This window comes from Furipterus horrens, unplaced genomic scaffold (assembly GCF_987537825.1).
Source record: "Furipterus horrens unplaced genomic scaffold, mFurHor1.1.pri manual_scaffold_2, whole genome shotgun sequence".
In the NCBI taxonomy this organism is placed as follows: domain Eukaryota; kingdom Metazoa; phylum Chordata; class Mammalia; order Chiroptera; family Furipteridae; genus Furipterus; species Furipterus horrens.
In genome coordinates, this window is record NW_028327172.1 from 4,589,783 (window position 1) to 4,725,416 (window position 135,634).

Here is a 135,634-nt window from a genome sequence, read left to right on the forward strand (position 1 = left end):
AAAAATACACCATAATTAAAGACTGATCAGAGAACAGAAAGAGTTGAGAATTAAAATAGCGTTTTAAAAACCATTTCAGAGGAGAGCTGAGAGATAAAAATCTCTCGAATAATAGAACAAAAAGACAACACGAGAGAAGCGAAGAAAATCAGAGGATCAGCTCTGTTCTCTGGGCCTGTCAGATGCTGGGCTTAATCAGGAGTCCAGGAGAACAGAGGCAATGGGAGGCGGTCTTCCAGAAGCGAAGGACACACATCTCCGCCCACAGCACGACATAGGGCACACAACAAGGTATGTCCTGACCTCTCAGAACCTCAGAGAAAGAGGTCGGCACCAAAAGAGCATGGAGCTTCTCAACAGCGTCACCACAGGAGAAACAGAAGGAAGCACTGCTTAAAAATGATTTTCTTGCATGAAAATGATTTTCAACCTCACATTTTATGACCCAAACTATCACATATATGTGTGAATTGAATAAAGAAAGTTTCAGACAAACTGCCTTAAAAATGTTCACTTGAATACTTTTTAAAGATGGTCCCTGTGGAAATGCTTGACCAGGCGAGGGGTAACAGAACTATGGAGGGGAAGGCACGGGCCCAGGAATCGGGGACCAGGGACTGGCCCAGGACCCGGCGGCAAAGGGAGTCCCAGGAGACTGCTCTGGGGCCACAGTGCTTCTGCAGCAGGGATGAAGGCACGTGTCCAGAGGAAGAGGAGCTGTCAGACTGGGTGGGGGAAGAATAGCAACTGGTGTACATAGAAAACTAAGCGAATTAAAAAAACAGGGTCATTATTGATTCCATGAAAAATAAAAAGGTACCCCCAAACGAATCTAATTACAGCCCAGTTCTTGGTTCACACTGATTAAGTCTCACATAGTGATAGAAATTGTAATCCAAACAGTGAATATCGATTTCCCTAAAAGCTGGAGAGAAAAGGATGGGACAGGGTGCTGTCACGGGAGAGCTAAAGCCCCGTCTGTTATGACAGGCAGCCAACAGGCAGTGTCTGAGATGGTTAAGTCACGCAAGACTCGTATAAGCATGTTACAAAGATAAACAGCCACGACAGCGGGAAATGCCTGTAGCGGGGGAACCATACTGGGGAAAGGGGAGGCTCTTTCCTTCTCAGAAACTGCCTTATTCCATAGTACTAAGGAGACACATAGTTTTAGATCAATATTTCTTAAAAACGACACCAACTCTCCTCATCCCTAGTGTGCACAACTTCCTGGAGTCCTGACTAGTGAGGGTACCGGCTTCCGTGCAGTTTCGTGCTTCCTATTTGCTTTATGTACATGGTCCACATCACCGCAGTTCGTGTGTTTTTAGCAACAGCAGACCCTCCATATCACCCTGCCCAGGCTCTGTAGCTTCAGCTCCACTGGAGAGGACACTCCAGCGTCATCGCAAGATGTCGATTCAACACGGGAGGAGACAGATACCGTGTCACTCCCGAGTCGGACTGCACAGCCATTCTCGGCGGTGCAGATAGACTCTTAAGAAGCTACACCATCGTCTCTCGAGACGGACGGCTGCCGACGATGACATTACACGTTTTAGTAACAGCACATGGTATTATGCATGTTTTAGTGACAGCGCATGGTATTACACATGTGTTTTAGTAACAGCACGTGGTATGGCATTGTATAAACTTGTGGGAGGTGCTGGCCACAGGAGGCTCTCTCCGACACCGCAGCCCTGGTGACAAGGATCTGACCCCCCAAGGGCAGGCCCTTCCTTCCCCAGTCAGCGCTCTCAGAAAGCGCTTCGGGCGTAGTCGCCGTCTCTCTGACAGTGACCCTCTCTCTACCCGTCCTCCCGTTTGCAGGTTAAACCTCCTGTGTGATCCCACTGTGCCTGACCCACTGGTCTCTGTCCGCGAGTGGCTGGGCTGTACCGGGGGGGCGGGGGGGCGGTTCCTTTTCGGCCTAGACGCCTTGCTTCCCTTGACCTGGCCCCAGAACGCACTCCTCAGGGGGGACGGGGTGGCTGTGGGCCGTCTTACCCCGGGCCCTCACTGTGTCTTGGGCACAGAGGCTGTTTCCTGGTAGTGGCAGTCAGCCTGGGACCCTTGGCCTCAAGGGCAAAAGCTCTGCAGTTATTCCTGTCAGGTACCCCCTTTTCTGGAGACGACCCCTCATTTCCCAGGATGTTTGGGCTGAAGCCAGTCTAACGGCCTCGTTTCACACCCGGGGAAACTGAAGCCCCCAGGGATGTGGTGACTTCCCACAAGCCTGAGCTGTAGCCACACCCTAGGCTGCTGCTGGCCAGAGGGGAAGCTACAGGCCCTCCCGGGCAGGGCTCCTGGCTCATGGGGGCCCACGGAGTGCCATGAGGCGGGCCAGGCAGGCTGGCCAGGGCTCCGAGGCGCCAAGGGCCGGGACTGTGGGCCTCTGGCCCTTGCGGTCTGAACATGTGCCTTTGTTGGGCCTCCTGCCTCACTCAGGCCTCTGGTCTGTACCTTTCCAGCTAATGCTCTATAGCCACCGCCAGGAGAACTTCCCACTCACATGACTGCTCTGGGCTCCAGGGTGTACAAGTGCCTCTTGACTGGCAGTTCGGGGCTTCTGGCCCCTGTGCCGGAGTGTTCCTGCTGTGCCCCCCTCCAACGCCTTCTCAGTTGAGCTGAGCCTTCCTCTCCTGGGTGCCTGTTCTGGGCCCGAGCATCCCGTCAGGATCAGCGGCTGTGTGGTCTTCAGCAGCCTGGCAGGCTGGGGCCACTAGCTCCCTGCACGGGCACCCTGTGCCCTCTTCATGGAGCATCACAGGCCTGAGCCCAAGATTTCAGAAGAGCCCCTCGTGGGGACGCAGCTACTCTCTGGGCCCTCCGAGTAGCAATAAGAGCCCCTTGCTCAGCTCAGGAGGGGAGATCAGAGTGTGTGTTTTGCTTGCAGGCTGAACTGGCAGCAGCTAAGCCTCGGAACCTTGGGGAGCCACAAGGGGGCTCAGTCTCACCCAGGAAAAGCCTCTGCTGGGCCCAGGCCAGGCCCTAGCCAATTCCGGCCTGGGCTGACAGCAACAATGAGCGACAGGAGAGCAGCAAAGGAGAGGGTGGGCCTATGCCCCCAGTCTCACCCTGACCACTTCAGAGCTCTTCGACTGGACCTGGGGGGTTTCTGGGGGAAAGTGGGAAGCACAGAGGGGCAGCAGGAGCCCTGGGCACCGATGCCTGCCTCTTCCTGGGAAGAAAGGAGCTGAACCTCCTGGGTACTCACTGGCCTGCTGCCTTCTGTCACCCCCTGGTCAAGATGGAGAGAAAGGGGAGCTTACGGGAGGAGAGGGAAGCTGTCGCCCCCACACCCTGCTGTGTGGGGGGTGGGCCAGGGCCGCTGACTCTGCCCAGCTCGGTGGAAGGAGCTGGGCCTTCCTGGCCCCGATTCCGAAGGGGCTTTACAACCCCAGCCCGGGGTCAGGCAGCGGCCAGCCCCTCGCTCACAGGCATGTTGATGTGCACACTCAGCAGGGGCGCACTCTGGCCTTCTCGAAGCACCAGCACCTGTGGAGGAGGTGCCGTGGCAGTGGGGGGTGCGCCCTGTAGCCCCTGCCCCCTGCAGAGGCCAAGCCTGACCCGGTCTGTGCCGGCCCGAAGGACAGGCCACCAGGGCTCTGTCAGACGGGATGGGGAGGCCTCTACCATGCAGATACCCACCCCGCCCGGCCCGGGAGCCCCCTGGGGCCCACCTTGATAGCATCTGAGATGCCCTTGTCACTGAGACTCTCCACAAAGGCCTCCAGGGGGTAGCTGAGCCCTGGCACCAACAAGGGGACCTAAGTTTGGGGGTAAAGAGGTTAGGAAATCAGCCCTCACGCCAGGGGCAAGCCAGGCCCTTCACTCCGTAGAAGATTCTCCTTGAGGGGGAGACAAGCCCCCACAGCTGCTGCAGGACTGGCTCTGGGGCCCCCCAGCACCAGCAGGCTTCTGGGAGAGGCGCAGAAGGGACCCGGGCGCGGCTCTCCCCCCAGTGCTTGCTGTGTGGCTCCGAGGCCGCTCGCAGGCCGGGAGCGAGGCAGCTGAGGCAGGTCTTGGGTGCTCTCCCAGAGGCCCCTGCCGCGTCCTCGCCTGACCTGCGGCTGCAGCCACCTGCCAGCCCTCCCCCCGGCCGGTGGAGGCTCTGTGGGCACGTAAGCAGCCCCCCCCGCCCTTCCCACCCCGGGTCGCAGGGAGGCGGGCCCGGCACCTTGAAGAAGGCCCGGGGCAGGGCATAGAGCGTCTCATCATACAGGAAGCAGAGCAGCAGCCCCGGGATGGGCCGGGCCGAGGAGGTGTTCTGCAGCTGAAGCGTGAGCTTAAAGGTGGGGCCCAGGCCCTGGACCTGTGGAGGGGAGAGGGGGTGTCAGAAAGCCCCCAGACCCAGCGGCCTTGGAACTACGATGGGCCCTGGCCCTGGCCCTGCCTGCCTGCCTGCTTCCCCCTCAATGTCCTCCAGTCCCCTCCTCCAACTGTTTTAACACATTGTCCCTCTGCCCCTCGAAGGGCAGAGAAGCCCAGAAGGCAGGTCCCGGCGGGTACCGGCATCAGCGAAGCTCCAGGGAGGGGAAGGGGCTTGTTAGAGGCCCCTCGGCAAGCTGGTCTGAGGCAGAGCTGGCCTCGGGACACAGGCCCCAGCGGCCGCCCGCGTCCTGACCACTGCCCGGCCCTTTCCCGGGGCCTGGCCCACCTCCCCTCTCAGCCTCCGGCGGCCGCAGTGATTTCATTTTCCTCCCTCTTCTCCTCCGTCTGCTTTCTTTAGGGAAAGAGAATCAGAAACCTGGTGGGGACAGAGGGCACACCTCAGGGATCCACTTCGAAGTGCCTGGAGCCCTGACGACCGACCGCAAGGCCGTTGAGTCCTGGTGTTTGCCCCCCCCCCCATGCCCTGTGCCCGTGTGAGCTGCAGGACGGCCCCTCTCCCGTACTGGGCAGTCCCAGTGCCTAGGGCTGCCGCTGGTTACTGGCCCGGCCAGCTCTCTTCCCCCCATCACAGCGGGAGGGGTCCCCCCGGGCTCCTGGGAGGAAGCATCCCAAGGTGACTGACTGCTTGTGTGCGCCGCCTGCCCCAAGCCTGGGCAGTCCCCTTGAATGAGGGGACTGGAGGGTGGGTCCCCCGGTGCCCAGCGCGGAGGAGGCAGCACAGGAGAGGGAAGGGAAGCACACGCGCTCAGTGAGAAGGGGGGCACGAGGCCTGGCCCCTGGGCCTGTGGGAGGGTGCAAAGGGGGCACAGGACCTAGGGGGCTTCAAATGGGCTCTAGGGCCAAAGGGCTCCCACCCACCCCTGACCTCTGCCCCTGTAGCCCTGAGGCCACCGACCCCACCGCCCCGCCCCTGGGTACTCACCACCGCGTGCAGCTTGAGTGGCTCCCGGGCTGTGGCGGACACGGGGCTCAGGCTGGACTCGAGGGCCTGCACACAGGCGCGGGCGGCCCGGAGGCGCAGCAGGTGCAGGTCGCTTTGGAAGGTGTGGTACATGGCTGAGGAGGGACACAAAGGGCTGAGGCTGGGGGTGGGGGTGGGGCATGGGGGCAGGGGGCAGGGAGAGGGCAAGAGGGAGGGACACGGGGCAGGGTCCACAGAGGCTGGGAACGTTGGGGACGGGAGGGCTGAGGGCCGACAGCCCAGCCTTCTGATGACACCGGACGCCAGATCACTCCCTGCCTCCTCCTCCTCGTTCTCCTGCCTCGCTGCCCCCCTGCCCCCCCCCCCCCCCCCCGCGCCTCGGTGTCCTTTACTGGCTCCTTCCATTCCACATAAGGACTGCTGTTCCCTGGAGTCCTGTCCTTGGTCCTCTTATCCCCCCTCTGGACAATCCACGTCCTGCCCTGGCCATGACCACCCCAAAGAGGAACAGCGTGAGCTTCTGACCGCAGGGACTCGTGGCTGCTGGGTCCTCAGTGCCCAGCTCAGGGCCTGGCCCGTGTCCACACTGGATACAGCATCTCCAGCAGCTCAGGCCCTGGGACAGCCTCCTGCTTAACCGTCCCCTGCAGCTGGATGTCAGAATCACCACGCTCATTCCCTGCCTCCGGCACGCGTCCCATCCAGCCAGTCACCTAGACTCCCCTTCACATCTGATCACATCAAGACTGGATGACTTGCCCTGACAGCCCTCTCCAGAGCCCATCCCCCCTCTCCCCCTCCTGGGTCTGCCAGTCTGTCCTTGACACTCTGTAGGAGGTGCTTTTGACCACTCAGAAGTTTTACATCCTTATGTTATCCCAGCTATTAACCTTTCCTTTTCCTCTAGTACTTCTACAGTTTATTTTTAATTTATCCAGAATTAATTTTTGTGTTGGGTAAGAGGTAGAGTTCTAATTTTCTTTTTTTCTTTCTGGAAGCGAGTTGTCCTAATTACATTTTGTGGATAGTCTCTCCTTCCCCACTAATTTGAAACAACACCTTTAACCTACCCCGACTTCCACATACACAAGGCTCTGTTTCTGGACTTTCTACACGTGCCACTGGTCTATGTTGATATCACAGCTGCGAGTTCCCACAGCTTCACAGTTCATTCCAGCGATGGGCTAAGTTCCCTCGTTCTTAGTTCCCCCAAGTTTCTGAGATTTGCTGTTCCAGTCAACTGGTCAAGCCCTCAAAATAAATCCCAGCGGGACTGAACTGTCACTTTGCTCTGTTTCTTGATTAATTTTAGAAGCTGTTAATTAATCCACAGCATTACATTAGGTCTTGCTACCCCGAGACCTGGCAAATCTCATCATTTTAGGTGGCCTTTTATGTTCTTCAGAGGAGTTTTATAATTTCCTTTATTACACTTTGTATATCTCTTGTTAAGTTTATTTCTAGGGATTCCCTCGCTATTGTGAATGAAAACTTTCTGTTACACTTTCTAACTGGTTACTGTTGCTACACACAAGAGCTACTGATTTTTGCATATTTGACATATGGTAGCCTCAGAGAACTTCCTAATGATTTCTCCTATATATCAATTGCGTTTCCTGGGTTCCCTAGGCTACACACCAGCCTGTTAGTTATTTTCTTCACCCTCTAATTTACCATTAAACTGCAAGCAATATCCCTTTTTTAAGACAGAGCTGGTTGAGCTACTGCATTTTTCTGCCTCACGTCTTTCCAGCTCCCACTACCTAAACCAAACGAAAGCATCTCAGTGTTGCGTTCCAGGCCCTTTCGAAGCTGGCTCCGACCTGCCTTTGCAGCCTCTCCCTGGCCGCCTGGCCTACCCGCACTGTGCCCACAGCGACACGACCGGTGCTGCCTGCGCCCCTGCCCAGCCTCGGCCTAATCGCCCTTCCCTGTCCCTCTGGCCAGTGGACTTGTAATCCTCCCGCAGGGGGAAGTCCAATGTCACGTCTCTCTGCAGCCTTCCCCAGTCTCCCGGGCAGACTCTCTGTGTGCCTCGGTAGCCCTTTGCAGGGACCTTTTCTCCAGCTGTTGTGCAACTGGAGTTACCCAGGTAGACCGAGCTCCTCAGGTAGGCACCTGGCACAGGCCTGATAATCGCAGGTATGGAATGAACAAGTGAGCAGGAAAAACTGAATAGGAAAAGGAAGAACTTCGGTCAAACTTGACTCCTTTCACAAGAATCTTGCATCTGGACACTTCTCCGAATTCCAAGGGCTCTTGCCCTACGCGTGGCACCTGCCACCTGAAGTATAGTTGTCTGTGGGCACGGTGTACCCCCTAGGTGGTCCCCAGATGACAAGAGGCACTAAACCACCCAGTTCGCCCAGGCCTTGTCCCACTGCTCAGGGCCCCGGGGCAGCGTGCACCAGCTCTTGCTGCTTCAGAGCAGCGGAGGGAGAGCAAGAACCTGGCCTGAGTCTCACCGGTGCCAGCCTCCCGCTCCCGCAGCGTCTGATCCACATAAAGCTGGGTCTTGCGCGGCACGTTCAGTTTTGTGGCCTGGCCCGGTGGGGGGCCCACCTCACCTCCCCCCTCCACAAACACTGCTGTACGCTTCAGGATCTTGATAATCAGGCCACCGCCTAGGGAAGTGGACAGACGGAAACAGATTCGTCCTCCCCAGTAACACCCTACATTCCGATCTTTCTTCCCCAATCTGCTTCATATAGACTCATTACTGTACATGTCTGTCTTGCTGCTGAGACTCTGGGTTTCTGGAAGGAATGACGTTTGTCTCAATAATTTCCTACCATTAGTTAATTCATTCATTTCACAGTTCTCTGTTGAGGACTGTGATGTTCCTGGAGTTGTGGCAGGCACTGGGGACACTGGATGAACTGGAGACACAATCCAGCCCCGGGCCTGGCCACTAGGTCATGATGTCAAACCGCTGATGAGCTGTCCCCAGTGTCTGCCAGTCTTGCTGTCCACACCCAGGTCTGCCCACGCCTCGCCTCCACCTCCTCTCCTTCCCAGGATTTGGCCTGTCCCCTTCACTCCCGCCTGAAAAACCTTTGCCAGGTCTGACTCCCCTCACCTCGCGTGGTCATGAGGAGGGTGTTATCTTCACGCCCGTAGCGGCCAAAGCAAAGGCTGGTCACCGCATCCTACAGTGGAGACACTAGAGTTCATTTGGGAAAATAGTGTGGAGAGCACAGCAACACTGGGGGTGGAGGGATAAGGCTGGGGGACCCCGGACACGATACAACAGGTGAGGGGTGAGGCAAGGACCGGGGCAATGCTGCCTTTGGAACATCCCCTCTGTTTCTAATCTCCCTTCCAGCCTCGCGGCCACGGCCACCGCTCCAGGCTGAACATCACTCGGCTTCGGGCTCAGCTTCCGAGCAGGCTTCCGGCCTAGTTTTTCTCCCCGTTGGTCCCTCATGTTGCTGTCTTTGCTGCCTTTCAAAAACACAAACATGCTCATGTCCACTCTCCTCTAGAAAACCTCCCCGTGTGGCTTTTGTCCTTGTCCCCCTGCCACGTCTGACTCCAGCCTGCCTCTTCTGTCAGCCCTCTACACTTACCGTCTTCCCAGCAGCCTCTTTCAAATGTTCTGTCGTGAGGTAGGGCCCTTTGTACGCACACACACATAAAGGTTTCACATGCTGCTGACTGTGACCCATTACACTGATCTAATGACTTACGACTTAGCGTTTGAAAAACTCTGGTCCAAACTCATCAAACTGCCTGGACTCCTTCATCAAGAACACTCATGCCTCTCGGCCTTTTTTCATGCTGTTCCCTGTCTGGAATGTTGTTCCTCCATTTATCCACTTGGCAAACTGCTTTGAGGTCCAGCTGAATTGTCGCTTGCCCTCTGAGGTGCCCTGGGAGTTCCATCCCCATTTGCCTACCACTCTGTTGCTCAGTCTGCTCTGTGCTTTCCCAGTACTTGGCTTCTGTCCCCTTGTATCTGAACTAGCTGTGTCTCTGGCTGGCTGTCAACTTGGATATTAAGCTCCCTGAAGGCAAGAATTTAGTCATTATTTTATCCCCCCGAATACAATGAGTTGTGCACGTGAGGTGCTCAACATATGTTTTCGAACAAATGTTCAGAATGCATTTGTCTTTGAAATGCATCAAGTCAAGGGTGGCAGATGGGGTGGAATCGGGGGGCAGCTAAGCAGCCCTGGAGGGGGGAGTGGGACAAGGAGTCAGGGGCTCACCGGGGCGCGGATGACGTCGAGCAGGACCTTGTCATGGTAAATGCGGACCTCTCCGTTGGCCAGCCCAGCCATGACGGCTTGCAGGCCGCGAGAGCTCTGCTCCAGGAGGTTCATGGTCAGGATGGCTGCGGGCACCGGCACTGTCCACAGCTTCTTACCCTGGGAGGGAGCAGCCACGTGTCCGCTGGGGGCTCAGGGGTTAGAATAGAAAGAGCAGGGTGGCCGGGACTGCTGGGAAGGGGATGCCAGAGGGGCTGGCCTGCTAGGGGAGACCGGGGAGGCACAGGTGTGGGCTGGGGGGTGGTTCCTGCCCAAAGGCCACACCTTACGGGTGAAGCCGTGCAGGCTGTCTTGGGTGCTGCCCACCACCAGGACCTTGTGTGCCCGGACAAGCCCCACAGGCTGGGCGTTCAGCTCGATGCAGTACTTGGGGCACCTGGAGTCTCTGTGGAGGAAGACAGACTCTCCCAGGCCGGAGAAACCCACTCTCCTTCCCTGGCTGACCCTCCTCTTTCTACGCCTCACAGACTATCCTGGAAGGACCCTTGGCCCCAAAGCAGGTGACAATGGTATTATTTCCACTTGTACCACTGAATAGCTGCATGACCTTGAATGGCACGAAACATGTTCTCCTTCCTAGTGTCCCTCCTGCCTTCACTACGGTGATCTGTATGGTAACCTGGCACCAGTGCTGGCGGACTTTGGCAATCTAGTAATTTATCAGAAAAGCACGAGAAATTGCTCTGTAGAAATGCGCTGTTTCCATTTCCTGGCCTCTGAATCTTAGTTTCTCTTACCCAGAAAGCAGGGACAGTTCCTGCCTACCCATCAGAGGCCATGGCCCACTGTTCTTCATCACCAAGTCCAGGCCAACGTCACATCCCAGCTCATGAGCCACCTGAGTCTCCCACTGATCCCTGGGCCTGCTGCCAGCCGACCCTCCACTGAGCAGAGACTCTCTTAAACATGTAAGTGGATCACATCCTTCTTCTGATTAAAATCCCATAGCAGCTTTCCAATGCACTTCAGATAAAATCCAAAATGTTCACCATGTCCTCACAGGTCCTGCATGAGCCAACCTGGTCTCCACGTCACCTCTGTCCACCCACCTCGGGGCCACCTGCCAGTGTCCCTCCCACCATGAGTCTGCTTAAGTTCTCTCTGCCTGCAATGCTCTTTCTGTTCTTTTTAAATAACTGGTGCCTTCTCTACCTTCAAGTCATCTCCACAGGCAGGCGTTTGCTGATCACACTGACCCCATTATTTTTTCCCACCAAGCCTGCATTTTTCCTCCACTGCATGCATCCAATTTGCAATATTATCTTGGTTTGTTGACTTTAATATTTGCCTTCCCACGAGAGCAGGAACTATGTTTATTTTGTTCCTCAATACCTTATATAATCTTTACGTAGGTGCTCAGACCCATTTGTGAATTGAAAATGAATGTTGTAAGGAACCTCAAACTACTGCACTGGGCAGCGTCACATACCTGGAAAGCAATATGACAATTATGAGAGACTATTTTTATTTCTTCCAATTTCTGATGGCATTGCTCACGTGATACAGCCACCCAGCCCGGCCTCTCACTTTGCCAGCCCCTGTCATACAAGCCTGCAGATACCCCCTGTGCTCTTGGGTTCAGCCTAGGTAAACTTCTCGGCTATTTTCATTCCCAAATTCCAGCCCCAACCCTCCTGCTCATCTTGCAAATCCCTGAAACCATCGGGGATCTGAGACGTTCCTTCTGGCCCCAAAGACCGCGTGTGGCTACCTTCTCAGGATATAGATGTTCCCATTGCGACAGGCAGCAGCAAGCCGGAACTCTACATCGAACTGGCCGGAAACCTCCAGGAAGACAGGGACACTGGGCAGGTTCATCTGCAAAGAACAGGCACAAACATCCCAATTTCTGTGGAGCCCCACTCCTTCCCTACCTTGAAGGAACCGACTCCTCCAACCTGGTGCCCTGTCTGAAGTCCCAGCCTCCTCACTTATACCCTGCTGGTCAGTTTAAACTTGTACAGTTTTTTTCTGGAGGGAAATGGCAACATGTAGCAAAAGCCTTTGACTAAACTAGGCCACTTTGAAGAATGCATCCTAAGAAAATAATTAGATAAGCATTCAAAGATGTTTGGGCAAGGAAGCCGGCTGCAGAGGTGCCGATAATAGTGAACACTGAAGATAATTTAAACACACAACAGGTGACAGAGTAAATAAATGCCGGCACATCTATACAATGGATACTGTGTGGCCTTTGAAAAGATGGATGTGGTTTTATATGGATGTGGAAAGACACTGATGGGCTACTGCTATGTAGAAAGAGCAAGTTACATGATCCTGTACCACAAGGCCGTTTTTGTAAAAAAAATACACACACACACACACACATATCGTTATATATGTGTGTCTAAACATGAAAATGTCAGTAAAGACATGATGAAACTTTAATAGCAGGTATCTGTGAGTGGTGGGATTTCTGGATATGTATTTTTTTCTTTATGCTTGTCTCTATTTTATAAGTTTGCTACAGTGAACATGTGTTACCAAGAACCGGGTGCAGGAGACGTGGGGGAACAGAGGGATGGGATGCAGCCCGGGCCTCGGGTGCGCCCAGTGTCAGGGCCCGCACTGACCTTGGCCAGAATGGTGAAGGCCTCTGGGTCCAGCACCAGGAGCTCCTTGTTCTCGGTGCCCAGCACCAAGCAGGACACAGCATCCTCGTCAGCCAGGTTCTTCTTCAAGGTGGTCATGGCGGTGATGACTGTCTGCAGAAGGACTCCAGGGGTCACCCGAGGATCCCCGCACACCATTCCCCCCAGACACCCCAGGGTACCGCAGGAGGGAAGAAGAAGGCTAAAACCAGAGAAAGAGTATAATCCCAGTTTTGAAAATATGTGAATAGAAAAACACGCTGGAAGGCTAAACCCTTAAACACAAGCACTGGCTATCTCTGGATCGTGAGGTCACAGGCGACATTTAACTTCCTCATTGCGCTTTTCTGTAAGTACCATGGGCGCTTGTTCCTTTTGTGATTGTGATTGGAGAGAGAACAAAAGAGAAGGGCAAGATCCCTCTTTTAGGAATTTCTGCTATGGAAATAATTTAACAGAACCAAGATGTTTCTTTGGATAAAGCTGCTCACTGGGTCATTATCTGTGAGGTTAACACGGAGGAACCATCCTCAATGCTGAGCAGAAGGTTACAGAAATGTGGACCGTGGCAGTTCCCAACCATGTGACCATGACACGCACTTGGAAAGAGTTCTCCCCCGCCACCTACCTGCATCGTTTGAGCAAGTTAATTCACTTCCTGATTTTAGCTGACAACTGTGGATCTGAGCTGTCAGTCAGCAGGAGAGAGCAACGTTTCTCACAGAACCGGTCTAAGACTAGCCAAAGGCTGAAGGTTGTTACTTAATGGGTTTGGCTCAAGTGACCTCAACAGGAAGTGCATGGTTCCCATGAAGCTTTCTAAAGTGCAGAGAACAGCTCTGGGAGTCCATCCCTGGACTAAGAGTCAGCCCTTAGGTCAAGAATCACTAGAGTTCATTGGTGAATAGGTTCATCCATCAAGCCATTTAAATTATAACTAAGAAAAAAATATGAAGTAAACAAAAGGGACACATTTCTCATCCAATGACCCTCATGTGAGTAGTTACATAAACCCTGAATGAAATAACAAACAATGAATGAAATAATCAAGGAGGCACTAGAAGTGGAGTTCCTAAAGACTATTTAATGCTCATTATATAATGTTATGTACTCAAGGGAAGCAGGATATATTATAGAAGCATATTTGTGAAGGAAATGTACCAAAACAGCAAGATAGAGTACCTCTGGGTAATGAGATTGTAGTCATTTAGATTTCTCCTTCATACTTCTCTTTATTTTCCAAATTTCCTCTAACGAGCATACATTACCTTTACCCTCAAGACAATAAAAGTTCTATGGAGTTCTATAACTATAGCTCAATTCAGAGCTGTCACCGTTACCTGGAGATGTAAAAGGCCCTGCACACCGCTTGGTGACCATATCTGTGTGGCACGGATTGGAAGGGAAACTGCATAGTGAAACTAGTCAGGTTTGATTTTAGAATGTACCAATAGTGTCACATGGTTGCAAAAAATTATCCATATTTTTATAGGGAAATAAAAAGAGAAGGGGCATTACCTGACGTTTGAGGGCTCTGGACTTGTGCTGGTTCACAAATGCCTCCATTTCACCCCGCTCCAGATGCAGAAACCTGGCCAAAGAGAGAACCGGCATCTGCGGGCCCGGGGCCTGGCTGTCCTCTGCAGGCCACTCCCCGGCACTCCCTTCCCCCCTCTGGTTCTCCAGGGCGCCCTTACCTGATCGACTGTACAGACAAAGGCACCTCCGCCTTCTCCCTGCAAGGAGAGGGGCAACTGCGGCAGGTGTAGTTGAGGACCAGGGCCCTGGGGTCAGACCGGGAGCTCCGGGAGCAAAGAGCGGGGCAGGTGCAGGGGGGCGTGTGAGGTATCTGAAGGGGAAGGTGGGCTCTCACCGGATGCTCTCCAGCATCTCCTTCAGGGTCAAGGGGTCGATCCGGTCCTGCGACAGCACGGGAAGAAGGTAACGCCCGTGAGCTCCAGAGCCAGGCGGAGAAGGAGGGTGACCCAGTGGCTGCCACCTTTGCCTTCTTGTTCCCATCCCCCACGCCACTGACCTCCTTGGCCTGGTTCCAAAGATCTTGTTCCAGGGAGTTTAAAGGCAACTGGGGCAGGCTGAACTTGAAGTAGGGCCGAAGATTCTTATACACATACACACAAGGGCCCGCAGCCAACGCCAGAGCCGGTGTCCGCGGCTCATGCTGATCCATGAGGAAGGTGGCAGCAGCGGCTGGCAGTGCGGGCAGTGGGCTTTCGGTCACGACGCCGGATCCTTGGAGCACCTTCAGACGGGGCTGCCGCCCACCTGGGCCAAGGTCGCCCACCACCAGCTGTAGAGAGAGGCTGGCTCATTCCCGCTTCAGGGTCTGAAGACCTTGCCCCTGGCCCTCTCCTTGGGCTCAGCCTTTCTGCTGCTGCGTATTCATTCACTCCTGCACCAGGTCCATGGCGGGAGGAGCGGGGGCAACAAGAAACACTTTGCGGGGAGGCTTGCAAGCTGTGTGTGTGACCTTGGGAAAGCTGGTCAAACTTTCTGAGCCTCATTTTCCCCACCAGACAAATGGAAGTATCTACTTCATGACCCTTGTAGTGAAAATCGAATGACTAATGAATTATAGAACCTGGTCAGTGGTAGTGAGGAGTAGGGCGGGCAACTGGTATTTTGTTCCTTCAGGAAACATTTCTTCAGGGCCTGCTCCATGCCGGGCACTGTTGTCGACACTGGGACAGTGGCCGAGGCCAGTGGGGCACTGAACTTCATATCCGGGCTTCTGAAGCCTGACTTCTAGTTGGGAACAGAGCTAAGGAAGCAGAAGCAAGCTTCCAGAGCAGGGTATGCTCTGCGAACGCAGAGGCCAGAAACGAGTTCCGCAGTCTCTGCTTTTCACCCTCCGACTGGGCCCTCAAGGACCCCCGGATCTGGTTCCCAACTTGTTTCCCGTCACCTTCCCACCCCTGCTATGCTCCAGCCAGAACGGGGGCTGTCACAGCACGTGACGTGCACCAGGGGCCACCCAGGAACTTCACTGAATCCTCGCAGCAACCCGAGGTAGGTACTAATATTAACCCCACTTCACGAACAAGGAAGCTGTGGCTTAGCGATGTTACTAAGTCACACAGCTAGTAAGTGGTAGAGCTGGGATGGGAACTCAGGGCTGTCTGACTCCAAAGCCAGCGGTCTTAACTACTAGTTTACACTGGCCTCCACTTTCTAACCCCAAATTTACTCTTTCCAAACGTGCTGTGAACTGCCAAACCTCTGCGCCTCTGCCTGTGATGTCTGGTTGCTCTCCCCGCCCCCCCTTCCGCACTTTCTTGATTACCCTTCATTCATCCTTCAGCGCCTAGTCACGTGTTACTGCTTCCAGAGAGATCCCATTACTCTCTCACGGGTGCTCCCATAATACTTCCCATATATCCTATTTTAGAATCCATTCATTTACCCCACAAATATTTATCAAGTACCTAATTTGTGCCAGGCACTGGGCTAGATGCTGGGAATCAACAGTAAACAAAACTAGTCATTAAAAAAGTTACCACACCAAAGCGTTTAACATTTCATGTTAGTTAGTGGGTCTGATGTCTCTACCCTTCACTGCTCTAAACCCAACACCAAGCACACAGTAGGTGTTCAGTCCATATCACAGATGAATTAAGAATAGAGTCCATGTCTCCTCCCAGCTGTGTGCTCATCCCTTCTGAGTTTAGCGTCTGCGTGATGCCTGACACACAGCAGGGGTTCGCTGTACACTTGTTGAATTGCTGAATGCTTTACAGACAGGAATTTGGGGGCAAAAGGCACCCAATCCCACTGCATCCTCCATGTAGGTGTGACCCCAGGGCTCTCTTTTAGCTGCCCACCTAATACACCCACTGTGGGTTCACTGCCCACGGCGAAGGTTGAGCAATAGTGAAACAAACACATAACTTGGAGTCTGACAGACCCAGGTCTGCCACTTTTTACAAACTCAGCAAACTGAGCCTATCTGACTCTATTTTCCTGTTCACAACACAGGAATCAATATCTGTGTATGTGAAAATGCCTCAAAGAGGCTCTAGTCCAGAAACGAATACTTAATATATGTTAACTTCCTTTCTTTAGCCCGATATATTTTTCAAGGTTAAAAAAACAAACCTGTGCCTTTAAAAGTGTTATTCCTTTATGTACATTTTATTTATCTTTATATTGAAATTTAATCCCTTTTGCTATGGAAAATTTTCAGTCATATACAAAAGTAGAGAGATTTGTATAATAACCCCCCAAATACCCACCATCCAGCTTCAACAATTATCTGCTCATGGCTAATCTTAACATCTATACCCTCTTGATAAACGAAAGTCAACTTCAAGTCCCTTCTACTTCCCCTCCAGATCCTAACACCTGGCATTCAACCAAGAGATGTGCCTGCCCTTCCCAGCAAAGAGTTATGTCAAATTAACAAAATTAAGAGGATTTGTCTTAGTAAAATCCCCAGCAGCAATTGTTCTGCTTTACTTTCTGCAATCTGTATTATGAAATCTATGGGTTCTCTTCACCTCGCACATAAAGATCAAATTTAACATTAAATGTGCTTTGTCAGAGTACTCATGAATTCCAGATCATGCTGCGCTTCTTTGGAGCCATCAGGAAATCTCAATTCTGGTATTTCTCCCCTAATTCTCTTTCTGCTGGGGTGATACACTTACCTTGTACTCCCCGTCCCCATGCAAATCTGCCAGCGCTGGAAAACACGAAAGGGCCGTCACCCAGGGTCTCCGAATCCCAGAGGCTTCACTACAGAACCGCATCTGACTCCTCCATCTCCCCAGACCCGGGGATTCCAGCCCCCAGAGACTCACCCAGGCAGGCGGAAAAGGTGTGGATGTTGGCCATGGGGTCGTAGTGCGCATCCAGCCATTTCGAACTGGCCTCATTGCTGGGAGGGGGGGGAGAGTTGGGGAGTGAGTACCGACGGAGGGGAAGGGAACTTCGAGGAAGCTGGTCTCAGAGAGTGAGGTGTGTGTGCAGCTCTGAACTGGGGTACAGAACATCTGGGTCCAAGTCCAGGCTCCGCCGCGCGCGCGCGCACACACACACACACACACACACACACGCTCCCTCCCCTGGCTGGGCCTCAGTTTCCCTATTTGATCTCTAAGAGCCCTTCAAGGAAAGCCTGCGCTTTTCAAGAACCGCATGAGCCCAGTCCCAGGAACCAGGGCACCCTCCACACATTTGTAGGAAAGGAGGCCTCGAGGACCCCGGCCTTCACCTCTCAGTTCTGCAGCTGTCGGAATCCGCCGACGACGCCGAAGCCATCTTCGCAGGCGTCGCCCTGGCAACCGGCTCCGGCCCTCCGCGGTGCCACAGCCAAGAGCTCCGGGTTCCGGAAAGCCCGCGTCCAAAGGTTCCGGGGGCGCACCCCCCCGCCCGGGCCTGGGAGCCAGCGTGTGCGGGCTTCTGTGCTGGGTGCCTCTCGGCTGAAGCGCCAGCCCTCACCCCAGCTCGTGTGATTAATCTCTGCTCCTTCCCAGCCCCGGCTGGGCCCTGTAGTCTCTGGGTCGGCGGCAGGGCGCTTCGGTTTCGGTGCTGGAGAGGAGCCCTTCCAGTGCTGATGAGCAGCGAAAGTAATTCGTCCCCTCTTCGGGTTGGAAAGGGGCCACGGCCTTGCTTCCTGCCGCACTAACGGGTCCAGGCTCAGACAGACGAAACACAAGGCTCTAGAGAGTGAATCCTAGGATTCTGACGGGAGTTGAGGGTTTCCAGTTTTTAGGCTCCTGGAATTCTTCAAAATACAGGAAATGAGCCCTGGCGGGTGTGGCTCAGTGGATTGAGCGCTGATCTGCGAACCAAGTGTCGCAGGTTCGATTCCCAGTCAGGGCACATGACTAGGTTGCAGTTAGGTCCCCAGTTGGGGGCGTGTGAGAGGGAACCACACAGTGATGTTTCTCTCCCTCTCTTTCTCCTTTCCCCTCTCTCTAAAAATAAATAAATAAATAAATGTTTTTTAAAAAATACAAGAAATGCCACAAAAGAGGACTGCAAAAAATTATGCTTTGTTCATTTTTGTAACTGTGTGTGTATCCTTCGAGGTCATGTCAATATCCTGTTGTGGATGGAAGCCCAAAAGTGACCCTCCTGCCCACCCCACCCCCCGGCCTTGATACCACTACTCTGCCAGGAGCAAAAGACAAGGAGAAATCGATCAAGCCGCAAAGACGGTGGTTGTTTCTAATATTTATTTTGCTGGTTATAAAAGTAATACATGAAGAGCACAGGGAGAGATGTTGAGTCCTGCAGGCTCTAGACAGGTCAGTTCTCAGAACTTCCATTTCCTCATCTGGGAAGCAGGATAGGGCACCCTGCCTCGCCCACTCCACAGAGGGCAGCACAGATCCAACAGGAGAGCACAGGGAAGTACTTCGTAAGGTGGAAAGTGCTGACAAATGGAAGGGGTTAGCGTCACCGCCCTCAGCTGAGGTAGCACCAAGGCCCCGAGCTCCTGACCCTCCCCCTGCCCCTACTGCACACACAGAAAGGGGGCCACTTGTAGCCTTGGTTTGATGGAGTGGGGGGAGGGGCTGTACAAATCTGCTTCAAGTCTGGCCAGACGGGGCCTCCCTGGGGCTCTTCCAGAACCGGGAATCGGCTGTGGCCAGCTGGGTGAGAACCTCCTCCAGCTCGGGCCCATCCTCTGGGAAGCGCTCGGAGAAGGATCGGATGAGGCCAGCAGCCGAGGCCTCGTACTCAAGCAGCCGCACTTCCGAGCCTGGGGAGGAGATGGACAGAAAACAACAGCAGGGAAAGGTCTTCATAAGGAAGTAGCAGCAACATCACCACCATCATCAGAGCAGCTAGTTCTTTCTGACTCTTACCATGTGCCAAAAGTTGTGCCCAGTGCCTTAGGTTTATCATCTTATTTCATCCTTACAATAAACGTATGAGGGAGGAAATATTATAGGGGGAATATTTAATGAAAGGCTGCATTCATTCATTCATTCATTCACTTAATACAAGCCAGCAACTGCTCCATCTCTGTCCACTGGGGGACCTTGGGCAACTTTCTAAACGTCTGAGCCTCAGTTTCCTCAGTTTCTTCACTGGAGAGGACACTCCAGTGTCATCGCAAGACGTCGATTCAACACGGGAGGAGACAGATACCGTGTCACTCCCGAGTCGGACTGCACAGCCATTTTCGGCGGTGCAGATAGACTCTTTTTTTTTTTTTTTTTTTTTAAGTATATTTTATTGATTATATTGTTACAATAGTTCCAATTTTTTTTTCCCCTTTGCTCCCCTCCGCCCAGCACCCCCCCCCCCAACAATCCCCTCTCCAAGTCCATGCCCATGGGTCGTACATACAAGCTCTCCCGCCTCACCCTTTCATATATTCTTCTTCTTCTTTTTTTAAAATTAATTAATTAATTAGTTAAATATTTTAACAATAAAAAATAACAATTCCTCCCTCTCAGACTTAAGACCCTTTACAATCTTATAAAGGACAATGGATGAAGGTCTCGAGCTCCTCTAGCTGCTTCAACAGATAGACTCTTAAGAAGCTACACCATCGTCTCTCGAGACGGACGGCTGCCGACGACGAGGAGGGAAAGTGGGGGCAAGCACAGTACCTCTTCTGTCTCAAGAAGCTGTAGTGATTAAATATAGCTTTGAGCTATATTTGAGCAAGTACTCTGTTAAGTGGGGCTGTTCCGAGGGTCCCCTGAATATTCCTGAGATGCATGCCTCTCTAGCGCTTCCCCCGCTCTGCCCACCCACCCACCAACCTGGCTGTGCTCTATGGCACTGTGGGGTGTACAGAGACAAGAGCACAAGCTCCGGGTTCAGATGTCCCAAGTTCAAATTCCGGTTCTGCCACCCACTAGTTGCGTGACCTCAGGCAAATACACAGTCCCCCTGTGTCTCAATTTCCAGCTGAAAAATGGGGATAATCACAGCCTCATTGGGTTGACGGGAGTTAATCCACGGAAAGCTTGGACCCAGTGCCTGGCACCTGCAAGGTCTCAGAGTTCAGCTATCATCACCACTGGAAACACTACCTTTGAAAACCCAACCTGTCCTCCTAGCCTCATTTAATCACCACTTGCTCCCCAGAACCTTCCCTGACTCCCTCGGAAGTGACGTGATCCTCTCGCCTCTAGCAGCTCCTTTGCGTCTCCTGGGCACCCATTGAGGCCTTCCAGATGGGCTGTGAACTACTTGAGGTCAGAGTCTGGGTCCAGTTCATCTCTTGATCCCAAAAGCTCGCACAGGGCTGGACAATGGAAGTGATGACGATACTGTCCATGCAGCGAGCACGTACTATGAGCCCAGCATGATTCATTGATGCACTCATTTGATAGGCATCGAGCAGCTCCTGTGTGCCAGGCCCTGCGCCAGGCTCCTGCTGTCGTGGAGATGAGACACAGTGATGGGCGCATGAAGACAATAAAGCTGAGTGATGGAATACAGGGACCGAAGGGATTACTAGATTGAGGGGTCAGGGACAGCGTCTCCCAGGAGATGCCATTTAACAGAGACCAGAGTGACAAAAGCAAGCCAGACCAAGATCGGGGGGCGGGGGTGGGGGGGTGGGCGCATGCCACGCAGAGGGGACAGCAAGTGCAAGAGTGGAGCGAGCTCAGGGGGTTGGAGAAGGGGAAAGGCCCCTGTGCCTGCGGGTAGTGAGCCAGGGTCGCCCAGGCCAGTGAGGGGGCGGGGCCAAACCCCATGAGCCCCTGGAGTGCAGAGTAAAGAGTTCAGGATAAGCCTCTTAAATGCTTTTTCCTCACCAGCAGGAAGTAACTACTGAATTTAACCCTCACAACTACCCAGGACTGTGCAGTGAGGAGGAAACACCTTCAATCTGACCCTTGGCTTCTTCGGCATTAAGCTGTAAGCTTTGAGCAGTTTACTCTCTGCATCTCAGGTGCCTCATCTGTAAATCGGGGGTAATAAAAATACCTACCTCGTTGAATTACTGTGAGGATTTATAGTTAATCCATGGAAAGCCCTTAGAACTTGAAGGAAGTACTTAGTTCAGGCTCACTATGCTGTCAGCACCCACCAACGCTGGCGTTATAAATGAAGACATCCGAGTCCAGAACAGTCAGGTGACTAGGACAAGGTCTCAGAGCCGTTCTGAAGCCTATGCTCTACCCACTGACGGGCACCGGCTCCCCTTAGGTGCCCCACAGGCCAGATGTCAGGAGAGACGAGTCAAGGGGTGAGGGGACCTGAACACAGCAAGGTGCTGGGACCCCAGGGGCTTTTAATACAAAAGATCCAAGTGCCATGCAGACAGGGCCAGGGCTCCTGGGAATGGAATCATCACGTGAGAAGGGAGACAGACCACAGGGCTACTGATATCCATCCTGGCTCTGCCAAGTCACATTGTCTCCTGGGTTCTCTTAGGTTCAGTAAGAGCCTCAAAAAACCCCACCCAATAAGTTGATTAGCAGGAAGTAAAAACCACAAACAATGACTATTGAGCAAATCTTGCAAAGCACCAGTAGGAGGTAGAAAATTTTTTACTCCCTTATTCTATTCTTCTCCCCAGCAACATGCCCAATAAATCACCAAGTACCTTCTCCCGAACAACATACCCAGCAGAACACCAAATGCCTCGTTGTTCCTACCACTGTTCGCTATGTTACCCCCAGACTCAACCCATTGTTCCTGCTGTTACCCCCAGGCCAAACCAATCACTAGGCACCCCGATACCCTGTTCCAGTCATCCTCTATCCTCCCTTTAAAACCTTGTCAGCCTGTACGCCAGCTGCTGTTCTCTCCTTTGAGACAGCCTGGCAGGTTCCTCTTAATAAATCTTGCATCTCAGCTTCCTTGGTTTCGGTTTTTACTATTTCTAACAGGTTCCACTCGGCCCGCTGGGTCCCAACTCACTGCCTGACCGGACCTCTCCTCTCACGCCAGGATAAGGCACCATGCCTGGCCCCCGTGGACTGTTTGTTCCACGAGCCTGTGCTCTGCTGGCCTTTCTCAGACATTCTGTTGCCACCTTAAAACCAGTGTGACTGTGTGTACAGAGGTAGTGACAGCGGCGGCGGTAGACGCCAAGGTTTCCGCCTGAGGTTTGGCATAGGGAGCACTGTGGCAGGGACAGAGGTAGGAGTCACCCCAGGCGGTTCCAGGCCTCCTCTGTGCTCCCGCAGGGCTGTGTGGCCCCCACCAGAGGGGACTCAGGAGTCCATTACCTTCGAGGCGAGTGTTGGGCTGAACAATGAGCTTCCGCGATTCCTTGCGGAGCAGCACCGTGTCCCTGAGGGTGAGGAAGCACTCGGGGGGCGCATCAGTGACCGCTGCATACCCCTCATACAGGGCCCGGCCTCCGGCCACATCCCCCGTAGACTTCAGCACCTGTGGGAAGGCGGAAAGAGTCAGTGCCTTAGATGGGTACCCACGCTGTGTCCACAGGGCTCTGCCGGGGCCACAGCGGACGGCGCCGGCCCTGGACCTCACCTGCTCTTAGTGTTGTGTGCTGAGTGAGAGAGAGCTGCAGACCAAGTGCTTAGCACATAGGAAGTGCCCATTAAAATATCCATATATATGTTATAAAGAATAAGACACCCATATAACCGCCACCCAGTTTAATAGTCGGTCCAATTGCTCTTCCGTTTTCTTTTTAAAGGTTTTACTTATTTACTTTTTAGAGATGGGGAGGGAGCGGGAAAGAGGTAGAGAAACATCAATGTTCGAGATACATTGATCAGTTGCTTCCTGCATGCCCCCAGCTGGGGACCTGACCCACAACCCAGGCACGTGCCCGGACTGGAAATCAAACCAGCAGCCTTTCAGTTCGCAGGCCAGCGCTCAATCCACTGAGCCACACCAGCCAGGGCTGCCCTTTCTTGACTGCACCCTGCTGCCTCCCAGCTGAGGAGACAGCCCTCAATCCTGTGCTTTTACTCCCTTGTTTTCCCCTCAACCAAATAATATGCAAATTTGGCCATGTTCTGTGATTTGTTTCCTGCTCGAGTTCCGTCTGAGATTCACCCGTGTCCATGCGTGAGGCCCTAGTTCACACTGTTGTATGGTGTTCGCCTCACCAACATGCACAGACTGAACCTCTTCTGCCACTGCGGGGTAACCTATGCTTCCTGCCACTCCGTGCTGCTGGGGCACCCCTGTACGACAAACTGTCCAGGTGACTCGATGGTCTGGAGGTGGGGTGACGGTGACCATGCAACCTTACAGGGAACACCTAGGACGTTCTCCAGGTCGCACCAACTCACAGCCGGGAAGCGGCGGCAGCGGTCAGTGCTCCACATACCAGGCTGGTGCGGGGAGTTTTCATCTGTGCCAGGCTGGCGGGGGTAAACCTCACGGGGTTTAACTCGTGCTTCCCTGATTACTAACAAGGTGGAACATCTTCCCATAAATTGGTGGCTTATTTTCTTCTTCTGTTCATGTATTTTCCTTGTTTCTGTTGGGTGGGTTGTCCTTCCTTCTTTTTTGTTTTTTCAAAGTTATATATTTAGATACTAAATTTGGTTAACATATATGTGGTAAATTCCCTATCCTGATTTGATCCATCTTCTCCCCTTCTATATGGTAACGTAATAAACAAAAGTTATTTTTTGATGTAGTTAAGGGGCTCAGTTTTTTCCTTGATGGCTTGTGCTCCCTAGTTTGGGCAAGTTCTAATTATCCTTCACCCTGAGGTCAGTTTCAAACTTGGCCTTTCACATTGAAGCCTGTAATCTCTCTGGGATTGACTCTGTGTACAGTCGTCGTCGTTGGCAGCCGTCCGTCTCGAGAGACGATGGTGTAGCTTCCCAAGAGTCTATCTGCACCGCCGAGAATGGTTGTGCAGTCCGACTCGGGAGTGACACGGTATCTGTCTCCTCCCGTGTTGAATCGACATCTTGCGATGACGCTGGAGTGTCCTCTCCAGTGAAGCTGAAGCTACAGAGCCTGGGCAGGGTGATATGGAGGGTCTGCTGTTGCCCATGCAGCAGACCCCCCCTCTCTTCGCAGCTGAAGGGTCCAAGGGAAAGACGGAGTCAATACAGCTTGGCTTCAGGTGCGCCGCAGGAGTTGCCGGTGTTGACTACAACGTCAAACCGCCTTAGGGACTCCGGCTCCGGATTTTCTGTCGGGGTTTACTCCCTTAGCCTTTCCTCTGAAGAGGTATGCCGCAAGGCAGCGGAGGTTTTTTGGAGTCAGAGTTTTCCTTCTCTGATGTGACCTGACTGGAAGATCGAACCAGCGACACTTAGCTCGCAGGCCGACGCTCAATCCACTGAGCCAAACCAGCCAGGGTCTCTGTGTACAGTAGAAGGAAGAAATCCAATTAGTCTCTCCATAAGGACAACCTGTGGTCCCGCCACCACTCATTAAAGGTCCCTCCTTTCTCAGGTCAACTGAGATGCCACGTCTGTCACACGCCAAACAGTCAATGCCTGGTTCTTGGTTCTGTTCCACAGGTCAGTTTGCCTAGTCCTGCCCCAGTGCAACACCAAACCCAAAAACCTGAGAATAAATTTTGGTTCCTGGGGGAGCAAGTCTCCCAGCCGGTTCTGCTTTAGGGGTATCTCAGTGCTTATTCATGGTCCTTTACGTTTCCATCTAAATTTTACAATCAGCCTGTCAAGTTCCATGAAAAACCCTCTTGGGATTTTATTCAATTTTGCTGAAACGAACTCTTTTACTAATTTCAATCATTTGTCTACAGATTCTCTTGGCTTGCCTAGATAGATGATCCAATCATCTGCAAAACAATGAGTTTTGTTTCTTCCTGTCTAATGCCTCAACTTCTCATTTATTTTTCTTGTTTCCTTCCAAAAGCAAGGACCCTCGGTACATTGTTGATTGGAAGTGGAAATAGGAAGCATTTTTGTCTTCTTCCTGATTTTAAAGAGCAATTTTAGTGTTTCAACAGATGACATTTATTGTTATTTTTTTTTTTTTCATTTGGGGGGATATTATCAGGTAAGAAAATTATTTTCAACATTTGAGTTTTCTAAGAGTTTTTATCATAAATGGGTATAGATGAATTTCAAGACCTTCTTCTAAATCTGTTGAGGGGGATCATGGTTTTTCAATCCTTTAATCTATTAATATGGTGATTTTCATGGATTTTCTAATGTTAAATAAACCTTGCATCTCTAGGATAAATCCATGTTGGTATTTTCTGGATTGAGTCTGCTACAATTTGGCTTAGAATTTTGGCATTTACATTTTCCTTTCTTGAACTCTTTGATTCTAGTGTCAAGGACAAATAAAATGTGGTGAAGGACAATCTCTCTCTTTGTATTATCTTGAAGGGTTATGTAAAATTGATTCTTATGTAAAATCTGTTACTTAAGTATTTGGTGGGGTTCACCTATAAAATTCTGTGGGCTTAGCATTTTTTGTATAAATATTTTAGACCATTGATTTAATTTCTATAATGGCTATAGAATTATTCGAGTTATCTATTTATGAGTTTATTTTTAATGTTATATTTCTTTTCTTTTTTAAATATTTTATTGGTTATGCCGTTACAGTAGTCCCAATTTTTTTCCCTTTGCTCCCCTCCGCCCAATACCCCCCTTCCCTCCAGCAATCCCACCCCCCCTTAGTTCATGGGTCGTGCATGTAAGTTCTTTGGCTTCACCGTTTCCTATACTATTTTTAACATTCCCCTGTCTGTTTTGTTCCTATTTTCCCACTTCCCCATTTCTCCCCCTCCCCCCTCCCAGCTGATAACCCTTCAAATGATCCCCATATCTATGATTTTATTCCTATTCTGGTTGTTTCCTTAGTTTGTTTTTGTTATTTTTTAGATTCTGCTGTTGATAGTTGTGAGTTTGCTGTCATTTTAATGTTCATAGTTTTGATCTTCTTGTTTTTCTTAAATAAGACCCTTTAACATTTCGTATAATAATGGCTTGGTGATGATGAGCTCCTTTAGCTTTACCTTATCTGGGAAGAACTTCATCTGCCTTTCCATTCTAAATGATAGCTTTGCTGGATAGAGTAATCCTGGTTGTAGGTCCTTGCTTTTCATCACATTGAATACTGCTTGCCAGTCCCTTCTTGTCTGCAAAGTTCCTTTTGAGAAATCAGCTGAGAGTCTTAAAGGCACCCCTTTGTGGGTAACTCTCTTCTCTTGCTGCTTTTAAGATTCTCTCTTTATATTTCACCTTTGCCATTTTAATTATGATGTATCTTGGTGTGGCCCTCCTTGGGTCTAGCTTGTTTGGGACTCTCTGTGCTTCCTGGACTTGTATGTCTATCTCCTTCACCAAATTTGGGAAGTTTTCCTTCATTATTTTTTCAAATAAGTTTTCAATTTCTTGCTCTTCCTCTTCTCCTTCTGGTACCCCTATGATTCAGACGTTGGCACATTTAAAGTTGTCCCAGAGGTTCCCTAAGCCTCTCATTTTTTTTCAATTCTTGTTTCTTCATTCTGTACTGGTTGACTGTATGTTCTTCTTTATGTTCCAAATCATTGATTTGAACCCCAGTTTCCTTCCATTCACCACCGGTTTTGTGTGGATTTTCCTTCGTTTCACTTAGCTTAGCCTTCACTTCTTCCCTCTGTTTGCTGTACTCAAGCATATCTGTCAAGTCTGTGAGCATCTTTATCACCAGTATTTTTAGCTCTGCATCTGTTAGGTTGGCTGTCTCCTTGTCACTTAGTTCTCCCACTGGAACCTTGATCTGTTCCCTCTTTTGGGCCATACTTCTCTGTCTCCTCAACTTGACAAGCTCCTGTGTTTGCCTCTATGTCTTAGGCAGAGCTGTCGCACCCATTACCGTGTAAGGGGTGGAGCCTTAGGGATTCATCAGTATGGGGCAACCCATTTCACCACACTGTGGGGAGGGGTCTGAGAGGGAACAATGCTGCTTGCTCAGCACTCGCCCCCTTTCCAGGCACTTTACCCACTTCTCGTATGGGACTGGCGCTTCTCTAGCTTTGCTCTAGTTGTGGTTCCCAGAGTGAGTGGGTCTGCAGATGACCTAGGGCCATGGGGACCTTTAAACAAACAGGTTCTGCTGAAAGACTGGCAGTTTCTTCTTCTTCTCCAACTCCCACTGGTTTTCAGTCAGAAGCAATGAGGCTTTATTTTCCCCGGAACTGGAACCATGAGCTGCCCAGTCTGGTCTGGGGTCACTCTCCAGGTGTCCCTCCTTCTATAATGTGTGACTGTGATTTCTGCTGGCGGGCCACAGCCACTGCCTTGCTAACACCACCCTGGCTCCGCCCCTCCTGCCTGCCTGGATGAGTGTTACTTCTTTATATTTTTGTTTGTTGGACTTCCATGCAGTTAGATTTTCTGGTAGAGCTAGCTATCTTTAGTTTCAAGGTAGTTGAATTCCTTCTTATGGTTGTGTAGGGAGGTGAAGTGTGTCTACCTACGCCTCCATCTTGGCCAGAAGCTAGTGTTATATTTTTCTAGGAATTTGTCCATTTCACCTAAGTTGTAGTTTTCATTGACATGTATTTTTTTTTCTTTTTTGATATTAAGGAATGACTAATTTTTATTATTTATCTTGTTTTATCATTTTTTAATTAAAAAATATGGAATGCTTCATGAATTTGCATGTCATCCTTGCACAGCAGCCATATTAACCTCCTCTGTATCGTTCCAGTTTTAGTGCACGTGCTGCCGCAGCGAGCATGTTGCCATGCATTTCTGCTGTATTTGGACTTGCGTGCCTTCTTACATTTCTGCTCGTATTTGGGCCTTCACTATTTTTCTTGACAAAGCTTGTCAGACGTTTTCAATTTTATTAGCTTTTTCAAATAATCAGCTTTTGGCTTTTGATCTTCAGTTCGTCTGTATTTCAGTTCATTTGTGTTGGCTCTTATATTTGTGACTTGCCTCCTACTTTCTACTTGTTTCTCCCTGCCCCAGAATTCTTAAGCCTGATGGATTTGCAAACGGGGTCTTTAATCAGTTCTAGGAAACTCAGCCCTTATCTCACATATTACCTCTCCTACCTTTGCCTTCTCCCTTCCTACTGGAACTAACGTACATTAGACCTTCTCAAACTATCCTCCATGTCTCTTAGCCTCTCCTAAATTTTCTGTCTTTGTCTCCCTGTGCTACATGCTATTTAATTTCTTTGATCTTCAGCCGGCTCGAAAGCCTGTTTCATCTGCCTATTTTGAGTTTCAGTAATTACGTATATAACTTGTTCCCGGAGGTCCATTTGATTCTTTTCTGAACACCTAACATCTTGCAGGTTGATCCTTATTTCTTCTGCCAAGTTGCAGGGTACAAAGTAGGACTACTCCTGGGGCTCCGTCAAGGTAAGCCTGCACCTCTTAGACCCACCACTTGGGGACTCCTAGGAACAGTTAAAGAGAATGACTCACCCTTCTCTCTTCCCTGTAACAACACTGAGAAAGTGCTGAACACACCTTCATCAAGCCGGCATGTTAGACCCCAGAAGCTTTAACTGTCGAGCTGGCAGCTAGGACACCAGTGGGAGCCAGGAGGTACCACGAACCTGACCAAGGCAGGTACAGGTAACAGGGAGTGGACCCGGCAAACCGGCGAGTCACACCATGTCCAGATGTCCAAGCGTGCAGATGCGGCGGCTGCTGCTCACAGCACCGTTCACGTGTGAGTGAAGCCCACAGGTGCCAGGCCCTCCAAGAAGCCAGAAGTACAGACTGATGCCTCCCCTGGTGCAGTGACAACACAGGGTGGGCTGAAACCGTGACAATGTTTGCGACCCGGGCTGAAGCCTTTCCCCGTAGAAATGCCTTCATCGGCCCCGCTCGCTGTCCTCTTGCCATGCTCTTGGCTTTTTCTAGGGTCTGATGAAAGAAACAGCCACACCCAAATGCTTCCACAGTCCGTATTTTCTGTAAAACTGGTGCTGGGGACACGGTCCATTCTCCTGAATGACTGATTTGTGACAGAGACCCAGCTGGTTCAGTCTCTCCAGCGGAACACTGTGCTCATGCAGAACCCCAGCACAGGTCAGAAATGGCCTCGGGGTCGGCAGATTTGATGCCTTTGTCTACTGACATTATTATTATTATTATTATTATTTTTAAAGATTTTATTTATTTATTTTTAGAGAGAGGGGAAGGGAGGAAGAAAGAGAGGGAGGGAAACGTCGATGTGAGAAATATCAATGAGTTGCCTCTTGTTCACGCCCTGACCGGGACTGAACACACAACCCAGGCCTGTGCTCTGACTGGGAATCAAACCAGCGACCTTTCCCTTTGCAGGAGCCACACTGGTCAGGGCGTGACTTGTTATTATTATTAGTAAACTCTTGGAGTAAGTTTGGATATACAGAAAAGTTGCAAAGATAGTGCAGAGGGTCCCCGCGTGCCCCCACCCTGTTTCCCCTGTTGTTAACATCTTACAAAATTGACACTTGACTGTTAAACTCTAGACTTTATTTAGATTCTACTGGTTGTCCTATTACTGTCCTTTTTCTATCCCAGAATCTAACTCAAGACACCACATTGCATTCTGCATCTAATGATTTTTAACTTCTAATTTTATTTTACTTTAATGGTCAAACATATCTTTTATGGAAAAATACCTTAAATCCTTTCTGGAAATAGGTGGGAGTGTAACCATAGAGATATTTGCTGAATCGAAGGACGGGCCTTCTGCAGGTTGAAATGCCAGCGGAACGTGCTACACAGTCAAGAATGACTCATCAGTGGTTCTCGAACTTTTCACTCAGTGTCAGAGGCACCGGGCAGGCGAGTAAACGTGCGGAGCCCGGGACCCTGCTCTCAGTCAGGTGATCTAGGGGGGGTGGGGGGACCCAATACTCTGCACTTCTAACCAGCTCCTGGGTGATGTTCATGAGGCTGTCCATGGGTCCCACTTAACATCACGCTGACATGGAAAACATGACCTTCTAATTTGATCAGTTCCACAGGGATGTTGTTTCATTTAATTCCTGCCAAGTGAGGCAGGGGATGCCTCCCACTGGGCAAATGAGACAAGTGGGGCCTGGTGAGAAGTGCATTGCCCCAGTTACGAGGCTGGTGCGTACTGGTACCGGAATCCTAAAGGTCACCTGACTCCAAGCATCCCTACCTGAGAGGAAGGCAGTGCTGTGCGGACAGCTGTCCTTTCCTCCTGCACTCGGCAAGCGCTAGGCCTCCTTCTGTCCCTCAGCCCACCGAGCTCATTCTAATCCTCAGACCAGCCTTTGTGCTTTCTGTTTCTTCTGCTTTCAGAGCTTCTTGGCACTGAAATGTCACGTCCTCCAAGAAGTCTTCTGAGATCACCCAGGCTAAGGAGGCTCTGCAATCTCAATGTCCACCCCCCACGATCTCACATCATCCAGTTTTATTACCTTTACAGTTCTTGTCATGACCTGAAATTATCTTATTCACGTATTGTTTACATGTCTGTTGTCTACCTTCCGTCACCACCACATGAGAAACTGCTCATAGCTTATTCTCAGTGCCTGGCATATGGTAAATAACATTTGGTATATAGACTCACAGAACGACTGACTGACTGAATGAATGAAACCATAAATCAGATGGTGGGGAAATAGGGTAAGTAAGGCTGGAGGGACCCCCCGAGGCAACAGGCCTCTGCCTACCTGTAGTCTCCGTAGGAACCGCTCCAGGGCGGGCTTGCCCACTGACCGGATCTTGCTGCGGTCAAGGTGAACCCGGGCATCAGGGCGTCCATCGGAGCCTGTGGTGGGAGTGACGGTAACGAGTCCCTCGCCAGCTTCCAGCAAGACCCTCAGGATCACAAACCGGGCCTGCATGTGGGCCTGCAGGGGCCGGGGAGAAAGGAGTCATTTTCAGCTCTAAGATGTATTAAGTGTTTGGCCCAAGGCCCGATGTATGGTATACATACGTGCTGCTGAAGTGGGCACTGGAGGCCTGATATATAGTGTGTGCTTATTAATTGTCAATTATTCTTACTGTTTTATTCTCTTCTTTTCTGCCGGTTCCTCGTCCCTCAAATGCCCCTTCCTTCCTCTGCTCATAAGGGAGTGCAGGCTGCCCTGGAAGGCAGCAAGGCCATTTCCAGGCAGGACCCCTTGACACACATATGCCACCTGCTGCTCTAAACTTGGCCCTCATGACAGCTGTTATCCCCAGGTAGCCTTGCCATGAGGACACCCGGCACGTCCTCCTCCACAATCTTGTTTGCATTCGACAGAGGGACGAAGAGGGCAGCATTATCCCAGTTTACAGAGGACGAAACAGAGGCCCAGAGAGGTAGAGTGACTTGCTCAGGGTCACAAAGCTGTTAAGGGAGAGCAAGGACTCAGACCCAAGTTCCCTGACTCTAAAATGTGTGTTTTTGATGCTATAATTGCGTCCTTAAAGCATTCCTATTGCTTACCCTGTTTCCAAAGAACATCTCATAACCCGGCCACCCAGCCTGACGGCCCTGGAGGCGCACCGCTTGGGTGTGAATCCCGGCTCTGCTCCTCCCCAGCAGGATATTTAATCTCTTTGTGCCTCCATTTCCTCATCTCTAAAATGAGGCGAACAACAGTACCTACCCCCTGGGGCTGCCCCTGGGAACCAATGAGTTTATTCACGTAAGGCGCTTAGAACTGTGCGTGGCACAGAAGTGAGTCCCACGCAAGTCACCCATGAGGAACCAAAGTGAAAGCCTCCATTTGATTGGCCCTCAGAGGGTGGTGGGAGACTACGTCCATTCCACAGACGCACTGAAGCTCGCAACAGGGACATGACTTGTCCCCGTGCGCAGTGAAGTCTGAGGGGAAATCCAGGTCATGCGCCTCATAGGCTGTCCCAGCCCTGTACCCAGAATCCTGGACCTCCCCACTCCTGAGGTCCCCGGGGCCCCACCTGTCTCCAGTTGGAGGCCTCAGGGGTGTAGAACTCCAGAGCCAGCAGCCCGGCCCGAACCATGTTGAGCCAGTTGACGTATATCACATCCTCCGCATCAGCTCCCTCAAAGCCAAAGATCCTGGGGGAGAGAGAAGGGGAGGGAGGTGGCGGGGGGGACCCGAGACTACCCGGACCCTGCCCTCCCTGCCGCACCCCTCCGCCCAAAGAGACCCGCCCCCACGCCTGCCGCCGCGGCTCTCACTCCAGCACTTGGGGGTGCAGGCAGAGGTAGAGGCCCACGCTCTCCGCCCGGCACTCTTCATAGCTGGAGGCGATGGTACTGAACTTGCTGTCCCAGGTCTCCCCGCTCCGGTACCAGCTCTGAATCTGGGAGGGGAGGCCCAGGAAACAGGGTTAGGAGAGGCCAGCACCCCACCCATGCCCACCCTCCCAGCACCCTGGGGCTCTGCTGGGGCCGCCCTCACCTGCTCCCCTGTCTCTGGGTTGACCACTGTCTTCTGATCAAAGTTGAACGCGCCCTTCTCATCCTGCAGGAGGGTCATTGACACGTGGTGAGTGAGGAAAGGGAGCCCTGGCCCGGGGCCAGGCCGCCAGGCCCAGGCTCGGGGGTCTGACGAGTGGCTCGGGAAGGCGCCAGGGGAGCTATGAGCGGACCGCGGGAGCAGCAGGTCCAAGGACGTACTGCTACCCCCAGCCCTGAGTCCTGTGACACCAGCTGTCCTCTCGGAGCCCCCAGGAGGCAGAAGAACCAGGGCCACTGCCCCACCGCACAGTGACGCTAAAGGCCAGAGAGGGGAGGGACTTGCCCAAAGCCACGTGAGGACCTGGACCCAGTATCTCCAGGCATCTGCCAGAGATGTCCCCATGGGAGGGCCAGAGAGCCTGGCTGCCCCTCCCCCCGGCTCCCAGCCCAGTCCCTGTGCTGGCAGAGGCTCCTACACAGGCTTAGCTCCCTTGAACAAGCATCCCCCTCACCGTCCTGTCTATGTGCTAAGCATCTTTCACGCGTCATTCATCTAATCCTCACAACCACCCTCCAAGGAAGTTTCTAGTGTTCGCCCAATTCACAGCGGGGGAAACTAAGACCCCCAACGCAGAATCAGAGCACACACCCCGGTGCACACATTTCCTGATGAGAACACACATTGCTAAGGGCCTCTTTTGCCCAGAGCTTTGCTATGATGCCTCAGAACAGCCTATACAGTAGGGATCAGGAACCCCATTTTACAGATGGGTCAACTGAGGCTCAGTGAGGGGAACCGACTTAGCCAAGGCCACAGAGTGGCCACATTTATCCCTATTTCCTTGTTACTTCAAAGCCTGGGCAAGGCCTGACCCCAGGCTGCTACCCTCACCAGCTGCTCTCTGAATCCTCCTGACCCCCAGGCCCAGCTCCCAGGGCCCAGCTCCAGTCCTTCCTTCCCCGCTCAGTGGGGCAGTCCCGCCTGCAGGAAGCAGACCCAGCGCTGCCTCAGAGGCCCTCGCCCTGTCCCCCTGCAGGCGGCTCATCTCTGCAGCTCTGTGCTGGGCACTCCTCAGCTTGTGAGAAAGCCTGTCTGTCTTTCCCGTTTTCCCTCGTGGGTGTCGGAGGGGTTCCAGCAACTCGGGTCAGCTGGTAGGAAGAGCTTTTCTAGGAAGACGTGGCTCCCGATGATACCTGAAAAGGTACAAGCTCCTGGGACGGTAGTACAAAGACAGAGAGTGTGGCAGCCTCAGGACTACCAGCCTCTTTGTCCCCAGGGCTGCCTGAGTCACACCCTCAGAGCCCGCTTCCTTGGCATGAGCCCAGCGATTCCTCCTGTGTGGGAGATTCTGGGCTGGGGGGACTCAGCTGAACTGTCCTGCAGGTCCCATTCAATCATCAGAGCTTCTGGGACATCTTGGGAGAGGGTGAGACAGGGACTTTGCTGCTTAGTGGGCCACATTTGCCACCTGACCTAAAGCCCTCGAAGGCAGAGACTGGAGCAGCTCCCCCCGACTCCAAGGGCAGATCATGGGGGAGGGGAGCTGTAGGCCTGGGCACCGGGGTCCACCGGCCATGTCCTTACCTGCACGAAGAGCTTGCCACTGCCATGGCCCAGCAGCTCGTGCAGCCCCACCTGCACATCGAAGGAGGGCCCCTTCCAGCGGATGTACAGGTCCTGCCGAGACAATCAGACCCACACTGCCCACTGTCCCACCACGGCCACACAGCCTGCCCAGCCGAGGGCCCGTCATGAAACATTTTTGGTGAAGGCCTACAATACCCCAGGCTCCACACTGGGCACAGACCCCATGGCCCAACTCATCCCTGCAACAACCCGGGAGGGACTGCCTCCCCCTTTTGACAGGTGAGGAGACAGGCTCCGATGTCATAAGGTCACATGGCCGAGAAGTGGCAGGGCCAGGACGGAAGCCGTGCTCTTTCCCTGGCCCTGCACTGGGTCATCTGCCTTCCTGGGTCGGCGGAGGTCAGGCCAGGCCTGTCCCTGTCCCTCGAGCTGCCAGTGCCCACCTTGTCATCCTCCTCCAGGAAGGTGAGCTTCTCCCGCTGTGTGGCATAGGCCACAGCCAGCACGTTGCCCAGAGACACATTCTTAAAGCCTTCTGTCTGCCTCAAGTCATCATCTGGAAAGGGCAGCGAGGGGACCAGGGAGAAAGGTCAAAGGTCAAAGGACGCCGGCAAGGAGTTTAGGCCAGAGTAACAGGCTGGGACGGTGACTTGAACAGGGCAGTTTGTGGCCAGGTGAGTATGTGGAGGGGGAGGCTCCTCGGGGTTTGGGGGGTATCGTCATGGCTCCAGTGGCTGGGCCTGAGGAGGCTCACAGTTGGGGATGTTGATGCCGGCGGGAATGCCGGAGCCGGCGAAGGTGAGAACGTCCAGGGAGGTGAAGTCTGGGGTGAGGAACTTGTCCTTCTCGAAGGCGGGCGGCCAGGGCAGCTCCTTCAGCAGCTGCTCCGCACTGGCCACCAGCCGCTCAAACTTGGCACTCATGGCCTTATTCACCATGGCCACGAAGCCTGCAGAGGAGAGAGGGGGCTGTGGGCCGGCAGGGCTCGAGAGGGGTCCTACACCCTGCTCACCGCCTGTCCCCCCACAATCCTCATGCTTGCTGGGCAGGCCCGCCCTGTGCCACGACCCTGTGCTGGCCACGGGGGGCAGCAGGGACCCAGGGCTGGGCCCCGCCTTCAGGGAGGTCACTGCGGGGGTTGGCTGGAACCGGGGAGGAGGGCTTCGCTGGGTAGCATCTGAGATGGAGCCTTAGGGGTTTTGCGGGGAGGAGAGTGGAGAGAGATGATTCCCAGTGGAAGGGACTGCAGGAGCAACAAGGAACACTGTCTGTGGGGGCCACTGCGCACAGTCCCGCGAGGCGAGCGCATCCGGCTGCGTGGCCGTCACAGAAAGCACGTTCGGTGGAGGGTGACTTTGGAAACGCTGCTCTGAGCCAGGAACGCGAACTGCATTAAATCTAACAGGTTCTGTCCCAGCCCTTCTGCTCAGCAGCCTCCCACCAGCTGTGAACCGAGTGGTCACGGAAGGTAGGAAAGGGGACGGTCACACTTTATCCTGCCGACTCTGCTGCTATTCCAGTGACTTGCAACAAGTGTGGATTTTTAAGTTACACACACACACACACGTATTTGTTTTTAAACATGATAGCTCTATATAAAAACAAAAGACAAAAAGTATATTCCAAATTTGCATCTTGGGGTAGGTGCAATCACAAGTGATTTTTTTCCTGTATTTAAAAAGATTTTAACTACGGACATGGACTACTTTTCTTAATAACCACAATGTGTTATATAAAATATGGGGGAGGTACCTCTGAGCTCAAGGCTGCTGAGGAGGTGCTGGGGTCTCAGCCCTCAGAGCAGCCCTGCCGTATCAGGACCTGGGCAGGAGTCTGTCCCCGTTCTCAGGCCCCTGGCCTCCCTGTTTCCTTACACCTTGTCCCTGGGCCTGGACCTATGGGCTCAGATCCAAGCCCCTCGTGGGCTGCAGGGGCTTTTCTCTCTCTCCTCACAGGTTAAACTCTCTGGCTCCTGGCAGTTGGATGCTCCAGAGACTATGTTCAGGAGCGTGGCAGAGACGATTCGAAATCTTCACACTGGATGCCCTGCCTTGCACAGATGGGTCCTGTGGCAGGTGTGAGCGTGGGGGGCGAGGCAGCCTGCCACCTGCCGTGGGATGACAGCAGGCAAGTCAAGTTCGCAGCTATGCTCCCAGTCGCTAAGCCCTTTTATGTGCCTGGCACTGCGCTGAGCAGTGTGCACATAACATCTGACTCCCCTACACCCGGAAGGGAGTGACTAGTGCTCAGAGGTGGGGTTAATTCGCCCAAGGTCACGCAGCCGGTGAGTAGGAAAGCTGGGCTGGGAACAGGTAGGGCCTCTGTGCGGACAGACACGAGGGGCAGCACCAAGTGGCTCAGGGCCAAGGCACCTGCGTTGGGCCACCCACCTACTGTGCCTCAGTTCCCACCTGTGTGAAGTGAGGAGCGAAATCCTCACAGGATAATGGTCTAAATGAGCTCATATAGGCAAGTGCCCACTACGTGGTACATCTTCAACACTGGCAGGTGTTATTATCATCAGTACTGCCAAGGGGAAAGGCGAGGCCCCTCAGACGTCACAGGGAAAAGGTTTCCAATCTGGCCCCCCACCTTCCAGAAGTTACCTTCGAACTCTCCACGGGAACCAAAGGGGTCTCGGTAGCTCTCGATGAACCCGATGTAACTGGGGGAGAGAAGGGCAGAAATGGAAGAGGGGTGGGGGGAGGGGGAGGGGAGTGAAGGCTGGGCCCCTCACCTCTCCACAATGGGGCCTTTGTCCTGGATCCAGAAGCGAGAGCCCCTCTTGTGGGCTTCGATGGAGCCCTGGGTGAAGCTTTCTATGTACCGGACCAGCATCTGCTCCTGGTGGCTGTTGGCTGCATACATCTGGGGGTGAGCAGGGCTTGGTCAGCCTCCGGCCACCCATCCAGCCCCTACCACCCTCTGCTGCCCAGAGGGGCCGGGCACCCGCACAGCTCAACCCCCCAGCCAGCCCTACCTTGGCTTTCTCCAGGTGCTCCACCACCTTCTGCAGGATGGGCGCGTAGTCCCCCCGGGTCACCTGGAAGTGGCTCCCCTGGAATTCGTAGCTCTTCAGCTTGGAAGTCATTTCAGAGTCTAGAGCAGACTCTGAGGGAAAAAGGGGATCACTCAGGGAAAAGGTGAGTGTAAGACACCCCAGCAGGCCTCTCGCCGTGGCACTCTTATGCTAAGCTCTTCCAAGGCCGCCCACTGCCTGCAGAAATCAGTATTAACTTCCATCTTCAAATATATACATGCGATGCAACGTGGAATGTTCTAAAGCGCTTTACGTGTGGCAGCTCGGTTAGGTCTTGCAGCAGTTCTGGGGGAAGATGGACGTTGCTGCCCCCGTCTTACAGCTGGGGAAACTAAGGCACCAAGAGGCTGATTATGTTTTCTAAGGTCACACAGGCTGCAGGTCGAGGAGCAGGATTCAAAACCAGCGTGGCACACTGTATTTTAAAAAGACAGCCATACCCAAAATGTAGGACAACCGTCCTTCCGGGGAGACAAGAGGGTGAATGGGAAGTACATGTGTTAAAGAGAAGGAAGAAGTTGGAGAGCCCGAGGAAGGGTCACGAGCCAAGGAATGCAGGCGGCCTCTGGAAGCTGAAAGACGGAAGGAACCTTTGGGCCTCCAGAACTAGAACAGGATAAGTTTATGTTGTTTATGCCACTAAACGTATGGTGACTTGTTACAGAAGCAATGGGATACTCGTACACTGTTGTATGTTGTTTGTTGCCTCTGATCAATAAAATATACTTCTAGGTTTATACATATATGTGTGTATATATATATATATACCCTCCTCTTGATGGGGAGGCTTGTGACTATAGCAGAAGTGACACATGTGACTGCTGAGTCCCTTTTGTACCCAGCCACTGTAAGTAACACGAAGAAACCACGTGAGGTGTTTTGGTTGACAGCCCCCGCTGGGACCCCAGCCGGCGGACGGCCAGGATTTAGCGCTGGCCATGTGAGTGAGGAAACCTGCAGAGGATGCCAGCCCCCCGCTGTCAAGTACCCCCAGCCTTCAAGTCTTCCCAGCTGAGGCCTCAGTCATCATCAACCAGGGCAAGCAGTTCCCATGATACCCCATCCGAGTTCCTGACCCTGAGAGGCTGTGAGCAGGAAAAGGTCATTTATATCGCTACATTTGGGGGATGTTTGTTACACAGCAATAGATAGCTCATACACTCAAGCAGCCTGACTCCCAAGCCACATTCGTAACCACTGTCCTATATACTGCATCCTATAAGCACAGGCCCAGCTTATATTCTGGCCTGACCTGTTCCTACCCCTTGACCCCAGTATTCTTTTCTCTAGTCAAATCAAACTACTTGCTAATTCCTAAACTTTCCCACCACTCTGCTCTGGCTCTCACTGTTCCCTCTACCAAGAGTGCAGTTCCCCGCCCATCATCATTTATTCCTACACCAAGTATCCTAGCCACCAGGACACACCGGTGAATGAAACACACAGTCAGGCCCTACTCTCTAGGGGCCTGCAGTCAAGTAAAGGAAACAGAAAAATAACTGAGACATTACTAGGTGTGTTGATGGGAAGGGAGAAGGGCCGGCCTCAGCTATGGGGAGACAGGGAAAGGTCCTAGAGAAACTGACATCCAATCATGGCCTAAAGGATGAGCAGATCTCCTCAAGGGAACATCCACAGGGCCAGGAGGACATTTCAGGCAGTAAGGGGGGAACAGACTACGCAGAGGCCTGGAGAGATATGTGAGAACAAGGGATTTTCAGGGAATTGGAAGCCGCTGAGCATGACTCGCAGCAGAGTTTAAGTGGGAGGCTGGGAGCTGGGAAGCTGTAGGTGGGTAGGGACACGAGGGCCAGATTGCAAAGGTCCTCAGAGGGGTCTGGACATTTCTGTCCATATTGTATCCATTTCCCCCTCATCTGGAAACAGACCCCAATTTTCCTTCGAGAAGCCCCAGCACTACCACCTCCAGTTCAGGTGGTGAGAGGAGCTGACCTCGTTGCCTGGCTCTAAGGTAGGCTCAGGACCACATTCAACCTATCAGAGACCTGATTGGTTCACAGATAAATATGGGACCTAAAATAGATAAACTATAGCCACTCTCAGACCTTATGAAGAAACTTCTGAGAGAAAAGGACCCTTCTTCTGCTGAAATGGCCAGACTGGAGACTATCAGGCCCTGCGTGAGAGTAACCTGCGGTGAATGAAGCCAAAGAGAACTCAGCCAAGAGACAGAGAGAGACATTTTCTGCGACTACGGTCTGAGCAGCTGGACCCAGCTGTGCCTGAAGCCCTCCTACTCTGGGCTTCTTCATTACCCCAGTCGGTAAAGTCCCTTTTTGGTTTAGGCAAACTTGAAATAGATTTCTTCGCTTGTAACCAAAGAGTTCTGCACCACAAAGCCCTAAGAGGTGGATTTGGGCTTTCTCCTGAGGGTACTTTGAGAGGTATTTAGGAAGCAGGGTTGTAAGTTCATCATTCCCATACAGACTATAGAAAGGAGCTTACCTGTGCCAAGCACGGAAGCCAGCCGCACCTCATAGCGGGGCTTCCCATCCTGGTCGACCTCCTTGAAGAGCCGTGTATTATAGGCACTGAGGTTCTGGAAAAGACCAGAGCAGGGGTTTGGGGGAGAGAAAGTCCAGAGAGAGCTGTGCAGGAGGGGGTGGGAAAACAGGCCACGCCAAGGAGAAGATACAGAGCCAAAGCACGCTGGGGTCTCCGGGGGACCTGTCTGAATCGGCTGGGAGGGGAGGGAGCCGGGACAGACTCTGCTCTGTTCGGTCCACTGAGCATTAACTTCTACTAAGCACTGACATGACTGTGCCAGGCACCGTGTCACCTCAGCTAACCCAGGGCTACACATGGCAGGCCCCATTTCACAGACCAAGAAGCTGGTCACATGGCTGCCGGGGAGCTGAGCGGGGAGGTGCACCCCACACCTGCCTCCCCAGCGGCTCTGACCTTCCTCCTTTGCCTGTCCTGAGGCCCTTTGGCCTGGGACGGGGTGGGGAGATAGGCTGACTTTCAGACAATGATCCCCAAGTCTTCTCCATCTCAAGGACCCAAGGTGAGACCCAGGAGTGGGTACCAGTGGCAAGGGAGCCCCATCAAACCACTGCCCCAAGTTTCCCAAACCTGTGAGTCCAGAAAGTCTTGGGCCAGTTTGGCATCTTCCATGGTACAATCCCCAGAGAAATAGGTGGTGATGCCCTGTGGGGAAAGGGGCAGGTGGCAAGGAGGAAGCTGCTGAGGTCTGACACACCCTCTCCAGCCCCAGGCCTCCTGCGCCTCCTCTCAGCAGCCTCCCCCAACCCCCTCCATCTTTTTCCAGGGGAAAAGTGTGTAACACGAACAACAAACAGAGGAGATGGAGGCCCACCTCCAGCCCCCGGCAGCTCTGCTGCAGCCTCACAGGCCAGCCCAACACTAAGGCTCGCTGTCGCTCACCCCCGCAGCTCCCAAGCAGCCTCCAGAGGCAGGAAGCCTGTACCACCCCCCACTTCCTTCCCTCCACAGCCCCCTCCAGCTCTCAGCTGTCCTCCCCTTCCGTCCTTCTGCACACAGCAGTCCAGGGTATCAGAAAGCATGCCATCCACCGGGCTTCCCATTTTACAGATGGCAAAACTGAGGCCCTCCGTGGGCGCAGCTTTGCCTCAGGAGTGTAAGGCCGAGCCTGCTGCCTCCCCATCAGGCCCCTTCTCTCCGTACCACACCAGGGGGCCTCCAAGGACGCCCTCCACTCCTGTGGGGCTGGGAGCCTTACCTCGTTCCCCAGCCCGAGGTGGCGAAGCCTCGGCTCCAGGGAGAACATGAGCTCCCCGCAGGTCTGCCATAGGCGCCTGACTTCTTCTGGGTGCTGCTGGGCGGCCTTACTTTCCAGGATCACTCGTTCCAGCTTCTCCTGCAGGGAAAGGGGTCCACTGGCCTGGCCACACAGCCCAAACCTGCCTCTGAAATAAACTCTTACCCCACAATCTAAAGTCCTTCCAGCAACCAATGGACCAGCAGCATCCGCATTGCCTGAAAAATGTCGAACCTTGGGCCCTACCGCAGATCTTGCGATCAGAAGCTGCATTTCTGTAAGACGGCCAGGCAGCTTGTGTGTCCAGTAACGGCTGGGAGCCCTGGTGTGACAGCTGCCTCAGCCCCAGGTTGGCATGAGCCCCACAGTCCCCGGGAGGGACTCCCCGTGCCCAGACACCTCTACTGTCCCCAGTGATGACCAAGAGGTTGCATTTCTGCAAGCACCTAACGGTTCCCAGAGCACGTGCCCATCCCCCCCTTGCCCGCCCCTTGGGCCAGCACCGTCAGGAGGAGGTACAGCACCCAGCGAGGCAGTGACGGGGCCAAGGCTCCACTCAGGGCCCCCAAACCCCCGCCTTCCCCAGCCCTCCCTCAGCTCACCTTGGGTAGGTTGGGGACAAACTTGGTGTCGCCGAAGGACTTGTAGTTGCCCATGTTGGAGTAGACCCCCGCAGCATAGACCAGGAACGCCTGGGGGAGGTGAGCATTAGCACCTGGCGACACAACCTCCCCACCCCAGGGAGGTTCCCTCCTGAGATGTCAACACCCAGGGGAACCAGTATGGGCGAGGCTGGGAAATCTGGGGGCAGGACCCGGATCCTGGGAGGCCCCTGTCTAGCCCGAACACATTTCACAGGCCAATCTTCACACACCCACTGTCCCACCAGACTGGACTCAGCAGCACCGAAACACATCCACGCACCCATCCACCTTTGCTCCCACTACACCCACCAGCCTCTCAGCCACCTGCGGCCACCCAATACGACGACCTTTAAGGCCCACTTCAAACACCGCCTCCTAGTGCAGAAGGCTTGTTGTCTTCTGCTCCCAGCCTGGCAGGCAGCTGGCGCCGGAAGCATCAAATGTTAGGGCTAGAGGGGTATCGGCCACACGTACTCTATGGCTTTTGCTGGCCCCAAATCTAGTCTCCCTTCCTCTGGCAACAAAAAGTCCCATCTTCCTTTGGGCTGTGGGGGTGGGGGCAGGAGGAGGATCTCCCTTCCCCCGCTGCAGAGGTGGGCACACATGCCCGCTGGCCAGTAAAATAGAGCCCTCCCGACCCAGGCAATTTCTCAGCTGCAAAGAGCCTGTTTCATCCCAGGGATCATCAAGCCTGGAGTCCCTGGAGCTTGCCTGCTGGAGTCAGGAGCGAAATCGAAGTGGGAAGATGAAGACTGTATCCCAACGGTACCGCCAAGCCCCTGAATCTAGCCGTGCCTGAAGGCTCCCCTAGCCCTGCACTTTTCCATTATGTGAGCCAATAACTCTTATATAAAATAGACTTAAAAAATTTTTTTGATTTATTTATTTATTGTTTTTCTATTACAGTTGTCCCACTTTTTCCCCCATTGCTCCCCCCCCCAGCCCACCCCTTCTCCCACTGTCAATCCCCACCTCGTTGTGCATGTCCATGGGTCATTTATACCAGTTCCTGTACTAAACGCTTCCCCTACTTAGCCCCCCTTCTCACCTCCCTCCCCCCTGGTAACTGTTAGTCTGTTCCTTGTTTACATGCCTCTGGCTCAATTTAGACTTTATTTTTTAGAGCAGTTTTAGTTTCACAGAAAAATAGCAGGTACAGAGGTTTGCCACGTATCCCCGTCCCCCACTCATGCCCTCTTCCTCATTAGTAACGTCCCCCACCAGAGCGGGACATTTGTTACGGTGGATGCGCCTGCACCAACACATCCCTGTCACTCAGAGACCATAGTTTACATTAGGGTCCACTCTCGGTGTTGTACGCAGCTGTGGGTTTGGACAGACATATAACAAACATCCCCTATGTGCGATAGATACATTACTCTGTATCTATCAGATGAAGTGCTTCCCAGACAAGGTAAAGCTAAAGGTGTTCATCATCACCAAGCCCTTATTAAATGAAATATTAAAGGGACACATTTAAGAAAAAGAGGATCAAAACTATGATCATTAAAATGACAACAAACTCACAGCTATCAACAACAGAACCTAAAAAATAAAAACAAAAACAAAGTAAGCAAATACCTAGAATAGGAACAGAATCATAGGTATATGGGGATCATTTGGAGGGTTATCAGCTGGGAGGGGGCAGGGGGAGAAAAGGGGAAACGGTGCAGGGACTAAGAAGCATAATTGGTTGGTACAAAATAGACAGGGGTAAGTTAAGAATAACACAGGAAAGGGTGAAGCCAAAGAACTTATATGCACGACCCATGGACATGGACTAAGGCAGGGGGGTATTGCTGGACAGAAGGTAGGTACTAGGCAGAGGGGAGCAAAAGGAAAAGAAATTGGGACAACTTTAAAAGCATAATCAATAAAATATCCTTAAAAAAAAACCAATAGAACTTAAAGGAGAAATAGATGGATCCACTATTACAGTTACAGATATTAACACCCCTCTATCAGAAATATACAACTCTGGCTCGTGTGGCTCAGTGGATTGAGGGCCAGCCTGCAAACTGAGAGGTCACCAAATCAATTCCCAGCCAGGGCACGTGCCTGGGTTGTGGGCCAGGTCCCCAGTTGGGGGCGTGCGAGAAGCAACCAAATCTCTGACACATTAATGATTTTCTCTCTTTCTTTCTCCTGCCCTTCCCCTCTAATAGTAAATAAATAAAATCTTCTTTAAAAAGAAAAAGAAAAAGAAATAGACAGACGCAGCAGGCAGAAAATCAGTCTTGAAGTTGAGCGGTACCAATGCTCCAACTTGGTTCTTCTCCTTCACTATAGTGTTGGCCCTTCTGGGTCCTTTGCCTCTCCATATAGACTTGAGTTTCAATTTGTTGATACCACAGAATAAGTTGCTGGGGTTTTGACTGGAATTGCTATAAATCAAGTAGGAAAGAAATGACATCTTGATGATATTGAGTCTTCCTATCCATGAACATGGAATATCTTTTCATTTATTTAGTCCTTTGCTACGTTTCATCAGTTTTGTCGTTTTCTTCATATAGGTCTTGTACATATTTTTTGAATTTATAAGAAAGTATTCTCCATTTTTATATTGCAAATGGTTTTGTTTTTAATTTGAAATTCTCCGTATTGATTGCTGGTATAGAAGGCGGCAATTCTCTTTATGGCCCAGAGTGTGGTCTGTCTTGGTGAATGTCCCTTGAGAAAGGATGTGTACTCTGATATTGGGTGAAGTAGCCTATAGATGTCTTTCATATTCAGTAGACTGTTGAGTTCAGCTGTGTCCTTACTGATTTTCTGCCTGCTGCACCTGTTTCTGACAGAGGGGTGTTAATATCTCTCACTATAACAGTGGATCCATCTATTTCTCCTCGCAGTTCCATCAGTTTTGGCCTCACGTATTTTTTTTTTTTTCAGTGTGGATGCCTCTCACTCATGCCCCGAAATGGGGACCTGACATGCAACCTAGTAATGTGCCCTGACTGGGAATCGAACCAGCGACACTTGGCTCGCAGGCCGATGCTCAATCTACTGAGCCACAGCAGCCAGGGCTTGGCCTCACGTATTTTGATGCTCTCTTGTCAGACACAACACGTTGAAGACTATTACATCTTCTTGGAGAACAGACCCTTTTATGACTTTGTAACGCCATTCTTCATCCCTGATAACTTTCCAGGCTCTTAGGTTTGTTCTTTCCAAAGTTAATAGAGCTACCCACTTTCTTCTGATTAGTGTTAGTGTGGGATCCATTTCTCCATCCCTTTTAATCTATATGTGTCTTCAGATTTAAAGTGGGTCTCCTGTAGATAACAAAGAGCTGGGTCTTGCTGCTTTGATCCCCTCTGACAATGTCTTTAACTGGCACATTTAAACCACTGACATTCCAAGTGACCCCTAGTGCAGTTGGGTTAATGCCTCCCATGTCTGTTATTGTTTTCTATTTCTTGTCCTTGCTCTCGGTTCCTGTTTTTGTCTTCCCTTCTTTTCCTGCCTTTTGCGATTTTTTAACTGAGCCTTTTATATCCCGTTTTCTCTCCTTTCTTAGCATACCGGCTGTATTTCCTTGTTTACTTTTTTAATGGCTGCTCTAGAGTTTGCAATACACATTTACAATGAATCCAAGTCCACTTTCAAAGAACACTGTACTGTTTCATGGGTAGCAGGAGTACCTTATTAAAAAGAAGAAGAAAAAAAAAAAAAGGCCTAATTCCTGCCTCCCTTCCCCAGTGTCATCGCTGTCATTTATCTCACTTGTACACAGCATCCGTTTTATTTATATACACATAGAATTGAACACATTGTTGCTATTTATTTTGAATAAACTGTTATGTCTTCGATCAATTAAGAGTGAGAAAAACAAGCTTTTCTTTTGCCTTTGCTTATTCCTTCCCCAATGCTCTTCCTGCACCCCCACACAGACATGAGTTTCTGACCTACAGCGTTCTCTTCGCTCTACAGGACGTCTAACATTTCCTGCAAAGCGTGTCCACTGGCACCACCCTCCTCGGTCATTATTGTTTCAGAGTTTTTTTCTGGTCCTTCTTCTCTTCTCCTTCTGGGATTCCCGTTATACGTATGTTACACCTCTTACAGTTGTTCCGCTCTTCTTAAACACCCTGTTCTGTTTTCCCCATCTTTTTTCGCCTTGCTTTTCAGTTTTGGAGGTTTCTATTATTGAAATATCCTCCAACTCAAAGAGATTCTTTCCTCGGCTGAGTTTAGTCTCCTAATAAGCCCCTCAAAGGCATTCTTCATTCTTTTAGTGTTTTTGACTTTTGGCGTTTTGGGTTCTTTCTTAGAATTTCCATCTCCGCTTACATGGCCCATCTAAGCTTTCACACTGTCTGCTTTATCCATTAGAGCCCTTAACGTATTCATCACAGTTGTTTTAATTCCTGGTCCGGGAAGTCCAACATTCCTGCCATATATGAGTCTGGTTCTGATGTCTGCTCTGGTCTTTTCAAACCATGTTTTCTGCCATTAGTATATTTTGTAGCTTTTTTCTTGATAGCCAGACATGAAGTAGTGGATAAAAGGAACTGCTGTAAATAGGCCTTCAGTAATGTGGGGGTAAGGTCTGGGGGCAGAGGAAGTTTTCTATGGTCCCACTGGCCAGGTCTCAGTCTTTTACGGAGTCTTTGCCTCTGGACTGAGAACGTCATGTGTGCCTCTCAGTCCCATGTCCCTGCCTCCCCTTTAGATGGGACAGGATGGCTAGAGTGGACTGGAGTTCTGTATTTCCCTTTCCTCAGGTCAGTTTTGTTCTGGATAAAGGCCTACCATAGGTTCTGGTTAAATAGTTTCTCCTGAGGGAAGACCATGTTAAAAACAGAATGTCCTAGCGCGTTTCAAAAATGGTTCCTTCTCTCCTCCTCTTGCGGAGCGTAGAGGGGCTTTACCTCTGAAATTCGTTGGGAAAACCAGGTCAGGCACCTGGAGGTAATATCCTCAGAAGTGTGGGGGCCCCGCTGTGAGGGGGTCCCTCCAGAGTCCGTAGCAAGTCGTTAATCACAGCTCAGGCTTGTCACCCCAGCACTGGCTGTAGTGGAGGTTCCTGTTCGTGACTCCCCATCCTGGAAAGTTGGAATCTCTGTACTTGCCTGTGTCTCTCCGGTTTGGAAGACAACACTTTCCCCTGTGACCTCACGTCTCTTAATGACCTAAGAAGAACTGTTAATTTTTAGTTTGTTCAGCTTTTGACTTGCTGTTAGGACAGATTGGTGACTTCTAAGCTCCTTACGTGCCAGGCCAGAAACTGGAAGTCACAATTTTCTTTTCCATTTAAGCCAATTTGAGGTGGGTTTCTGCTACTTACAAACAAAGGCATCCCACTAAAAATAGTAATACGTGGGTAGCACTTTTCCATTTACAAGCATTTCCCCAGGTTTTAGCTCTTTTAATGAGTAAATCAAGGCCTAGAGATGGGATATGATTATGCAAAGTTCAAAAAAGATAGAAGAAACAGCCTGGGCCTCAGCTCAGAGATAAGCATTCCAATCCCTTTATTTTACATACAGAAGAACAGGCATAGTCTCATATAGTCTTGGCAAAGCTTTTCAGAAGATGATTTAACAGCACCAATCAATGGGAAATGTAGAGAGAGCCTTTGACTCGCAATTCTACTTCTAGAAGTAGATCCTACTCATACATGTGCACAAGTATGCTCACTGTGGTACTATTTATAAGAACCAGGAACAATTAAATGTCCAGCATAAAGAAAAGGTTCTATGGACTACAGTGAGCAGTGCTGCGGAATGCTTTGCAGCTAATAAAAAAAAAAAAAGAAGAAGGTGGAGTTAATATGTACCCCATGGACGTTTTCCAAGACATGGTGTTCAGTGAAAAAACGCAGGTCTCAGAAGAACATGGAGAAAATCTCATTTGTGTAAAAGAGAAAATAAGGAACAGATACATGTATGCATGTACGCGTGGAAGCACGTAATACGGAGGGTTGGAAAAGCTGTCCACCCCGCCATCCCCAGCGGTTACTTCTGGGAAGGGCCTTGAGAATGAGCGGCCTTGGCATTTTGCTGAATGCCTTTCTGCACTGTTGCAATACTTAAGAATGCATTTCTCTATCACATGGCCGGCAGACACACAAACAAAAACCAGGGGACAGGAAGAGTGTTCTGCCCAGGAACACAAAACATGGTAAAGGAAGACCTGGTCCGGACACAGATCTCCTGGTTCCTACCCTGGGCTCATTCCTCTATCATCTCTGACTCTCCGGCTCTTTCTGTTACTCACAGCCCTTGTTATAAAATAATCACAGCAGCCACTCTTGATCTTGGAGTCAGGTCACCACAACTCTTACGATGTATAGACTATTCTCATAAATATTTCACAGATGAAAAGAATGAAGCTGCAGAAAGGGAGGTTTCAGTATTCGTAATTCTGGGTCTAATCCAAAAAGAGACCTTTGTACCCCTGCTTCCTGGTTCCTCACATCCATTAACCATTTATGAAATGCAGGCTGGCCTAAAAGAACTGACCTGATACTCCTCCTCGGTAAGACCTTCAGCCAGGGCTTGCTGGTGCAGCTGGTCGGGATCCTGGGCACGGAAGAGGCGGCTGAGCAAGGCATAGATGTAAGGGGCCTCCGGAGAGGTCTGCAGCAGCACAGCCAGGCCCCCATACCAGGAGGCGCGGGACAGGTGATGGGCATAGAGGCGCTCTGTGGGGGACAGCAGGCGGAAGGCCTCACGGCAGTCCAGGCTAGACACGCCGATGTCATTGGGCAGGATGTACTGGGTGTCCGCCATGGGCCCTGCTGAGAACCACCACCATCGTCAGAGCCCATCATTTACCCCCATCAACTGCACACCTGGCTCTGCACTTTCATGATCTCATTTAATCCTCCCTCGAGCCCGTAAGGAAAGAAACACCATTGCACCCATTCACCAGATATGTTAACTGAGGCTCAGAGTCTAGGTGACTCACCCAAGGAGATTACAAACTGCACTGGTGGGCCATATTTGACCTGTAACCCCTCAACTTTAAAGACTGAATCCAACTACCTAGTCTTACAGATGGGGAAACTGAGGCCCAGAGAGGCTAGGGGCTTTGCCTAATAACACAAGGGAAGGGTGGGAAGCAGACTTGTGTTTCTAGACTCCCAGCCCAGGTCCCTCTCTGGCTCTTCCCTCCTTCTGACCTAGCCTTCTCTTCAAAATTCTCCTGCAGGTTCTTCAAGTCCACTCACCATTGTGTTCACAAGGACAGAATCTCAGGCTACCCAAGTTGCAATCCTGGCTCAGCCCCACACTCCTCAAATCAACTGTTTCACTCCTCTACGCCTCAGTTTCCGCCTCTACAAAACGGGGGTGATAACAACCCCAGCCTCCGCAGACGGGTGTCCAAATTAGATAAGGTCACCAGACGCGTAATGTCCCTATAGCAGGACATGATTTTCTTTGTGCTCTTTCCTTCTCGCTGCTCCCAGAATCTGTCCCACCATCAATCGGCCCCGCATCCTCCTGCCCGCTCCCTGGGCTCGGCCTGGGGAGCTCCAGAGCCACAGAAGTGCAGGGCTGGAAGAAAACTCACTTTACAGATAGGGGGGCTGAGGCTTAGCGAGACCAAGCAACTTAGGAACGTCTCACAGCCCGTGGGGACTCAGGGGGTCTCCCAACCCAGGAAATTCTCCACTCTGTCCTTCCAAACTGGTAACGTGTTTCCTGTGTTTCCGGCATCCCCCACCACTCCCGATGCTCCGCCCCCAAAACAACCCCCCGGGTTCTGAAAAGGGTGTTAACTCCTTGCTGCCCAGAGCGTTCCTCGGCCTCGGGGTCGCGATGACTTTAGAAGGGGTACTGGATGGGGGGCAGAAAGGAAATGATCTTGCACTCGGTCCAGATTCACCCTGTCCCCCAAGGATGACACATTGTGACCCGAAACCCGGGCGCCGAGCCTCACCTGTGGTAGTTGCTCCGATCGCAAACTCACTTCCTGCTTCCGGCTCCCCCCCATTCATTGGGGCTCCGCTAACTCCGCCCCCGTCGGCCAATTGTCGCGCCTCGGGCCCAGAAGGGCGTGGGCTTCAACCAATAGAAGTGTCGAGGCGAGCTCCGCCGGCCCACTCGCTCCCCGCCTCCCGGAGCTACGGGGTCGCTCGGGGGCTGGCCCCTGCGGCCTTGGCCTTTTGTCCGCAGGCGCAGGCGGTGCTGCCGGAGAAGCAGGAACCTCCAAGGAGGGCCTGGCGGCGCGGCCTAGTGCTCACAGACCCGGCTGACAGGATCCCCCTAGGCCGGGCGGGGCTGAGTGGGTGTCACTAGTAGGAACGCCAGGGATTTCCCTCCCCCTTCCCCTCACCACAGCACCGACCTCCGCTGTCCTTTGGGATTTTTCCCAGTTCCGGGTCTCAGTTTTGCAGGTGGGAATCTAAATGATGGGAGTGAAGTGGCTCCCCCTTCTCTGGGTTCGGGGACCATGGGTGGAGATTCTTTGGCGACCTGCTTGCAGGGCATCCAGGCTGCAGATGAACGTGTTGCTGCCGGGGCTGAGATAGTCCCACCGGTGCCTGCACCACCACCGACTCACCAAGGGCTGGGAGGGTGGGCAGCGGCAGCTGCTAAACATCTGAGCCTCAGTTTTCAGCACAAGGGGGCGAGGGGCCTGGCAGTTTCTTGGTGCTTGTCAGGGCGCCTGGTGGATGAGAAAGACGCCTGCAACCCAGAAAGGCTGCCCAGGGCGGACGCCGGCCTGAGACCCACCCTTTCGAGTCTGGATGGCCTCACTGCAGGGTGGGGCACGGCGTGGGAGAGTGCTTGGGGCCCACCCGGGACCTAGTGGGGAGCATTGTGAGGGTCCCAGATCAGAGTGGGGGCGGAATCTGGCCTTCGCAGGCTTTAGGCTGTGTCCTTGGATGGGTCACTTTACCTCTGCTGTCTCAGTAGAAAAATCGGGCAAATAATTCCTTCCACCCTGAGGGACCTTGTCAGCTTGAGTGAAGGGTTGATTGGGCAGTGGCGCCCCCTGGTGTCTCGCGGAGAGGGGTGCCTGAAATCCACACCCTCTCCTCGCCGGCCTTTGCCACACCTGTATCGAGCCCCAGAGCAGCATCTGTCCACCGTAAGCACCCCAGCTGCTCATTTACAAAGGTGTCCAAGCTCTCCTTGGCACAACAATGCTACTGTTAGCTCTGATGACGGTTATCATTGCAGGAGCTCAATAAATTGATCCGTCCTTAGGAACATCACCCCTCTTCTTTCTTACACCTCAATTTCCACTGTCTTCGGGTATAAAATCTTCCCTGACTTGGGTGAAATTGAAATGTACACCAGTAAAGGAGTTTTGCAAAAGACCCCGGTACTCCTGGGCGCCCCAACCAAGCTGCATTCCTATGTTCACAAGCTAACCTGAGCCTTACAGAGTCCCTGTAGTAGCAGCTGGACATGGTAGACCTTTTATTTTTGCGAAAACCCTGAGATATCATTTTACCTATTGTACAGATGGGGAAATCAATTAGGCTCATCAGCTTTCCTAAAGCCAGCTAGCATGTCGTCAGGTGTGCCTGAACTGGGGTTCAGCCTTCCTCAGACTTCCTACCACAGCTCTCCCCACCTGCGCTCACACACACACACACGCAGTGCACTCACTGGAGTTGTGACTGTCCCAGTGCTGTCTCTTCCCATGGGAATGAAGAAGGGATAGGAGAGGAAGGAACGTTAAGTACCTACTGTATTACAGGTGCCCTCCATAGTTCATAACCACCTGGTGACGGGACTTTTATTCCATTTAACAGCTGAGGAAACAGACTCCAAGAGCTGGAAAGGGGCAGAGCTGGGCCAGGATCAGGGCTGTCTGACTCCCCTCCATGAACACTTCTGAGTTTCCGCCTGGAGTTGGGCCTGTGCCCTTTGCTCGTCCCTCATCCAGAGTCTGAGGTTCCCTGCCACCTCTGGGATCAGAATGTTCCTGTTTGGTTCCCAATCAGGTCAGAAGAAAAAAAGCCACTGGCAAGAGTTGGATTCCTAGTTCTGTGTACGTGTGTGTGTGTAGGAGTTGCCACGTCCCATAACCACCCCAGGATCCCCAGCTGAGCTCCCCCATAATGGCAGTGAAACTCTGGAATCAAGACTGATCACATCCCCCCCCCCTCACCACTCATGGGTGCCTTCTGCCTTCTCAATAGCCCCAAGTCTGGTTTCTGTGGCCCCAGCTGGCTGTGTGTCCTGGAGCAGGTCCCTCCCCTAGGAATCTGTCCTCCAAAGGCAGCTGTCTTCCACTAGGGATGATGCCCAGGTCAGGCTTGCATTCAGAGCCTCTCCTTCGGGTTTTTATATTTCTAGAACCTCTGTCTACCTGTTGTCCAAGCTCACTTCCCCTAGGAATGGTCTGGGTGCAACCTGAGCAGCACCCTGAGTTTGCCTTGGCTCTCGGTGGGAGGTGACACTTAGCCAGGATGAATAGGGGAGCCAGGTCAGACTTGGCCTCCATGGCAACCAAAGCCCACCAGGCGAACTCCAAGGAAAGCAGCATGGTGTAATGGAGAAGAGGGCAGGCTCTGAGGCCAGGCAGGCAGCCATGGATGTGAACCTGCCTCGGCCAATGTCTAACAGTGGGACTTGGGGAACATGCCTTAATCTCCCCCTAAACAGGAACAGTAACACCCCCCGCCCTGGGCTCCTATGAGGATTGAATAGCCAAACCTCCGAGAAGCAGAGCCCAGTGTCTACCGAGTGCTCAATGAACATAGTTATTATCATAAGCACAGTGTGGGGCACAAAGTGGGCACTGGGGAATGGTAGCCCTTGTATCACAGCCAACGTTCTGGAACTGCGAGCCCTCTCTCTTCCCCTCAGCTCCTGGCTGTCCACAAATGAGGTTCCAAATCCTCCATTCAGCATCTTCTCTGCCAGCACAGCCCCAGCCTCTTGCTCCAGCCTCCTTCCTGCCCTCCTGCAGCCCCTGCTCCAGCCTCTCGGAACCCCACTCAGTTCCCTGCTTACTTATCCGGGAGCCCGTGCTCCGCCTCTCCCTTCTGCCTGCAGCATCCTGCCCTTCCTGTGGGGGATTTCACCAAAGCTGAGCTCCTATGCCACCTCCTCCGTGAACCCTTCCTCACTTCCCCACCTGCCAGTGAGATCTGCGCCACAGCTCCTGCTACTTTCTCCGATCCTGGCACACGGGAAGCCACGCTGTCATTTGGTAATTGGTATGCTGTCCACTAGACTGTGAACGCTACCAGGCAGGAAACCAGGGCTGATTGTCTCCGTGCCCTCAGGATCCACTTGGCCCACGGTGGGTATCCACAGAGGTCGGTCCCAGCCTGCCACCCGCCTGCCCCTGACTTGGGCTGGAGGCACTGTACACATGCGGGACGCGTGGGACTGATGAGGGCAGCTGAGCAGCAAGGTTTATACAGGACCCCAGGGCAGCAGCAGGGTGAGCATCTAAACGTAGGTCGGCAGGCTCAGGGTGCAGCCAGCCTAAACTGGGGGTCAGGGGCCCAGGGCTCCTTCATTCACCCAGGGGCACAGTGTCAGTGGCATGATGCGGGACACCCCAGGAAAGGCCAGGACAGAGCTGGTGCTGAGGACCCCATTGTTCTGACTGGGGTAGAGATCTCAGGGACACCTTTGGGGGCCAGAGTTAAAAGGGGAGGAGCGCAGCCCATCCAATGCGTCCATCTGGTGTGGCTTTGTGCCAGCAGGTAGTCCCACATGCAGAGCTCCCTCTGGGCTGCAGGAGGTGGGGGGCCCAGGTGGGCAGGTCGGTGTGGCAGCAGGGGGCTGTGGGGAGCCTAGTCCAGTGGCCCCTGGAAAATGAGGCGGACGCAGCCATGCTCCCCAGTGAGCCAGGCCCCACAAAAGGGGCAGGCAGCGTGGAAAGCGTGGGTGCCATGGGGCAGCGGTGTCTGGGCCCAGTAGCGGGCAGTCTTCTCAGAGCAGACATGGCCGCAAGGTGCAAAGGCATGGCTGGGCGGCCCAGGGTCCAGGCAGAGGCCGGCCTCCTGGCCGAGCCACAGAGGCACATAGGGCCCCACAAGACGGCAGAGAGGACACTCCCGCTCCTGGGGGCCCCGCTCTCTTCGACAGCCCCAGCCATGGTAGCCGTGGACGTGGCCGCAACGAACGTAGACCCAGGGCTGCTGCTTGTCGGGTGCTGTGCGGCCACGGGCCGGACTGGGGAAGGCCAGAGTGCTGAGGCCCACGGGGCACTGGGGCCGCGCTGCGTTCGCCTCCTGCCGCTGGGCCTCCAGCTGCTTCAGCGTGGGTGCCCGCAGGAGCCCCGCCGGCGTACGCCACAGCAGCGTGGCCCCGCACAGGTCGATGAGGGAGCCGTCCTGCAGCACGTTGGACTCATTTTCCACCTGCCAGGGGAGCAGAAGCGATTCATGCCCAAGAGGCCCCCAAGCCCCGACCATTGGGCAGCCATCTCCCCAGCCTGGCCACCCACCCATTCCATTGAACCTCCCTGGAGAGGGAGCCCTGGACCATCAGGCAGGCTGGGGCAGGGGGGTGTGGCTGGAGCAGGATCGGGGACTGGGACAAAGAAGGGGAGGATTGGGGCTGAGGAGGGGGGAGGACCAAGAAGCCACGCAGGAGGGCAGGCAGGTGCTCCCAGCACACAGTGTCCCTCATCTGTCAAATCAGGAGGTCTGAACTTAAATGGAGTTTCTCTAAGCTGTTTTCCCAGGCTCTTCCCTAATGGCAGAGGCAGGAAGCTCTTCTAGCTGAAACACTGGGAACTGAGGCCAAAGCCGCTGTCCCCAGGGCTGTGGCTGAAGCACAGACTCCAGAGCTAGACTGCGTGGGTGTGAATTCTGGCCCCACTGTTTAATAAACCTGTGTCCCTGGTTGAGTAACTCAGCCTCTCTGCGTCTTGATCTCCTTGTCCTCAAGACGGATTCCCCCTCCTGTATGCCAAGTGCTTCTCACGAAGCCACCAATGTACACTTGGAACGGGCCTGTATGCTAGTGGAACACTCACGTGCATACTTTTTTAAAATAAGATTTCCCCGAATCTCCCAGTAGAATCAACGCTCTGGAAAGACACGCCATGCTTTCCTTGTGTTTTGCATCTCCTTCCCTAACACGTTCATACCCAGGAAGGGCTCTGCATTGCCCATTTGAAGAACCTGGCAACATGTCCTCCCTCTATCTAGGACCCTCTCCCAGCTCCTGATCTGTCCCACGTGGAGCATTCTGTCACCTGTGTCAGAACTGCTCCGTGGACCCTTCCCCACTGGGAGAGGAGAATAAAGCTAAACTCGTCTGCGTGTGACAGACCTGTTACAGACTGCCAACACTTCAGGCTGTAAACTGCTCACACATGGGCCAAGGGTCACCCCCATAAGAGGGTGTGATTTTTTTAAGCTGCAGGCATCCCCTAAGCCATTTGGTACTGCGTGCTGTTTGTGTGTGCTCACCTCCTACTGCCCCATGGGCCTCCAACGGGGGTGATACTTGGGGACACTAGCCTGGTCCCCTCTGTGCAAGTGGCGCGTGCCCCCAGATGGAGCCTGTCGGGGCACCCTGGTGCAGGAGGACTGGAGATCACCTGCTGGCCTACACAGGGAGACGGGCAGGTATGGAGGCCCTGGGAGGATGACTGGGTGGGTGGGGGGAAATGGGGTGGACCACCTACCAGCTTCCCCCGCTGCTGTGCTGAGCGGCTGTCCCTCAGAGTATAGACGTTCCCACAGACCGAGATCTCCCGCCAGACACCTGGGGCCGAGTCCTCAGAGAAGCCGCCCGCTGGGTGCATCACCAGGACCCCATTGGTGGTTAAGCCATCCATCAAGCCGTCGGGGGTCCGCCATTTGGCCGCCCGCTCCTGGGACCACATGTGGGATCAGACCACACCACTAAGTGGCCCCCAGCAGGTCATGAGCCAGGGGTGCTGCCCCTCTACCCTCAAGGTCAGAGGTGGCCCGGAGAGGGCTAAAATTGGTACTGCTTGACCTTGGGCAACATCTGACCTCTCTGAACCCCACTTTGCTTATTTGTTGAGTGGGGTGCTAGTCCCTGCACAGGTCATAGTTATGGCTACTGTGGGCTGGTCCATCACCCCCAGATGCTGCCCTTCCCCAGCCTGCCCCTCAGCTCACTCTCAGATGAAGCGCTGGTCCCTGCCTGGGGGCTCACTCACTCCAAGGAAGATGTTGCTGGAGGCATCGAAGCCGGCGGCGTAGATGCGGGCAGTATAGGGCGGCCGACGGTCACACAGGATACGGCAGGCGTAGCGGGAGATGGTGCTCTGGGCAGAGGGGCCCTCGGTCGCCCCGCCTCCAGGGGACGTGTCTGTTACCACAAAGTCAATCATGTTCTCTGTGGAGCGGCCAATCTGTGAGGGGCGGGGGCAGGCACAGGGTACCATGTTACCAGTCAGTCCCACGGCTCCCACACTGGGGTTTCTGGCAGCGGCTCAGTGAGGCAGCACCATCCAAGCACCCAGATGGCTCCAAGTCCAACTGCCAAGGTTGGGGGCTTCTTCACCTCCCTCGAAGGTCTGAGGGGCACCCCACTCAATAGAAACTAACAGATTTGCCGAATGAACAGGGAAAGGGTGGTGGCCGAGGTCTGGGAGTGCTCACATATCGTTAGCAGCCACAAGTGAATCTTTAGTAAGTGTTTACCACCTGCCAGGCACCACGCTGCACACTTCCTGTGTAATATCTCGGTTCACCTCCCAACAATCCCACGCCTGGGTGCTATTCCGGGCCCCACCTGAGCGGTGAGACAAGCGAGGCCTGGAGAGGTTAGGTGACTCCGGCCCAGAGTCACCCCGGCTAATAAGCAATGGATCTAGGATCTGAGCCCAGGTGGTGTGATTCTCACACCACTCTCTGAACCCCGAAACTGCATGCCCTCCCACAGCTAGGGAGCCCTGTCTTGGGCTTGAATCTTGACACAGCTACCACTTGCTACATGACTCTGGGAAGTCAACAGCCCTCGCTGGGATGTCCTGCTTCCTCGTCTGAAGAGTGGCCGACTGCTCTAAGGCCCCCAAAGCACCTTCCCTGTGGCCTTTGGTCCTCCAGCCTCACCCTGGAAGGCCTGCAGAGCCGAGCACTGAGCCTGGTGGGCAGGAGACGTGTGGAGGGACCCGAGCATACCTGGAACATGTCTGTGTCACTGTCATGTGTGTACTCAACTATGACCGAGTGGCTCCGGGACAGTGTGTACGAGATGCTGTGCTGGCCCCGGTTACTCAGTGCCTGGTGGGAAAAAAGGGGAAGTTACTTCCCAGGGTGTGTGGCCTTTGAGCTAGAAGCTAGAGCCCAAGGAAGAGTGGTTGCCCCCTTTGTGGAGGGTGCAGTGTGCAGCCAGCTCTCTATACACGTCACCTTACTTGCTCCCTCCAGCCACCCCAGCAGGAAGGCATGGTTAGCGTTCCCATTTTACAGCTGCGGGAACTGCATGCAGCTGAGAAAGGAGGAGAAACCAGCCTCAAGGCCCAGAGCTGGAAACAGCAGCGCTCCAATTCTAACCCAAAGGGTTTTCCTTTGTCATCGATGTGCGACTGCCACATCCCCTCCCTGAGCCCGGCCTGCCTCTAAAACGATGCTGATCATTTCCATCCAATGGATGGGGTCTGGTGGCCAAGGAAATGCTTTGCAAACGGTAAAGGACTGTGCACACTGCAAAGGCTCGCCCATCAGCACCCTTTCTCTGGCAGCCCAATAGGCTCCCTGCTCCAGGGGGGCCTGGCAGGGAGGGCAGGACCGGCGCCCTAGTCTGCTGGCATGGGCCGCTTGCCTGGGAGACGAGTGGCGTGGAGATGTGGTGCATGACGTCCGGCTTCACTCCGTTGGCGTGTGGCCGGCGGCTCAGTGCCAGGCGGCTTCGCCGGCGGCCCTTGTCCCCACTTGACAGACACCCATTGTAGCTGTGGATATGAGGAGTTAAGAAGAAAAGGTTGAAGGGAGAGAGAGAAAAAGTGAGCCCTGGAAAGACTAGGAGGAACTGCCAACTTCTGGGCAGATCCTACCTCGATAAACAAGTCCTAGCACCACCCAAAACCAGAAGACCCTACTAGATACCAAATCGGTGCCTTTGGGAAGTGGGCTGGGGTCAGAACATCTTCAAAAGGACTTCCATTCAATTCATCGGTGTTTCCTGAAGCCCTGAACTGTTCCCAGCCAGGGGCTGGGCACTGGGGTAGCATAGGAGATGCACCACAGGTCAGTTCTCTGCCCTAGTGGTAGGGGAAGGAGGTCCTCAGCTTTTCAAGGAAACAGGCTGCCACCTGCCATGACCCAGGCACAAGTCAAGTGCACTACAGGCCCAGAGGCAGGAAAAGGGAATTCTGGCCCCCAGATCAGGTTTCTAGGAGAGAGAACACCTATACTGGGCCTTGAAGAACTGGAAAGGAGTCACCTTTAGCAAACTGCTATTTATTACATCAAGTACTACTGGAAACCAGAATGAAAAAAAGAAAAACAAAAAACAAAACCCACAATGCCACAACCTCCATATATCCATTCACATCAAAATTCTACCTTCCTTTCCAGCTCTTGTCCGGAGGGAATGGTGTGGAAGGCAAAGATGGGGTGAGTCACAGCCTTGATTGCTGCCATGTACTGGAGCCTCCCGTGGTTCCTGGGGTTTCACCTATTAATTACCTAATGGAATCTGTGCAATGTCCTGCCAGGCAAATATCTGTCTTCCTGTTTTACGAATGAGGAAAATTGAGGCTCAGGGAGGTAAAATGACTCGCCTGAGGTCCCAGGCTGGTAAGTTAAAAAAGTCTAGATTTGAACTTGGGTCTGTCTGACTCCAGCCTGTCTTGCAGAAGCCCTTTTAGAGGGAGGGCTCACACTGAGCAAACGCCTCCGAGGCTGGCAGAGTCTGGTGAGATCAGGGAGTATTGATGTGGGTGGTGAAGAGCAATAGGAGAGGATGAGGTTGGTGGAAGGGCCCTGGAAACCAGGCCGAGAAGTCTGGAGTTTCTCCTGTCAGTAGTGGGGAGCAATGGAAGGTGTGGCAGGTTGAAGGGCTGCCAAATACAGCCTAGGACCACTTGAATCCAAATCTTCTGGCAAGCTGGTAACAATACAGATTCCCTGGTCCCGCCCATGGAGATTCTGATTCTGTAGGTTTGGGATGGGTCCACCGCTGGGTCCTCTCAGTGAGCTCTCCAGGTGGCTCTGACATACAGCCAGCAGCTTCACGGCTCTGAAGAGAACCACCAGCTGTCAAGAGGACCTGGCCCTTAGGTCTTCCAGCTCCCCCATTAGTGGCCTCAACCTCAGCTGCAAAGCCAGCCCTGCCTTTGGGACACCAAGCAGTTCCTATTCTAACACAAGCACCCCTGAGAGAGACATCGCTCTTGCTCTTGTAAGCTCTTTCCACGTACAGGGGTGGAGCGGTTCAGGACATAGGCCTGGCGAACTCATGACTTGTCCACTTATTACATGACCTCCATAAAATGGGGCTAATTTATCAAGACCTATCTCATGGGTTCACTGTGAGAACTAAATGAGATAAAGCATTTAAAAATGCTTGGCATAGAGTTTGACATATATACAGCAAGCCCTTAATAAATGTTAGCTATTATTACTTTTTTGTCCTCACCAAGGACATTTTTTCATTTTTTTTAGAAAGAGAGGAAAGGAGAGGGAGGGAGCAATTGAGAGAGAGAGAGAGAGAGAGAGAGAGAGAGAGAGAGAGAGAGAGGAGAGAGAGAGAGAGAGAGAGAGAGAGAGAGAGAAACATCGATTGGTTGCCTTCTCGAGTGTGCCCTGACCAGGGATCAAACCCGCAACCTGGGTATGTGCCCTGACTGGGAATCGAACCCATGACCTTTCTGTCCATGAGATGATGCTCCAACCAATTATGCCATGCTGGCTAGGGTTGTTTTTTCTTTTTTTCTGGTTTTTTTTTTTTTTTTTTTTTTAAGAAAGTACATAGCATGTGCATGTCAACAAGCAGTAACATTATTTGTACAAAATCACCATAATGATAACATAGCCTATCAGATATTTTCTTCAGGGCAGATGGCAGAAAGAAAGACCAAAGGAGGTACTGATGGGGGAGGAAGAGGGATCTGTGCCTGGGGGAAGTGTAAAGTGTGCGTTGCAGGGATCCTGGTCAGGCAGAGACCAGAAGGGATGAGGTCTACCCATCCACCAGTTCACATTGCTTCCTCTCTCCTGGCCTCAGTTTGCTTATCTATGGCATGATGATCAGCTGTGGCTTTAGTGAAAGTGCACTAGACCTAGAGTAAGAAAGACCTGGGTCCAAATCCCAGCCCTGCCACTTACCAGCTGTGTGCCCTTGGACCAGTCACTTCCCCTCTCTGAGCCTCGGTTTCCTCACCTCCTTCCTCACAGCATCTTTGTGAAGATTGAAATGAAATAATGTCCATGAAAGGGCTTGGCACAGTCCTGCCTCCCAGAACACTGGATAAGTGCCAGGCACTGTTCTACCTGTTTACAGAAATCACCTCATTCATTCCTTCCAACAACCCTCCGAGGTGTTATCAACATCCCTATTTGTAAAAGGGGGAAATGGAGGCACAGGGAAGTTAAACAACTGGCAGAGGCAGGATTTGAACCAAGGAATTTTGATGAAGAACCAGAGTTCTTAACCTCAAACTACACACACGCACTGGGTGCTTTATGAAAGGCAGCGGTGTTACTGATCAGAAACTTAGGTGGGCAATTAAGAGTTCTCTCAGTAATTTATGAAAAATGGGAAGACAAAATAACAATGAATTAAGGTGGGTTTGGTGAACTCTGTCTCTCAGCTGGGAAGGTAAGGAGGGACAAAGAGCAGAAGAAGGTGGAGAGAATGGGGCCCTTGGTCTGGTTGCCCTGGGAGGTGCCTGGTGCCCCACCCCACCTGGACCAGGGACACTCACCCCAGCACAATGAGTTCACCATACTTGATGGGTTCCTCTCCTGGCTGCGCATCTTCACCAGGAGAAGAGAGGACGCAAGAACCCTGGTTCCCAGGGTGCTGGAGGTCTGAGGTTCGGGGGGACCCCACTTCGGGGTTTCCTTCCAGCACCATTCTGGGGAAAATGAGAGAGAAAAAGAATTTTACAGCCTCCCATTCCAACCCTCCTCAGTGCCAGCTCTGGCCTGCTGCAGGGCCACCTAGGCTAAGGCCAGAATGACCTTTCACCGCCTCTGTTGCTATGGCAACCACTTCACCTCTGCCCCTCCTAAACTGCCCTGGGTTGCTGGGATACCAGAGAAGGAAGTTGATAGGTGGGATGGAACCAAAAGAGAGAAGCCACACAACAGGGTCAGAAAATTTGGTGGAGCCAGAGGAATGAACCAACTTCAGGTGGCCAGAGGTTTCTCTTTGGCCACGACCCCAGTCTGGGGTGCTCTTGGAAGAGGGGCACCCTAGGAGTTGGGGGCCCTTGCTCCTTATCTTAGACTCAGTTCCTGGGTTTAGCTCTCAGCCACAGGACCTCTAAGTAACCCTTCTGTCAGGTTTTTGGAATCTGTCTGTCCTTCTTAATCTTTCTGTCCCTTCGTAGGTCTGGTCTCTGTCTGCCGGTCTCTTTTCTCAATGACTCGCCGCCCTCCCCGCCTCTGTCCTTTCCCCCCATCTCTCTTCCCACCTTCTTCCCCAGCTCCGCTTGTCTGGCCACCTCCACCTTCCTATCCCTCTGCCTCAGTCTCCCCATCTTGGCCTCGTCCTGCTGGCAGGCCTCTGGGCCCCTCCCGGGTGCGCGCCCCTTTCCTCCCTCAGGTGTCTGTCTGCAGTCCCCGGGCTGCCCGGGTCTCTGGAGGCCTGTGGGGGCGGCGCTCCCCGCTCCAGCTCCGACTGCAGTAGAACCCATCTCCGCAGGAAGCCTGTTTGGAAAACATCCCCGCGCAAGAGGGACTGCGCCGGGGCAGGCCCGCGCCCCGCGCCGGGGGCAGGCACAATGACGGCCCAGCGCATACGGCCCAACGCATACGCAGATACACACCGGGCGGCCGCTCGACACAAACACGCGCGTGCACGCACAGTCCCGCACAGCCCAAGCCCCACGAGCAGTGCCAGGACGGGTGCAGAGCCCACCCTGGCCCCTTCACAGCGGGCGTTAGCGCCCAAACAGCCTCAGGAGCCCGCCCTCGAACCCACTCCCCCGGCCACCCACAGACACGCAAACACGCCCCCGGCGCCCGCCAGGACCCGCCTGGCGCAGCCCCCGCCCCCTCCTCCCCAGCGGCCTCACCTGGCTGCGCGAAGGAATCCGCTCCGTGCTGCTCCCTCCGCGCCTCGCCCCTGCTCGGCCCTGGAGCCGCTGCGGCGGGATGGGCCCGGCCCGCGGCGGCTCGCGCTGCCTCGTCACAGGGACACCCGGGGCTGAGGGAGGGGGGACAAGCACAAACCTCCACGCTCCACCCTCTATTCTGCTGCCCCGCCCTATGGCCCCGCCCCCATGGAGCCCCGCCCCACCTAGACTCCGCCCCTTGCGGCGCAGCTTAGCCCTAACCATCTGAGCTCCGCCCCTCTGAGAAGACCCCATCCTCCGCCGACTCCGCCCCCAGTCCTGGAAGCCCCGCCCCCCACCATCTCAGGAAGTCTGGGGAATCGGTGACTCCTGGATATCCCAGTTCGGGCTCCACAGATCCCGCCCTCATTTGTGGGAACTTCTCGGGGTCTCCCGGAGGCCTGGGTGCTCCCTCCTCCACCGCAGTCCAGGGCCTTCACGCAGGGCTGGGGGCTTCTTTCCCCACCTTAGGCCGGGGACTCTCCATCCCCCGATCGAGACCCCGCCTTCCACGTGGGGAACACGCGGGGGCGGGAAGGAGAGCGAGAAGTAAAAAAACAGTAGACCAAGGGGGGGGGGGCGGGGGGAGTGTGTGCGTCAGCAGGAGGCAGCGGAAAACCTATGCAATTGACTGTGGAATCGCAACTTTCTAGTCCAGCTCGGCCACTTTCTTGCTGGGTGACCTTTGGCCGGTTCTGGGTCGTCTGGTGTCCAGGAACACCTCCCGCCTGCCCGCCAGCACGTACACACCACGCAAGATGCCACAAAGGGGACTGAAACCCCCAAGGACGCGCAACCCCTTCCGGGCCTGGGCTTGCAAGATAGGTCATCTATCAGTCTGTGCCAGGTGCCATGCACTGTACTTGGAGCAAAATAAGCCTTTTAATTGCTGGGAGGCAGACCCGATAATCACCCATTTTACAGATGAGAAAACAGATTTACAACCTGACTTGGTCATGGTTATTTTGCTAGAAAGGAGCCAAGAGTGGATCTCTGCTATGTGACCCCAAAATCTGGACTTCTGACTTCCTTACCTTGTGATGACTGGGAATTGCAGGATGGGGCTTAGAAGCGCAGAGCCGAAGGGGCCCAGAGATGCATCAAATGAGATCCCTAAGGTCATTACCCCTTGGACTGTTCGGAGCCATAATCAAGAGCTGGGGAAAGCTCAGAGGATGGACTCTTAACTTGCATCTTTGTCGTGAGTGTGTATTCTATTGAAGAACTCAAGGAAGGTTGCACAGAGGAGATGGCCTTTGGCACCCCATCATGAAGGATAAGTGAGTTTGCCCACACATTCCTGAGAGGGAGAATCCTTCCCTCCACCCCCAACTTGTTGCTTGTGAAGCTCTCAGTCTCTGAGACCCCCTGGGCCCCACCACACACTCCACTAACTCCCCCACCTAAAAATAGTCCAGGATACCAACTGCTTTGCCAACTGTTCTGGGGCCCCACCAGTCAGATGGAACAAGAAAGCTGCCGACAGCAAGTCCTTTAGGGACAAAGGCACTCATTAATCAAGGAGGAACTCCCTGCGAGGCCACTACTGAGCAGGCTGGACTGCTGGGCTGCCAGCAGCAGGTCATGCAAACCCAGCACCACTGAATGCCTACAGTGTGCCCTCTCCCATGCCAGGCATGCACAGCCACGTCAGGACACAGGGTCACTAGGACGGTCTCACTCCCCTCTGCACCCCCAGCTCCTGGCTGTCTGCCTGCCAGCAGGCAGTCCACCTGTCAGCAGGCCGTCCATGAATGTGTGCTGAATTACTCTTAGATACCTCAGTTTGCAAATGAGAAAAATGAGGCGCTTCACCCCCCACCCTTTTCTGGCAGTGGGGAGGTACTTCTCCTGGATCATGCAGCAAGGCAAGTATGGAGTGCGGTGTGACCTGGCCCCCTGTGCTACCACCTGACACCGGACTGCAGAGAGGAAAGGCTGAGAGTGATTCCTCCCATGGTGGAGCGCAGGGTCAGCTGGGGTCAGAGCTGCATGGCGGGCACAGCTGGACTTTCAGGGGCCTCCGGGAGCCTGGTGTGGGCCTGATCCCAGCATTGTCCAGATGGGGGAGGAGAAAGGGGAGTCGGGACACCACCAAATAGCCAAGTCTCAGCCTTGGTTTCTGGTTCTAAGTCCCATGTTCTTCTGTGCCAAGAACTTTAGCTTCTAAATCTCTCTCACCTCAGCTTCCTTATTTACAAAATGGGAATAATAATAATAACACCTACCTGTAGTGGGATAAAAATTTGTCGTATTGTTCTGAAATCCCTTTGTTCAGTCCCTCCCTTCTCTCTCTTCAATCTAGATCTTGACCCTATTGCTTAAAAAAAAAGTAGGGGACAAAAAAAGGAACGTGATACAACCTTTATTTCTTTCATTCTTGGGTTCAAGTGCCCAAAGACCAGGGGCTGACATAAACATTTGGGAGAATATTTGAGTCTCTGTTGGAGAAAGAATGTTGGAAAACAGCACAAATAAAAAGCAACAACAGCAAACTCTGCACTAAGAGATTCAGAGAGGAGAGGAGAAGGAAGGGTTAAGGTGCTGGGCTCCGCCTCATTGTAGGAGGGAGGGTGGGGCTGGGAAAAGGTAGAACCCTCAGATAGATCTGGAAATCCAAACCCCCTTCCCTTAGAGTCCGAATGTGTTTGGATCCATTTGTGAAGCAATTCATGTCTCAGGACATTGTTGGAAATGATAAAGAACTCAGCTGGCAATGAGTGGAGCTTAATAGTGGGTGTGGTCAGGAAAGAGCCAGTCAGGGAGAGCCTTGCCCAAACTACTGTCATCCCAGGGTGACCACGGGCATGCTCAAGGTGACATTCCCTGAGGACCAAGGACAGAGAACAGTGGGGTGGAATTCACTAAAATAATCCAGCCAGTCACTAAACAAGCAAATAAAAACAGACCCTGAAGGGGGAAGACCACTATTAAGTTGCTACAATATAGTACCTAAAATCTTCAGTTTTCAACAAAAAATTATGTCATGCAAGGAAATGGGGAAGGATGACCTGTAAACTGGGGGGGAAAGCAGGCGGTTATGGTCAGGACGTGGGGAAATCGGCATCCGCACACACTGCTGGTGGGACCAGAAAATGGTGGAGCCACCTAGGAGAACAGTCTGGCAGTGCCCCAAACAAGTAAACATGAAGTTACCACATAACCCAAAATTTCACTTCTCGGTGCATCCCAAGAGAAAGGAAAACGTGCACACAAAAAGCTGTACACAGTATTTGTGGCTGCATTATCCACAATAGTTAAAACATGGAAACAGCCCAAATGTTTACTCATTGTTGAAGGGATGAACAAAAAGTAGTGTGTCTATACGATGGAATATTATTCAGTCATAAAAAGAAACAAACTACTGATACATGCCACAACCTTGAAAACATTATAAATGGATCTTGAAAACATTATGCTAAGTGAAAGAAGCCAGTAGCAAAAGACCACATATTGTGTGGTTCACTTTATAGGAAATGTCAGAATAGAAAAATCTATAGAGACAGTAACAGAGTAGGGCTGGGATAAGTGGCAGAATGAAGCGAGGATGCTAAAAGACACACATTTCTTTTTCAGGTGATGAAAATGTCCCTAAATTCACTGTGGTAATGGTTACATATGTCTGTGAATATACTAAGCACCACTAAACTGTACACTTTAAATGAGTGAATTGTAGGATATGTGAAGTGTATCTCAATATAGTTCTTAAAAATAAAAAATAAAAAAGCAAAGAGCAAAGGAAAAATAGCCAAACACACACAGTGGACTCATGCTGTCTGAGTCCATCGATATAAACCCCAGCAGGAGCCCAAACTGAGCCGTACTGGGCCAGAGGCCCACGGAGGTGGTAAAACCAGAGGAAGGCAAGGCAGTCAATCAGGACGGTGGTCATAATTGAGAAGGGGCCCGTGGAGATGGTGAGGGTGCTGTCCAGGGTGCTGTCCGGTTTCTTCACTAAGTGGGACACCCCTGGGTGCTCGTTTTGTAATAGTTTGTTAAGGTGCACATTTATGTTCTATGAGCTTTGTTTGTTCAAAATATTTTTAATTAGAGGAATGTTAAAAGTACGATGAGATGGCTCAATGAAGCTCATACTCTGCAATTTGAATGAGCAGGGGTTTGTTCTGGCTAAAAGGGCAGGAGGTAGAGGGGGCTGGTGAAGCGGTGACAGCCATGGCCAGAATGAGTGACAGGGGACAGAACCGAAGGGAGCTGAGGAAGCCAGGGAGAATAACTAGGGTGGCAGGACAGGTGTACAGAGAGAAGGAAAGGCCATGGGAGGGGCTAGAAAGGGTCCCTAGCGCTTCAAATCCAGGTAGCCTTGTGGTTTACTTGTTTACTCATTCATCAGCAATGTTATTAAATACCTACTTTGGGGCATCCCAGTGAACCTGCTTCTCACTAGCCCCAAAGATTCGTCCCCAGCAATCACATTTATCTCTGACATCATCCCCTGATCACAGCAGAAAGGAGGGAGGAGGGCTGCCATCCTTACCCAGGCTGGATCAATCACATTCCATTTGTTGGGAATTTGGGATGGAAGTTCAGAGACAGACATCTTCTGCCCTGGGTTGCAGAATCATGGAAGTCATCCGTGGTGGAAATGGGTTTGTTACGGATAACAGTAAACTCTCCTTTCACCTTTACGACTCTTATCACTTAGGGAATTCTGTAGTCTTTAGGAGCTCTGTGCCAGGAACCAAGACACAGACCGAATACATATTTCTTATTATAAGTCCCAATGCCACAATAACCAAAGATGTCAATGTGGCTGGTGTGCGATGAGGGAGAAGAGAGCAGTGGTCAGAGGGGAGTGAAGAGGGGCCAGAGCACATCAGGCCGTATAGGGCAGGGTAAAGAATTAGGACTTTACTTGGGTTCCAGTGGGAACTCCTTGGTGTAGGTGAGAGACATGATGACATTGGGGTCACTCAGTGACAAAATCTGATGTGTGCTTTAGGAAGACCCCTCTTGGCTGCTGGAAGGAGGTCTGCAGAGGAGCCTGAGTGGGATGCTGTTAGGCTGCTGTTGGCATCCAGGTGAAAGATATTGGGGTGGAGACCAGGGTTACAGAGGTGGAAGCACAGGAGGCAATACATGTCAGGACCATGGCGTCTGTCCCACAGATATTCCCCAAAGACCTACTGCATGCCAGGCCCAAGGTCAGGCCTTGGACGTACAGGAACGAGCAAGATGTAACATCATGTCTGAGGGTCACACAGAGGCCACTGCAGTGGCCTCCTATTTGGGTAAGGCTGGGCCATGAGCCTTAGTTAGAAATACATTTTTCTTGTGATCCAATACAAACAGACACACAGACACACAAGGGCAGCACAGTTGCATGAGGACACTTAGCTCTACCCCATGTGATGTCCTCTATTTTCTATTCGACTTCATTAAAAATGCTGGTTGAACTCATGAAACCAGTTTTCTAACCCACTGATAGGTCACAACTCTAATTTGCAAAAAGCCCTAAGCTCAAGGTGTCGGCAGGCCTGTTTTCTCCCGAGGCCTCGCTCCTCGGCTCGCACATAGCCGTCTTCTTGCTGGTCTTTCCTCTGTGCAGGCCTGTGTCCCAAACTCCTCTTATAAGGACACCTGTCAGACTGGATGAGGGCCCAGCCTAAATGGCCTCATTTGAACTAATCATGTCTCCTCTTTAAAGATCTTATCTCAGAATACAGTCACACTTGGAGGTACTTGAAGTTAGGGCTTCAATATATTACTTCTGCGGGGGCAGGGGAGATAATCGGTCCAGAAGAGGCACCTTCCTGAGGGGCAGGGAGGCAGAGGGAGGCGGGAAGGAAAGGTGGGAGAGAGCGTGCAGGTCTGCTGCACAGACAGGGAGGCACAGGAGAGCGCGAGGTGGCAGGGAAGCGTACACGCCCGGCTGTGGCCAGAGGCTGTGGTGTGAGGTGGGAGCAGCAGGTTGGAGGAGCTGTCAGGGGCCAGCTGCAGGGCTTTGAGTCTCATGCCCACAAGTGTAGACTTTAGTTTATAGGGCAATGAGTCTCAGCAGGATCCCCTGGGACACTGGAGGAGGATTCCAGAAAGAAGAATTTTAACAGGTGTCTCAGAATGGACCAAGACCCATACTCTGGGAAAAGGAGCTGAAGGGGACCCTAGCAAGTTCTGGACGGGGGCTTGACACCAGCTAAGTTGCAGAGGATAGACTGGTGGGCAAGAATGGAGGCAGGGAAGCCAAAAAGGGGCTGTCCTGAGGGTCCAGCCAAGGAAAGAGGACATCTGAACCAACTATAATAAGAATTAACCCTTATTTTTAAAAAAGATTTTATTTTTTAGAGAGAGGGGAAGGGAGGGAGAAAGAGTGGGAGAGAACCATCCATGTGTGAGAAGCATTGATTGGTTGCCTCTCACATGCCCCCAACCGGGACCTAACACACAACCCAGGCATGTGTCACAACTGGGAATTGAACCAGTGACCTTTTGGTTCATGGGCTGGCGCTCAACCCACTAAGACACACCAGCCGGGACATAGTTAACCCTTAGAGAATGCTTACCATATGTCACATGCCAGGCCTGAGCTAAGCATCCTGCCTGGGTAATCTTATTAAATTCTCTCGACAGTTCTGTGTGGCAGGCATGCTTATTATTCTTTTTTCACAGTTGAGAAAACTGAGGCCCAGAGAGGTGAAGGGACTCACTCCAAGTCACACAGTGAGGGAGAAGTGTGTGTTGGGAGAGGCAGAAAATGGATGTCAGCCCACTTCTCTGGGCAGTCACAGAGCAGATGGCAAGACGGGAGGGAACTGTGGGGATATAAATTGGCAGGATTTGGGGACAGGCTGAGGGGGAGAGGTGAATGGTGTGTGGGTAGTTCTAGGCCCCTAAATCCCCATGTCTTCAATCAAAGGTTGAAGGGAGCTCAGCCCACTCCTTTCTGTCTTCCTCCTTCTTTGCTCTTTCGTGCTGCCCCAGGGGTATCGGGGCACCAGGCCAAGCACTGTTTGCGTGTGGCAGGTACAGAGCTCAGTCCAACTTGTCTTCTCAGCTTCATCTGTTTGCATTGGTGGAAATTCAGAATCCCTGGCCCTTACTCCAGCAAACTGTATCGGGCACCCAATTCTGTCTGTTCATACGGGTCCCTGTCGAGATGGCCCTACCAGACGTTCACCCTGAGAAGACCTCTGGCTGGTCACGTTTCCCTCCAAGGCTGGTGGCCTCTCTGCTACTTCCATGTCATGCTTCAAAGCAGGGGAACCTTTCTGATGCACAAGGACACAGGCATTTCTGCCAAGTCTTCAGTGGTCACTACACAGCTGTTCCCTCGCAAGGGTCTTGCTGCCCCCTTGGGGAATGGGATTAGCCACCCATTGAGCCCTGGCCTGCACCCCTTTACTGGGATCCATTCACCCACCTGGGAAGCAGGCTACCAGCCTTTCCAGCTGGGTCCTCCTGCAGCTCTCATCACTCCCCCTCCCTCTTTCTTCTTTCTCCTTGTAGCCCAGTGACTTTTTATCCTGTGTACATTGGGGGTCCGCAAACCCCCTACCTGCCAACATTTTGTCCAGAATGTTCCACTTTCTAAGGGTCATAGGCTCGGTTTTAGTTTGATTTCTACTTTTGCCCAAACTCTCCAAGCCAGAATCCTGAGCATCAGCCTTGATGCTTCTCTCCTCCACCCGCCTCAAGTTACTCCTCAGGCACAGAGTTCTGTTGATTAGAGAGTGGTTAAGTGCACAGATCCTGGAACCAAGAGGCCTGGGTTCAAATCCCGACCCTGCCACTTTCTAGCAGTGTGCATTTGAACAAGCAACTTAAACTCTCTGTGCTTCAGTTTTCTCATCTGTAAAGTGAGGGTTGTAATAACATTTAAACTTGTTACTATTCATAAAAATGGATACAATTCACACGGCACCAGCATTTGTTGACCAAAAGAAGTTCTATCTTCTAAGTACCTCTTGAACTGGTCCCAAGCCACCATCATCTCTTCACCATCTTCCTGCCCTGGCCTCATGGAACTTCCTGCATCCACCGTTGTCCTCCTCCAGCCCCTCTGCATACCCAAGCTGGGGGCACCTTTTCAAAGTGCAAATGTGATGCAAATGCTCAGCGCACCTCAATGGCTTCCTACTGCACAGCCCACACTTCTTAACTAGGCTGACAAGGCCTGCGTGATCTGGTCCTACTCACGTGTCCGGCTTCATTTTCTTTTTCTTTTACTTCTTCTTCTTCTTCTTCTCTTTCTCCTTTTTCTTTCTTTCTTTCTTTCTTTTTTTTCATTCTTTCTTTTTTTAGAGAGAGAGTAAAGTTTATACTCACTCTACAAAAAAGGAGAGGGGCATGGTGTGGAGAGATACACCAGCCTGGCTTCATTTTCACCACCAAACCCTCTGCACTAACACATTTCAAAGGTAGACTAAGGAGTTGCTTCCTCATCATCCGTAAGAGTCACAATAATCAAAACTGTCCTTTCAATGACAGGAAGTGGAAATTGCACCCAACAGAGTCCAACTTGTCCCAGGTTGTACTCGTGGCTCCCAGAGCACCTGCTATGCCCATCTACTTCTTGATTCCTTTATTCATAAAGAATTTATGTCTTTATTTGTAAATAAAGGGTGGTCAGTGTGGGGGACCCAGACATAAATCATACCCAGCCTGGCTTGTTCTGGGCCAGGCCCTCTTCTAAGTGATTTAGCTGAACTAACTAATTTTTTGTGAGGCAGACACTATTATTAGCCCTATGCTACTAGTGAGGAAACAAAGCACAAGAGAGTCAATTATCTATCCAAGGTTTTACAGCTAGTCAATCAAAGGACCAGCTTGGCTCCACAGTCTTGATCAAGGTTAATAGGTTGAATGCTATAAAGAACTTGGCTGTCAGAAGCAGGAACAATCACATTAGTGAGAGTTTAATGCGGATTCATAATTTTAAAACTCTCAGTTTACAGTGTGGTCTGACACAGATTAACTCCTTTTAATAGATGAGGCAGTACAGAGCCATAAACGTCACAAGATCTAGAATCAGACAATCCCAGTATTTATTTCCCAGCCCTGTCACATCCTGGATAGGTGGTTTGGGTCCCCTTTTTTGGTGCCTCAACGCTCTTATTTGTAAAAAGGCTAAAATAAAACATGCCGTTGTGAGGATTAAATGAGATAATACCCTTAACACAGGGCCTGGCATGTAGCGAGTACTCGAAAGAAGTTAAATGATATGCAGTGATATCATGGACACAAACGACGTACTAAGTACATGCTGAACGTGTTAAGCCTCACAGCAGCTCTGTGAAGGTTTTGTCCTCCTTGTACACTTAATAGCTGACCAGAAGCCACGCATTGTTCTAAAGCAGTTTGCTAACTCAACCCTCACAATTCCTAGGGGTAGGTGCTACACATGTTAATCCCCATTGTACAAGGGAGGAAACGCAGCATAAATTAACTTGATCGGCTTGACAGGCAGCAAGAGGAGCGAGCGGGCAGTTTGCTTCCAGAGTCTGTACTCTTAAACCATAACGCCTTTCAACAACAGGCAAGACAACAGACTCAGCGAGTAAAGAGAGTGTCGCTATACCTAAGAAAGAGTTCTAGGTTCATTTCAAACCCAAGGATAATCGCCGTGTCCAGCAGATAGCGCCCCAGCCTACAGCAATCTGCGGGATTTGCAGGAGCGGGCAAAACTACCATACCCACAATGCTATGCGGTACAAAGGGCCTTCTTCAGTTTAGTTGTCTAAAGCACTGCCTGTATGAGCTCCGGGAGGAATGTGTGTACCCAAGCTATTCAGGTTCTTCCCCTATCTTCAAATACAAGGTAAAAGTTCTTTCTTTATATCACCCTCCTCCCTGTCTTACTAGTTGGAGAGCGGAAGGACCGAAACAGGTCTGTCCTTCGTTGGCTTCACGTGCCCTAACCTAAGAAGAGGACCCTTGACCTCTAACCCAAGATGGCGGCCCCCGGAGCCGTCTCTTTTGCTGGTGACCTGAGATGAACTAAGACCGCACACCACGCATCATGTCGAAGCTAGGCCGGGCCGCTCGGGCTGTCAAGAAGCCCGAGGCCGCTGGCGTGATCCGGGCCATCGTGCGGGCGGGCCAGGCGGTACCCGGGCCCCCACTAGGCCCCGTCCTGGGACAGGTGCAACCGCAGCTGGAACCCGGCATGGGAGGCGCCGCGGGGAGGGAGCTAGTATTCAGGTGGAGGGTGCAGGCTGGGGAGCCAGGAAGGCCTCGATTCAGAGCTACCCACATGCCTACTGTCCTTCCATTAGTTATATAGCTTCTTGGAGGCTCAGATTCCTCAGTCCTTTCTCAGGGGACTGGCGAGGATGCATACAAATCATTTGGCACGTAAAGGGTAGCTGAGTCTGGGTGGAGGAAAGAAATTGAGAACGTAGAGGAGGGAAGACGGAGGAGGCGCAGACAGAGCCTCCTGGGTGGTAGGAAGCCCTACCTTCCTCCCTATACTAATCCTTGTGCTTCTGCCACAGCGAGGCGTTTCCATCAACCAGTTCTGCAAGGAGTTCAACGAGAAGACAAAGGACATCAAAGAAGGCATCCCTTTGCCGACCAAGATCTTTGTGAAGGTGCAGAGTCAGGACTGTGACCCCAGTTTCTTTTCCTCCGTCCTGTGCTCCCTAAGCCCTAGGGCTGGTTGCCTGGAGTTGCCACCCAGTTCCTAACTGGGGGCAAGTCTCTTTCTGTTGCTGGGCCCCACTTTCCTCATTTACACAGTGGAGACTGAACTATCTTTTCTGATGTTGCCCCGCCATATTGCAGGGCATCCATTTGCCCCTGCATTTCACTGGGACTTCCTGAGCAAAGCTGGGCCTGGAATAGAGGTGACAGGGCTGTTTGCTGCAGACTTATTTTTCCTGTGGTTTTGTGGTTTGTTGGAGGGACACCATCGGAAGGTGACTCAAGGGAGGAGAGACTGGAAGTTAGAAGTTCCCTGGGTTGGAGCAACGGGGGTTGGGAGAGGCAGGAACAGATAGTCTCATTAATTCTTTTTTCCATTAAGCCCGACAGGACGTTTGAAATCAAGATTGGACAACCCACTGTTTCCTACTTCCTGAAGGCAGCGGCTGGGATTGAGAAAGGAGCCCGGAACACAGGTATGGGTCAGGGTTGGCACCTGGGATTCTGGGGGGCTCTGGAAGGAAGCAGTGACACCTGATGGGCTACTTGTTTCTTCCTTCCTTCCAGGGAAGGAGGTGGCAGGCCTGGTGACCTTGAAGCACGTGTATGAGATTGCTCGTGTTAAAGCTCAGGACGAAGCCTTTGCCCTGCGGGACGTGCCCCTGTCCTCTGTTGTTCGCTCCATCATTGGCTCTGCCCGCTCCCTGGGCATTCGTGTGGTGAAGGAGTGAGTGTCCTGGGGAGGCACAATGCGAGTGGAGGGCCTGGACAGTTCTTGACTTTGAGGCAAAGCTCAGAGGGCCCATTAGTGGATGAGTCAGATTCTGAGTCAAAGGACCTTAGATTCTTTGGAGTGGGGAGCCCCATTCATTTGGAATGCAATTGTTAAGCACCTGTTATGTGTTAGGTGTTGTTCTGGGCGTTAGATGAAACTAGGCACTAGATAACCGTGCTTGGCCCCACTCCTAAGGAGCTCACAGTCCAGAGATGGAAGTGGAGCCACAAAGGGAGCGTTAGACTGCCAGACAGACAGTGTTGATAACAGGAACTACAGGTGTCTTGAGAACAAAGTGTAGAACTTCTGATTTTGCCTGGTATGTCAATGAGGACTTCGTATGAGAGGTGACAGAGACCTGGAGAAGGAAGTCAAGGACTGGGGGCAAGTGTTCTAATAAGTGGAAAGGTGGAGGCAAAGAAGTTCAGTGTAATCTGGTATAAAATGTGATACTAGAGGCAAAGTAGGAAATAGTGTGAGAGCCAAGGCCTACAGGGGCCCCCATCATGGGGCTTCGGTGATTTCAGGACTTGTTTCTTTGAAGTGAGATGTGGGGTGAGAGGGCCTCTAACCCCAAGAACACCAGGAAGAACACTCAGCCCTCTACTGGCCTCTTGCTGCTGATGGCAAGGCTGCCGGTTGTTTCCCAAGAGTGGGGTTAAGCATGGAACGGGGATGGGCTTTACTCTTCTCAAATCTTTACTTTCACTGGGAGTACAGAGGTGAGTAAATGTGGTCCTGTTCAGGGGGAGACACACGTGCCTGAAGATTATTGTACAAAGTGTCATGGGGCACAGAGGAGAGGACCGGTTAATCTGGACTGGGGTATAGCTGAGGCCTCAAAGGACCAGTAGGGTTTTAAGAAGGGACTCAAAGGCAAAGGTGGTGAGGCTGGGGTGGCATTCCCGGCAGAGGAAACAGATGAGCAAAGGTACGGGAAGTCCAGGAGCGGGGAAAGGGTTCTGAGACAGTGACATGGGCCCCTCACTTATCATATGTTTTTCTGTACCTACAGCCTCAGTTCAGAAGAGCTGGCAGCTTTCCAGAAGGAGCGAGCCATATTCTTGGCTGCTCAGAAAGAGGCAGATTTGGCAGCTCAGGCAGAAGCTGCTAAGAAGTGACCCCTACACCACACAATCCAGGATTTTGAAGGGGGCCACTGGGAAGGCTGGTTATTATTGCTGTGACTTTAGATTATATATTTTTACACACATGGATGTAATTGAGGAATCAAGCCTAAATAAACATCTTTTGTCACCTGCTCCTGACTTCTGTCTTGGGACCCCAGGGGAAAGTGACCAGTACTGACGGTAGCCACCATGGCAGACTAGCTGCCCAAGGGGTAGGGCTCTTCATGCTGCTTCTCAGATATGTGATCCGAGGCTCAGCCAAGCAAAGCACCTTGTCCAGGTTGAATTGGTGGCAGAGGTCGGAGTAGAATCCCAGACTTCTGATTCAAAACCCTGGTGTTCCTCCCCAGGGATGAGAAAACAGGCAGGGTTGGCAGGGCTGTGAACGCCAGGGCCTGTGTGTACAGAGGCAGCAGAGATTGCTCACGCCTCTACCGGAAATATTCCTTTTCTCTTGGGGACATGCCAGTTCAACAGAAACAGACTCCTTCTGGGGCACTTCAGGCCCCAGCCCCAACAGTGTTACTGCACAGAGTTCCTCAGATCCCAGAGGCTACTTCAGGCCCCTGTACTAAGCTGATCCTGTCTCTGGATCAGGTGTTAGCTGAATGTGAACTATTGTGGAGTTTGTGGCTACAGACCCGTGGGAAGAAGCAGAGCTTCAGTCGGTACCTGCCCAAGGCGGGAGCAGACCTTAGGAAGCCCCCGGCCTTTTGTTTTTCCCATTATCCAGAACATCGAGTACTGTTGTCCTTGCAGAAATGAGGAGGGTCAGGGCAGAATGGATTTACATTTATCAAGCATCTGTTCTCTGCTAAACACTGTTTTGCACTGACATTTGGAAAACAATAAAGTGGGAAATAACCCAAGTCTGCATAAACCCACCACCAGATGAGAATCCTACCAAAATTTTGGTGTATATTTTTTCTATTCTTTATTACTTTGTATGTGTATTTATATATGTAATGCTTTAAATAAAAACAAAGTAGTGTCATACTCTAGATACTGTTGTACTTTACTTTTACTTTTAACTTGGCAATTATTTAGAACATTTTTCATTATTACCTTCCTTACGCAATTTTTGATGACTCTTTAGTATTGTGTCTTATGAATGGATGATAATTTATTTAACCAAGTCTTCAACTGTTAGGTATTTTATTTGCATTAAAAAAAAGATATATTGACTTCTGGCCAAGATGGAGGCGTAGACAGACACTCTGCGTCTCCCTCCACAACTAAGAAGGAATACAGCTACCTCAAAACTAGAAACAACCAGAAGTTCCAGAAAAGCAAACTGTACAGAAGTCCAGCAAACAAAGATATAAAGAAGAAATACTTATCCAGACAGGCAGGAGGGGCGGAGCCGGGGCAGAGAGGACGTGGTGTGGTGATGGCAGCAGTGGCAGCAGCAACCGCAGGCCGGTGGAAGGCGCAGTCACATGTTTTAAAATGTCAGGAGGAGGGACACCTGGGGAGCGTTCCCAGCTTCTCACCGGACCTCGCAGCTCACAGTCCCAGCGCCGGGGAAAATCAAGCCTCATTGCTTCTGACTGTGCAGACCAGTCAGGGTTGGGGCGGAGGCAGAAACTGCTGGTCTCTCAGCGGAGTCCGCTTGTTTAAAGGGCTCCTATAGTCCTAGAACATCCGCAGACCCACCCACTCTGGAAACAACGGCCAGGGCAGCAGCTAGAGGTGCGCCAGTCCGGTACGTAAGTGGGAGAGGTGCCTGGAAAAGGGGTGAGTGCTGGGCAGGTGGTGTTGTTCCCTCTCAGACCCCTCCCCCACATACAGCGCCACAACGTGGTGAAACAGGTCACCCCGTACTGAAGATTCCCTAAGGCTCCGCCCCTTACAACATAACAGGTGTGACAGCTCTACCTGGGACACGGAGACACACAAACACAGGAGCCTGTCAGAATGAGGAGACAGAGAAGTGTGGCCCAAAAGGGGGAATGGATCAAGGTTCCAGTGGGAGAACTAAGTGATGAGGAGATAGCCAACCTCACAGATGAGGAGACAGACAACCTAACAGACACAGAATTCAAAACACTGGTGATAAAGATGCTCGCAGGCTTGACAGATATGCTTGAGTACGGGAAACGCATAAGAGAAGAAGTGAAGGCTATGCTAAGTGAAACGAAGGAAAATCCACACAAAACCAACAGTGAAGGGAAGGAAACCGGGGTTCAAATCAATGATTTGGAACATAAAGAAGAAAAAAACAGTCAACCAGTGCAGAATGAGGAAGCGAGAATTGAAAAAAATAAGGAAAACTTCCCAAATTTTGCGAAGGAGATGGGCATACAGGTCCAGGAAGCATGTAAGGTCCCGGGCAAGCTGGTCCAGAGGGAACCACACCAGGATGCATCATGACTGAGATGCCAAAGGTGAAAGATAAAAAGAGAGTCCTGGGGGCAGCAAGAGAGAGGCGGAGAGTTGCCTACAGGGGGTGCCTATAGGACTATCAGCTGATTTCTCAGAGGATACTTTGCAGGCAGAAAGGGACTGGCAAGCAGTATTTAGTGTGATGAAAGGCAACATGCAACCAGGATTACTCTGTCCAGCAAAGCCATCATTTAGAATGGAAGGGCAGATGAAGGGCTTCCCAGACAAGGTGAAGCTAAAGGAACTCATCATCACCAAGCCATTGTGTGAAACGTCAAAGGGACTTACTTAAGGAAAAGACGATCAAAACTATGAACACTAAAATGACAAAAAACTCACAACTATCAACAACTGAATCTAAAAAATAAAAACAAAATCCAACTAAGGAAACCAGAATAAAAACAGAATCAGGTATGAGGATCATTTGGAGGGTTATCAGCTGGGAGGGGGAAGAGGGAGAAATGAGGAAATGGTTCAGGGATTAAGAAGCATAATTAGTTGGTACAAAATAGACAGGGGGAAGTTCAGAATAATATAGGAAAGGGTGAAGCCAAAGAACTTATAGGTATGACTCATGGACATGAACTAAGAGGGGTGGGATTGCTGGAGGGAAGAGGGATACTGGGCAGAGGGGAGCAAAGGGGAAAAATATTGGAACTACTGTAACAACATAATAAAATATACTTTAAAAAAATAAAAGAGAGTGTGGGGGTGGTAGAAAAAAATAAAATAAAATAAAAGACATATACAGCCCTGGCCGTTGTGGCTCAGTGGTTGGAGCATTGTCCCATACACTGAAGGGTGGTGGGTTTGATTCCTGCTCAGGGCACATGCCTAGATTGTAGGTTCAATCCTCAGTTGGGCACATACAGGAGGCAACTGATGTTTCTCTCTAAAATCAATGACTACATCTTCAGGTGAGGGGGAAAGAATAAGTTGAATTTATATGTATATTTGTGTACATATATGAATATATGTATCTGTGTGAATACATACATAAATACACATATACAAACCCATCATCTGCAAAACAGTTTTTGAGGGCTCATGTGTCAGGTCCTGGGCTCAGAACTCCTGCTACTGAGCACACAGAATAAATGTGACAGACACCGTTCCTGCCTTCAGAGAACCCTTAGGGAACGTACTGTACACTCTTTGCAGACAGTTTATTTACTTTTTAAAATGTTTCCCACAGCTAGAATGTCAGCTCTGTGAGCCCAGAGACCGTGTCTGTCTTGTTTGCTGCCATATCCGCAGCACCCAGAACAGTTCTGGCACACGTAGCTATTGTAAATATTTATCACATGAAAAAACGAGACTGAAGAGCTGGCACTTGACCTCAGTCTTTATGACCCAAAAACTTGAGCTCCTTTCCCCACATTCAGCTCCCAGGGCAGAGTCTGATATCCGTAGGAAGTGAAGTGGCTGAGAGTCAGATCTGGCTTCTGTAGCAACTCTGGGAGGGCCACTGGGCAAGTGTCATTCCCCCTCCCGACCCCACCCCCGGCCTCAGTCTATCCATCTATTCTAAGCTGTGAGGCGCAGAGCCACAGGCAGAGGAACAGAAGCAGGCCCTTCTCTGTCCAGCAGGTGGAGCCATTGGCTCTTCCAATTATTTTCTCTCCTGTGAACTTGGCTGCTGGGTCTCTAGTTGGGACTCTAATGTGTGTCTTGAGCTTATAGTCATTTAAGATGCACAGTTGAGAGTTACAACCCTTTGCCCTCTGGGGAACTTAAAAATAATTTTTGTGGTAGAAACTGGTGACTTTCTACTCAAATCCTTGGGCTGATCTTCCGAAATGGTCCTTTCAATAAAATATTTCTAATGTCCCTGCTGTGTGCCCAGCCCTGTGCTGGGTGCCAGCGAGGGAACTAGGACAGGTCCTTGTGGCACTTAGAGTCCAATTCTTTTGTCCAGGTTGGAGAACAGATGCACAGGAAGGCAGAGGGTAAGACTTCGCCTTCCTGTTTCACTCAGGGCTCCATCCCAGGTGGAAAAGGGGTGACAGTTTCCTGGAATGTCTTCCTTCCCATGGGACCCTCTGAAGGGTGCAGCCCCAGAGCTGGAGGATTTGGAGTGAGGGAAGGTTTAAACCTCAAGGAAGTTCTCAATACTGTGCTTCCAGCTCCTGGAATTGAGCCCCTATATTTCACTGTGGAGGAGGGGGGAGACTGGGGCCTGGAGTTTCCCTCCTCTCCTTGAGGAAGGAACTTCCTCTAAACCTTTGCGGTCACCATTACCTTCTAATTCATTTTCTTTACCCCCACCAAGGACATGCTTATTGATTTTAGAGAGAGGGTTAGGGAGAGAAACATCACTGCACACGCCCCTATTGAGCCTGAACCCACAACCTAGGCATGTGCCCTGACCAGGAGTCGAACCAGTGACCCTTCAGTGGTTTACGAGACAATGCTCCAACCAACTGTGCCACACTGGCCGGGGTTCCTTCTAATTCATTTTAATAAGTCAGGTCTGGTTTGTGCTCCTCATCTTATAGAGACCCCATCAATTTAAAGCAGCACCTTTGGTAGGTAAGCACCATTTTTTTCCAGCCCCTATCTACCTGAGAAGAAACTGAGGCTCAGGTCCCACTCAGCAAATGGTGGGTGGATTTGAATCCAGGTCTTTTTTTCTCCTAATTTTCATTTTTTCTCCCGCCATGCCCTGTGGCTGCTGGACTCTCAAACTTGGAGGAAAACAGTCTTTTTGGAAATGTTTTCTCTTGACTTACTAAGTTCTATTCTGCTCTGAAGTTCAGAGTCTGCTCCAGCATGCAGGCCTGGAGGGGAAGAGGTCCCCCATTCCAGCCCAAGCCTGCCTTTCTCGGGTCATCTGGGTTGGGTGATTTGAAATGGTGGTTCCCGGGCTTTGGGGGCAGAGGAGCTAGCCCAGAGCTTGGATGCAGATGCCATGGATGTGGTGCCCACTTAAGCTGCTTACCAACTGGTGGGGGGGATCACTTTCTACCTGTGATCCTGTTTCTTCATTGGTGAAATGGTGCTAACACGCCTGTTCAGAGGCTTCACTGCAGTGAATACAGGACGGGAAAGTGTTTGTTAGCTGGTCGGCCCACGGAAGGTGGTTATCAGTTCCAGTGAGCGGGCTCCAGAGGCAGGTGTTTCCCTGCAGGACCAGGCTGAAGGAAGAAGCTCCTGTTCCTAGACACCAAACCCATGACCAGGAAAATGCCACGCTGAATCTACTTCCCGTCCCCTGGCCCTTCTGCTCCTCCCCTGCTGGGAGCACCCCAGGCCTGAACACGGGGGGGACCCCAACAACCTCCAGTATGAGACGCCCAAGCAGCCTGAAGGCAAGCTGTAGTGTCCATTTCAGCCCCAAGCCCTCCAGCTTCCGGCACAGGGCGGACACCACACTGGACCCTCGGGTGTTGTGTGGACAGCGGAAGGAGTGAGAAGTGAATAAAGAAATGCCAGGCTGCGGCCAGGCCCAGACTTTCCTTCCTGACCCCTCAGACTCCCATCTGGGCCTCCCAACCTCTCAGGTCCCCGCCCTTCCCTTTTTTACAGCATGACACCAGGGGTACCAAAAAGGCAAATTGGACTTTATTATAAAGTTGGCTACAAAGTCACCGCAGCACCATGAGGTGGCCACCTGGGCAGGCCCAGGCAGTCTGGCAGCCGGGTGAGTCCCGCACCAGGTACACGCACTCATGCAAGCACATGTGTGACAGCGGCAGGTCTGCCTTCCTCCATCGGAAAGGAACGTAGCATCTCTTCACGCCCCCCACCCCAGGCGCGGGGCGCAAAAGTCACAAGAAGGGCCGCCAGGGCGGCAGAGTCCATCGGAATTGAAATCCCGTTACTGGTGTGTAGAGAATTCTACGTGGGTGTCAGGAGCCCCTCGGGACACAGGCTGGCCCTGATGGGTGCTGCCTTTCTCCCACCAAGGCCCAGGGGTGGCTTGGCCCCCAGGAGTAGAGAACTGGCCCAGGCCCATGGGGCAGCGCGGGGGGAAGTGAGACTCCCCCGTTCTCCACTTGAAATCCCATTCAAGGAAACTCACTACGAGTGAATACAGATTGAAATGGAAACTGGTATCGCTGGAAGTCTCTAAATTTTAAAAAGAAGCTCCCCTCCCTTGCCCTCCCACCTCCCCTCACCCAATCCTGCAGGGCCTGGGGAATTAGATATATCCCCCTCCAGCCCCTAGAGTCCCCCCAACAGTCCCGGGGGGGTGGAGAGCAGCTCCACGTCTTGATGACAATATGCCATACTTGACGACGTTAAGTCACAGACTTATTCAAAACGTTGGTTCCCCTCCACTTCCATCTGGAGAGAGAGAGAGGGAGAGAGAGAGAGAGAGGACAATCAGTAGGCCTATTAGGAGAGATAGGCTGAGGATGCGACACACAGTGTGAACTTTACGTATGTTGGCCCAATGACTGAATGATCATCAGAGGCACAGCAGAAAAGGGAATTAGGATGCACAGAGTGACTCTGTGGCCGTAGTTTTGGAAAGGATGGAGCCATGGCAGGGAGCCTCTGATGGGGCCAGGGGATGAGTCTCACTCTCTTTACTTTTCCAAACACCCACAAATTCTTACTCTGTAGTCCCTTTAGGAGGGAAGAATACAGAGATGGAGCTCTATCGCCTCGACCATCGATCTGTGTGTGACATTAGGCAACTTTCTCTAATTCTGGGACCTTGATTGTCTTCATCTGTAAAATGGGGTGATGATGGCTGATCTAGGTCCTTCCCAGAGTTAAGAGCTACAAACTATTAGTCAAGGAGTCTCTTACATTTTATCCCACACCCCTAACCCCTGCCCTCCATGCCTATTAGTCCAGAACTTCCATATTGTTTTTTAAATTATTTCTTATCCTCACTGCCCCCTTGGGCAGCAGGCAGTGTTTCCAATTAATAAAGCTGAGGTGCAGAAAGGGGAACTTACTCAATCTAATCCCACCCAGCATCTCACTGGCAGGTCAGGGACTTGAATTCTTGGACATTTGGGCTGGACTCACCTTCATGGAAGCTGTCTTGAACTTGGCTCTGGAGTTGATGCAACTCATCGGTAAACCCATCGTAGGGGAATGCTGAGACACCTGTCTCAAAGGCGGTTTCATATGTGGCCAGATCCTCCAGGAAGCTGTGGTCTTCTGGGGACAGGTTGTTGCAAGGTGACAAGGTCCCTCCTGGGACCGCTGTCTCAGGATCCTCTGAATTCCATTCCCCATTGGGGTCTGGGGTAGAGAGATCCATGAAGATGTCTTCCACGGGCGTCTCTTCCAGGAATATGTTATCAGGGCCAACCAGGAAATCCAGCTCCTGGCATTTCCAGGGTTTCAGGTCCAGGCTGAGCACAGGAGGGCCAGCCCCTGACAGGGACAGGTTGGAGTCCAGGGGCTCCAGCCCCCCAAGTGGCTCTAGCCCACCCGTGCAAGCCTCAGCTGAGAAAGGCCTGTCCATGCCCTGTGCCAACTGGCTGATCTGCTGGATGAGACGGTCTATCTCATTCTGCTCCTTCTCCGAGTAGTGGAAGAAACTGTGCTTGACTGGGGAGGCCTCAGGTGTAAGCAGGCCTTCAGGCACCAGGGGCACGTCCACAGAGAGGGGGCCCCGGAGCTGGGCTAAGGCCAGGAGCGTGCAGTCCCCATTACCAGGGCTGCTAGGACTTGGAGGCAACTTCTCATAGAGAAAACTGCATCCCTCCTGGGCAAAGTAAGTCTTGGTGGGATTGGGACTCAGTTGTTCTGGGAACGTTTGGCTGGGGCTGTTCAGGTGGGCTTGGAATGCTGTGCTGGGAGGAGTCAGCTGCTCACGGGCAGTGCTGCCCAGAGGCTCTGGGAAGGTGGCAGTGCTGGGGAGCAGCTGGTCTGGAAAGTTGGAGGTGCAGGGAGTCAGCTGGTCTTCATAGCTTCTGACTGATGTTTCGGTCAGCTGGCCTCGTAGTGGACTAGTCAGTGGATCTGGGAAGGTTGCGCTTCTGGGCGTCAACTGCTCAGAGAAGGTCATGGCACTCGGAGTCAGCTGTTCTTGGAGAGAACTGGATGGAGTGGGCAAGTGGGTTTGGAAGGGCTCATGGAGGCTGAAGAGGAAGGCACAGCCTCCCGGCTGGTGTGGTGTGTAGGGTGGGGTGCACACAAGATCCTTGCTCAGGTCAGCTTGAAGAGAAGGCTCAGGGCCAGATGGAAATGTCAGGTAACTGAAGCCCAGCTCTTTGGAAGGTCGGGGAAGCTCTTCTGATGTTGAGACAGCACCCACCTCGGGAGCACTGGGGAAACTGGTGCTTCTAGGAGCCCCCAAGCCTGGGATGAAGAGGGGGCTGGAGCACTGCTCCTGGGGAAGGATGTTCTCAGGGAACAAGGGCAGCATGGTTGGGGTACCCAGGACATAGGCTGCCCGAGTGTCTTCAGAGTTCAGCTGTTGGCGGAGGCTCCAGGCCTCTGTGTTACTGGAAAGGAGAGAAGACACAGCCAGTAAGGATTTGCTGGCCGTGCCCAGAGCAGTTCCCCGATTTGCATCTCCTCCATGACCATCTCCCCTGCCCGCTCCCAGGCTCCTGCCTTGAAGCTCACCTGATTGGGTAGTTATTGGCGGTAATGGGGCCTTCTGGACCTTCTGAGTATAACAGGCAATAAATCCATGCCCAGCCTCCAGGCTTGGCCTGCAGTCTCACTACCATCTCTGCCTGAATATCTCCACTCTCAGCCACTGAGGGGACAGAAAAAATGCAGTTAGGACACACATCAGGCAACATCACCTAAACTATCACTCCACTGACCTCTCCACTGAGTTGGGGTATCTGTGACATCCTCCTCTGACTACCCTAACCTGAGCCACTCAGCTCCCCACCTTGACATGAGGTCCCCCAGTCCTGATGGTATTCTCACCTTGACTCCTCACCCTAATGTTCACCTGATAACAATCAAAACTGTTGGCCTCTGATATCTCCTCAGTATCAGTCTTGACCACAGCCCTTCTTTGTTGGGTCTCCCATGCCCTTTCCCAGCTCCCTGTCTTGTCCCCGGCTTCTCTGGACACTCACACAGGCGGTAGTGCTGAGAAGAGGCGTGGCCCAGGTCCTCAGGGTGCAGCAGTCCATACCATGATTTACAGAGCAGCTCACTGCGCTCAAAGCCCAGGTAGATTAGGACACTGGGGAAGTGGAAAGGGTGAGGTCAGCTTTCTGTTTTCCCTGCTTGTCCCAGGCATCTCATTCCCTCCCAGGTCCTACATCCCCTTAGATCCCATCCTTCTTGCCCCTGACTCCAGAATCTAGGGTCTCCTCATCTCTGCTCTGCCTTCCTCTTGGGGTCTGAACACGTTGGGCTTACCTCTCAGAGATGTCCAGTAGTGCCAGGTCCTTAGCGTGACGGCTCTGGAACATGGCCAAGAAGAGTGAGGCAGGGCCGGGGCCAGGACCAAGGCGGGGTCTTGCCTCCAGCGGGGCACAGAAGGCTGTGAACACTGGGTTTCCTGCCCAGTAGGCTCCAGGTGGATGGGCGTGGAATCGGCCTCGAATAAGCACCAGTTTGTTGCCTGCGCTCTGGCGCCTAAGGGACTTGGATGTGTTGAAGCGGCAGCGGAAGAGGCGGTCTAGGTGAGTGAAGAGAAAAACTGGTAAGAGGGCAAATAGCTGAGAGGGAAGGCAGATAGGGAGGAGCAGGGCAGCAGAGGGGAGACTGGGCTGAGGAGGGGAGAAAGGAATTCTCACCAGTGTCCAGAGTAGAAGGCAGGGTCAGTTGCTGGCGCACAGTTAGGTGGTCAGCTGGGTCGATGATGTCATAGATACTGTCACCCTGGGCAACCAGGTCCACCTGGAGAAAGGTGAAGAAGAGATGACCATTAGTGGAAGCAGCAAGAGCCAATCCTTGACACACAGCAGCTTGCAGTTTGCCCCTGAGCAATTCTCAGATTCCCAGAAACAGAAAGCGCACTGTATCCCATCTGTGCCCCAGCACAAGCTGAGAGAGCCCCCTGAGCACTCACCATGGAGTGGCCCAGATGCTCGTTCACACTCTCTGACAGATAGAGCAGCTTCCCTTCAGCCGTGAACACAAGCAGAAACCCAGGGAGCGCGGCCACTACGTCTTCAAGCTCTTGAGCTGAGAGAAGACCCGTGGGGCCTGCCAGAGGAGAGCCTGCAGGGTAAGAAGACATGGTGGGTTAGGAGTAAGACTAAGATGCGAAGCAGAAGTGAGGAAGGCATGGCGTGAATTTCAGAAAATCCTGAGGAATTTCTCGTGGCCTTGCCTCTGCGCACACCTGTTGACCCACTGCCCGCGGCTCTTGCCCGAGGAACCTGTTGCTGGACCGCCAAGTCGGGCCGGGCTTCCGCAGCCTGCATTTCAGGACCGCGGACAGCGCCCCAAAGCCGCCCTGGCCTTCAGCACCGCGGGCAGCGCCTCGTAAACCGGTCGGTGCTGTCCGCATCGCGGGGAGCGCTTCGAAGGCGGCAGAAGCCCATGCAGCTCCGCTGAGCGGCGGCTGCGCTCCCCCAGGCTTTGGTGGCTCTATCCCTGCACCTTCCCGGGCTTCCCTCTCCGGGCTCCAGGCGCACCTCTGAGCTGGTGGGAACTGGGACCATTCTGTCCTGGCTCTCTCTTAAGTCTGGCACTAGGGACACTGTCCAGGCTCTCTGTTCTTCACCCAGAACTAAGGTGAAGTCTGGACAGAGCTCAGGAGGAAAAGTGGGAGCTCTTTAGCCCCCCGAGTCCCTTTTCTCCCCGCTCGCCAACACGCTGCCCCAGATATGCACAATCCCAGAGGGTTCCGTTGGCTTCCCTGTCCCGGCGTCCGCCGGCTCGGGTCTCTGGCAGCCCCAGGTTGCTCACCTCCAGCGAAGAAGACGCCCTTGCGAGTGTAGATGCAGGCAAGACTCATGATGTGCAGGTAGGACAGCCGGACCTTGTCCGCTTCGGCCAGCGGGAGCAGCTCCTTGAGGTTCCGGATCTCGGCGTTGATCTGGTCGCGGCGCGCCTTGGAGGCGCCCTTGGTGGAGCGGTACATGCCCAGCGGCTGTGGAGCTCCCGCTCAGGCGCTCCGAACACCTGCGGTCCCGTCCCGGCGCGCCGGTGGCTTCCTCCTGCTCGCTTCCCAGTCTCTCGCTCAGGCTCTCTCCTCGCCTCTCCTGGGCTCCGCTCGGCTGCGCTGCCCCCTTCGCCGTCCTCCTTCCGCCTTATATAGCTCCTGCCAGGCGTGGGGGGGCCGCTGTAGAGAAAGGGGGGCGGGAAAGCGGGAGGCCGGGCTAAGCAAGCTGCAGCGGGAGCCGCGGGCAGGCGGGGGGCGCTCCTCCGCCCTCCCCGGCCTCCGACGTCATCCCGTGACGTAGAGCGAGAGCAGGAGGGGCCGGAGGGGGGGAGCGGGGGCTGCGGCGGGGGCCGGGCTGGCGGCAGCTGAGCCGAGAGGCAGGTGCCGCGTTAGGAAGGCCTGGAAGGGGGTGCAGGGACCCAGGCGTCCCGATGTGTCCAGATGAGCAAAGCGACAAGGCGAGGAGGCGGCCCCCTGGCAGGAGGCGCTGCAGGGGGCTGCAGGGGGCAGGGAGAGGCTGGTTCCCACCCTGGGTTTTCCTAAGAGAGAAGGAAATGGGAAGGGCAGTGTTGTCCACAAATTCCCCCTCCCTATTTGCCAGACAAAGGTCACGGTCACACGAGGGGAAGGAGGGCCTTTTCTGGCATCTCTGTGGCCTCTGCGGGCGAGGTCACAGCTGGGGTGTCTCTCTAGGGATTCCTCAGTCTAGGATTCCCTTAGTCACTTTCAAAGAACAAGCCTCATCCCCCCTCCCCCCTTTCCAAGGCCAGGCCTTGCCATTTAGCAGGGGAGTTGCACAGGGTGGGCTGCGGAGCTCTAAGAACCTAGGATGAGGTGCAAAGGGGGTCCCGAAGAAGAGGGACCAGCTGAATTCGGCCTTGGCTCTATCTCCCCACAGCCAAAAATAGAAAAATCAATGCCAACTCTGGAGTCTGCAGCGATTCCTTGTTTTCCTGTCAACTAATTAACCCCAATCACTGACGGGGGAAACCGAGGCAGCGTTCTAGGACGTGGTGAGGATCGGAGTTTGCACCGAGGTATCCCTTCCCGCCCCCACCCGCCCCCGCTGTCAATCCCCAAAGCGAGCGGGTCCCCCCCGCCGGATCACCAGCCGGTGTCTCCCCGCGGGCCGGGGGCGGGGGCGGGGGCGGGGCCGGGGAATCCCAGCTCCTTATTTGGATAGGAATCCTCCGGCGCTGGCTGCGGCCGCCGCGGCGGGCGGAGCCTGGCTGCCTCCGCAGCGCTCGGGAGGCCCCCCTCCGCGGCCTCCGGCGGGGAGGATGAGGAAGCAGCAGAGGAGCGAGGGGGCTGTGCAGGACCTCCTGAGACCCTTGCACCTGCCAGGGACCCCTTTACTCCGACAGGCTGTCCTTTACACCCGCTCCCGCACCGTCCCTGTCTTCGGCGCTCGGACTCCTCCCTCGGTCTCTCTGCCTTGGACGTACCACATCCCCCTCCCTTTGGCCCGAACGAACTAGAGGCTTCACCTCATTGCCTGCTTGGCGGTCTGTCTCAGCTTTGCGCGCCCTCTACTCCCACCCCCCGCCCCCCGCCGCCGTCCCCAAAGGCTCCCCTTCTGCTCTCTCGAATCTTCTTCCTTTGTCACTTTTGTCGCCTTGGCCCTATCCACCTCTTTCTTTCCCTTTTCAGCACAGACGATTGCTTTCTGTGGGCTGAGGGATTCCTTTCTACACCCCCCCCCCAGGATTCCATAAAACGAGAAAGAAGTGGGCGAGGGGATATTTTATGTGGAATCTCACTTGGGGGTGCGAGTGGGGGTTGTGTGAAATCACTTGAGGGGCTGGAAATGAGGTCACTTAGAAATGAGGGAGAGGGATTGGCCTGACTGCAGAAAGTCACATAGGAAGAGTAAAGGTGAACTTTGATACCAAGAAGTGAAATTTGGGGTCAGGGGAGCCTCACTACTCATGGGAAAGGGTAACAGCAAGGGAAGCAGCCTGGGAGGAGGTGAGAGCGGAGGAGAAGGGGAGAGGGTGTGTTGGGGGGGCTCTAATCCTGACCTCCTGTGTCGTTCTGACAGACGTTGGGGCTATTCCCATCTCGTGTTCAGTGTCACAGGCTGAGATGGAGGGAAAGGGGGTGTCTGTGTGTCTGCCACAGTCTCTAGCCCTATTTATCTGGGTGACAGAGAAATAGTTCCACTTTCATCTCTTTCTGATCCCTGATGTATCCATCCACCCCTCCCTCAAGCTTCTGTTTGGACAAGCCCTTGATCTTTGGACGCTCTTCTTGTAGGAAAACCCAGGGCAGTGTTCCTGTGCTGTTCTCCCATCGATGAAGCTTTAGTGTCGCCTGGGAGGCACGCTGGGAAAGTGACCTTCTCCTTGGTAAGGGCTATTGCTTGGGTCCAGTTGATCTTTAGCAAGCGGAACAGATCCGCAGTGAGTGAGGCGCTGATCGCTGTCCGTGGTCCTGAAAAAATCACCAGGGACATCATACTGGCCATGGTCTGCCTGGGACATCAAAGAAGAGCTTGAGTCCTCACAGGCCTCAGAGTGAGGCCCCAATTGGATGTTCCCTTTTTCTCTGAAGATGAAGATGGGGGGGGGGGGTGGACTTCAGAGGCCAATATTTCTGAACTCTAGAAGTGAAGTAAGCATGGGGGAAAATCTGGGCTCAAGGGAAGAGCCCTTGGATTTTTCCAGGAGACAAGACTGGGGGAAAGGGAGGCAACTCTGGAAGGGAAGAAGGGTCTAGAAAGAGACAAAAGAGCGGATAGAAAAGGCTCAACCTAGTTCGCCCACTCTGACTCAAGTTGAGAAGCTCTGTGTGCCCCAATGTCTCCTCTCCCTAGGTTAGCTCCCACTCCCCTTGCCTCCCACCTCCGCGGAGCTATTTTTAACAGTGCAGAACCAAAAATAGCTTGGCAGCAGCTTCAGGCCGTGGGAGAGGAGCTATTTATATCAACAGTGATGGTTCCAAAATAGCAAGCAGGAGGAGGGGGGCGGCTGGCACACTAGAGAGCTCCTGGCCGCTGCTAAAAATACAGGCAGTGTGAGTCATCCTGGCCTGGCTGAGTCACCCCGCTCCCCCCCACCCCCACCCCAAGCGGCAGGCAGCAGCAGCAGAACAGGCTGAGTTGGAAGCCTGAGATGGGGGAGGTATCAGAGCCCATAAACTATAGGAAAGTGGGCAAAGGAATGAATTGAGAGAGGGGCTTTGGGGTGAGTGTGTAGAAGAAATGGAAGGGGGGAAGGAGCCACCCAGCCAGATCCACTGAGTGGAGCATTCCCAGCTATGCACTGCTGTTCAGGGATGCTTGGGCCATTGAAGGGAGGGAGCCAGACTGTGAGGGTGTGCATGTGCCTGTGTCCATCTGATCATGACTGCATTTGTATGTCTTTGTGCATCTGTCTGCACATGTCTTTGTAGACATGTGTCTGTATCCCAGTAAATCTATGCCAGTCTTTATTTTAAAATGTCTATGACTTCTTGTGTTGTACGTAGTTCTATGTGCCTGTATGTTTTTATATGTTTGCAGCTTTCTGTGGGCCTTCCTGCCTATGTGTGTGTTTGTGTCCACATCGGAGTCGGCCTGGGGCCTTTCCCTCTCAGCAGCCCGTGCTGTGTATGGATTTGCAGCATCCGCAGCCTCAGTCACCTTCTGTTGCTCTCCTCCATGATGTCACTTGTTGGGCCTTTGCATCATCTATCCCTAACTAACCTCTCTCCACCCAGCATCTTCCCTTCTTCCAAGCCCTTGGCCCCCCAACCATTTGTGAAGTTCTCTCTGTTGCATGCAATCTCTAGTAAAAGGATGGAAGAAAGGAACCCCATATGACCTCTCCCTTTTCCCTTGAATCATCCCGAATCTTCCCTGGCCTGCAAGAGTAAGTGGTTTTCCATCACTCCATATTTGGGGAGCTGAGGGAAGAGGACTTTCTTTAGTTCTAAAAAAATATTCCTGGTGTGGGCACAGGCATGCGCGGCACATGCGCGCGCACACACACACACCCATACACACACAGCTGAGAGAGAATGAGAGAAAAATATCAAGGTCCCTTCCTTACTGAGAGGAGCGCGCATCTGTTGCCATAGCAACCCACCCACTCCTTCCCTGAAAAATCACCAAGAAGAGGTGATGGCATCAAGGAGAGATTGGCTGATTTCTTTCTTTATTATTTTTTCTGAAAAAGGGCTTTTTATAGCAAGCACAGGCCACGAGACCCCCTTACCCCTGTCTTGCCATAGCTTTATTGGGATGTGGAGGGACAACATCCCTTAACATCTATCATAGAAGAGAAGTTGTATCTTTTCCATAGGTTTTGAGGAGGATGACCTCCTGGGAGGGAGCTTTAGGGGGAGTAGGGAGCCAGCCTCTTTAGAACAGCATGGAGATTCCTGGTTAGGGCTGCTTTTCTGGAGACTTGGGACAAGGAACTGGATGTAGGACTGTCAAAGTGTATCCCATCTTGCCCTGGACAAGTGTATCTGTGTGAAGGAGAAGGAGGGAGGAAGGGAATGAAAGAGAGAAGTTGAAGAGCACATGAATGTCACTTACTGGCTCTTCAGAGCACATAACAAGATGCTAAAGAATAATGCAAGCTCTCCGTGGTGGTCAGAACAGACAGGTGGACAAGAGGCTCAAGAAAGATCCATTTCATGCAGTTGGTGGTGCTGCAGCCACCGCCAGAACACAGGTGTCGCTACTTGACCGGCACCCCAGGGAACTGGGGCCAGAGGCAAACAAGATAGGGCAGCCTGAAGCTTACTGCTCTTCACTCTAGTCCCAGCCTGAGTCTCAAAGACCCCCTCTAAAGCCTGGCCACCAACCACTGCAGCCACATCACTTTCTCAAGCGAACTGCAGCCTCCTGCCAAATGACTGGGTGGTGGAGAAGAGATTCCACATTTCCTCCTGTGCTTGGCTTGCTATAGAAATGGGGTCACTTGGGGCTGGAGGTTGGAAAACCAGACCAAGAATCTGACTCTACAGAGAAACTCTTCCCCCTCCCAGTGGGCTGCTGCCACCCTCAGCAGTCAAGGGTACGGCCTGGGGGGGGGGGGTTAGCCTCACTTGAAGTGATGCAACAGAGGGATGAAAGACTCTTCTCTGACCTGTTAGCCTATTCTCATGATAATCTGATTGATATTATTATGCTCCCCTGACAGGTGGTGAAACTGAGGCCCAGAAACAGGTAATGACTTAATGTAATGTGGCAAGCCATTGGCATTGCTGGGCCTTAAGGGCCCCCAGCTCAGGTTCTTCCTCTTGCATTATGGGGTACAGCAGGGGCCCACATGCCACTGACTGTTTTTGTAAATAAAGTTTTATTGGCACACAGCCTCACCCCTTTGTTTACACACTGCCTGTGGCAGTTCCCATCTCATGGTGGCAGAGGTGAGCAGTTGAGACCCAAGGCCTCAGAAGCCTAAATTATTTACTAATGGTATCTGGACAGGAGAAGTTTCCTGTTCCATCTTCTAGGGTAGAGGATGAGTTCCAACTAGGAATAGCTCTGCATGTCTACTTTTCTTACCCGGAAGCTTTCTGGGCCTGGGGCACCCCAGGCTGCCATTTCATCTCTCTTTACTCTTCCAAATGCCGTGGGGCAATAGAGTCCTGCATTCCTTAAGGGTAGAGAGATTGGCCAGCCTCTGTACTAACTCCTAGCCCTTTGTCACTGTGCAGATGTAGCCTCCCCCATGCATGAGTGAGGCTCCACATCCTCTTCCCACAGCAACATGAGTTGGAGTCAGCAGGGAAGAGCCAGGTACTCCATTCCATCCCTATCCCAACCCCAGCCTCAGGACTGCATTTTGGGAAGGGGCATGTCCCATAGTTAGTGGTAAAGGTATTACCAGGGGAAAATGCCCTGGGGGGAGAAAAATGACAGCACTGTGGGGGTCTCAGGCCTCCTGGAGCCTCCAGTCTAACCCAGGGGAAGAATCTCTATACCTTTTCTCAGAGAGGTTTAGTAATTTGTCCAGGGTCACACAGCTAGAATGACATGAATCGAGAATTAGAATCCGGGTTTTCTGATTTCTACTTCGTTCTATTTTTGAAAGATTATTCCTTTGAATGCATGAGTTTGAAGCCATGTAAATGTTTTCTGACAGATTCCCAAGTACCTCCCAGTCTGGGGTCTAGGGCTCACCAGTCTGCCTGGAAGTATCATGTCACAGGGAACTGGTTTGCACTGTCTGGTCTTAATCTGCATCTTAGCAGACGGTTTTCCTTCTCCTAAAGCCCTTTTATTATTTTATCATTCCACCAATTCTACTTGCACAGAGAAATACTCAGAACATTTTTTCTATTTATGGTTATGAAATCAACAAATCTCATGTGAAGAGGGTACAGGCTGGCACCCACGCATTGAGACGGTCAGAGCTGGGTGAGTGGGCTGAGCAGAGGAGGTGGGGGACGTGGAGCTGTGGAGTGGGCAAGAGAGGGAGAGAGCAGCTCAGGTGGGAAAAGATGAAGCTTTTCTGGGCAGGGGCCTGAAGGCAGGGCTGAGGGAAGAGGGCACAGGTAATACAGCGAGGAGTGAGTCACACCTGCCACATTCCCAGGGGGGAAGGACAATCAATCACCTAAAAATGTTCCTGGGATGCAGAGCAGAGGCCCAACACTCCTTAGCACCGAAGGGGAGATAGGCCTGCAGGACACAGGCTTTGTCCTCAGGAGCTGGAGGTCTGGGTGAGGAAACTGACCCTCCCCACTCACCCATTCGTGCGCCCAGTTCCGGAGCCTCCCCACTTCTGCTCTCCAGCCGCTCTACTCCTCCTTGCCCTGCTGGTCATCCAGCGGGGTCTGGGGCTCCCTTTCAGCCCCCCCACGGCCCCCTGTGTTTCCTTGTCCCGCACTGTCGCCGCATGTTTGCATGTCTGTCTTCCCCACCGGCACCTGCCCCTGCCCCCCCAAGTCCGGTGTGCAGCACAGGGCCGGCCCAGAGCAGGCCGCAGCGTGTAAGTCACTCACGCTCACACGCCCGAGGGCTGTGTCTGCACCAGGCTGTGCCAGGCACTGGCAGCGCAATGGTTTGAAACACACGCCTTGTTGTAACTTCACGGAGCAAGTAGGATGGTGCCATTTAAACGGGATGACAGCCGTGGAGAAGGCACGCGGGGTGGGGAGGTGGGGAAGCCACCGGTCGAGGGGTTGGCGGGCCGGGTGAAGCTGTGCGGGGCGAGCGGGGTGGGTGGGGTGGACGGAGGAGCCCGGCCTCATAGATGAGACCACGCAGCACAGGCAGCCGCAGAAGAGCCACAGCAGCCTGGCGCCGCCGACACGGCTGCGGAGCGAAGGCCGAGGGGCAGCCACAGGCAGCCGGGTCCCCACCTCCCCCAGGAGGGCTGGCTCCCGTGCTGCAGGCAGGACCGAGGTGAAGCAGCTCAGGCTGGGGCAGAGGGGTCTGTGGGGGAGATGCTAAGCTCTTTGTGGGCAGGCAGGAGGGGGTGAGGGGGTCTGAGGGGCCGAGAGTGGCGAGGCCGGGGGGAGCTCTGGGGTGAGATGCCCATGTGGAGTCCTGGCTCCTTCACACTGGGCGAGTGACTTAACCTCATGCCTCAGTTTACTTATCTGTTAAGTAGGAATGGGAGGAGAAAAATAGTAGCTACATCAAACAAAGGGTCAATGAGAAAATTAGATGAAAGGTTTTGGAACCATGCCTGGTATGCAAAGGAGCACAGTACATGTGGAGTGTGAGCCCTGGCTGGTGGAGCTCAGCAGACTGAGTGGCGGCCTGGGAACTGAAAGGCCGCACGGGGCTGGATTGCAGGCCAGGTCCGAGGTTGGAGGCGTGTGAGAGGCAACCTGTTGCACATCAATGTCTCTCTCCCTCCCTTCCCCTCTCTCTAAAAGTAAATAAATAAACTCTTTAAAATGTTGAAAGTTAGTCATGATTTTAACTTCATGAAAAATATCATTTCAAACAAAGCTCTCAAGAGATGGCACAGGCTGGTTCAGGAGGCGGCACATGCCTGGTCACCAGCAGTGGCGAAACAGGGCCTGGGTACCCACTGGCTCTTTGCAGCCTGGGCCCAGCTTGGTCTGAGACCACCAGGTGGGCTGGGCCAGGCTGGGGCTGCATCAGTTCCAAAGAGAAGGACGAAGATGACGGCTGAGGCCTGAGGAGGTCAAGGGAGTCACACAAATGAAATGCCATCCTGAGGGCTCCGGTCTGGGTCCCAGTGGCTCCTTCCTTGGGCATCACTGGCTCATGCGCTGCTCAGCAAGTCTGGGGACAGGCAGCCAACGCGCCTCGCCGGTGCTCCACCACCGAGCTCCCCTGCCATTTTCCTAGAGGTCAACCCGACAGTGTTCTCCACCTTAAAACCCTCCTGGCTCCCACCACTCCCCATTACCAACAGTCCTCCTGTGTCCCCTTCTACTCGCAGGTGCCGAGGCCACCAAAGACTCCCGGTTCAGGGGTCTCCTTGTTACCGCTTGAATCCACCTTGCAACAGGGGAGTTTACAGAAGCAGCCCGTACCTGCTCCTCACATGCCCCATGAGCACATGAACGTATTCACACCTCACAGCAGCCCTATGACGTCGTTGGGGCTTTTATCATCCCCCCTGGCCCCGGGCCCAGCGGAGAGGAGGTCTGCAGGGAGTGGTCCATGGGACCCCAGGAGAAACGGAAAGGATTAAAGGCTGGGGCGGCCATGGGAAAGCAGCAGGCCTGGGACTGGACCAGAGGCTCCCACAAGCAGGGGAAGGAGGCTCCCCACCAGTGTGCCCACTGGAACTCAGGGAGCGGGTTGGATAATGGCAAGAGGAGCGGAGCAGCAATTACAGCCTATGGATGGAGCAGCTTCTGGAAGCAGAAAAAGATGAGCTCTGCGCAGGTGGGGAGGGGACACCAGGAAGCTTTAGGAGAAAAGACCAGCTGGCTGAAGGGAAAGCAACGCAGCACAGAGAGGGCGTGGGCTGGAGAAGTCTTCTGTCAAGGACTTGCGGGTCTGAGAAGATTGAAGGTGCCCATGGATTGTGTTTGATGCAGGGGAAAGAGTTTGGGAGACACAGATTCTGGTCCTAGCTCCACCACCAGCCTACTGGGGTGTTATGCAAGCCCCTTCCCCTCTCTGGGCCTCAGTTTCCCTATTTGCAAAAGGGCGGTGGGTTGGATTGCTTGGCCTGGAAGGACCCTCCCATCTCTGGCACTCTGAGCATCTCTCGGCCCAGGTCCCACCTGGCCAGGACCTCTCAGGCTTTGAAATTTGGGTGCTGCTGCTCTGAGGCCAAGTTTCATGTGGGGATGAGCCCATGTGCTCAGTTTAGGGTCTAAGTGGCCTGTGGGTTCCCAGGGCACCAAGTCCTCAGTCCTGGATGAACAGGGTCACTTTGGGCCCTGGAGACCAGGCCTGTATAGACCAAGGAGGGAGGGGGACAGTTACTGGTGCTGACCCTGTGGTTTGCCTTCTTCACACCCAGCCTATCAGGGGCTGTTCTCCTGCATGTGCCAAGTGCACGAGAGACTCACCACTGGAGAGGTCCGAGGGGTTCCATGAGGTGTAAGATCGTCCTCCTCAGAAAGGTCTGCACAGTCGCCATTTCAGTGCATTGAAGGCTTGGCCCTGGCAATCGGCGCCCCTCGGAAAAGCCGCCCAAGGCCCAGGGCTAACTGCTCCAAAGCATGACTCTCCCTCCTTCGCCTGACTTGGTCCCCGTAGCTGGGCTGGACTGGATCCACCTCTGGGACCCCAGCCCTGGTCCAGAGTAAGGGCCCAGAGATGTCCGGAACCTACACAGCCCCCTGGGCATGGTCAGGCACCTCACAGCGCTCTTCCACCAGTGCTGGCCGAAAGCCCCTGTGGGTGCGGCAGGGAGAGTGTGGCCTTATCAGCATTGGGCAGGAAAATCCAAAGAGCTGGGTCCACGTGGCCCTGGAAGCCCTGCCCGAGCCTGCAGGCCACATCTCCATCCAGTGGCCAGCCGGCACTTGTAAGCAGTCTGGAAAAGTTTGGCTCATGACAGTTCCAGGAGCTGGTTGGTGGGATGCAGGAAGCCTTCAGTGGAAGCCGACATTCACAAGCAGCCACCTGGTTGGTTGATCATAGAGTCCATGGCGATCCCGAAGCTCATCCAGAATGAGGTGGATGCAGAAAGCTCGCCTAGGTCTGGGCTCCGCTGGGCAAGAAACAGCAGCTGGTGCCACAGGGAACGGGGGCCCTCCGGCCTCTCTGCTGGGTGCAGGGCAGTGGCCAGAGACTGACATTCTGTGCCAGCTATTTGCAACGTCAAGGAACAGGGGACTCAGCTCTGTCTAGGAAATCGGCATTCCCCAGGGCTCTGGCCCATGCTCTCCAGGAATAGACCAAGTGACACTGGTCAAGTCACTTTTCTCTGGGCCTCGGTTTCCCTTTCAGTTTAATGAAGGGGTTGGGGAAATTGCTAAGAGGCCTTCTAGCTGCAATCCTAACCTGACCCCAGGCTAAGCCCAAGGAGAAAAGGTGAAAGCAGAAGGCTGGAGGGGGCGTGGGTCTCCAGAGACCCAGGGCCTCCGGAGCAGTGAAGTCCTCACCTGGTGTTTTCACTCTGTGGCCTTGTCCAGAGAGGATCCCCAAACGCGCTAGGCCTGGCATCTTGTTTTCTTCCAAGGTTCCTATGGAAGAAGAGTCTCCCTGGTTGGGGCGTAGAGGAGTAAGGGGCAACCTTACTGTTCCCATGGTTGAAATTTCCCCAAAGTCAGTGGAGGGCGCTAAGTTGTGTGTGTTGGGGGTGGGGTGGAGTATGGTGCAGGGGGCTTCCCGGGCCCAGGGCGCGCGGGGCGATCGAGGCTCGGGGGCGGGGGCAGCTCCCAGGCTCTGGCGGAGTCGCCACTCCGCCAGTTGCCTTTAAAAGGCGCCAGCGCGCGCGCATCAGCAGAAGGGCTGCGGCTCTCTTCCAAAATAGGCAAGAACTGGGAGGCCGCGGGAGACCAACTGCGAGCATTGCTGACGTCACCCGGGGCCTCCCTCCCCACCGCCTGCACCAGGTCTCCATGGCAACGGCGTACCACGACCGCTGATGAATGAGCTACAGCTAGGCAGAGAAGGAGCGCGCAAACATGCGCGCGCTCCCTTCCAGGCGTCCCGGCGACGAGGCTGTAGCGGGGAAGGGGATGCAGACCCAGCTCCAGGAGGAAGGGGCCGCCCTCATATTCAAGAAGACTCCAAGACCGTTTTGTGTCCCAGGAAGCCAAGAGCTACTCGGTTCAGGGCTCCTCAGCTCCCAGGGTTCCCCTTTACTCTCATCTCCCCTCTTACTTCATCATCTCTGCACCCCAAACTCTGCGGAAAAGCGGACATCACGTACTTAAGGCGCCACCGCATGGCCGATGATGGCGCTGCGTCGAGCTTGCTTGTAGCTAGGGTTCCACCGTCTATGTCGCCCTCTGGTGTTCACCAGAGGGAAGAGCATAAGATATCTCAACAGCCTCGACATTAGGACCCTAATTAACAAAGGCGTCATTCATTATAACGTTGGGAGTTAACGCTTGGTGAGTGCTCCCAGGTGTCAGACAGCTAGGTGCTTTCTCTCATATCACTTTATTTCACTCCAGCAACCCTGCAATGCAGGTGGTGAGGAGGAGGAGGAGGATGATTATTACTTTGACTACGGCCATTTTACAGGTGAGAGAAACAAGCCGCGAGAAGTTGCAGCTTGCCTAAGATCCGGTGGCTGTTAGGGGCAGAACTGCCGCCTGAACTCATGACGGCGTGAACAGCGCTTGACCCCTCACTTCCAAACCCACGGTCTCCTTTGCTCCACCTCAGAGACTCTCGAGGTAAGAAGGACAGCACTTACTAAAATTATGTTCAGCGTGCCCTGGCTGGTGTGGCTCAGTGGTTGGAGCACCGGCCTGCGAACCAAAGGGTTGCAGGTTTGATTCCCAATCAGGGCACATAACCTGGGCTGCGGGCCAGGTCCCCAGTTGTGAGAGTGAAAAAGGCAACTAATCGATGTATCTCTCCCTCTCTTTCTCCCTCCCTTTTTGTCTCTCTAAATAAATAAATAAATAAAATCTTTAAAAATATTATTCTCAGTGGTTGACAGTGTGGTTCAGCTGGTTTCATACCTAGGTTGTGGGTTCAATCCTGGGTCGGGGCCCATACAAGAAAGCAGTCAAATTGATGTTTCTTCTCTCTCTGTCTCTCTCTGTCTCTCTCAAAGCTGGGGGGAAAAAATGTCCCTGAGTGAGGATAAAAACTTATTCCCATTTTACAGAAAAGGAGACAAAGACTCAGAAATGCTAAATGTTTTGCCAAGTTTCATGAGCCAGGGATAGAGCACAGTTCTCTAGGCCCCTGATCTCGGGATCTTTTTAGTATGAGGTAGCAGGATAAGGGGGGGTCCAGCACACCCCTGTGAGACCTTACTCCTCGCTAAGAGAGGCTGAGGCGCTAGCTCATCCAGGGTTACTCCCCCATTAGCAAGTGCAGCAGCCTCAGGTCAGGAGAGGGTTCGGGACTCTCCCCCCACCTCCCGGGGTTTTGAGAGCTCACAGCAACTTCATTCTCCAATTCTGCTCCACCTGCATACGGATACAAATATATACTATGCGTCCCATTCGGTGTCCTTGTTTCCTGATGTCGTCTTCCAGCATATGTGGACCCCTTGCACGTGTCTGCTGTTGGGGCGAGACGAACCCTTTTTGGCCTCAGCTTGCTGTTCTTAAACTGCCCTGCCCTGTTGTCAGAGAATAACTGTCTCCAGGCCTCATGCCTCCTTGTTTTCCTGCAGAGGCGTGGACTCCATGCACGTGTCCAGGGGCGGCTGGTGGTTAGATCCCACTGGGGTGAGTGGCACACCTCGTCATCTAGTTCTGTTACAGACTTTGACCATGTGATTGGCTTGATGATCTAGTTGCTGTGATTTTAAGTGGAGATTGATGGAGATTTAAACCCTCTGCCCCTGCTGCTGCCACCGCTGTCCTCCCTGTTGTCCTTAGCTAACGCACCTGGGGATGCCAAGGGTTTGCATGTAAACCATTAAAGGAAACCCAAGGGGCTGGTGCTCACACTTTCTAAAGTTCCAGTTAAAGGCATGTCTGCCAGCGTGACTTAGATTTTTCAGGAATTTATAGTGACCCATCAGCTACAAGGCATGTTGTCCCTATGTGGGTGACAGTCACTCCACTTACTAGATCCTGGGCTTCCAAGGCTGGTCAGTGGCCATCTTGTCTCATTCAAGGGGCACCAGCTCAGTTAAATTAACAGCTTTCCTTCATCCTTGTGGCTCTGCTGTGTCCCCACGAGCTCGTTAGCAGGATTTTCCGCCATGTGGCTCTCCTGACAGGGCTGCACAAACCCATCCAGAGTCCCCTTTGTCGAGACTTCCCCAGAGGTGCCCCCAAGTAGCTTCCCTGAAATGCTTTCCTACTGTTTCCTCCAGCTGTGGACTGATATTGGGGTTCCCCCTCCTTCTGACTCCAAAGTTTCCCCTTCAAGGGGTGTGTTTACAGTTGTCCACGTACGTAGCTTCTGTCTGCCTCCTGATGCAAATGTCGTGTGGTACAGCCACTGGCTCCCGGTGCAGCAGCGTGGGATCTGTTGTTAAGTTCGCTATCTGCTCACCTGTCCACCGTCGGTTTATGGCCATCCATGTGTCATTTCCCACTCATCCCACATGCGGCTCCCAGGTCTGTGCTCCACACAAGGTTTTAGCAACATGGCAGTGGAGGTGGGCACAGAGACGTGGCCTCTCAGCTCTGGTTTCCCATGGCTGTTCTGTTCTGATTTCCGCGAGGCAGGACCAAGGGCTGTCTCAGAGCATTTTCAATCGGAGCCATATCCAGTAAATGCTTATAAACCAACCACACTCCGCATGTGGCATGTAGGCTACGGGCTGAGGATGGATGTTTCCACCTTGTTCCTGGAGTCAGCGGGGCCAGTCCTGGTGACACTGCACCCATTCAGATGTGTTCATCCTTGAGATGCTCACCAGTTAGCCGTTGCTTTGCAACATACAACTCCCAAACATGGTAGCTTAAGACATTACACACGATTGCAGAGGGTGGGGTATAAGGGAACTAAATGGTAATGGAAAAAATGCAATTAAAAAAAAGAAAAAAGAAAACAAACCAAAAAGAGAAAAAAGACATTGTGCATTTATTATTGTACAGAAGTCTATGAATCAGCTGGGCAGTTCTGGTTTGAGAAGTATTTGGTTGATGTTTTGTGGCTGGGTAGTAACTCGCTGATCTGGGCTGGAATCTCCCCTATGTTGGGGGTCAGCTGAGGCTGGGCTAGCAGTGTCACATGGGACAGCTGTGCTCTCCTCCACGTGGCCTCTCACCCTCCAGCAGCCTAGTCTGGGCTTGTCCACACAGAGGTGGCAGGATCCTTAGAGAAAGGTCGCATGCAAAGCCTTCCGAAGCCAAGTCACGGAAGATGGCACTGTGTCACTTCCTTCACATTCTATTTGACCAAGCAAGTTAGTTACAAGTTAAGCTCAGAGTTGGAGTGGGAGGAGGCTACGAAGTTATGGGGCAAATGACATGGATACAAGGGGGCCAGTAGTTGGGGCGGTGAATACAATGAATGTACCACAAGCCCCATGAGTTTCCCTATGACATCCAATTCTGATAACAGTGAATTATGCTTGCTCCAACATTATCTCTGATAGGATCGTTATTCCATATCACATTATGAGGATTAATGTTTAGCAATACATTTTAAACAGGTTCTGAACTTATATTATTATATAGGTTTTATAGGCACCGCATCTCAATAGAAACATTTGAATCCATAGAAATGTATTCATTAGTAGGTAGAGAGCCTCTCCAGGAGGCTGACCACCACCCATGTATCATGCATTCGGCTGCAAGTTTCAGAAAACCAGCTCAGAGTGGCTTACAAATAATTAAATGTAATATCTCACAAAGAGGGAAACCCAGAGGAAGGGCAGTTGATTTAGAGTTTGGAGGATCTCGTCAAGGACCCAGGATCATCCCCTCTCTGTTCCGATGGGCTCACTGTGAGAGTCTCCTCTGAATGGGAACAAGGTGACTTCAGCCATCCCAAGCATGGTATCCAAATATGACAACATCCAGAAGAGGAAGAGAAGGTGGGTCTTCCTATTCCCGGATCCCTTTCTTAGAAGAGAGGGGACTTTCCCCCAGTAAGCTGTGGTGCTAGATCATTCTCACTGGCACCTCGAGGCCCCCTTCCCACCTTCTCCAGCCTCTTCCATGCCCAGGGAAGTGAGCTCTATGATGGCTGCTTTGCCTGTTTGTTGCCAGGTGATGTGGCCAACAGGAGTCAGAGGATAGGAGGCAGGGGGAGAGTGAGGTCAGGGCTTTTAAGACTCCCAGCTCCATCTCTACTGGGTCGCCACGGATGGGTGGTGTTTGTTTGTTATCAAAGGCCATAGGTGATGGAGTGGAGGAGGGGCAAGTGTGTCAAGGGAGTCCACACCAATGGTGAACACACGGGGATATAATCCAACGGTGTGCAATTTGAAGCTGGGAGGCATAAGGGCAGAGGGAGGAAGCCATGAGGTCAAGAAGAACATCAAGTCCACTTCCTGTACAAGCGTAGTAGGAGAAAAAAAAAATAGCCATGCCCTTTGAGGGCTTCAGAGAAGCAGTGAACTCAAGAGAGGTCCAGGTTTGGGCTGAAGACAGAAGGAAAGGGAAGCTGGAGAGAAGAGGTTGAGGGTCTGGGAGGTTGTGTTGGGGATGAACTATGAAGTCTAGAGGCCAGTGGGAGAGGGTCAGTGGGGAGGGAGATGGGGCCAGGAGAGAGGACGTGTACAACTTCAGCAGGATCTGGGCTGTAGGTGGATTGAGTCACCGGGAGAGATTTGATATTTCCCCCAAAACTGCACCAAACGTGATGCATGAGTGGGCATGTTGTGATGGAGCTGCCCATCACCAGGTGCCCAGAGCTGCGGCCTTCTGAGTCATCTGAATAGTTTCCGCGGACGGATGTTCAAGCTAAATGCAAATTTTGATGCAGATTCACTGCTGTACTTGCTTGGTCATTTGAATGCGACGGCCGCACAGCACACACCCTCACTCAACGGCATCTACCACCCCCACTGACCGGTACAGTGACACTGTCATTGCTCACACATGCGCATTCCAGCCCACTCTCCTTGGCTGCTAGGTTACATTGAGGTCTCGCAAACCGTTCTCATTCTATTAACAATGGCTGGATTTTTTCCAGACAGACCTCGTATTTTCCATGTAGACAATCATCAGTACCTGTGAATGATGGTTTTGTTTCTTCCCTTTCATTGTATGTTCTTTTATCTCTTTTTTGTCTCTCGCTTCACTAGCTCAGTACGATGTTGGATTGACGTAACAACAGTAGCACTCTTGTTCCTGACTTTGAAGTGAGAACTTCCAACATCTTGCCGTTAGTTTCGTTTGCTGTAGTCTTGGTAGACAGCAAATTAAGAAAGCTCTCCTTCAACTCTAGTTTGCTAAGAGTCTTTTTAAAAAATCATGAGTGTATGTTGAATTTTATCAAGTGCATTTTCTGTATTTGTTGACCTGATCTTGAGAATTTTCTCTTTTGATTCATTAATACAATAAATTACCTTTAAATATAGTCTATTCTTAAACCACCTGTTCTGGTTATCCATTGCTGCCTAACAAGTGACTCCAAAGCTCATAGCATAAAACAATTATGATTTCCTTATAGCTCGTGATTTTGTGGGTTGGGAGTCTGGGTAGGGCTCAGGTGACTGAATCTTCTGTTCCATGTGTCACTCAGCATCACTTGAAGGTGTTCATCTAATGCAGTGGTTCTCAACCTTCCTAATGCTGCGACCCTTTAATACAGTTCCTCATGCGTGGTGACCCACAACCATAAAATTATTTTCGTTGCTACTTCATAACTGTAATTTTGCTACTGTTACGAATCGTAATGTAAATATCTGATATTCAGGATATATTTTCATTGTTACAAATTGAACATAATTAAAGCACAGTGATTAATCACAAAAACAATATGTCATTATATATGTGTTTTCCGATGGTCTTAGGCGACCCCTGTGAAAGGGTCATTCGACCCCCAAAGGGGTCGCGACCCACAGGTTGAGAACCGCTGATCTAATGAGTGGTCTGGTCTGCAGAGTCCAAGATGGCTCTATCCACACTCCTGGCACCTTGGAGGGTGTAGTTGGGAGACTGAGCTCAACTGGGCACACTCCTTCCCTACATGCCCTCTCCCCTAGGAGAGCTGGAATTCTTACTATGGCAGCTCAGGCCATGTTCAGAGCAAGCATTTCAAGAGATTAGCTGTGGAAGCTGACATCCTTTTAAGGAAAGGTAACTGACACATAGTCATTTCTGATCTATTTTATGATCATAACAGTCAGAATCCACCCAGATTTGAAGGGAAGGCACATAGACCCTCACTGCTAAATGGTAGAAGTGTCAAAAAAACCCTCACACTATCCTTGCATTCCAGGGACAGACTCAACTTGATCCAAATTTATATTTTTATATGTGTCTCTATCCCAGTTTATTAATATTTTTCTTTAAAATTTTGCACTTATGTTCATAAGTCAGGTTGGCATCTAATTTTTTATTTCTTGTACTGTTCTTGGCTAGTGTTGGTATTGAGGTTAAACCCGAATTATAAAATGAGTTGGAGAGCAATCTGTAATATTGTGTATCTCAGAAGAGCTTAAGAATGGAAAGCTCTGGCTGCTGTGGCTCAGTGGATAGAGTGTTGGCTTGCCAGCCAAGTGTTGCTGGTTTGATTCCCAGTAAGGACACATGACTAGGTTGCATGTCAGGTCCCCAGTTGGGGGCGCAAGTGAGAGGCAACCACACAGTGATGTTTCTCTCTTTCTCCTTTCCCCTCTCTCTAAAAATAAATAAACAAATAAATAAGTTATTTTTTTTTAAATCTTTAAAAAAAAAGCTGGAGTAATCTGCCTCTGCAGATTATTTGGGCTAAATCTGTTCTTTGTGGGAATATTTTAAATCACTGACTGATTCAATTTCTTTAATGGTGTAAGACTATTCAAGTTTTCTATTTCTTCTTGAAATTGTTATCTAAATTATATGTTTTACAAATTTGTCCATTTCATGTAAGTTTCCTGACTTAGCACAAAGCTGCTCTTAGAATTCTATTACTTCTTCAGAATTTTACTACAAAATAAATCATATACAACAATAACAGTGCAAGCAATTTAAAGACTCGTAGTAAACTGGATTTCTGTGTACTCACAACCCCATGTAAGAAGTTAAATTTTACAATTTCCCAATCATATCACCTCCCACTCCACTCACAGCCAGTACTCTGCGTTTTTCTAATTCATTCTCTTGCTTTTGCCTGCTTTTGAATTTTATATAATTAAAAATACTATGTATTTTTCTACAACTTGCTTTTTTATTCAATAATTTTGGGGGGGGGTGTGAATCAGGAAATAGAAACCACACCAGTAATTTATACAGAAAAAATTTAATATAAAGAATTACTCATAAGTAAACAGGACTTAACTACTAAGGGAACAAAGCAGAAGAGACTACAACCTCTGGGGCTGAGAAGAGTCTACAAGGAAGGAATAACTGGGAAGTGCCCTCCCCCAACCAAGGCTGAAATCCAGACCTCACTGTGGCGGGCGGTGGGCGCTGCGATCCGCTGAGAGGCGGAGAATTTCACCGAGGGGCCGCCAGCTGCTGGCGCTCACCCCTGGGAAGACATCTGCTGGCTGCGTTGTGGCAGAAGGGAGAATAAAAGCACCAGAACAGAAAGACAAGCCTGTTCCCCTGCAGGGCCCAACTAGTGTCTCTGCCAATAAGGCTCAGCGTGCCCAGCATGCCGCTCCTTCGTCACAAAGCGGGGCAGAGACAGGCTGACCGGAGCTGCGAGACAATCCGTCGGTTACCGGGGCGCGTCGGCACATTGTGAGTGGCTGCCTTTCATGCGTGTCCACTCTCTGGCCTCTATTATTATGTGAATATGCCCCACTTTGTTGATATATTCGACTGTGGCTAGACACCTGGGTGCTCTCCAGTTTTCTTCCATCGTGAACACAGCTGCTCTGGACATTCACGTCTGCGTCTTCTAATGCACGCGTGCAAAGGTTTCTGAGAGTGCTACCGATGGGCGTGCAGACGGGCGTGCACACGAGTGTGCTAGGGTACCGCTCTTTTCAGCTCTGGGGGCGTGCAGACGGGTGTACTAGGGTACTGCTCTTTACAGTTCTGGGGGTGGCTGGCTGGGGCCTCCTGTATCCAGGGCCTCACCTCCTCCTTTGATCCAATGTGCTAACATTTTGTGGGGTTTCCGTGTGCATCATTGTGGAAGGAGGGCTGGGAGATGCTGCCTCAGGGCTACTTAGGAGAGAGGCTTTGGGCTGTCGGGAATCAAAGTCCCATTTCAGTAATAACTCCCAAGTTGCTGCGGACACTGTGTGAGGGCTGCCTTGTAACCTGGCCAGTACCTGGCAATGTCAAGGCTGTCAGTCTGCTGGGCGTACAAGGGTGACTTATGGGCTCCCCGATCCTGTCTCCCTGAATACTGAGGAGGTTGAACATTTTTTCACGTTTATAGACCATTCACGACTTTCCTTCTGGACTACTTGTTCATGTCTTTGGCTCGGTTTTTTATTTTCCTTATTGATAAGTAGGAAGGACCCCCTTTCTATATTGTGGATATGATTTATAGTTTTGTCCGTCAGTGTTTCAATGCAGAAGCCACTCTTCTTGTTTTAAACATTGAGGGATTCTGTGAAGGGTTTTTGTGTTTATAGAATAATTGGAAGGACCAGGGACATGGGATTTCAACTGGGATTTCAGGAATGACATTCAAAACATCCCTGCAGAATTCCCCCCACCCTGGACATGACAGGGGGCAGAGAATCCTCTGTCCCACGTGCTGCCTCTGGCATTACACCACTTTGGCTAAGCATTGGGAGGCTGCCGTTGAGTGTGTTGGTCGTGGGAATCTTGGTCTGGCACCTGTGGATAGGAAGTCAGTACCAGAAGTGCTGGCTCCAGAGACCACCATGCCCAGCACGCAGGTACTTCAGCGCTGCCCACACGCATGACCATGACCCAGCTCTGTGGTCAGGCCTCATGTGGTGCACGTGGCCAGCAGGACTGAAATCACACAGAGCCCAGGCTACAGGCAAGCCCAGGAAATGGAGTGTTTCCCTTTCCAGCCTCCAAAGTGCAGGAAAGCACACGAGCAAGAGGTGGGGTGAGAAGTGGAGGGAGCCAGTTCACCACGCCTGCCACTCCTCCGCCCAGCTACTTCACACTTATGCGTCCTCTTCCGGTCCTCAGACATCCCGGCACCACGTCGACAACCACATTCCCGGACTTAATGGGTCTCTCTTGTGTGCAAACGTGCAAGAATGCACTCCCTCCTGCAAAGGGGACGGTAATAACTGTTCCATCTGTCATCACATCCATTTCTGGGTGTTGTTCATCATCCTTCAGTTTGGTCCCAATTCCGTCCTGACACCCTGCAATTTATAGACTAAAATATGAGCCACCATCAACATGCCCTCTCTCAGGCTTTCTCAGCCTTGGCACTGTTGACATTCAGGGCCTGATAATTCTCCGTTGGGGGACTTTTCTGTGCACAGCAGGATGTTTAGTAGCAACCCTGGTCTCTACCCACTAGGTGACAGTAGCACCTCTTTAAGCGTGATGACCAAAAATGTCTTCAGACAGTATGAAGTATTTCCTGTAGGTCAAAATCACCCCTGGTAGAGAAATACTACCTCACATAAAATGGAAGGAGAAAAGCAGAGAGGGGAGAGAAATTGGATGCATAATAGGGCACGGAAAAAACATGAGCCACCTACAGAAATGTGCATTTCTGCAACAGGTCTAAGGCTCCAGGTGTTACTGGCATCGGTTGGGAGTGGTCTAGGGTGCTGCTAAACATCCTGCGATGCACAGGACAGCCCCACAACAAAGGGTTATCTGGCAAAATGTCAACAGTGCTGAGGCTGAGAACCCTTGATCCATAGACACGCTCTCATATGCAGTCCATGGTTAATGCAGACATTGGTATGTGGCCTGTGACAGGAACGGGGTGGGTGGGTGTGAGTATACAGGACTCTCTGCACTCTGCTCAACTATTCTGTAAATTTAAAACTGTGCTAAAAAGAAAATCTATTATTCTATCTATTTAAAAAAACATGCTGGTAATTCTATGAGCCTAGATCCCAACCCCACTTTACATATGGACACAACATATTATTTGTAAGGCCTGACTCTATGCTGTATTGACTCCGTCTTTCCCTTGGACCCTTCAGCTGCGAAGAGAGGGGGGGTCTGCTGCATGGGCAACAGCAGACCCTCCATATCACCCTGCCCAGGCTCTGTAGCTTCAGCTTTGCTGGAGAGGACACTCCAGCGTCATCGCAAGATGTCGATTCAACATGGGAGGAGACAGATACCGTGTCACTCCCGAGTCGGACTGCACAGCCATTCTCGGCGGTGCAGATAGACTCTTAAGAAGCTACACCATCGTCTCTCGAGACGGACGGCTGCCAACGACGACAACGACTCTATGCTGCGTTTTTCAGCCACGCAGCTACTAGCTATGTAGAGGGACAGCTGCACTCTGTTTGGTTTGGAACTTTGCCGAGGCTCGGTCACATCTTCAATAGTGGACTAGTGGCCTTGGAGCAGCCAGCTGGTCTGCCCCTCGCCTGTATCATGGGCGCGTTTGCATTCACTGAGGCTCCGTAAAGAGGGTGGGCAGCATCCAGCTGCTTCACTTGCTTGAGAGTTCACGTACTCAAACACACACTATTTATTATGTTGACGTTAATTTTATGTGTAGAGGTAGGTTTTTATTATCTATTAATTTCGCGGCAGGATAGTAACAAAATATTTGTTGTTAAAAGGGTGACCGAGTCTGATTTAGTTGAGGACCTTGCCTTTAAAATGAAATCCAAACTCCTTACTCAACCCTTGGGCCTGTCATAGCCAGCCCAGCTGTCACCAAGCTTCTGCCCCTTCCTCCCACCACACCTGCCAAAGGGATAGATTTGTATGTCCCAGAATATGTCAGCGTTCACTGTCCCTGGTGTTGGTACAGGCTGTTCTCTCCCAGAAATGTCCTCAATCCTCCTGGTGCACGGTCTCAACAAAGGCTAGGCTCCTCCAGCCTCGGCTCCTCACACCCTACCTTTGAAGCTTTGCCACGGCTGTGCCCACCTGTTCTGCCATGCACCGCCATTCACCTGATTTTCTTTAAAAAATCATTTTTCATGAACCATTTTTAATTTCTGTTACGTTTATAAACAAAATGATTTTCAAATTTAAATAAGCTCTAAAAAGTTGTTTCATTTTAACAAATGTATGTTTTAATTTGTTTACATTTAATTTGTGTTTATCTCTAGTAAAAGTATTTTTTCTTTTTTAAAAACTGATTTAAGAGAGATAGAAAGGGTGAGAAAGAGAAACATCAATCTGTTGTTCCAGTTATTTATGCATTCATTGGTTGATTCTTTTTTAAAATTTAATCTTTATTGTATTTTTTTTCCCATTACCAATTAGTCCCCTTATACTCTCTCTCCCCAGCAACCATTGGTTGATTCTTGTACCTGCCGTGCTTTGCTTGGGGGTCGAACCTGCAACCTTGGTGTATAGGGACAATGCTCTAAACCACTGAGCTAGACCAGGCCAGGACTTTAGTAAGCGTATTTTTAAATTTAATTATATTTAATTGTATTTAAGTTAAATAAATTTATTTATTAAACTATATATAATTTTATTTTTCAAAGAAGAGTGTACCATTATCATAAATAGGAAACTAGCATGAAGAATCCTAACAATGAAGCAACTATAAAAATAGAAGAAACATAAAAGGTATTCATTTCTATTTAGATAAAACTGTCAGTAGAAGCCCTGAAGCCAGCTGTTTGTTAGGGACAGAAACATGTTAGCCCTGAATTGAGATTTTCTCCCTTGATATTCTGAGGGCTTGAAGGCAGACTGAGAAGAGAGTAACTTTCTCTTTCACTGTAATTGAACGTCATCTCCGTTCTCCCTAAAATCTCCTGTATGTCACTGCGATGCATTTATTCACCAAGCACTTATCAAGCACCCGCTATGGACCAGGCTGGGGCGCTAGATGTTTGCAGTAACAAAACACTGAACCAGGCAAGCATCGTCTTTGCTCACAGACTCACAGTAGGCTGGAGAAAAAAATACACAAGGAACTTAGGAATGGCCATAAAATTCCATTACTTATGAAAATAATTTGTGATTTAGAGGCTCTCACTTCAACATCCTTTATATGCACGGTGATTGCAGAGAAAACAAACCCATCGTAAATTGTATGAGTTTGAGCAAATTAATCTCAAAATTACAAGGGCCTGTAATCTTTCCAAAGTTTTTCACAGAAAAAAAAAAAGAAGAAAAAAAAAAAAAAGGGCGGTGGGTGCATGTTAATGTATGTGATGCGAGGCAGGGACCGCTGAGAGTAAGTATGTCCCCCTCTGTAGTGGCAGTGGTGGAAAGAGCACAAGGAAGGCTGGGAAAGGAGCCTGGGCGCACCTCGGGGCCACCCTGTCCTCGCAGCCGTCGCTTAACGGGACGCCTCCCTGCACTGTGCGCCTGTTCGTCCGTCTTCCAGACCGCCAGCGCCGGCACCCGGCCCTCTTCTCGGCCTCCCGAGGCAGCCCTCTCGGCGCAGGACCGCTGGCGACAGAGGGCCTCTCCGGCTTCCCCAGGCGCCAGCCCCGCTCGGGTGACGCGCTGGTCCGGGGCTCGGCGAGCCGGCCCCTCCGTGGGCTCCCACGTTAGGGGGCGCTAGCTGCCTCACCCCGCCCGCAGGGGCCGGGTTCCACGCCCCTAAGCCCCTCTGCTGCCCTGGGCAGCGTGGGAAGCCGCAGGGCCCGGGTCCCACGCCCGCGTGGGGAGTCCCCGACCCAGAGGCTGGGAGGGGCGGTGCGCCCGTCTGTCCCCGCCCCGGGGGCGGAGCCGAGGTCCGAGCCGCTGGAGGCTGAGACCCTGCGAAATTGACCTGCGACTCCCTCCTGCACCGCCGCCTGTCTCCTCCCCTTTCCGAGACACCGGATCCCACCCCCCACCCCCACACTGTCCGCGCAGGTGCAGGTGCAGGTGCGGCACCCCACTGCCCTCCCGCCCGGGCTCATCCCGCTGGACTGCCATGGCGCGAGGAGACACCCCGCAGGACAGGCAAGTTGGGGACCGAGTTGGGTGCGTAAGGAAATCCGGGTGGTCGTGGGCAGCGCAGAGCCGGCTCCTTGGGGCTCCCCAGGGATCAGAGCTGGCCGGGCGGAACTACAGTTCCCATCAGCCGCCTGCCTGCGCTGCCTGCGCGGGGGCAATGGGGCCTGTAGTCCGCTCCCGGGCGGGGGACCGGAGGGGCGGCCGAGGAGCAGCGTGCGTCCTCGGGGTGACCTTCTGATTGATCCCCACAGCTACCACCTGGTTGGGATCAGCTTCTTTATCCTTGGGCTGGGCACTCTCCTTCCATGGAACTTCTTCATCACCGCCATCCCGGTGAGACTTGCGGCCAGAGTGGTAGCCCCACGGCCACGCCACCATCATGGTCCCTCCGGCCACCTGGGACCCACCCGAGGCGTACGAGGCCTGTCTCTACCACGCGGCCTTTGACTCGCCGTTATGCCCGTGTGTCTGCTGAAGCATGAAGCCTCTGAGAGGGAAGGTGCCTCTTTCGGGTCTAGGAAAGCCCAGCTTTAGGGGACGCCCGGGTCCTAGAGGGGCAAGGCCACCAGCTCAGGGAGCCTGTGGAACCACCACCTCTGTGCGTCCTTGTTCTTGGGCTAGTCACTCCAAAACTGGCTTACCCCAAAGCCTTTGGTTTTGTCTGAAATAGTACAAACTATAGCCATTCAACCAACAAAGAGTTAAGAGGCACCTACCGTGGGCCAGGCCCTTAAGGCACTGCCATATGGGAGGAGGTTCAACAAGGAAGAAGGCTCCATCTTCTAGGAGCTTATGTGCCCTTGCGGGAAGGCAGACACGGAGGGCTTGTGTTCTCTCCGGGACTGGGTTATTCATATGTATTCAGCACAGCTTTCCAGATGCTCTTCAGTGCCCGGCTCTCTGCTGGGCCCTGGAGACCCAAAACCGAATCAGCCCTTGGTCTTGAAAGCAAGATGGGCATCAAAGAGCAATTAATAATGTAATATGATCTCTGGCATCCAGGCTTGGAGTAGAGTCCTGTGGGTCCCAGGAGAAGGAACGATTCCTTCTGCTTCAGAGAGGAGGTGATTTGGAACTTGGGAGAAAGGGAATAAAGCATTTTGCGGGGTGGCAGGAAGAAGGAAGAGCGTTCCAGGCAGATATGGCAGCCTCGCCAAAGCACGGAGGCAGGGGAGCGCCAGCCTGTTCAGAGAAAGGGGTGCCTGGAGCTTAGTGGGACAAAGCAGGGGATGGGGCACAAAAGGGAGTCTGGGGTCTGATCCTGAAGGGCCCCAAATGCTGCTCTAAAACCTGAAGGCTTTGCCTTGCAGGCCATAGGGAGCCACGGGCCGGTGAGGCGGGGCGGGCGGATGGGGGCAGTGGCGGGGAGGTTAAGCAGGGTGTGTGCTCCAGAGAGGATCCAGTTGGTCAGCACTAGGCCTGGCCTGACGCAGAGCTCAATAAGTAGGGTTCTGGAAGCCGCTGCAGGAGTTGGAGTGGGGGCTGGAGCCAGGGCACCGAAGAGGAGGGTGGTCTGAAGATGGGGCAAGGCCTCGGCTGGGGGTCCTTAGGGCTTGGGCTCTGTCCCAGATGTCTGCCGTTCAATTCAGTGCACATTCACTGAGCTCCAACTGTGTGCCAGGTGCTGGGGACAGTCCAAGGACAAACAGAGACAGTCTCCACAGACAATAACTGAGCCATCCCAGGTGGGGGTGCACGGAGAGGAGGCTGAGGTGTTCCGGAGGGTATATTGTATGGTGACCCTGTCCCCCCTCTCCCAACACCCTGGCAGTACTTCCAGGGGCGGCTGGCGGGGCCCAACGGCACCACCGGGACCTTGGGCGCCAACCACAATGGCCCTGCAGACGCCTTCAACTTCAACAACTGGGTGACGCTGCTGTCCCAGCTGCCGCTGCTGCTCTTCACACTTCTCAACTCCTTCCTGTACCAGTGGTGAGAGGCCTGCCCGCTGGGCTCCCTCCCCGGCCATCCTCTGTGGTCCCTGTCCCCACCCCTGCTGAGGCAGCTCCATCTGGGTCCAGGGAAGAGCTCCCACCCTTTCTCCACTCCCCCTGCACCCTCCCCCCCTCCGCGCCCCCCCACCCCCCGTCGGCCCCGGGCTGAGCCTCTTGCCCAGCCTGGGCCCAGCCAATGCCCACCTTGCCCCCCCTTATGAGCAGCATCCCTGAGGTGGTGCGGATTCTGGGCAGCCTGCTGGCCATCCTGCTGCTCTTCGCCCTGACGGCGGCGTTGGTCAAGGTGGACATGAGCCCTGGGCCTTTCTTCTCCATCACCATGGCCTCTGTCTGGTTCATCAACTGTGAGTGCCGCTGCCCTCCCCACCTCCCTGCACAGCCGACCCAGGGCTTCAGCCCAGCCTCTTTTTGGTAACTGAGAGGGCCCAGTGCACCCAAAAAGGGAAGACAGCAGCAGCAGTGTCCATACCCCGGACGGGAAACAGAGGCCCTGAGAGAGAGGCAAAGTCATTTGTGCCAGGCCCTACACGGTGACCTAAGAGCTGGCCTCCTGGCCCCTAGACCTGCAGGCCTGTGGCCTGTGGATGCACCTCAGAAGAGACGTGAACTGGGGCGGAGGGGGTTGTTACACCAGAATGCCAGGAGCCTTGAGCCTGCCAGCATCACCCAGAGTCCTCTGTGCATCTTGCTGACACCTCCTCTAGGGAGCCCTGAGGCCTGCCTGATTGAGTGGCAGTGCCCATTCTTGTCCCTCCACAGCTTTCTGTGCAGTTCTGCAGGGCAGCCTCTTCGGGCAGCTGGGCACCATGCCTCCCACCTACAGCACCCTCTTCCTCAGCGGCCAGGGCCTGGCTGGGATCTTCGCTGCCCTTGCCATGGTCATGTCCATGGCCAGTGAGTAGACTCTGGAGCCCTGCGGGGGTAGGGAGAGTGCCTGGAGTGAGATGCCTTGGGTTATGGATGGAGCGGAGGTGATGGGGTGATGGGAAGCTGGGGACTGGGCTTGGGGTAGGGAGCAGGACTCAGGTTCTACAGTGAGTGACTGGGTGACAATTAGAGGAACTGGGGGTCAGGGGCGGGATTCCTGAGGCCAACACTGGTATGTAGTAGCAGCAGGTTGAGGTTGAAGGAAAGAGGAACAGGCTTGGGATCCAGATAGACTTGTGTGCAAATCCCAGTTGTACTGCCCCCTAGTTGGGGGGCATTGGGCAAGGCACGGAACCTGTGTCAATTTCCCCAGCTCCTCGCCAAAGTGATTATTATAGCTCCATCCTCAGATTGTAAGGAGCATGTGATAATAACGAGCACATAGTAGGTGCTTGAAAAAATGGCATATAGGGAGGGGTGCAAGATTCCCGAGTTTGTCAGTCAGAGGGAGGAGTGGAAGAGGCCGGGAGGTGAAGCTGAGGAGGTCATAATGGGAGGTGGGACCAGAGTTGTTGGCCCTGAGGGAGCCCGCGGGACCAGCCACCGCCCCCCTGCAGCTGGGGTCTCTGCACAGGTGGCGTGGACGCCCAGACCTCTGCCCTGGGGTACTTCATCACACCCTGCGTGGGCATCCTCATCTCCATTGTGTGCTACCTGAGCCTGCCCCACCTGGTGAGCTTGGCGCTGGGCTCGAGGCTACACTTCAGAGCACTGCAGATAGAGCCCAGACCTGAGTCTGAGGCCCCAGGAGAGGCCAAGGGAGGTGGAGGGGACCTGGGCCCAGTTCTGATCCCCAAAGGAGTCAGCCACTGGAGGACCCCAGCCTCTAAGCCAACAGGGTGTGGAGGGATCCAGACATCTCCACCAAGCCAGGCAGGACCAATGCTTTCCTTCTGCAGGAGTTTGCTCGCTACTACCTGGCCAAGAAACCATCGCTGGCCCAAGGTCAGGAACTGGAGACCAAAGCTGAGCTCCTCCAGTCTGGTGAGCCCGGGACCCTCCTGGGGGAGGTGGGGACCCAGAGGGACCTAGAGTCACCACCACAGGGAAGCATTTCCTCTCTGTCCCCAACTAGAGCCCTCACCCCTAGTAGCCTTGTGTGAGCAGAGGCAGAAGGAAGATCAGGAACAGAAGTCAGTGGGATTAAAGTCACCCCTGTTGCCCTTTGGGCCTTGGTTTCCTCCTCTATAAAATGGGGAGGCAGTAAAACTTCAGGTATGCAAGTTTTGGATCCAGGTGCATCTGAGTTTGAATCCTGGCTTCACAACATCCAAGCTGTGTGACCTTAGGCAAGCCACTTAACCCCTCTGAGCCTCCAGTTCTTTTTTGTAGAGCAATGGCAGTTACATATTCCACTTCAGATGCTTAATCCGCCTGACACGTGTCTGTGCTTAATAAATAGCAGCTCAGCATGTTTCTGTTGTCATTTTTCTTTGCCTGAACCCTGAGCTGAAGGAGAGTCGTTTGTTTTAATTGCCGGGAATCTCCCTGTCACAGGCAAGGGTCACAGGCACGACCCTGCCCTACCCTCTTGCCCCAGATGAGAAGAATGGGATTCCCAACAGCCCTCAGAAGGCAGCCTTGACTCTGGATCTTGACCCTGAGAAGGAGCCAGAGCTGGAGCCAGAGGAACCCCAGAAGCCAGGAGAACCTTTGGTTTTCATTGTCCTCCGAAAGGTTTGGCTTGAATACAACCCCCAAACACCATCCCCCGGGGAAGAGAGGGCTGCTCTCTGCAGCACCCCCACAAAGACTCAGAATGGAATGGGGCATTGTCCACCCCAAGGTGACAGAGTCATAGTGGGTCAGGGACACAGTCGAGCCAGGCCCTAGGTGTCCTGCTCCCAGGCCAGGGCTTTCACAGGAAGGTTGGGGCTGAGTGAGGGGCCCCAGGTCTGCCCCACCTGCTCACACCCCTGCCTTCGGCTCCCAGATCTGGCTGATGGCGCTGTGCCTTGTGTTGGTCTTCACAGTCACCCTATCCGTCTTCCCCGCCATCACGGCCATGGTGACCAGCTCCACCAGTCCTGGGAAGTGGAGTGAGTGTTGGGAATCAGAAGGGGGCCAGGCAGGGGAGTGAAGGGGAGAGGACGAGGAGGGGAGTCGGGACCAGCCCCCTCTCTCTCCCAGGTCAGTTCTTCAACCCTATCTGCTGCTTCCTTCTCTTCAACATCATGGACTGGCTGGGACGGAGCCTGACCTCTTACTTCCTGTGGGTGAGCACACGTGGGCTGGGTGACCTGATGGCTTTCGGAAGCCGTTGGGGATCAGAGGGTGTGAAAGAGCCCAGACAGGTGACTTCCCGACAGTTCAACTGGTCTGGGTCTGGCAATGGGACAGCCCGCCAGGTGGCAGTGATCACAAGCCCCAGAAGCTATGTCCAGCTGACCGGTGTCCTCAGCATCCAGCCCGGGGCCCAGTCCTCGGTGGTCAGAGACTGTTCTGTGAAGGTTCCTGCACCACAGGAGGCGGGGTGGGGGGGACAAGATTCCAAGTGTTTGGATTGCTTTGAGCCAAGATGCTGCTTTATTAAATGAAATCTTTTAAGAAGACAAAACAAATAAAGTAGATCAAAGAGGAGCTGCCCTGATCCAAGCAGGGTGGGGCGTGGATCCCCAGCCCCCAACCCCGCTTCAGAACCCCATCCACCCCAGAGGGGTTTGCGGAGCCCCCAGGGCTGTTCGGAGGAACCGAGTTTGAAAACCAAAGATGCTGTCTAAGGCCTCTTCCAGTTCTGCCATGGCGAGACCACAGCTGGAGGTCAGGAGAGGCAGGGGCCAGCCCCAGGCCGGTCCTTGATGGCTGGGTGGCCTCAGCCCAGCCAGCCCCTGCTCTCCAGAGGCCCAAGGGCTGGGTTGTCACTGGCTCACATAGGGAAGCTCAAGGGAAGGGAGCGATGAGTCTATCTTGGGTACCACTGGAGCAGAGATCCTGCTCCCAGGGACCACCCTGACCGCAGCTTCTGCCACAGCCGGACCAGGACAGCCGGCTGCTGCCCCTGCTGGTCTGCCTGCGCGTCCTGTTCATTCCGCTCTTCATGCTGTGCCACGTGCCAGAGAGGTCCCGGCTGCCCATCCTCTTCCCGCAGGATGCCTACTTCATCACCTTCATGCTGCTCTTTGCTGTGTCCAATGGTTACCTGGTGTCCCTCACCATGTGCCTGGCACCCAGGTCTGGGGACGGCTGGGAGGGCCTGGGAATGGGGAAGCGGGTTAGCTCTTTGAGGGGGGCAGCCAGCAAGGGAGGGTTCATCCTGCCCTGCCCAGCCTGGCCCCAGCTGTCTCTAAGCCACCCTGTCGGGTCAGGCCTAAACTGCTGGGCCAGCCCCCAGACCAGGAGCTGGAGAGGCCGCCTCTCTGGGCCTCAGTTTCCCCATCTGTGAAATAAATGGGTTGGACTATCATTCATTAGGGCCCAGCTACTACCAAAATTATCAGTTGAAGGGGAGCTGAGGTTTTGCTCAAAAGCAGGATTTGTGAGCTACTTAGGGACAGTGGATTTGAGAATCCAGAGAGGTGATGGGGGCAGTTTGGGGTCTTTTATCAAGAGGGAAGGTAGTTGAATCTAGAATCCTATCATATTGGACCCCAGGGGCCCCAGAGATGTCCCTCTCCGGGGGCCTCATTTCACCCATCAGGAAACTGAAGTCCAGAGAGCAGGGCAGGGGCCAGGTTTGTCTCAGCATTTTCTAAGAGCTCCGACCCATGTGTGTTCTAGGCAGGTGCTGCCACACGAGAGGGAGATGGCCGGGACCCTCATGACATTCTTCCTGGCCCTGGGGCTGTCCTGCGGAGCCTCCCTGTCCTTCCTCTTCAAGGCGCTGCTGTGAAGGCTCCATCCAGGACTCTCCCAACAGCTCTCTCCTTGCTGCCCTGTTGGAGCCAAGACCCAGCACAGAGGAACAGCGAGCTGAGCTGAAGCCTCTGCTGGGCTGGGATCTCTTGGTCTGAGGGTGCCAGGAGGAGGCGAGTGCTGTCTCCTTCCCAGGCTGACGGTGCCTTGGGGTACTGCAAGGAAGAATTCACCACCAGGCGTTCCAGCCCTCACTCGGAATGGAGCTGACACGCAGAGACAGACGCACGTAAGAGCTCACTGAAAGGGTGACAGCCTGGGAAAAGAGGGCCGAGGGCCATGGCCCTTCCTCACCATCAGGAGTGCATTTAAATAAACCTGCTAATCCAGGGGGATCAGAGGCCACAAGCGGCAACTGCTGAGGGTGTGGCTGGCGGGGCCCCAGCCTCGGGTTCAGAGTGGCGCCAGCCCAGAGCAGGAACTAGGCAACCCCGTGGTCAAGCCCCTCGGTCCCCAGCAACGAGGATGTCAGGGAAGTTGAGGGGAGTGGGGAGAGAGAACAGGTGTTAGGGAGCTGAGGGTGCTCCAAGGACCCTCTGGGCCTCAAACAGTGTTTGTGGCCAACACTCCACTGTCCCCATTCTCCAGATGCCATCTGGGCGTGCGGGTCCACAGCTGGCCTGTGTGCGTGCACTGTGCTTTACAGTTTGCAAAGCTCTTCCACGCCCACTTTCTCACAAAGCCGCACGGAGGCCCTTAGAGGCAGCCAGGCAGGGATTGTACTCCCCCTCTGTCCAGGTGAGGAAACTGAGTCCCAGGGGGAAGTGGCCGGTCTGTGGCAGAGCCAGGACCCAGCCCCCACCTCCCTCCTACTCCCTCCTTGGAGGTGCTGTTCTTCCTGCCTGATTCCTGCTTCTCTTCCTTGAGTGCTCAAGACAGAGCCCTAAGCACTTTCTCCACCTTTTTTTTTCTTTTAGAGAGAGGGCGGCAGGGAGGGAGGAAGAGAGGGATTGAAACGTCAGTGCGAGTCCTGACTGGTGTGGCTCAGTGGGTTGGGTGTCCTTCCACGGAGCTAAAGGTTGCCAGTTTGATTCTGGTCAGGGCACAGGCCAGGTTTGTGGGCCAGCTCCCCAGTAAGGGGCATGTGAGAGGCAACTGATCGATGTTTGGGGACCAAACCCACATCCAAGGCATGTGCCCTGACCAGGAATAGAACCGGTGACCTTTCGCTTTGCGGAGTGATACCCAACCAAAGACTTACTCCACCTTTTTTGCTGTTTCTCTGACCCTGCTCCTGGGTCTAATAACAATCCTCTTCATTTGTATAATGAATTCGCTGAGTCTTTCTTTCTGAAGTGCTTTCAGCTCTATTGATGGACTGGACGGGGTAGTGATGATTGTACCCATTTGGCAGATGGGATGGCTGAGGCCCCAAGAGGGGCAGAGATTTGTGGGCATCCCTGTGACGGCCGAGGGGTAGTGGCCTGCACGGAGCCCTGGACTCCTGGGCAGAGCACCTGGCTGCATGGATACTGACCGCCTTCTGCTCCACCAGTCTTCTCCGCCCCCCGCCCCAGCCTCCCAGAGGCTGTTTTGCTAGCAAAGAGGGACGTGAAGCAATGCAATACTTTGGTAGCTGAAATAAAGCCACAGGGAGGATCCCAAGCAAGGATTCATTCCTTCAACCACTATTCATTGTGCCGGACCCAGGCTGGTCTTGTGAGCCTGAAGCTAAGGAGAGGTGGACCCTACTCCCAAGGCCACAGGAAGCAGAACGTAACTTGTGGTGGGGCTTGTGAGGGCCCCGCAGAAGTGTGTAATCTAAGGCTCCAGAGAAGGCTCACTGATGTCATGGGAGGGCAGGGCAGGCATCCCAGAGGAGGCATTCCTTCAGCTGGGCTTTGAGGGATGAATATGAGTTTTCTGGCTGGAGTCGGGGGAGGGCACCCCAGGCGGAGGTACCAGAGCGTGAAAGGCATGGACGTGGCATATTCAGGGAATGGTGGGGACTTCTGGCAGGGGATGGGGTGAGGGAGGGAGAAGGGAGAGGATGAAGCTGGAGCAGTGGGTTGAGGACAAATGATAAAGGACCTAGTGATGAGGACTAAATGGGATTAGAGAGAGAAGGAGGGATACAGGAGAAAAGAGGCCATTTAACTTAGTGGTGAAGTGCATGTGTGCTGACCCAGAGGCCTGGATTCAAAGCCAGGCCTTTCAGAATGTAAGGTGGTTCAACCTACAGAAATTCACCGGTGTGATACACCACACACCACATTCATAGAACGAAGGGGGGGAAATCACATGATCTCAACTGATGCAGAAAAAGCATCTGACAAAAACCCAACACTTCTTCTAGATAGAAACACCTAACAAACAAGGAAAAGATGGGAACTTCCTCAACCTGATAAAGAACACTTATGAAAACTTTGTAACTAGTGTCATATTAATCGTGAAAGGCGAAAGCCTTTCCCCCAAGACCAGGAGCGAAAAGAGGACCCCTCCTTTCACCATTTTATTTATTCACGTTTGTACTGGAAATTGTAGCCAGAACAATTTGGCAAGAAAGAGAAATGTGAGGCATCCAAACTGGTAATGAAGAAGTAAAGTTACCCAGTTTCACAGATGGTATAATATATACATGTACAGAAAATTTTAAAGAACACACGCAGGACTATTAGTTAATAAATGAATTCAGCAAAGTTGCAGGATTCGAGATCAACGCAAAATACAGTTGTATTTCTGCACATAAAATCCTGTCACCAGTTCTGATGAGTGGGCTTTTTCCCCTCACACCAGGCCATACTCTGACACCAGCTGAGTGTCCTACAATGTAACTCAGTTTTGACACTCTCTACCTGGAGAGAGCATCAGGTTCCACAAGGACTCAGTCCCACAAGACCGCTCCTGTTCCACATGCCAATGGCAAGACCAGGATGTAACCTGTGCTTCTGACCAACTGGCTATAAATCGGATTCCAGCACCCACCCACTCCCTGCCCTGGGGCTCGATTACCTTGCTAGAGCAGCTCACTGCACTCAGAGGAACGTTTTCTTACTGGATTACAGGTTTATCATAAAAGGCTATATAAGTCAGGACCAGCCAGATAGAAGGGCAAGGCATGTGGGAAGCAGACCCCTTGTTAACGGTTTTTAACTCTGCTCTTGGAATGTCTCATATCCCACTCCACAGTCAGCCCCTCACTCTGGCCAGGTCTCTGTCCACAATAGAGGCTTTCGGCCTTCCTCTGGCCCCTTCTATGTGGTTTTCCTTGACACCTGCCAAGGACAAGTCGCTGTTTTTCAGTCTCCCTTTAGACTAGAGCTCTTGGGGACACTTCAGAAGGCTGTGATTTTCTCAACAAACATGAATCGATGCCTCCTGTGTGGCTAGCATTGCAGAGGGTGAAGGAGGGGTATTGTGGGCAGATGCCCCCACAAACTGAAGTTGAAAATGGGTATTGTGTGGGTACTATAGATGAAACACAGATGCTCAAAGGGCCGGGGTGGGCAGGGAGGGTGGAGGGTTGAAACTCTGGCAAAGAGAAGACTTTGCAAAGGGGGAGCCCCTCTTACACTCTGGCCAATTGTCATCCTGAGGGAACGCAGCCCTGGGAACTGCCAGACCTTCCAGAATTTAAAACAGAAGTTGGAAATGTAGATTTTATGGCAAACCTACTGATCCAGCAAACTTAACGACTAATGAAATTCAAATTGTTCTTTTTAAACACTAAGCAGGTCAAAGAAAACCCAGATGGCACCAAACCCAAATGGCTTCTCGTTTGCAAGGCCTGTGCTGAAAGGATTTGTGCATACCTATCTCCTCTGGCACAGGTCACCAATGAACACCTTCAAGGACAGTATCTGTGTCTCCTGCAAGGCCTCATTCCCATGACTAACAGTCCCTGGTCTGAGCAGAAGCTCAGTAGGTGTTATTGCTGGGGGCTGCCGAATATAGGTCTCCTGGTCAGTCTTCAACGCAGCCATCTTGGTTCCCTACTGCCCGTGGAGTAGGGGAGAAACACCTAACTCTGGCACTCCAGGTCCTCCCCAGTCTGCCCTAGAGCACCTCTCCAAGAGTCATAGTGCTCCAGTAGTTATTACATATAATTGATTTATCAGTCAAGGCCCTTCCCCACAGCCTCTCCCTCTTAAGAATCCGTGGATCAATTATTCCACAAACACTTATTAAGCATCTTGTGTATAAGGCTGGTTTAGAATATTCAAGGCTTTCTGCTTGTGTATGGGGTGGGGGGGCTGGGTCTTGGGGAAGGAGGTGTGGATACAAGGTCTCCCCGCTGGGAGAATTGCCACAGGGAGGAGAATCACTGGGCTGAATAGAGTAATAATTTAAATGATCAAACACTGCTATCACCACCAACACCCTTAAGTTCCACTACTTTAGACAGGGAGGGGGGAGCTCCCACGGGGTGCTTCTCTAATTAATATATTGGCCCTAATTTGGAATTGGCCGAAATTCCAGTTCTGGTCTTCTAGGTGTCATGGAATCCTGGGTCCTCTGGGGAGAAAGAAAAGTACACCTCTAACCGCTGCTCAGAAGGTTCACATACACGGAGTAGAACGAGCCTGAAGAGGGAGGAGATGCATGGTGAACAGAGGGCCCGGGGCTGGGCCAAATTGTGCCCAACCTGGTGCTCCAGACCGGCGATGTAGAAAATAGAGAAGCACCTCCTGTGTAAAACGCGACCGACGAGGATGGGATTCGAACCCACGCGTGCAAAGCACAATGGATTAGCAGTCCATCGCCTTAACCACTCGGCCACCTCGTCCCACGTAAAGCCCTCTATTTCCAAATTCTCTTATCTCTCATCTTCGCACCCTTTGAGTCCCCTATGCCCATTTTTCAAAGCAGCCTTTGTAAGATCTATGGGAGGGAGAGATGATAGAAAGAAAGGTGTATGTGTGCGTGTTCCTTTCCTCCTGCCACCGCCAGAACCCGCACCATCCCTCACCAAGCTGCCGCTGAGCTCTGCCACGGTTTCCCCTCCCTGAGTCGGGAGCGAGCGCGCCAAGATTTCAGTAAGCGCTTGGCTCAGAGGGGTCGCGCGCTGACCGGAACGTAGTGGTTGTGTGTCCCTGAGAACCGGGCGGTGCGGCCGCCGGCAGATCCAGTGTTTGCAAAGCGCGCCGCACAGGCAGCGGGTGCAGTAGCTCCTCCACGCGTGCAGGGGGCGCGCTGGCGCGCCGGGCGGCCAGTGTGGGCGGGGCGGGGGTGCTGTGCAGTGGGCTCGGCTCGCCTCGGCTCGCTTCGGCTGCGCTCGGCTGGCTGCGGTAAATCCGGGCTTGCGGCGGCTGGCGGAGGCTGTGGCCGGGTGGTCCCTGCCGCGCGCCCGGAGCCCCGAGAGCCATGCAGATGTCCTACGCCATCCGGTGCGCCTTCTACCAGCTGCTGCTGGCCGCGCTAATGCTGGTGGCGATGCTGCAGCTACTCTACCTGTCGCTGCTGTCCGGACTGCACGGACAGGAGGAGCAAGACCAGTATTTTGAGTTCTTTCCTCCGTCTCCCCGGTCCGTGGACCAGGTCAAGGCTCAGCTCCGCACCGCGCTGGCCTCCGGAGGCGTCCTGGACATCAGTGGTGACTACCGCGTCTATAGGGGCCTACTGAAGACCACTATGGACCCCAATGATGTGATCCTGGCCACGCACGCCAGCGTGGACAACCTGCTGCATTTGTCGGGCCTGTTGGAACGCTGGGAGGGCCCGCTATCTGTGTCGGTGTTCGCGGCCACCAAGGAGGAGGCGCAGCTGGCCACGGTGCTGACCTATGCGCTGAGCAGCCACTGCCCCGATATGCGCGCCAGAGTCGCCATGCACCTTGTGTGCCCCTCGCGCTATGAGGCCGCTGTGCCCGACCCCCGGGAGCCCGGGGAGTTTGCCCTGCTGCGGTCCTGCCAGGAGGTCTTTGACAAGCTAGCAAGGGTGGCCCAGCCCGGGATTAATTACGCACTGGGTACCAATGTCTCCTACCCCAATAACCTGCTCAGGAATCTGGCTCGTGAGGGGGCCAACTATGCCCTGGTAATCGATGTGGACATGGTACCCAGCGAGGGACTGTGGAGAGGCCTTCGGGAAATGCTGGATCAGAGCAAGCAGTGGGCAGGGACAGCGCTGGTGGTGCCTGCCTTTGAGATCCACCGCGCGCGCCGCATGCCCACTAACAAGAATGAGCTGCTACAGCTCTATCAGGTGGGCGAGGTGCGCCCGTTCTATTATGGGCTGTGCACGCCCTGCCAGGCACCCACCAACTACTCCCGCTGGGTCAACCTGCCTGAAGAGACCTTGCTGAGGCCTGCCTATGTGGTGCCTTGGCAGGACCCCTGGGAGCCGTTCTACGTGGCTGGAGGCAAGGTTCCCACCTTCGACGAACGCTTTCGGCAGTACGGCTTCAATCGCATCAGCCAGGTGCCCATAAGGGAGAGGGGAGGGGAAATGGGGCAGGAAGGGTGGTGGAGTCAGGGAGCTCTGAGGGGCCCTGGATGGAAAGGGGGCAATGAGGCAGGAAGGATCATATTCAGTAGTGGTTGGATGGTGTGGAAGATCCAGGATGCCCCCAGAGGAGTGGGGTTGCTGGAGTTGGCTTTAGGGATGTCACTTTTGGCCCTAGGAATGTCATCAAACTTTGCTGACCTGTCTCTCCCTCCACAGGCCTGTGAGCTGCACGTGGCAGGATTTGATTTCGAGGTGCTGAACGAAGGTTTCCTGGTTCATAAAGGCTTCAAAGAAGCCTTGAAGTTCCATCCCCAAAAGGAGGCTGAAAATCAGCACAATAAGATTCTTTACCGCCAGTTTAAACAGGAGTTGAAGACTAAGTACCCCGACTCCCCCCGTCATTGCTGAGTCCTTCCCTGCCCTAGTTTCAGAAGCCTCAGCCTCCCCCCTCCTTAGGCCGCCCCTCAGGACTGACAGGGGTAAGAAATGTCACTCCACTTTACAGTGGTAGCTGTGGTGTTGGAACACTGGACTTGAATATGGGGTGCTGGGATCAAGTCCTAGCTTTACCACTAACTAGCTGTGTGGCCTTGAGAAAATCCTGTTCCCTCTCTGAGCCTCAGTCACTCCATCTGTAAAAAGGGAGGTAAGAACACCTACCTCACAGAACTGTTGGGAGGCTCCGATGAGATGCTCTATGTGAAAACATTCTGTAAGTTTTGTACAAATGTGAAGTATTATTAATATTATTACAGTATTATTGTTATTGTTATTATTAACAATCTTGGATGGGTAGGCAGTAGGAGAGCAAAAAGTATGAATGGGATAGAGCTGAGAAGTCTGAGTCCTTAACAAAGTGGACTTTTGGAAGGAAATCAGATAAAGGTTTTGAATTTAGTTCTTAGTTTTTGAACTGAAGCCTCAACTTCCTGGTTCCCCCAGGCCTCAGGGGTTCTGGAGAAGGGAAGGGTCTGCTAGTTCTGTACCCTGAACGGGCTGGGCTGGGTTATCTGTCTACGAATGGCAGTGTATAAATAAATGAGTGTTCACACCTACAGCTGGCTCCATTACTCTCCTGAACCCGGCAAGCGGAGGGGTCGCGGGTTCCCCCATTTCACGCCGCGGGGGGTTGGGGGCAGGGGACCGCGAATCGAGGGACACCGGCTGTAAATCAAGGAAAACCACAAAAGCTTTTTCGGCGGGCTGACGGCCTGTGTGAATGTCGGCCGGTTGCTATGGAAACCAGCGCGCGGTATCCCAGCATGCCTCGCCCCAGCTGTCCAATCGCGAGCTTCCAACAGGCGCTTCCTGATGACCAATGCGGAAGCGGGGACACTCCCTCCACCGCCGCTACTCCCGGTGAAGAGGGACGGACGCCGGTGACCAGCACTCGCCAGCTGCGGCCGCTTGTCAGGGAGTCTCGGACGTGAGGCCGGAGGCTCCACTCCCTGCGGTGCGTAACGCCACCCGTGGCGCCGGGTTTGGTCTCCCCAGCGAGTCGGTCGGCGCCCGCCCACTCTCCAGGGCCGAAGCGGAGACTTAACCGGCGGACGCGTGCAGGGCCGCTGAAGAGCCGGTGATTGCCCTGCCCGTGCCGGCGCATACGGGAATGGAGCGGGGCGGGAGGCTCTGGGCGCGCCGCGGAAGGGCTGGGTGGTCCTCTTCGAGGGTGGGAACCATGGGAGTTCTGCCTTCCAGAGGCTCACTTTCTGAAAAGATAACTTGCCCGTGCACAGGGCCTTACAGTTTGCTTTTTCACCCCTTACCCGAGCCGTCTCACGACACTCTGCAGGGTAGCAATGGTTGTTCACCCTGCACCGGGGTAAGGAGGGGAGGTTGTGACTTAAGTGAGCTCACTTGGTAGAAGAGGAGGCCCCGCCTTTCTGGTCCGATTACGTTTCCTCTTACCAAGTAAATATATTTAACACTGAAAAGGAATTGCAGCCTTTGGGAACTGTTGGAACTGAGGCTTGAGAATGGAAAGGATGAGGCTGGTTTGGAGAGCCGAGGGTTTCAGATCAGGTTCAGATTATTTGTGAAATCGTTGAGGAGTGTGAACGAAACTCTCCTCAAGTGCAGTTACTTTACGCGCCTCGCATGCTGTCAGGGAAGGATAACAGAACACTTTGGGTTTGCTACCACTACAGGGCCCTGGGGCTACCAGAAGGTAAAAGCCAACCCCTGCCTCGCAAAAGTTCGTTTTGTTTAATTTGTATTTGCGAACCCTCCAGTCATGGCATCGGTTCTGTGCTAGGCGAATAAGGCGCATGTGCAGCCCTGCCCTGGTGAGGCTTAGGGTCTGGCCGGGGAGATAGACAAGAGGTGGGCAAATCTAGAGTAAATGTGAGCAAATAAGGCTTCCTGGAGGGAGGTCCCATCTAAAGGACTACAAAACACTGTCCAGTGAAGTTGGAAGGACATCACAGTGAAACAGAATCCTCAGCAGGCAGAGAGATGATCTGTTGAGAGGCCTATTTAGTCTTCCTCTTAGGTGATCACTTGGCAGCCTTTGGCGCTGTCACCTCTCCTTCCTTCTGCAGTTCTCTCCGTCACTTTGAGTCTTTCCTCCTCCACCTCTTGGTAATTTCCTTCTCCTTTGCCCGGGTCTCGTCATCTGCCCCTTTGGTGACCCTGAGAGTTCCATCATGGGTGTCTTCTCGCTCCACACATTCTGCCTTGGTGGTTGCCCCTTCTCTCGGGGCCTGAAGAACTCGCTATGTACCATTGACCAGCTCTCTGCAGCCCAGATTTCTCTCTGGGGCTTAGACCCCAACTCTGCCCCCTCTCTCATTTTAGGGTCTGTGCACATGCCCCTCTGCTTTGGAAGTTCCCCTTCCCCGAGCACCTCAGCTCCTCTGTCCGGCCCGTCTTCCTCTGCGAGCCCTCCTGTCGCAGCAACCCCAGTCCCAGTCACACGCCTCTCCCCTCGGCCTTCGCTCTCAGCTCTTCTCACGCCACACTAGTGGTCTGCTTCTTTGCCTTTTTCTCCCAGGAACTTGCGAACGACTTGAGGTCAGAGACCACCTGTCTGTCACAGTTGTGCCCAGCACCTACCACAGTGTCTGATGGTACCTAGCATATATTAGAGTGTCAGTAAATACCGAGCGAACAAAAGAAGAAATGCTTAACAGTGTTCAGTGTCACTGAGAAGGTGTCTGTGATAGGCACTGAAAAACACTGACATGAGGCACAAAGAGGACGTCAGTCAGGATTAGTTTCCACTGAGAGTGACGATGGGAGAGTAGGCAGGGCGGGTGTGCACAGGCCTTGAGACATACAGCTGTGGCAGTGGGGCAGGGCGAGGGTTCGCGCTTCTGCTTCTCCTAAATGGTGGGGACTGCCTGAGTGCGTCTCAGGTTCTACGGACAGGAAATGTCAGGAGGGAGCATTGAAAATGCAGACGAGGGAGGGAAGCAGCGCTGCCCTGGCATCCCGGAGCGGGTGGGAGGCAGCGGGCCGGACCCAGAGCACAGTGAGAAGAGAAGAGGTTGGAGACTGTTTTCAGCAAGAGGTGTGGGGGGCAATATAGGCAGAAGGAACAGCATAAGGGGGTGCGGGAAGGAAGGAAGTACCTGGTGTTTTTCGAGAATTGGCCATCAGGTAGTGGGGAGAAGGAGCTGGACCAGTAGTTCAAGTCTAGTCAGTGCAGGGCCTTGAAAGCCCCAGTTAGAAGTTGGGGCCCAGTCCCACAGGCAGTGAGGAGTCACCCTGGGCCTTTCCCATTTTGCGGATGGTCACCTTAGCCAGCATTCCCAGGATTGGGGTCACCAGCAATGTTAATGTCCAAGGGCATGAGTATTTCCATGGCTTCTGGGATATGTGCAGGCAGGACCACTTGCGCCTTCTCCACCCAGTGTGTCGCGCATCCGGTCACTTCCCCAGGAGTCTCCAGCTGCGGTCAGGCTTCATTGGGCTCCCCATGTGGCCACGTTCCCTCTTGGAGTTGGGGTCAGTGCTGAGTGATGACTTCACTCCTTCCAGGGCCCAGATGCCGATCCAGCCTCCAAGCAAAGACACGGAAGAGATGGAAGCAGAGGGCGATTCAGCCGCCGAGATGAACGGGGAGGAAGAAGAGAGCGAGGAGGAACGAAGTGGCAGCCAGACCGAGTCAGAAGAAGAGAGCTCAGGTGAGACAGACAGGCAGGCAGGCAGGCACACACAGAGGAGCACCCACTCACCTCTGGCTTCTTGTCTGTCACACGCACACGCACACGCACGAGCACCCACTCACCTCTGGCCTCCTGTCCCAGAGATGGATGATGAGGGGACACACACACATACACACAGACATGCACGAGCGCCCGCTCACCTCTGGCCTCTGTCCCAGAGATGGATGATGAGGGGACACACACACACACACATACACACAGACACGCACGAGCGCCCGCTCACCTCTGGCCTCTGTCCCAGAGATGGATGATGAGGGGACACACACACACACATACACACAGACACGCACGAGCGCCCGCTCACCTCTGGCCTCTGTCCCAGAGATGGATGATAAGGGGACACACACACACACATACACACGCACACGCACGAGCGCCTGCTCACCTCTGGCCTCTGTCCCAGAGATGGATGATGAGGGGACACACACACACACACATACACACAGACATGCACGAGCGCCCGCTCACCTCTGGCCTCTGTCCCAGAGATGGATGATGAGGGGACACACACACACACATACACACAGACACGCACGAGCGCCCGCTCACCTCTGGCCTCTGTCCCAGAGATGGATGATGAGGGGACACACACACACACATACACACGTACACGCACGAGCGCCCGCTCACCTCTGGCCTCTGTCCCAGAGATGGATGATGAGGGGACACACACACACACACATACACACAGACATGCACGAGCGCCCGCTCACCTCTGGCCTCTGTCCCAGAGATGGATGATGAGGGGACACACACACACACATACACACGTACACGCACGAGCGCCCGCTCACCTCTGGCCTCTGTCCCAGAGATGGATGATGAGGGGACACACACACACACACATACACACAGACATGCACGAGCGCCCGCTCACCTCTGGCCTCTGTCCCAGAGATGGATGATGAGGGGACACACACACACACATACACACAGACACGCACGAGCGCCCGCTCACCTCTGGCCTCTGTCCCAGAGATGGATGATGAGGGGACACACACACACGCATACACACGCACACGCACGAGCGCCCGCTCACCTCTGGCCTCTGTCCCAGAGATGGATGATGAGGACTATGAGCGGCGCCGCAGTGAGTGTGTCAACGAGATGCTGGACCTGGAGAAGCAGTTCTCGGAACTCAAGGAGAAGTGAGCGGGGGACAGACACCCTGGGACCCCTGGGGTGAGGGGGCCACAGGCCTGGGGCTGGGCAAAGGTGGCGAGGCCGAGAATGAGTTGCGGGCCTAACACGGGGCCTGCTGTGGATCTGGTGCTCTGCATGTGTTTGACAGAGGAGCACATTTTACCTCTCAGGCTGTTCAGGGAACGACTGAGCCAGCTCCGGGTGCGGCTGGAGGAAGTGGGGGCCGAGAGAGCACCCGAGTACACAGAGCCCCTGGGGGGGCTGCAGCGGAGCCTCAAGATTCGCATTCAGGTGGCAGGTCTGTGGGCTGTCCTGTGCTCTGGGGTGGCCCACCAGACCCTCTCCCTGTTCCCCTACTAACCCATGGTCCCTTCCACTCTCATCCCTGCCCTGCCCTGCCCATGCTCCCGGCCCACTTTGGGGGCACTGGGGTCCCTGGCCCAGCTGGCCCTTCCATCCCCTACCTTCCCTCCACAGGGATCTATAAGGGCTTCTGTCTGGACGTGATCAGGAATAAATATGAGTGTGAGCTTCAGGGAGCTAAGCAGCACCTGGAGGTGACTGACGGGCACCTGTGGGGGAGGCCTGAGGTGGCCCACCTGTGCCTCCTGGCTGAGCTGCTCCCACCTGTTGCAGAGTGAGAAGCTGCTGCTCTATGACACCCTGCAGGGGGAGCTGCAGGAGCGGATCCAGCGGCTGGAGGAGGACCGCCAGAGCCTGGACATCAGCTCGGGTGAGGCAGGGGGCCGGCCCCGAGCGCCCCTTTGCAGGCCTGGCTGTCGGTGCCCACCCTGCCGGGACTTTAGCTTCCCTGCCTGGACAAGGGGGCAGGAAGATGGGTGGCTGTGGGGACTGAATGGAACCAGGCATGGAAAGGGCCTGGTACACAGTAGGGGTTCAGGAAGAGTGGGTCCCCCTGCTCTCTTTCCAGAATGGGAGGTGACATTCTCACACTCCCACACATACTGTGGCCACAGTCCCCTTCATGTCCTTAGTGCCTACAATCCCACAGGGCTTTGGGGAGGCAGGAATTGTCATAATTCCTCTGTCCGCTAAGCAGAGAAGAAACTGAGGCCACAGAGTGCAGTGACCTCTTTCCCAGGGTGCACATTTGAGCAGTTGGGACCTGAATTCAGGTCCTGTCCCCCAAGCCCAGGGTTCTCTCCGCCATCCTGGGAGGTGGTTGATGGGGCAGGGCCGGCAATAAGGGTGAGGGTGTCCTGGGAGGGCTAGCACCATGATCCTGACTCTGGGTCTGGGGACACAGAGTGGTGGGATGACAAACTGCACGCCAGAGGCAGCTCAAAGGCCTGGGACCCCCTGCCGCCCAGCAAGAGGAAGAAGGCGCCCCTCGTTTCTGGTATCCTTCCACCCACGGCCTGAGCTGGGCGGGATGGCAGCTCTAGACACCAGGGAGGGGCGGGGAAGGGACCTGGGAAAGAGAGACTAGACACATTCATGGTCATCTGGCCTCATGTGGCCTTGTCCAGGCAAATCCAGCTGTCATCAGGAATTTTTTGTGGGGTCGTGGGTCTCTCCTGGGCTGTGTAGACTGTGGAAAAATAGAAACATCTGTCCAGTGACCTCCCTTCATTTCCTGAAGTGAAGGACCCTCTGAGGCACTGGGGCTCTCCCTCAATGTCCCGGGCATGTCCCAGGCCTTCCCACGGCCCTGCCCCGGCCCACTTGCTGCCCTCTGCTTGGAGTGCCTTCTGTCCATCTGTGTCTGTTCAGTGCTCATCCCAGCCGTTGCCGCCTCCCGGAAGCCTCTGCCAGTCCCCCCCAGTGGCTCTGGTTTCTCTCTCTTCTGCACCCCTGGACCTAAATCAGGACTCCTGTGTCCCATGTGGGAGTAGCTGCCTCTGCCCCGCCTGAGGCGAGAGCCCCTTCAGTCCGGGCCCACTGTGCCTTTATCCCTGTGGTACGGCCCTGCACAGAGCCGCACTGCATTCCCCCCCCCCCCCGCCTCCCCTCCCCCACATCATTCCTGCAGCAACCAGTCTGGGGCATTGGCTGCCTGGTGATAGGAATCAGGTTCGGGGCTGGAGGAGTGAGTGGGAGGTGGGGGTGTGGAGACTTCAGGTGCAGAGCATAGGAGGGCAGAGTGGATGGTCCCTACAGGGGCGTGTGAGACCGAAGGAGGGTTTTCAGAATGGAAGAGACCGGGGTCTGTGTGTAGATGGGGGAAGGGGCCAGATGAGGGGACAGGGAAGAGAAGCAGCAAGGTCCCTTAGTGGGTTGGCCCACCAACCTTGAGACTGGAGAGAGAGGTGAACGGAAGCCAAGGAAGGGGTGGTAGGGGTGAGGCTCAGTGCCAACCCCCACCCTCGGTGCACTCGGTGAAATAGGCCATAGAGAGAGAGAGAGAGACACACACACACACACACACACACACACACCACCGCCCCCCCCCCCAGAGAACCTAGGGGCCAAGAGGCAGGAGGTGGAGCCTGAGCCCTAAGCCACGTCCTTGGCACTACCTCCCCCAAGTGTTCGAACTCCCAGCCAAAGCTGTCACCTGCCCCCTCCCCTGGGCTCTCTGCTTCCTTGACCCCTGACGCAGGCCCGTACATTGTGTACATGCTGCAGGAGATCGACATCCTGGAGGACTGGACGGCTATCAAAAAGGTGGGTCTGTGCTGCCCCCTCCGCGCCCTGTCTTGGGGAAGGGACTGGTGGGGCGGATCCCCGCCCCAGACACCATCTCTGGTCTCTGCAGGCTCTCGACCCCAGGGCTTTCCAAGGGCCCGGCCCCGGGTTGCCTGGCATCGCTGCCAGCTCACAAGCCACCTTTTACCCAAGGCCGCCCCGGAGGAGGCCAGTGTGTGTCGGCCTCTCTCTCGTTCCAGGACAGGTTTAATTGGGTGGGAGAGCGGCTGGGCTCTGACAGGACGTCCCGTGAGAGCCTCGTCTAAAAAGGGGCTTATGCTCTCCCCCTCCACCCCAAGGCAGCAGCCCCCACCCCAGAGAGGCTGATGTGGAGGGGTCTTGCCAAGCCAGAGGCGGGGTCTCAGGGGGGCTTCTCTTCTCTCCCACCCAGGCTAGGGCAGCTGTGTCCCCTCAGAAGAGAAAATCAGATGGTAAGAACCGCAGGGGCGTCCTGCCTCCCACCTTGCCTCCCCCCAGCCTAGCTTCCATGAAGGAGCCCAGAGAGAATGGCTGTGCCCATCACTGGCCTGAGAGATTGTGGACTATCTGGGTTTGAGGGCACTGTGGGAATTCGGGAGCAGGAACCAGGGTGGGGGTGGTGAGGCTCTAAGAGGAAGGGACGCAGGGACTGAGTTCCCCACCAGGATTGGTCAGGGAGGGCTGGAGTACCGAGCCCCAGCAACCGAGGGGCCCTGGTGGGCCCAGCGTGCTGATGCACCAGACCAAGACCATTCCTCTCAGTCCCCCAGATGAAGTGGCTGCCCCCTTCCTGTTTTGCTTCCTCTCATCTGCAATGATTTTCCCCTTCTCACATGCCCCCAGGACCTTGACCCTGCTGTGGGCAGCCAGGGGCCCCAGGGAGCGACCACACCAAACCCAGGATTTGCATTTTCCTGCTGCAGAGGGCAGACTGTGCAGAAGGGCTCCCCAGTGCTGCTGGGCCCTCCCCTCCGGCCACCACGGGTCTGGACTCCTGCTCTGCCCTCCCTGGGGCTGAGACAGTTCCAGAGCCAGACAAGACTGTCCTCCATGCCCAACCAGCCCCTGCCCTCCCCTCCCAAAGGTTGCCTCCTCAGTTGCCTCCCTGACAAAGAAGACAGGCCTCATCTTAAGCCAAATCACGTCCTTCCTGCTGACTTTGGACCTGGCTCCCAGTCCCTGAGCCAGTGAGCTGGGCCCACGCCATGGGCACTCCGAGCCAGAAAGTAGATGTGGGGGGCCATCCTGGCTCTTGCCATGGTGAGAAGGCAGGCTCCCCAGGTCTTCTCAAGGCAGTCCTGGGGCCTGCCGTGCATGTTGTGGGGACTGGAATTAAAACATTTCCTGGGACTCTGGCATGACTCACATGTGTCTGATTTACCTTGCAAGGGAATTGGCCCCATGGGGAGTGCCTGAGACAGGCAGTCACTTCTGGGGTCCCTGGCACCTCTCACCACCCAGCAGGAGCCTGCCCACTCTGACTTGGGGTACAGACTGGGTAGAACGGGGGCTCCCCATGCCCCCCCCTTGCCACCTGCCCACGGAGAGGGGCTGGACCCTGGACTGCCTGGTGCTGATGAACGAAGTCTGAAGCCACATGTGGCACAGGCAGAGCACGCGGCCTCAATGGGGAAGGGAGTGGGGTGCTCCATGCCTGGAGACGGGGTCATGTCTGCACCTGCCCCAGTCGCTTGGCAAGGCAGGCTGGCTGGCAGGGCCTGTGCGCGTGGGAGGCAACCAGCTGCAGTGCCATGTGCTGACACCTCACAGCCAGACTCCCGCCTGTTTAGTGCTGCGTGTTAGAACCGCCTCCAGAACCTCAGTTAAGCAAAGGGGTTAGTTTCCATGGAGACAGGGCATCCTTTCTCCATGGCAACCTGAAATCCCAAAACCCATTATGCTCAGGAATGAGTCATCTGTGACCAGTAGGGGGCACTCTCACGAGGTTGACCCCAAGGCTGGGACAGAAGAGCCAGCGACCACAGACTTAAAGGTGCCCCAAAGGCGAAGCATGGGCCAGTGGAGAGAAGGCGGGCCCTACTTAACCCCTTCACTCCCGCCGGCGGCGTGAGGGGGGTGCTGTGAGAAGCTGTTGGGGGGTGGGCGATAGCCCCACAGCCAGGGCCCTTGGAGTGGCATTTGCATCGATAGGATCCCTGCCCCCCACGGCGGGGCCCAGAACGGAGCGGAAGTGGGCACTGCCCAGGCTGAGTGGACACACAGGAGTTAACTGGCGGGGTGTGACCGGGCCGCACCGCCCTCAGGAAGTGTTACTCACCGCAGGGAATGTGCTCTTGCCTTGGGGGCTGGATTGTCTTCCTGAGTCCCCGGAGTAAGCGGAGGAGCGCCCCGCCATGGAAGCCACTGGGGAGCCAGGAGCAGGCCCTTTCAGAGCCCCCAGCCCTTCGAACTCCTCTGCGCCCGGGCACCTGGAGAGCGAAAAGTTAGTGGAGTTGGAAGGTGGGGCAGGGAGGGACGCGGAGCACGGTCTGTCCAAGGGCAGAGGAGGGGGAAAGGGTTGGGCTAGGGTCCCGGCCCCTGGCCAGCAGCTCAGGTCTGGTGCCTGCCTCCAGGCCAGCCCAGGACCCACTGTACGATGTTCCCGATGCCAGTGGGGGGCAGGCAGGCGGGCCCCAGCGGCCGGGGCGTGCTGTGAGCCTGCGGGAGCGCCTGCTGCTCACTCGGCCCGTGTGGCTGCAGCTGCGGGCCAACGCTGCCGCTGCGCTGCACGTGCTGAGGACCGAGCCCCCGGGGGTGAGTCTTGCCCCCTACTTCCAGGGGGTGGGAGGGAGGGGGGCTGAACATGAAGGTCCTGAGCCTCTCATCCATCCTCAGACGTTCCTGGTGCGGAAATCTAACACTCGCCAGTGCCAAGCTCTGTGCCTGCGGCTGCCAGAGGCCAGTGGCCCTTCTTTTGTCTCCAGCCACTACATCCAGGAGACCCCTGCAGGTGAGAGGGACTGGCCTGGAGGGAAGGGGCTGGAAGCAGACTCTGGGAGCAGGGGAATTCCACAGAGAACAGCCTCACTTCCCATCTCTCAGGTGTCTCCTTGGAGGGATCTGAGCTTGTCTTCCCAGACCTAGTCCAGCTCATCTGTGCCTACTGCCACACCCGGTGAGCCCGCCCATAGGCCCCTGGTGTCCACGGGACACCCTGTCCTCCCCGCCCCCAGAGCTTCAAGCATCTCTCATTGCTGACTTTCTGCCCCTCTCTGGCCTCAGGGACATCCTTCTCCTCCAGCTCCAACTCCCCAGAGCCATCCGCCAGGCAGCCACCCACAAGGAGCTGGAAGCCATCTCCCATTTGGGCATTGGTAAGGGCCCCCCTGCTGCCCATTGCACAGATGGACAGGCTGAGGCTGAGGGGCAAGGGGAAGGCACTCAGGCACACGGCTTGAGTCTGTACCTTGCCCTCCATCCGGCACACCCCTTGCCTCTCTCTGATGCCCCAGCTGGTTTCTCTTCTCCAGAGTTCTGGAGCTCCTCCCTCAACACCAAGGCCCAACCGGGCCCATCCGAAGGCCCACTGCTGCCCCGGCTGAAGCCCCGGTCCCCACAAGAGCTGGACCAGGGCACAGGAGCTGCCCTGTGCTTCTTCAACCCCTTGTTCCCAGGGGATCTGGGACCTACCAAGCGGGAGAAATTCAAGAGGAGTTTCAAAGTGCGCGTATCCACGGAGACCTCCAGCCCCCTGTCTCCACCCGCTGTGCCACCTCCCCCTGTCCCGGTGCTGCCAGGAGCAGCCCCCAACCGCACAGAAAGGCTGCCCCCTCGCCAGCTGCTGCGGAGGGAGAGCTCGGTGGGGTACCGTGTGCCAGGGGCTGCCGGCCCTTCCCTCCCCCCCTTGCCCTCCCTGCAGGAGATAGACTGTGGCTCCCCCAGCAGTTCCGAGGAGGAGGGGACGCAGGGGCCTCAAGGCAGCCCAGCAACCTCACCCCGCCTGAGTCGCAGGCGGCCTCTGCTTCGGTCCATGAGCGCTGCCTTCTGCTCCCTGCTGGCACCCGAGCGGCAGGTGGGCCGGGCAGCCTCGGCACTGACGCAGGACCGCCGCACCGCTGTGGGCCAGCTGGTACAGGACCTGCTGACGCAGGTGCGGGCCGGCCCCGAGCCCCAGGAGCTGCAGGGCATCCGGGAGGCACTGAGCAGAGCTCGGGCCATGCTGAGCGCGGAGCTGGGCCCTGAGAAGCTGCTGCCGCCCTATCGCCTGGGTGAGACCCCAGCCCGTGCCTTCACTGGCCCAGCCACGTCTCCACAATCTCGGCTCTTACCCACACCCGTCCCTCCTCTCCACAGTGCCAGCCTGCCTCTCGTCTCACCACTCCCGAGTGAATTTCGTCCCCCACTTCTCTCCCCGCACTCTCCCGTCCCACCAACCTTCCTCCTCCTCTTCACCCCTGGTCCTCCTGCGCTGTGCCCCTTCTCCTTGGGGCTGTGCCCCCACCCCGCCGTGGTTCCCCTGAGCCCCTGCCTGCCTCTGTCCCACAGAACGTGTCCTGGAGAAGTCACTGCAGCGCTCGGTGCTCAAGCCTCTCCGGCCCATCCTGGTGGCCCGCCTGCAGCGCCAGCTTTCCGCTGACGGCTCCCTGGGCCGCCTGGCTGAAGGCTTCCGCCTGGCCCGGGCCCAGGGCCCTGCAGCCTTCGGGTCCCACTTGAGCCTGCCCTCCCCGGTGGAGATGGAGCAGGTGCGCCAGAAGCTGCTGCAGCTGCTTCGCACCTACTCACCCAGCGCCCAGGTCAAGCGGCTCCTGCAGGCCTGCAAGCTGCTCTACACAGCCCTGAGGACCCACTGGGGTACGCCCCCCACCACCTCCCACTGGCTCCTTGCCGCCAGAGGCTGCCTCCCAGGCAGATTCCAGAACAGGCCCAGCAGCAGAAATGATGGGCCCAACCCTCCCATCTCACAGATGGTGTAACTGAGGCCTAGATTGTAGCCCAACCTCTCCCAGCCCCTGCTCACGGTTGCCATAGAGACCACACTGCCTAAGGCCTGGCAGGTGTAGGGAAGAGTCACCATCTAAGATAAGGAGTGAACTCTGACCCTGGGGTCCCAGAGGAGC

The 135,634-nt window shown here is 53.4% G+C and overlaps 9 protein-coding genes, 1 long non-coding RNA gene and 2 other non-coding genes across 19 annotated transcripts in view; 6 read left to right on the forward strand and 6 right to left on the reverse strand.

Moving 5' to 3' along the window:
* Positions 1 to 2,589: 2,589 nt before the first annotated feature.
* On the reverse strand, positions 2,590 to 17,486 carry BBS1 (Bardet-Biedl syndrome 1). 2 transcript variants are annotated; one of them, XM_090258059.1, is made up of 17 exons: positions 17,410 to 17,486; positions 16,997 to 17,073; positions 16,844 to 16,878; positions 14,215 to 14,487; positions 14,053 to 14,099; positions 13,877 to 13,915; positions 13,698 to 13,770; positions 12,162 to 12,293; positions 11,300 to 11,406; positions 9,853 to 9,973; positions 9,529 to 9,687; positions 8,397 to 8,466; positions 7,783 to 7,941; positions 5,318 to 5,451; positions 4,181 to 4,315; positions 3,684 to 3,770; positions 2,590 to 3,498 (listed from the first exon to the last, which is right to left on the reverse strand). In XM_090258059.1, exons 1-17 carry the CDS (start codon positions 17,454 to 17,456, stop codon positions 3,412 to 3,414), a joined length of 1,782 nt encoding a protein of 593 aa, XP_090114185.1. In that variant the 5' UTR covers positions 17,457 to 17,486; the 3' UTR covers positions 2,590 to 3,411. The 2 variants fall into 2 exon arrangements, with proteins under 2 accessions (XP_090114185.1, XP_090114193.1); XM_090258067.1 differs by having other exon boundaries at positions 9,853 to 10,018.
* An 876-nt stretch (positions 17,487 to 18,362) lies between these two features.
* Positions 18,363 to 48,157, reverse strand: DPP3 (dipeptidyl peptidase 3). The gene is made up of 17 exons (XM_090258081.1): positions 47,883 to 48,157; positions 41,377 to 41,466; positions 40,736 to 40,873; positions 40,108 to 40,182; positions 39,478 to 39,571; positions 36,952 to 37,082; positions 36,709 to 36,839; positions 36,578 to 36,636; positions 34,726 to 34,920; positions 34,415 to 34,527; positions 33,969 to 34,061; positions 32,385 to 32,447; positions 32,162 to 32,286; positions 31,918 to 32,038; positions 30,681 to 30,860; positions 22,349 to 22,511; positions 18,363 to 18,906 (listed from the first exon to the last, which is right to left on the reverse strand). The coding sequence occupies exons 1-17, from the start codon at positions 48,150 to 48,152 to the stop codon at positions 18,734 to 18,736; spliced, it is 2,214 nt and encodes a 737-aa protein (XP_090114207.1). The 5' UTR covers positions 48,153 to 48,157; the 3' UTR covers positions 18,363 to 18,733.
* LOC150017455 (U6 spliceosomal RNA) lies at positions 27,658 to 27,764 on the reverse strand. The gene has a single exon (XR_016509423.1). It is a non-coding gene; the product is annotated as a U6 spliceosomal RNA (small nuclear RNA).
* A 2,621-nt stretch (positions 48,158 to 50,778) lies between the features above and the next one.
* PELI3 (pellino E3 ubiquitin protein ligase family member 3) lies at positions 50,779 to 60,382 on the reverse strand. 4 transcript variants are annotated; one of them, XM_090258093.1, is made up of 7 exons: positions 60,202 to 60,382; positions 59,603 to 59,674; positions 57,096 to 57,225; positions 56,453 to 56,554; positions 55,486 to 55,680; positions 54,982 to 55,170; positions 50,779 to 53,704 (listed from the first exon to the last, which is right to left on the reverse strand). In XM_090258093.1, the coding sequence occupies exons 1-7, from the start codon at positions 60,351 to 60,353 to the stop codon at positions 53,135 to 53,137; spliced, it is 1,410 nt and encodes a 469-aa protein (XP_090114219.1). In that variant the 5' UTR covers positions 60,354 to 60,382; the 3' UTR covers positions 50,779 to 53,134. The 4 variants fall into 4 exon arrangements, with proteins under 4 accessions (XP_090114219.1, XP_090114226.1, XP_090114235.1 ...); XM_090258100.1 differs by lacking the exon at positions 59,603 to 59,674; XM_090258109.1 differs by lacking the exon at positions 54,982 to 55,170.
* An 11,044-nt stretch (positions 60,383 to 71,426) lies between these two features.
* On the forward strand, positions 71,427 to 74,192 carry MRPL11 (mitochondrial ribosomal protein L11). Its single transcript, XM_090267440.1, has 5 exons — positions 71,427 to 71,656; positions 72,009 to 72,104; positions 72,539 to 72,632; positions 72,724 to 72,883; positions 73,947 to 74,192. Exons 1-5 carry the CDS (start codon positions 71,534 to 71,536, stop codon positions 74,050 to 74,052), a joined length of 579 nt encoding a protein of 192 aa, XP_090123566.1. The 5' UTR covers positions 71,427 to 71,533; the 3' UTR covers positions 74,053 to 74,192.
* Positions 74,193 to 80,566: 6,374 nt separating this feature from the next.
* On the reverse strand, positions 80,567 to 85,544 carry NPAS4 (neuronal PAS domain protein 4). The gene is made up of 8 exons (XM_090267441.1): positions 85,246 to 85,544; positions 84,401 to 84,552; positions 84,126 to 84,228; positions 83,746 to 84,007; positions 83,457 to 83,566; positions 82,987 to 83,122; positions 81,433 to 82,862; positions 80,567 to 80,736 (listed from the first exon to the last, which is right to left on the reverse strand). Exons 1-8 carry the CDS (start codon positions 85,418 to 85,420, stop codon positions 80,708 to 80,710), a joined length of 2,397 nt encoding a protein of 798 aa, XP_090123567.1. The 5' UTR covers positions 85,421 to 85,544; the 3' UTR covers positions 80,567 to 80,707.
* Positions 85,545 to 108,430: 22,886 nt separating this feature from the next.
* SLC29A2 (solute carrier family 29 member 2) lies at positions 108,431 to 116,284 on the forward strand. Its single transcript, XM_090291845.1, has 13 exons — positions 108,431 to 108,511; positions 108,957 to 109,121; positions 109,433 to 109,849; positions 111,288 to 111,448; positions 111,676 to 111,815; positions 112,231 to 112,365; positions 112,973 to 113,070; positions 113,298 to 113,382; positions 113,939 to 114,075; positions 114,332 to 114,437; positions 114,529 to 114,614; positions 115,370 to 115,569; positions 116,116 to 116,284. Exons 1-13 carry the CDS (start codon positions 108,431 to 108,433, stop codon positions 116,225 to 116,227), a joined length of 1,923 nt encoding a protein of 640 aa, XP_090147971.1. The 3' UTR covers positions 116,228 to 116,284.
* A 34-nt stretch (positions 116,285 to 116,318) lies between these two features.
* LOC150017460 (uncharacterized) lies at positions 116,319 to 117,522 on the forward strand. Its single transcript, XR_016507403.1, has 2 exons — positions 116,319 to 116,479; positions 117,077 to 117,522. It is a non-coding gene; the product is annotated as an uncharacterized LOC150017460 (long non-coding RNA).
* Positions 117,523 to 120,894: 3,372 nt separating this feature from the next.
* On the reverse strand, positions 120,895 to 120,976 carry TRNAS-GCU (transfer RNA serine (anticodon GCU)). Its single transcript has one exon. It is a non-coding gene; the product is annotated as a tRNA-Ser (tRNA).
* A 469-nt stretch (positions 120,977 to 121,445) lies between these two features.
* Positions 121,446 to 123,692, forward strand: B4GAT1 (beta-1,4-glucuronyltransferase 1). Its single transcript, XM_090267442.1, has 2 exons — positions 121,446 to 122,610; positions 122,854 to 123,692. Exons 1-2 carry the CDS (start codon positions 121,555 to 121,557, stop codon positions 123,043 to 123,045), a joined length of 1,248 nt encoding a protein of 415 aa, XP_090123568.1. The 5' UTR covers positions 121,446 to 121,554; the 3' UTR covers positions 123,046 to 123,692.
* Positions 123,693 to 123,942: 250 nt separating this feature from the next.
* On the forward strand, positions 123,943 to 131,932 carry BRMS1 (BRMS1 transcriptional repressor and anoikis regulator). Of its 3 annotated transcripts, none has more exons than XM_090258163.1 (10): positions 123,943 to 124,090; positions 126,619 to 126,764; positions 127,864 to 127,954; positions 128,120 to 128,247; positions 128,427 to 128,506; positions 128,586 to 128,682; positions 129,217 to 129,309; positions 130,539 to 130,577; positions 130,990 to 131,029; positions 131,421 to 131,932. In XM_090258163.1, the coding sequence occupies exons 2-9, from the start codon at positions 126,626 to 126,628 to the stop codon at positions 130,992 to 130,994; spliced, it is 672 nt and encodes a 223-aa protein (XP_090114289.1). In that variant the 5' UTR covers positions 123,943 to 124,090; positions 126,619 to 126,625; the 3' UTR covers positions 130,995 to 131,029; positions 131,421 to 131,932. The 3 variants fall into 3 exon arrangements, with proteins under 3 accessions (XP_090114289.1, XP_090114276.1, XP_090114281.1); XM_090258150.1 differs by having other exon boundaries at positions 123,944 to 124,090; positions 130,513 to 130,577; XM_090258155.1 differs by lacking the exon at positions 123,943 to 124,090 and adding an exon at positions 124,105 to 124,213 and having other exon boundaries at positions 130,513 to 130,577.
* Positions 131,933 to 132,850: 918 nt separating this feature from the next.
* RIN1 (Ras and Rab interactor 1) overlaps positions 132,851 to 135,634 on the forward strand; it is a 6,282-nt gene continuing 3,498 nt past the window's right edge. Inside the window, exons 1-7 of one of the 2 annotated variants that reach the window (XM_090258141.1) lie at positions 132,872 to 133,020; positions 133,151 to 133,331; positions 133,413 to 133,527; positions 133,620 to 133,692; positions 133,800 to 133,891; positions 134,048 to 134,785; positions 135,063 to 135,368. In XM_090258141.1, coding sequence (XP_090114267.1) covers positions 132,932 to 133,020; positions 133,151 to 133,331; positions 133,413 to 133,527; positions 133,620 to 133,692; positions 133,800 to 133,891; positions 134,048 to 134,785; positions 135,063 to 135,368 — 1,594 coding nt within the window. In that variant the 5' untranslated portion in view covers positions 132,872 to 132,931. Of the gene's footprint in view, positions 133,021 to 133,150; positions 133,332 to 133,412; positions 133,528 to 133,619; positions 133,693 to 133,799; positions 133,892 to 134,047; positions 134,786 to 135,062; positions 135,369 to 135,634 lie in introns of both variants that reach the window. The other variant, XM_090258134.1, reaches the window with a different exon arrangement.

Excerpts from the sequence above, each read along its gene's own strand:
- BBS1 (XM_090258067.1), bottom strand. The coding sequence starts at position 17,456 with ATGGCTTCGGCGTCGTCGGCGGATTCCGACAGCTGCAGAACTGAGAG. Across the intron at positions 17,074-17,409 it reads GACAGCTGCAGAACTGAGAG|CAATGAGGCCAGTTCGAAAT; the intron begins GTGAAGGCCGGG and ends CCCCCCTCCCAG. Across the intron at positions 14,488-16,843 it reads ATGGGGACGGGGAGTACAAG|CTGGTGGTGGGCGACCTTGG; the intron begins GTAAGTGTATCA and ends CTCTCTCTACAG.
- DPP3 (XM_090258081.1), bottom strand. The coding sequence starts at position 48,152 with ATGGCGGACACCCAGTACATCCTGCCCAATGACATCGGCGTGTCTAGC. Across the intron at positions 40,183-40,735 it reads ACCTCGGGCTGGGGAACGAG|GGCATCACCACCTATTTCTC; the intron begins GTAAGGCTCCCA and ends CTTTCCCCACAG. Across the intron at positions 30,861-31,917 it reads AGGCCTCCAACTGGAGACAG|GCCCACATGCAGGCCCGGTT; the intron begins GTGGGGCCCCGG and ends CGGCCCCTGCAG.
- PELI3 (XM_090258093.1), bottom strand. The coding sequence starts at position 60,353 with ATGGTGCTGGAAGGAAACCCCGAAGTGGGGTCCCCCCGAACCTCAGAC. Across the intron at positions 57,226-59,602 it reads GGTCCAAGGGCACACAGCTG|CTACAATGGGTGTCTGTCAA; the intron begins GTAAGTGGCAGG and ends TCATATCCACAG. Across the intron at positions 56,555-57,095 it reads CCACGCCACTCGTCTCCCAG|GCACTGAGTAACCGGGGCCA; the intron begins GCAAGCGGCCCA and ends TTTTCCCACCAG.
- MRPL11 (XM_090267440.1), top strand. The coding sequence starts at position 71,534 with ATGTCGAAGCTAGGCCGGGCCGCTCGGGCTGTCAAGAAGCCCGAGGCC. Across the intron at positions 71,657-72,008 it reads TAGGCCCCGTCCTGGGACAG|CGAGGCGTTTCCATCAACCA; the intron begins GTGCAACCGCAG and ends CTTCTGCCACAG. Across the intron at positions 72,884-73,946 it reads GGCATTCGTGTGGTGAAGGA|CCTCAGTTCAGAAGAGCTGG; the intron begins GTGAGTGTCCTG and ends CTGTACCTACAG.
- NPAS4 (XM_090267441.1), bottom strand. The coding sequence starts at position 85,420 with ATGTACCGCTCCACCAAGGGCGCCTCCAAGGCGCGCCGCGACCAGATC. Across the intron at positions 83,567-83,745 it reads CTACTGGACATCTCTGAGAG|TGTCCTAATCTACCTGGGCT; the intron begins GTAAGCCCAACG and ends CCACTTCCCCAG. Across the intron at positions 83,123-83,456 it reads TTCTCAGCACTACCGCCTGT|TGGCTGAGAGTGGAGATATT; the intron begins GTGAGTGTCCAG and ends CTGTCCCCTCAG.
- SLC29A2 (XM_090291845.1), top strand. The coding sequence starts at position 108,431 with ATGGACCAGGCTGGGGCGCTAGATGTTTGCAGTAACAAAACACTGAAC. Across the intron at positions 109,850-111,287 it reads TCTTCATCACCGCCATCCCG|TACTTCCAGGGGCGGCTGGC; the intron begins GTGAGACTTGCG and ends ACACCCTGGCAG. Across the intron at positions 112,366-112,972 it reads CATGGTCATGTCCATGGCCA|GTGGCGTGGACGCCCAGACC; the intron begins GTGAGTAGACTC and ends GTCTCTGCACAG.
- B4GAT1 (XM_090267442.1), top strand. The coding sequence starts at position 121,555 with ATGCAGATGTCCTACGCCATCCGGTGCGCCTTCTACCAGCTGCTGCTG. Across the intron at positions 122,611-122,853 it reads GCTTCAATCGCATCAGCCAG|GCCTGTGAGCTGCACGTGGC; the intron begins GTGCCCATAAGG and ends CTCCCTCCACAG.
- BRMS1 (XM_090258150.1), top strand. The coding sequence starts at position 126,626 with ATGCCGATCCAGCCTCCAAGCAAAGACACGGAAGAGATGGAAGCAGAG. Across the intron at positions 126,765-127,863 it reads GTCAGAAGAAGAGAGCTCAG|AGATGGATGATGAGGACTAT; the intron begins GTGAGACAGACA and ends CCTCTGTCCCAG. Across the intron at positions 128,683-129,216 it reads GAGCCTGGACATCAGCTCGG|AGTGGTGGGATGACAAACTG; the intron begins GTGAGGCAGGGG and ends CTGGGGACACAG.